This window comes from Uranotaenia lowii, chromosome 2 (genome assembly GCF_029784155.1).
Source record: "Uranotaenia lowii strain MFRU-FL chromosome 2, ASM2978415v1, whole genome shotgun sequence".
Classification (NCBI taxonomy): Eukaryota; Metazoa; Arthropoda; class Insecta; order Diptera; family Culicidae; genus Uranotaenia; species Uranotaenia lowii.
The window spans coordinates 75822891-75967069 of record NC_073692.1 but is presented as its reverse complement, the minus strand read 5'-3'; the positions used below and the strand labels follow the sequence as shown (position 1 = coordinate 75967069).

Here is a 144179-nt window from a genome sequence, read left to right as displayed (position 1 = left end):
ATGGTTCTTAACACTCGTCGCTCGAATACTCCGAGTGTACGCAGGTCCTCCTCCAGCAATATCCATGTCTCGTGCCCGTAGAGAACAACCGGTCTAATGAGCGTCATATACAGTTTACACTTCGTGCTAGGGCTAAGTCTTCTCGACCGCAGTTGCTTGTGGAGTCCATAGTAGGCGCGACTTCCGCTGATAATTCGCCTTCGGATCTCACGGCTGGTGTCATTGTCTGTGGTCACCAGTGAGCCGAGATAGACAAAGTCTTCGACTATCTCCAGCTCGTCGCCGTCGATCGTGACCTTGTTATTACTGGACAAGCGGGTTCGGTCGGTCTCGGATCCGCAGGCCAGCATGTACTTCGTCTTGGACGTATTAATCATCAACCCAATACTTCCTGCTTCGCGTTTCAGTTTGCGATAGATCTCCTCCACCGCCGCAGATGATCTGCGGACTATATCAATATCATCGGCAAAGCAGATAAGTTGACTGGATCTGTTGAAAATCGTGCCCCGCATTTCACCCACCGCTCGTCGAATAACACCTTCTAGCGCCACGTTGAACATCATGCAGGATAGACCATCACCTTGTCGAAGCCCCCTGCGCGATTCGAATGAACTCGACAATTCACCCGAAATCCGCACACAGCACTGCGTTCCATCCATCGTCGCCTTGATCAGTCTGATCAGCTTCCCGGAGAAGCCGTTCCCGTCCATGATTTTCCATAGCTCGTTACGGTCGATCGTATCGTATGCGGCTTTGAAGTCTATGAATAGATGGTGCGTAGGGGCTTGACCGTCCCTCCATGAAGCCGGCCTGATGACTTCCCACGAATCTGTTTGCTTGGGGCGTTAGGCGGCGGAGTAGGATTCGGGACAACACTTTGTAGGCGGCATTGAGGACAGTGATCGCTCGGTAGTTCTCACAGTCCAATTTGTCGCCCTTCTTGTAGATGGGCATATTACCCCCTCCTTCCACTCTTCCGGTAGCTGTTCTATATCCCAGATCCGGACTATCAACCGGTGTAGGCAATCGGCCAACCTGTCCGGGCCCATTTTGATGAGTTCAGCTGCGATGCCATCCTTCCCAGCCGACTTGTTTCTATTCAGCTGGCAAATGGCTTCCTTAACTTCACTCATCGTTGGGAGTGGCTCCTCTTCGTCGTTGGCTACGCCGGCGATGTACCTTCCCCCACCGTCTTGATCTCCTGCATGTGCGCCGTTCAGGTGTTCATCGAAGTGCTGCTTCCACCTTTTGATCACCTCACGATTGTCCGTCAGGATACCCCCGTCCTTATCCCGGCATATTTCGTATTGCGGCACGAAGCCCTTGCGGGGTGCGTTGAGTTTCTGATAGAACTTTCGCGTTTCTTGGGAACGATGCAGCTGCTCCAGCTCCTCGAGCTCCTCCTCCTCTAGGCGGCGCTTTTTCTCCTGGAAAAGTCGGACTCGCTGCCTCTTCCGCTGTCGGTGATTTTCCACATTTCGACGGGTGCCTCTTTGCACTACTGCCGCCCGCGCGGCATTCTCTCCGTCCATCACCCTTCTACACTCCTCGTCGAACCAGTCGTTCCGTCTAGATCGCTCCACATAACCGATGACGTTCTCCGCAGCACTGTTGATGGCTGTTTTGATGGTATCCCAACAGTCCTCGAGAGGGGCGACGTCAAGCTCGCCCTCTGCCGGCAGCGCTGCTTCGACCGATTGCGCGTAGTCTGCCGTGACCTCAGGTTGCTTCAGTCGCGCGATATTTAACCGAGGCGGGCGCCAGAGAGTTTTGGGCGCATCTTCACCATCACCAGATAATGGTCCGACTCGATGTTGGCGCCCCGACAGGATCTGACGTCGATGATGTCCGAGAAGTGCTGGCTGTCGATCAAAACGTGGTCGATCTGTGATTCCGTTTGGTACGGTGATCTCCAGGTGTACTTGTGTGGGAGGCGGTGCTGAAAAAAAGTCCTACGTACGGCCATTCGTTTGGAGGCGGCGAAATCAATAAGTCTGAGGCCGTTTTCGTTGGTCAGCTGGTGCGCACTGAACCTTCCAATTGTCGGTTTGAATTCCTCCTCCTGGCCGACCTGAGCATTGAAATCCCCGATGACGATCTTGATATCATGTTTTGGGCAACGGTCGTATTCACGCTCCAGCTGCGCTTTTTTTTTGCCAGGAATTTACCACAAGGTGGCATTCTTCCCTAAAACTCCAGCTGCGCGTAGAATTCGTCTTTGTCGTCACCGGTACTTCCGAGGTGAGTGCTGTGCAGGTTGATGATGCTGATGTTAAAGAACCGGCCCTTGATTCTAAACCGGCCCATTCGTGAGTTGATCGGCCACCACCCGATCACGCGCTTTTGCATCTTTCCCATCACTATAAAAGCTGTTCCAAGCTCGTGTGTGTTGCCGCAGCTCTAGTAGATGGCACGATCATCTGGGTACGTTCGTACCGAGATGGTCGTCCAGCATACCTCCTGCAGCGCTACGATGTCGAATTTGCGGCTCTTCAATTCGTTCCAGAGCACGTGGGTACTGCCCACAAAATTTAGAGATCGACAGTTCCATGTTCCAAGTTTCCAATCGCTAGTCCCTTTTCGTCGCGTGGGTCTTTGCCGATTTCCATCCGAAATTTGTTGTTCGTTGTTCGTTGCTTATGTTTTTTTGTAGTCACAGGCTCGCAAGGCCCGCAGCTATCCCCACTATCTCGCAGGATCCAACAATGGTCGGTCATGATGACGTTTCTAGGATAGGGTGAAATAGCTTGATTTTGGCTTTATTAGAGTCCAGGTGATGTTATAGAATGTGCTTTAGCTTTTTACGAAGAATAATGTTATAATCCTATCGAAATTTTGCTGATCATAACAAAGCTGAAATGATTTTTTGCCCAACAATACACGAATACAAAAAAAAAATTAAATCAAATTATGTTTGTGACTTTATTATGACTATTCATAATTAAGTACTATGACATTAAAAGTTTTCTAATTAGATCTTAACCTTAAAAAATAGGTCCTAAGCCTGAAAGGTGAGCTAAATTCGCTTCCACCGATAACTTATTCTATACTCAAATCAAACAAGCCCAATCTTCCAAAATATTTTGTAAATTAAAAGATTTTAACCATTGATGAAAATAAATCAAATTTTCAAAAAAGTAAGAGATAAACATCATCAGATTTTAGGATCAAATGTTCTAGATGCAAACTTGAACAAAACTAATGACTTTAGTATGAAATTTGGCTGTCCCTCATGTGTTAATATTGTTAAACAATATAAAAAAATATAAAAATTTGTGCAGATTTTTAAGGTGAAGGTGTTTTTAACAGCAAATATTTTTCATAAAAAATCAATTTCATAATAAAAATCCTATGGATGATTTTTTTTTTTAATTTGAGGTTTTCAGATGAAAAAATAACTTAAATTTTACCTTTTTTTGTTGATTTTCAATTGAAGTTTGTTAACAGACTAATTTTGTTTAAAAAATTGAAATCTGGAAATTGAATTTACAAGCAATCGTCACGTTTAGGAACGCTTAGAAATCTTTGACGAGTAACACTGAAATTTGGCATTCTTTATCTCGAAAACCCCTGGACTATATTTTACAAATTTAGCATTTTTAAGTTTCGGCAAATGTTGTGTTTTATTTTGCCGAATAAAATTTAACAGTCTAATTCGGTTCATTTGAGTTATACTTCAAAGTGAAGCACACACTGTTGGCAAGTTAAAAGCGAGATATCTCACATTTGGTCCGCTTTGTGTTAAGTTCATAATCTCTTGAATTCCTCAATTATTTATGTTGATGGTAAAATTTATTTACAAGTTAAACCGTTTTCTGAATATTGAATCTGCATTCTGAATCTGAATTCTAAACCTGAATTCGGAAATTGCGCTTTGAATCTGTATCCGAATTTCCATATGATTTCTTAATGTACAAAAAATACAATTTCCGAATCTTATTCCAGATCAGAATTTTATGAGCCAAGTTTAAGAGCCCTCATTCTTGAATCTGTTATTAAAATTATGTAGTTCATGTTAAATCTAAATTCTCAATTTCTATTGATTTTTAATCTGTATTATAAATCAGAATTAAAATATGAATTTAAAAATATCTGTTGCATGGTCGTATTATGTTCCGTGTTCGGATTATGTTGCATGGTCTGATTATGTTTCTTGATATGATTATGCTGCATGATCAGATAATATTTCATGTCCCATTATGTTGCATAATCAGATTAAGTCATAGGTTGAATACGGTTGAATACGGTTGCATGGTTTGATTATTTTACATGATCAGATTATGCCACATAATCGGATTATGTTGTAATGTTGTATGGTCCGATTATGTTACATGATCGTATTGTGTCAGATCAAGCCACATGGTCAAATTATATTATATACTCTGATTATATTGCATGTTCCGGTTATGTTAGATGGTCGGATTGTGTTTCATCATGAGATTATAACCTTGGCCGGATTATGTTGCATCGTCGGATTATGTCACATGAATGATTATGGCCCTTATTGTGCGCCGCGCGTGAGTTGTTGATAGTCGAGTCATCCGTGTCACTCGATTACAGGCTTTCAGTTTGATGTGTTTTGCGTGTTTCCATACAAAAATTATTTTCAACTGTCTTCTGCCTTCTTTCTGCGTAGCATCTGCGAAGCCTGGAAATCAATTTTTCCATTTTTTGTATGGAAACACGTAAAACACATCAAATATATGCTTGTTGTGTTCAAATATGAGCGCGTGGAGACAAATGGCGCCATCACCAATTTGTTGCACTTAGTTCGAGCTTCAATGTGGTTTATTAGTTTTATAAATCCACATGCACGTTTTTGCAATAAACGCTCGTGAAATTGAGTAAAAATTAAACTTAAAGTTGCAATAAGTTGGCTAGGAAACGTCATAGAATGTTGAAATCTTGCGCAAAACGTGTAATTTGAATACTGCTACAAATGTTCAGAACCTCTTATTCATGTAAATCCTCATCTAACTATAGTTAAGTTAAAAAACTAACTTTTAAATAACTTTCAAAAGAAAACTTTTATAACTCTGCTCTGAAATGAGATAGAGTTTTAATGTATTCAACAAAGTTTCATATTTTTACAAATTCTACAACTTTGAAGTATAAAGTAAAGCTCAATCTATTGAAATAAAAAAGTAAGAATTTTCGTTTTTTTTTATAGTGGACTTTGACTAACTTTTGATACTTTCAAGTTATGAAGCATGTTTGAAGAAGCAAATGTTCTGAAGACACTTAAGACAAAAGATGAAAAACAGAGGCGCTAGGAAAAAAGTTCCACTTTTAGCCATTTTGGACCACTGTGCAGTGTAGTCAGTAGTTTTTCAACAGTGTCCTGAAAGTAAATTTTTTTTTCGAATTTTACTTTCCAGTTATAGGAAAGGACACCTTGATCAACCTTTTCCTTGAAATTTCGATGTGGCCGCAACATTTCAACTCCAAACATAAATTTTAGAACGGATTGATGTCCTCCTGCTACACTATAAATCAGTATCTAATCATTACTTACAAATGTTGTAATCCCTGACATATGCATAATTCTAACGGCTCGGAAGATTGTAAATGTATTACAGTCCTTCTGATAAGCACACTTCCACAATTTCCTCACCAACAGCGATAAATTAATCAACAAGCGATTAAATATTTATCTACGTGTGACAATTAACTACTCGTGTATTGTTATCAGCAATAAATCAGTGGGAAATTTGTTCCAATTACGTATCTTGTTTAACAGCGGAACAAAGCACACACACACTCCCATACTTTCAAACCAAATTAACCTAATTTCCAACGAAGGGGTCAGCGATTCAACCCGAGCCCGGTAAAGACTTGAATGCATTCGGAATGTGCCACAGACAGAAATCCATCAGGCTACCAAACTGAGCAATCAAACTATCCATTTTAATTAATACCACACAGACAGTTCGGAGAGACTCCTGGCAAGAGTATGTCCTGGACCTGTGTGTCCATTCAAGTCACCGACCCCTGGCATACCTGGAATTCTTGAATCCATAAGGTGGGGTCGCGTTTTGGGGCGCGCAGGCAGATTATCACGATCAATCGAGCGTATCGCTGTACCTACTTGTGAGTTGAAGGTGCGTAATTATCGTGCCACCAAATGACATGCCTTGGATCCCGGGGATGGCATGTGCCAATATCGTACACATTAATCTCGACGATTATTCCTGGCTCCCCTCTCTCGATCCGTTAGAATTTTGAGCGACGAATAACTTGGGTTATCTAGAGCTACCATATTCCCTGTGTAAATAAACATTTAAGTTAAGGTTCTCCAATATGCCCAATCTGAGCGAATCACGACTTTCCCTTGTTTTCAATGTAAATTTTTATTGAAAATAAACAAGTGTAGAGGAAATAAATAAATGATGAGCACCACAAATTCAATAATTTAGGGTTTCCCATTATGTCTAAGCACGACTGAATATAAACATTAAAAACACAATTTATGAGCAAATCCAGTTTTTTTTTTAATTTTTTGTTCTGTATTGTCTTTTTCACAGCAAATGATTAATCACATATGATTCTAATCAATTGTAGGCTAGTAATTCAATTTTTGATCAAAAACAGCTTCAGCACAGAACGATTTGCGATGACTTTGACCACAAAAAAAATCGGAACCGCTTGAGGACATTTTGGCAGATCCTTCGGTACAATCGGGACTTTTTTTGGTTGGTTTCAAACTATCGTGTCGTAAACAGCTGTATTGAGTTTTTCAATAAAAATTGATGTGTCTGACTCGTCAATATTTTGGACATCCTGAACAATATAATAATGGTCGCCAGGAAGCGTATTATAATCAAACTTGCAATTATTTTCATCGTCTATGAACGCACACCGATTCTCCACACAGCAGTTGTTCATATAATTTACGAGTTCTTGGTTTGACAGAAGCAGCAGGTTTTTGACTCCACTTTTGTTTCTTCTGCTTCTAACATGACTTTTGACCTAATCTTACCTAGGTACAATAGATGGTTCTGAGAGGCGATCACACTGTTTTGGCCACATCCCGAATTGAGGCAGTTATCCCACGGGCGTAAGCACGCATTTACTTTCGGTCCAGAGTTTTGTCCACCGGACCCGTTTTCTACCCAAATTTTTTGTTATCCATGAAGCTGGTTACCTCTTCATGTCTTCGAATCGAGTTTAGGACCACTCCAATGCGTACTTCTTACATTTTCGCCAACTGACTCAGCAAAATGTTGTGGAAAGTACACCATTTGTGCACAATCTTTTTACACTTTTCTGGAAAAGTGCTTCTCATTTTCACGAATATTCTAAAAATTGGAAGCTTTTGATGCATAGAGCACAAATCAATAACCAACTGTTTAAACGTCATTCCGCCAATTGGTTGTATCAAAATCGTGCTTAGACATAATAGGACACCCTATAGTTAAGCCATAGGATTGAATTGCAAACATGAGTCGTTAATTGATGTAATTAAATTCAAGGAATCTTGAATAATTCATAAATAGGCAAAAGCAGCAGTTGAAGCCACAGAAAGTTTGAATTTAATCAATGCCAACAAAGCCTATAATTTTCTGACGTGTGGGATAGTATGGACCCTAAGTTGGTGTTCTTAGTTTGTGTTCGCGCCAAAAATCATCATCGCGAGCGAACGTATCAACTACCAATTATGGTTCATCACTCAGCCACAAGCAGTATCGTTTGCTATATCTCTGCCACATGCATCTGCATTGATGACGACTATTAGTGCGTGTGTGCAGAAGTATAGGCAAAAGAATGACCGATAGCAATTGTACTCAACCCATTATTACAGGGCGCTGTTGGTTAGTAGCGAGACGAAGAGTCTAGCTAGAAAACGCCGGTGTCGGTCGGTCGCACAGAAAATACAGTCCATTTAATCGAAGTTGAGCGTTTTGATTTAAGTTTTTTTCCAAATACATGTTTCCTGTGATCGTATCATCTTATTAGTGCCGTGTTGTTAATGAGTTATCCGAATAATCAATGCCTGGGAACTCCGCGGCTTAACCGAACCAGTTACTTTAGGGATTGGCCCTAACATTTGGTCCTTCGAGCCGGATAAACCGCGAAGTTTGCGCGCGTTTTGGGTCGAACCTTTTGTGCGTGATCGTCTAGTGTGAAAAAGAACCGTGATATCCTTTGTGTGCGGGCTTGGCTTGGGTTTGCCCCATTTTACACGGGTTCCTTTTGATACCGGGTGGCTTGGTTTGATCCCCTTATAGTTCTTTCGGCTTGGGTTGGGCAGTTTTAAGTGAATTAATGTACCCTTGGCGGGCGGCTAGTGAAAAACAAATAGATGAAGGCCAGAAAGTGATTTGTCTGAACAGCATTAGTATTCCCTTGGGGGGGTGTAAATGAAAAAAAGTGAACTTAAAAAGTGCCAAGAAAACTGTTTCACTTTATGAAGAAATGTTAAAAAAGGTTTAAGTTCTGTGGTTAGAGTCTGAAGAAGCGATATGATTTTAATGCTTGGAAATCATTTGGACGATTAGTGAAACACTTTGCCCAGTGTTGTGAATGTTTTAACTTCGCTGTTGAGGGTGTGTGAAGTGATTTAAGTGGTTTCTGTGGAGTTTTGCCGTAGCCGAAGGACGCAACCAGGGTCGTTACATTGTGCTGAAGGAAGGATTTGTCGTTACCCGGAGGACAACAATTATAAATTAAGATAAGTACTAGTAGTAAGAGTGTGCGTGTGAAAGTAATCTCGAGTGGTTGAGGTGGCTGGATTGCAAGGATTTGAATGTTTGATTATTTAACACTTGGTCTACTGCGGGTCTGAACACAACTTCCTTTTACAATTTGTGAACAATCATTTATGATTGTGGAAATAAAAAAGAACTTTCTCCGGTTCACTATTTGAGTAACCTGTTTGTGCCTGAATACTCACAATACTCAGAGTTGTAAGGAAATTGAATTTTCTCCTGTCAAACTTATTTGTTGCCGTTGAGGTCTCGGGAGTGTTTTTGTAAATCGTGTGGAAAAAAGTGTTAGTGAAAAAAAATGGCTGATGATATCCGGCGTCTGTCCAAACAAGAGCGTATGCTGTGGAGTTTGCTGGAGAATATGGATGATTTTCTTCATGAATACGTCGAAGGCCGGGACCAGGGGGAACTTCAACCACGACTGGCAAAATTAGACGAGGCTTACACCAGATTCTCTGACCTGCGCATCCAGATCGAAATTATCTTGGAGGACCTTGACGGGGAAAATGACGACGACGATAGCAAGGTTCGCGTGGAACGCAAGGAATCCAGGAAGGAAGAAAATAAAGAGTTATTCAAGGAATTTGTGAATCGGTACTTTTCGATAAAACAACAGCTGCTTTCAAAAATGGAATCGATCCCTACTCAACCTGTTCACCCGATATCCTCCATTCCTAACCCAGTATTACCGTGTCACACGAAGTATCCTGAGCTGACGTTGCCAACTTTCACTGGAAAGCTTTCAGACTGGATTAACTTTCGCGACAATTTTCGATCCTTGATTCATGACAACCCACAGCTTAATGACATGGACAAATTCAATTACCTCCGTACGTCGTTGAGAAATGATGCACTCCTCCAGATTAATCAGATCCAGGTAGCAGCAATGAATTATGGACTGGCTTGGAACACATTGCAAACTAAATACGAGAACCACAAACTGATAGCCCAAGAGCATATGAAAGAAATTTTTGCTGCACCTGTAATGCAAACGGAAAGCTTTGAAGGGTTAAACACACTATTAACGACATTCAAAACTAACCTCCAACAATTGGAGAAGCTTGGCCAGCGCACTAGTGATTGGAGCACACTATTGGCATTCGTGCTCTCACAGAAATTGAACAGCGAAACATATCGTCTATGGGAAACATACCACGCCTCCAAAAACGTACCCACTTACGAAGCCATGGTTGTGTTTTTGGAGACCCAATGTTCTATTCTGCAATCAACTGCCAATCGACGTGAAAATGATGTCCAACGAAACATCGAAGGAGCATCCTTTAGTCACAGCACGATTGCTTTAGAGAGATTGTGCCCTGTTTGCAGAAATGGACCACACCAAATCGAGAGCTGCTCAAGATTCGGCAGGATGAGAGTTATTGATCGGAAGGAGTTAGTGCGAAGATTGAGACTTTGCTTTAATTGTTTGGATAATGGACATTTTGTCTTAGATTGTACCCGCAGATCCTGCTCAAAATGTGAACAGCGTCATCACTATTTATTGCACCCGTATTCTCCCAATCGAAGCAGTCAGTCGAGTATAACCAACTATCCTCAAGTCCCACGAAGACCTCAACGCGCGAACAGTGAATCAAGAAGTGAACCCTACACGCAACACGATCAGTCCCGAACGAACAACTACGAACATTCTCAAAATAACTCCCAATCTACACAACAGCCACCTCCCACAAACACGCCAACAGTTAGTCACCACACTGCTACTGTACTTAGTACGCAACCACACGCCCACACTGCTATCCTGTCGACAGCCATTGTCATGCTAGCTGACAGCAGCGGCAACACCGTTTTAGCTCGTGCGTTGTTAGATAATGGGTCTCAGATCTGCTTGATGACTAAGGAATTATCCCAGAAGCTTAAGTTTGAGCGCTTCCAAGAAAACCTTTCCGTAAAAGGTGTAGGAGGGTCCACAAATGTATCGAAGGTGTCTGTCCTTGCTCGGATTGTGTCTTGTTCATCCTCTTTTACTTTTGCCGAGAGGAAATTCTATGTGCTGTCTCAAATAACGTTAGATTTGCCTCAACGAAGTATCGATGTTAGCTCATGGAAACTGCCGCCTTCAATCTCTCTAGCTGATCCTGATTTCTACAAATCAAGCTCCGTTGATCTTGTGATAGGCGTGTCAACGTTCTACGATGTATTGTTACCGAACCAGATGAGAATTGGTGATGACGGGCCTATCCTACAGAACTCGCATCTAGGGTGGATTGTCGCAGGAGAGCTACCGGAAACAACTGTAATGTCATACAGCGCAATGACACCTACGGATTCTCCAGATGAACCAGCGAAGGATATGGTTCGTGTCCAGCTTCCATATTGGAAAGCTGTCTTTTTTGTGATCTGTCTGGTTTCGTTTTTAACTGCCTGCTCTTTCGACGATTTTGTTAATCCTACTATCACCCAAGTTAAAATGTTTCTCCAAGAGCTTTGGAGAAAAAAGCTTTCTTTGGATGAAGCATGGAAAACCAAGCGCCAGTTGTGTAAACTGAAGTGTAAAGGCAAGCTGACTGTTCTCCGCAAGTTTCCAATTCCACGATGGATCACATTTCACAAAGATCGGCTAGCATGTAGAATTCGTACGTTTCATGACAGCCTGAGCAACCTCAGACAATCAGCCACAGTTTGAAAATCCACCAGAGTCGCACCAGTATTGCAGTAAACCTTTGACAGCCGTTGGATTAAATTAAGTATTTTCTGGCCCCATGAGGGGCACTATTGGCACTGGCGGCATAGATGGCCGTATTTGCCAGGGGGCCAATATTCAAGTTAAGTTTACCATCACCTGTTAGCCTGCGGAATCTTTAGTGTTTTTCATCCGCCAGAGTTGTACACTGCACCATTTACTCCTGAAGTCCAAGACTGACTACATTCGAAGAACTACGCTACCGATCGTGGTTTATCAACTTTATTCTTCATCATGGATTCCACCGGTTTTGCTTCCTAGCTGAGTAAAAAAAATGTATTTTAAGCCCCCATAAGGGGCATCGTTGGCACTGGCAGCGTATTAGCTGTATTTGCCAGGGGGCCAAGCGTTAAGTTACGTTTCACTCTATGTTTATGTTTGCGAAACCTACAGCGTTTCTCCATCACCAGGTTTCATGCATGTTCAACACCGTAACCCTAAGATGCCCAAGACGGTTCATCCAAGATGTGGTCTATTATAACGATTCATCGAACCTGCGTAGACTCCACTACATCATCAGATAAGTATGCCCCCAGTGAGGGCGCAAAAGGCTAGCAGCGGCAATTCTGCCGTCGATGCCAGGGGGCAATATTAAAGTTATGTTCTCCTCAACCACAAAAAGCATGGAGAAATTGTCGTTTTAATTTCTTCAACAGGATACTACTATCTAGAAGACGGCACCACAGATTCTCGTACCACTGCTCGACTATCGGAACATCACACAAGTATTTTCAGCCCCTACAAGGGGTACGCTAAGGGTCTTAACGAGCTTCGTCGTTCGTTGATGCCTGGGGGCCTCAACTCAAATACATGTTTCCTGTGATCGTATCGTATCACCTTATTAGTGCCGTGTTGTTAATGAGTTATCCGAATAATCAATGCCTGGGAACTCCGCGGCTTAACCGAACCAGTTACTTTAGGGATTGGCCCTAACAGTTTGATTGAAGTTTCTGTCGCTCGAAAGTCGTCATTTATAGATTTGCAAACGAAAAACACGATAAAAATTTAAAAGTTTTTGCTCATAACACTAGAGTACTTTATTTTTAAAAAAATCAGTAGAACGTTTTTGTTACTATGCTTAAGATATTTTGAAAAAATAAAAAAAATAATTGGATGTACTGGATTTGAAATATCTCGAACAACATAACATGTATTTGAAATATCTATTAAAACTAACTATCAATCAGTTGAACCTCTTTTTTTTGTATGATTAACAGTACTGTTGAGTGAATTTAAAGGGTGATACGGTCAAAATTTGGTCAAGGGAAAACGCGTGTAAATCGGTGAAATCGTTATTTAAAAAAAATCAAATTAAATTACTTTTTCAAGTTTAATTAGTATAAAATTCAGGAAAAATATTCAGTTAGGCTTCCGCTTTTCCAAATCCGAATTGCCGGGCCTTACGCTTAACCCCTGCCATCCAATTTTGTACAGCCACCTTGTCCACCTTCCTCTCCGCAGAAAGCCAGTTTGCCTTGAACTGCTGCTCGTCCTTAGCAGATTTTTTTGGTCTTCTTTAGGTTCCGCTTGACAAAAGTCCAGTATTTCTCAATTGGGCGGAGCTCTGGCGTGTTGGGAGGGTTTTTGTCCTTGGGAACCACCTGAACGTTGTTGGCGGCGTACCACTCCATGACCTTTTAACCGTAATGGCAAGATGCCAAATCCGGCCAAAACAGTACGGAACAACCGTGTTTCTTCAGGAAAGGCAGCAGACGTTTATTCAAACACTCTTTCACGTAAATTTCTTGGTTGACAGTTCCGGAAGCTACGAAAATGCTGCTTTTCAAGCCACAGGTACAGATGGCTTGCCAAACCAGATATTTCTTCGCAAACTTTGACAGTTTCATGTGCTTGAAAATATCTGCTACCTTTCCGCTTCCTTTTGCCGTATAAAACTCCTGTCCCGGAAGCTGCTTGTAGTCGGCTTTGACGTAGGTTTCGTCGTCCATTACCACGCAGTCTAACTTCGTCAGCATCGTCGTGTACAGCCTCCGGGATCGCGCTTTGGCCGTCGAATTTTGTTTATTATCGCGATTTGGAGTCACTCTCTTCTTGTAAGTCGATAGTCCGGCTCGTTTTTTGGCTCGATGCACGGTTGTAGACAATACACCCAGCTTATTTGCGGCATCTCGGAGAGAGAGGGTAGGGTTTCGCTTGAAACTACTGGCAACTCTCTTTGACGCCTCAGTGGCTTCCGGTTTTCGATATCCCTCCAATTCAGGCTTCCTGGCTGTCGACAAACGTTCCCCAAACACTTTAATTACATTAGTGACAGTTGATATGGCAATTTTTAGCGATTTTGGCAGCATTGCGTGCGAGTAGCTTGGATTTTCGCGATGCGCGAGCAAAATTTTGATACGCTGCTCTTTTTCCTGGGACGGCGTTTTAACAGCTGAAGAGTGCATTCCAAAATCAAAAAGGAGCAACACACACACACACACACACACACACACACACACACACACACACACACACACACACACACACACACACACACACACACACACACACACACACACACACACACACACACACACACACACACACACACACACACACACACACACACACACACACACAAACACACAAACACACACACACACACACACACACACACACACACACACACACACACACACACACACACACACAACACACACACACACACACACACACACACACACACACACACACACACACACACACACACACACACACACACACACACCAAAATAAGGGGTGTTCAAGAAATACGTCAAGTTGATATTTATCTAATTTTGACCGAATCACCCTTTACTCCATCTTTGATGTCAAAACTTGTTCACTTTTCGGCTTTTTTGGAGAACAATGGTGGACTTATAAGGGTTGTTACTAATGCATTTTCAAATATTTCTGCCAAATTTCAAATCTATTGAACTAATCTCTGTTCTGCGCAATGAGTTTTTGTGAATAACAAGGCAATTTTTCTTCAAAATCTTCTTGTGGGAGTTCTACCAAGCCCCTCTTAATATGAAACGATAATTTTATGATGTATGGTGGTTAAAATTATCAGCATTTTTATGAATCTAAGATAGTAGTTCAAAACAAACCGAAAAAAATAAGGGAATGATTATGAACAGGACTATCTTAACAAGGAAAAACTTTGTGAAAAACACTTTCTTTTGGATTTACTGCAGATTGCACTTTATGTAAAAGTTGGTAGTTTATTATTTTTTAATTTTTTTCGGTTTGAGACAGATTCATAAAAATGCTAATAATATCAACCACCATGCATCATAAAATTATGTTTTATATTTTTCTTTATAAAGTCGATAATTTTAAGTTCATTTTATATTGGTGCTTAAAATAAAGTCTATTTGACATAGAATCTGGTCGCATCTTTTCATTTACTGCAGCGCCCCTAGTTGTCACATCGTGAATCTATTGACAGTGTTTTGATTCGGATGGTTTGTTTACTTTGTGGTGAAAAATTCACCAAGATTGAAGCAGTCAGTCAAAAGTTATCGACGACGGAACGCGAAAGGCCAGAGAAAATTCTGCACACTCACGTAGAGAAACCGACGTGGTCAGGGGTAAAGATCGCGAAATTCCTGAAATATCCAAAATCAACTGTAAATTCAGTGCTGCAACGTTACCGGGAGACCCTTACGGTGGATCGAGCAAAACAAACCAAACGTAGAAGTGGAACATATGACCGGAAGCTGCGAGCAAAGGTAATTCGATCAGTTCACAATAATCCTAGAATCTCCTTGCGTGATTTGGCGAAAAATTCAAGACGAGCCACAGTGCAGCTCGACGAATTTGGTTGCGAGAAGGCTTGCGGTCGTATCATGCAAGCAAACACCCCAACAGAACGCTGAAACAAAACCTGGTTGCCAAAACCAGGGCAAGGAAGTTGTACGAGAAAGTGTTGACCAAGTACAACGGATGCATTTTGATGGACGACGAATCTTACGTCAAAATGGATTTTGGACAAATACCCGATAACAAATGTTACCTTGCGAAGCGTAAAGGGAATGTTGCGGGTAGATTCAAGTTTGTTTTCGCAGATAAATTTGCTCGTGAGTTGATGATTTGGCAAGGGATCTGTAGTTGTGGGATGAAGACTAAGATTTTCAAAACTGGGAACACAATGGATGGAAATGTTTACAAAGAAGAATGTCTCCAGAAGAGGGTTTTGCCATTCATTCGGTCCCACAAAGGTCCGGTGAAGTTCTGGCCGGACCTGGCAAGCTGCCACTACAGCCGGGATGTCGTTAAGTGGTAGAAGGAGAATAAGATCGATTTTGTTGAAAAAAGTATCAATCCACCAAACTGTCCGGATTCTCGTCCCATCGAGAAATATTGGGCAATAGTTAGGGGAAAACTGAAGAAATGTGGCAGAACCATGAAAAACCCGCTCAAATGGAAAAGTGGTGGAACAAGATGGCGAATGAGGTTACTGTGCAGAAAATGATGGGTTCGTATCACAAAAAAATTTCGAAAATTCATCCGAAAAGCTGACGAATGATTTTTATGTATTTTTTCCTTAAAGTGCAATAAAAACCCTACAAAATGACATTTTTACTTTTGTCGTACGTTATTCCTTTGCGGAAAAATGATATTTTTTATTCGACCAGATTCTATGTGAATCAGACTTTATTTTCGATTATTTTTATTTATATTTCAAAAAGTTATTCTTCTGTTTTTGGGAAAAATCTGAATAGTTCGTTGCAATTTCATTTTCTTTCAGTTTGGAATGGCTCATATTCAAGAGCCATTCTGCCGAATAATTTCACAACGATTTTACTGATATTGAAGAGTCATTCCAAACCAAGTAAAAATTAAATTACAACGTTTTTCAGATTTTTCAAAAAATAATTGCAAAGTTGACGTAATTTGTGACATTTTGGCACCTTCAGATTTATGAAACACGAAACAAATATTATTTTACAACAATTCAAAGATAGCTGTTTTTCGAACTTTTTATAAATCTGAATTTTCAGAGAATATTCTAGCAACTAAATTGGACTATGCACTAGATTTTGAGTATGTTCACGCAGGTTTATTGTAAAAAAATACTTTATGCAATAGAAAGACCATTTCAAAGCGGTGCTAGTGTTGTAACTACATTGACAATGTGCATAACCAAAAATAATGAATAAAACATTGAAGTAGTTTCTGAATTTTTAAAATTGATTATAAATTCTTCTCGAAGAAATTTTGGATGGAATCCAAAATATTGGATTTAGTTTCAGAGGAAAAATTTATCATATTTTTGTCAGGCATTCCACCGTCAATAACATCACTAGAACAGGTATGACAGTTGAATTTAGATGCTAGAATAATCTCAGAATATGCAGATTAATAAAAATTTCTACAAACAGCTACCTTTGAATAGCCGAAAATTCACTTTTCAATAGCTAATTAACTTTTCAAAAATTTTCTACTGTGCCTGGAACAGCTTTAGCAGTTGATACATTGAAAAGTGTGGGTTTTAACCATTTTTTTAAATGTTTTGTGGCCATGATCTTAAGACGTTTAAAAAATATCCATATGCTCAAAATAGAGCTTCTAGCTTCAGCTTTTTCAGGCACTAAGTGAATTTTTTAACAGTCGTACAGCCTTTTTCCCGAAGCATGTTTTTCGGATTTTTACTTTCTTTGACTTAGAATAAGTTTTAAATAAATGGTTGTAGCTGAACATTTCCTGACAATCATATTTGAGTCACTTTTTTTTATTCGATTATAGTCGTTTTACCATCTTTATGGAATTCGCGACTTTATCAACGTTGCAGTTGGCAGATCGTTATTGAAAAACTTATCCGGTACAACTGTGTTCGATATTTACTCTTGGGCTCGGACTCGCGGACATCGGCTCAAGAGACAACAGACTTGCCAACAGAGCTATTTACATATATTTGAGTCACGTTGCAAGCTTTCCATAACAATAAATTTTATGAAAATCGTTTGAGAAACAATTGAGTTTTAGTGGAAAAAGTGTTAGAAGATCTTTGACCTCTGGCAGTATAAATAGGTATATTCAAAGTACTTTGTTCAAGTGAACTGTGATAAAATATTATTTTTTAACACCTTTAGTTATTTAACTCCAACTCTCACTCATTATTTCACGTAACTTTTGAGTCATTCCTATTTTTCAGGTAAACGAGATAAATTCGAAGAATATTCTGGAAATCGGGGCTTTAGGGCTGTGATGCTTGAATTAAAAAAAATGCATTTGAAATTTAAATAATTTGGTGCCAGTTTTAAAAGTAACGCTTGTAAATTTTAATGCTGTAAATATTATCTCAGCCGTCTCTTGAAAAATTGAAAAACAGGAAAATTGAAACAGTGCTCTATCGCAATTCAAACAGGTGGGCCGTTTGAAAGAGCAAAACTTGATGAAATATTTATCATTATATTTTTTTGTTTGTGCTGAAGCGAGTCTGGTTTTGGTATGCCTGGCGTACTGGGTTCGAATCCCATAAGTCGCCGACAGGTTTGATGTGTTTCCTCTTTTAACTGACTTTATGATAATAATGTTCAATCAGTTGCCAGCTGGCCAGGTATATACACGGATGCCTGTAAGTAAACTAGCCTACCTGATTGACTCGTTCTTCCAAAATATACCTCACATCAACACAATACAATCATCCATAACAGTTCATACGAAGCCATTTGGTTCGGGTACGGTATTACGCGTAGCATTTAAGATTTGTAGAACTTAAAAATCTAAAGAATGCACGTGAACACATACTTAAACAGAAACTGCGGTGAATCCGTGCACCCATGGTGGATAACCAACATACCAACATACAAACTTGTAGATGAACAGAATATGATATCTTTTAAATTCAATACAACTTAATTATTTTGAAATGGACCTCAAAAGTTGTTGTAAAGTCGTTTAAATCCATATTCTTATTCAAACATGGATCAGAGCTTGACTAGATAGGATTTTTTTTTCAAATTTAACACTTTACATCGGATGAAGGTTCAGTTGCTCAAGCAATGTACTAGAATTTGGTTTGAAAGTTTTTAACTAGTAACCCTAAACTTCCTCTGTCAAGGTCACTTCCCGCTAATCTGCCGTATAATTTCACGACGATTGAATTCGCAAGACGATATTTCGATTGACGTGGGCGAATCTCACACAGCTGTAGTAATTATAAATGGCTTAAGCGAGCGTCTTTGGCAAAGCTCGAGAGCCTTCCCATTTGCATTGATAGTCATGCAGCCCGGGAACTAACTGACATCTTCGAAGCCCTTTGATCACGATAATATGCAATTGCCAATAACAAGCACTGCGCCATTGAGATCTGATTAATCTCAACGAGAAGCGAACCGACTGGACACGCGAGTCGTCCTTCAGATGCGTTGTTGTAATTATTAATAATTTCCCCTGATTGAGCTTATCATTTTGATGTACCCATTAGCTGATACAGGGTAATGATAAACCGAACCATCGGGAAACGTTAAACTATTGAAGTTTGATGTCTTCATATGTGTGTTGTTTGGTTCTGAAACGGAATTGAAGATACTTTCAATGGTGCTTCATTTAAAGTACGTTGGATAAATTCCAGTTAAAGTCTCTTAAAATAAAGAAAGAAAAAAAAATAGAGTTAAAAGCACTCATTCATGGATGGAAATTTAATCATTTAATTTATACCTTCATCGATTTTGAAAGAAAATAAACCTATCAAAAGAAGCAAATAAACTACCCTCTTTTCTTACCTTTTCGTGAGTCATACTTCATTTTACCCAAAAACCACAAAAATAGAAACACTTCTATCACTTCTCCACAGGATTGTCAGTCCTTAGCTACATTAATGTCAGGCATTACGTCTTTCCGAAAATAAGCCCACCTGTCACATGGCAAAGCTGCTCCCCGAAAAGTGTTGTGCTACCTAAATACAAACACACACACTACAAGTGTAGAAAGTTGACGAGCAAGATACTCACATGAAAAGTCAGTCCTTCTTATGTGTCGTCAGCATCGTCTTGGTCGTTTTCATTCTAGAGAGACATGCTCGAGATAAGTGTTTTCGAAAAAGATTGACATTGACTCCGTTGGATGGCATCATAATTAACATCCTAGAACGGACGAGTGTGTCATGTTGACATGTTAACCCTTTGCCGACAGCCATTGGTCCTGATTATTAGTGCAGTCATTTTTTAAGGTTGTTTATTTTTAAATTTTAAAACAGTTTTTTTGGCACCGGATGTTTTTAACAGAATTTAAAATTAGCTTAAAACTGAAATTAACTATTAAAACAGAAAAATCTATGTGTAAGGTCATTTATCAATTTTGTAAGCTGTTTTTCACTTGAATAGTGACACCTAATATGAATTACATCGAATCATGAAATCACGCTTCCAAGGAAAATTCAAACTATCATCAAATATACCATTGGATGGATGGGTTGTATTTTTTTTCTATTCAGGAAAAATCGGGGTGTCTAAAATAACTTTTTTTTTAATGTTTCCCAAGTAACACAGATTAAGCCAATTAGGAAGTTTTATTATGGTTTTATCGCATTGCTGCACGCAGCTCGTTTTATAACGGTTTTATTATGGTCATGCATAATGCTTATATTTTTGTTTGGACCATATGTTTTCAGTTATTTTTGAAAACGCTTATAAAGTTTTTATTAAACAGACTGTTTTAGTTGATTTAAAAGAGTTATAAATGCTCTATTTAAACTATAATAAAACACAAACTTAGAAGTTTGCTCCAAGATTTCTTTTGCATGTTTCATAGTAGCACTCAGTGTTTGATTATTAAACCGCCATAAAACTTAGTGACACTTCTCGATCAAAATGCTAAAACAGGACAGATTTAGGTTAGATAGCACATCTTTGAATTGGAATTTCCTCTTTTACACATTTTTGTTAAGTTATGTGTGTGAGATTTAAGTTAAAATTAAAAAAAATATAAAAATATTTGAAAGCTTCAAATTACCAGAAGTGGTATGAATATCTGTACAATATGAGTATTGAGTGGAAGGGCCCAAATTGTTACTTGACGCCATCATTAATCCAAGATGGCGACTTCGGCTTTTATTTTCATATCTGTGAATTACTAGAAACATCATGAAACCTTCACAATATGGTTATGAGGTGGAAGTGATGAACCAGTAGAAGTCGTATTTCATTACTGTAAATGACTAAAAATCGCATAAAACCCTTACAATATGGGTATTAGTTGGAAGAGATCAATCAGTAGAATTTAAATTTCGTTATCTGACGCCATCTTGAAATCCAAGTTGGCAGCTTCCGCTGAACTTTAATGATGACTTAAAACCGCATGAAGCCCCAAAAATATTGGAATTGGGTGAAAGGGCTAAACAAGTAGAAGTCGAATTTTACTATCTTATGCCACCTTGAAATCCAAGATGGCAGCTTTCGCTCAACTTTAAATACTGTAATTAATAAAAAAAAATCGCATTAATCCGCCTCTTTATGGGTATTGGGTGAAGTGGCTAAGCTGGAAGAAATCGATTTTTCCTTTCCGACGACATCTTCAAATCTAAGATGACAGCTTCCATTGAACTTTAAAAAACTGTCAATTCTTCTAGTAAAGTCATTTAGCCAATACCCATACTGTGCGGGTTTCATGCGATTTTTATTTATTAACAGCATTTTAAGGTTCTGCGATTTCAAGATGGCGTCAGATAGCGAAATTCGACTTCTACTCGTTTTTTTCTTTTCACACAATGCCTATATTGTTGGGGTTTCATGCGATTTTGAATCATTTACAATATTTTAAAGTTCAGCGGAAGCCGCCATGTTGGATTTTAAGATGGCGTCAGACAATGAAATTCAACTTCAACTCATGATTTATTTCACGGGTCATTCACAATCAATCCCTTTTCTTTAAAAAAAAGTCTGTCTGTACCAATGATTAACAACTTAAAAATGAGGAACTCATACTTGAAGTGTATTCATTTGGCTTGCGAGAAAAACGTTAAATTTTAGATTTTTATTTGGCTCTCATAAAACCATTAAAAAACTAATTAGCCATTTATCTGACTATAAATAAGCTATTAAGCATTGAATTGACTAACGCCATGTTGGTTGCAAAATCGAAGGGCACAAAATGACGCCATGTTGATGGGTTCACAATGCAAGTATTTGAAAATATTTTTTCAGGTCTATTTTCCATTAATTCCATTATGTTTGACCATCAGATTTGACGAGACGCATTTATTTTAAGATACTATTTCATACACATTTTCTCTAAGATCTTGACTGGCAGAAGAAAAGATGCTTTAATATGTTTCGGCTATTATTTTTTCCAGATCATATCTCAATAACGTAATCACCATTCATCAACAATCATGTATGCTGAAAAAAAACTCGGAAAACTGACGGAATCGATATAAAAAATTGCTAACATGTTAATAACAGCATTATAAAAGCTTTGGTGATCAAAATTTTAAAGCATAATAATTTTATCAAGATTTAACAAATGGGTCATGATGGCGTTTCTAGGATAGGGCCACATAGCCAAATTTTAGCTTGATTAGTGTTTTGGTGATGTTATAGAATGCGCTGAAACTTTTTATAAAGATAAATGCTTTAGTTCTAAAGAAATTTTGCTGACATTAATAAAGCTAAAATTGTTACTTGGGATGAGAGTTGATGTAGGAAAATAATATAAAAACTATCTGTTTGAAGACCTCAACTAGAGCATCATGTAACACTTTTCAATGGCTCCTTAAAACTTAATGTCGACAGATAATCATACCGCTGACGCATCAAAAGTTTTAAGTAGTCAAAAAATTATAGGTTTCACCAATTATTTTTAATTTTACAAAAACTTACAAAAGGGGGTAAGTTGCAACACACTTTGTTTTTAAAGAAAATTAAATAAAAAAGTTTGAAAATGTATGGGTTTTTATATATTTGTGAATGTCATTACTCCAATTGCAGTAATTTTTAGTTTTGATCAAATTATATTTTACATTTTTTCTGTCAAAAATGTTTTCAAAGAAATAGCAAAAGAGTGCTACATACATTTAGGGGTAAAAATACTACAAAAAATTCTACTAGCTAAATCAATAAAATTATCAAAAATTGTTGTTAGGATGGATGAAATTTTGAAATTAACAAACAATTGATGCAAAACAATCAAATTCCTGCATTTAGAAACGAGATTTGAAAGGTGAATCTTTGATTTGCATTTTGATGCATTCTAGCCTAGTCTGGTAACTGAATAGTGAAAATATTTATTTAAAAAAAATGGTGACTGAGCGAAAAGTAATTTTACACCTACAGTGTAGGTTAAGGATAAAAAAGCAATATAAATTTTGGAGGTGATATTGATATCTTTAAGCCAATCCGTCATGCTGGGAAAAGATTTCGTAAAATCATAAAGCATCAAGCTTTAAAAAAAATTTAAATAAATAAACAAACACCCGCTAATTGTATCGATGGGGAACCTAAAGTTCATAACAAAAATATTCTCAAACACTTATAAGCTTAGTTTTGTCATGTTCTTCCACGTGGAAAAGGAATTTTTGATGAAACATGAATAAGTCACACAAACGCTAAAAATTTGCAAATCATAACTTGTGGGGTATCGTGGGCCACACATCTTAGGCCATCTATATTTTTATGTTTTTATACACATTCAGAACTAAAAATACGTTTTTCCTATCTGTAAAGTTTTCTTATGCCAAATGAAGAGTTAAGAAAAATATTTTGTCCATCCCATATAAGGAATTTTGCCGAAACGTTTGCGAGCCAGGTTTTTGAATCTGTTCGATCATACACAACTCCCTTTTTTATTCCATCATCTGAATTTGCTTTAAATAACAAAATAATATTTGAAATCATAGTTTAAGGTCAACTCATGATATTTGCATGTGATTTGGTCAATTTGGATTTAGTGGCCCACGTTTCCCCATCATTTTTCAAAATCCAAAAAAAAATCCTTTTTTTCAACAGTCAGAACTTGGGAAAAATAACTTATAAAAAATTTAAAAAAACATCCAATAATACCTTTAAAATGTAGAAAATTAATCCATTTTTTATTTTCATTTTATTTTTTCTTTAAAAGAAGTTATGGAACAAAAAAAAGGTGGCCCATAATTCCCCACTCTCCCTTACTAAATAAACGTCTAGAATATAGAACTGAGAAAGTTTGACAACATCAAAATGAAACTCTAGTTGAAATCTCTATTGAACTATTTAAAAAATTTGAATTTGAAATTATAGTAATCGAAAAATAATCCGTGAAAAGAGTATTGTGCTACAATAAGGGTGCCAAATTGTCCGGTTTTATCTGGGTTTTTCAGTATATTTAATACAAAATTTGGGAACATTTCGGCCCGAATTTAATTGAAAAATGCTCGGATTTGCCCGCATTTGCCCGAATTTATTCACTTTTTTTGGCAAGTAAAAAAAATTGTGTGGTAATTTTTTTTATGTATGCCTCCAAAACGAAAGTTTTGAGCAAGTTATATGTATATAAAAAATCATCAAAGGTTTTTCGGAAGCCCTAAGAACAATTTAAAAATCTGTCGAAAGCTTTTGAAAAAAAATGTTTCATCAAATTTTTTTCTGAATTTTTATTTTTGAATTATTTTAGGGTTTCGACAAATTTTACTCGAATATTGCCCGGATTTTTGGTCATCAATTTTGAAGTCAAATGCCCGGATTTTGCCAGGTTTTCATAACAAAATCCCGAATTTATTCAGCCCGGATATGCTCTAGAATAATTCTGGCAACCTTATGCTATAAAAAGAAAAATATATTTTTAAAAAATAAAGTGTAACTAATAAACAAAATTTAAAAAAAATATTTTAAAATTTAATTTTCAAATCATTCAATGGTCCACCATCAACTTCCATTGATCCAGAAAAGTTGAATAAGTTACATATACACGTTTTTTTTGAGAATATTTTCTAAAGGGCCTTTATACTTTTTGTATTTATAAGATTCCGTTAAAGATCATCAATCCTTTGGAAAATTTGTCGGAAAGCCTTATAGATAGCTACATAACTTTGTTGGTTTACGGAATCCGTTCAAGCTACCCTTTAAAATTCCATAAACTTTTATGAGACGAAAAAGTTTTTTAAAAATGTATCAATTTGATTAGGGTAATTTTAAGAAACATAATCGTTTTCTAAGAGTTCAGTAACGACTGTTATTAGTTTAATATATTATCGCCACTTCCATGATAAATAATGGGATATTTCTAGTTTTCTATTTTATAAATTCATACTCATCTAAAACATGCTTTATCAAAGAAGCTCAGTACCCTTATGGATGAATTAATTCAAAAAATGTCTTGAACAACTTTTTAAAAAAATTTCCAGGCAATTAAATTTTTTATATTAATTTTATCAGATTATCATTGTTTTCATTCATTCAAGAGCACTGCAGAGAAGGCCCGTTAGGTTTCGGGAATTTTTTTTAATACATTAGTTTTTCGATTTTATCACTGTTCGATTTTATCAGTACTCGCCAGTTTCACGCTCGATTTTATCACGGTTATTGTTTCGATTTTATCACGTTTTTAAGAAATTATTCAAAACACATTTCCAGGACATTAATTTTCTTTCAAAAGCGCAGAGCATCTTTGTTCATGATATTTTTATGGATTATGTTATGGTATATAAGTATTCAATAATATGAAAATGCTATTGAACTGCTTACTTTTGCTGTATTGTGTTTAAAATAGTCATTTGGATTTTAAAAACATTCGTAATAATCGACATAAGTATTTTTACGTCACGCTGAGGCTAGTGGTGTTAATTGTGCTTTAGTAGCCGCTCTAGTTAATTTAACTTTTTTGGTTATGTGAATCATATAAAAATGTGGGTAAGTTTAAGCCTCTGATTTCCTTTTTTTATTTGTTTATTTGAAAGGGTAGTATGCGGGATCCTGATTGGATAGCCTTAAATATTGTCTGAAAGGATAATTTAGGATGATCACAATGGAGTTCTGCTAGCTTTGCCTAGAAAAATGTAAAAAGGACTAAGATTTCTGTTTTTTTCTACACATGACAAAGAAAGGATTATCTGCCCATAAAGCAAATTTCGAAAAACACACTTTAAAAGTCTAAGTTGAGAAAATTTCAAAATATTTTTCGGAAATGTATACTTTTCAGGTAATCAAAGGTGTAAAGATTTAAATATTGAAATTTGAAATTTGCATAAAAGCAATTTTTTGACGCAGTTTTCTTCGAATTTTTCTTCAAAATCGACTTAACGACTGTAAAATTTTGATAAAAACTAAATAATTTACTTTAATTAGATGTATACAATCAAATTGATGATCTATATGGTTTTACTTCAAGAAGAAATCCTAAAATAGCTATAGAGAAGAATGATTTGAACTAAAATCGATCCTTAGTGTTTATTTAACTGTGATTATAACACCTTTTGATCAAAATTAATTGATACAAAACGTTTCCACTACTGAAAACATCATAAATTATTGATTAAAGACAATAAAAATACAGTTCCGTCATATTCACGGTGATTTTTTTTTACTGTGATAAAATCGAAAAACTACTGTACATATTTGCATTAAGCTTAAAAGCAAAAGTTAATTCAAAGCAGGTTATGGAAATTCAGAGTTCAAAAATAATATTGATTTTTTTAAAAAACAAACTTCACCGAACGTAGTTTTAAAATTTGAATTCATAGTTAGATTAAAATGCGTAAAAGATCCCTAATTATTACTTGGGCTATATTTGTGGTCCAATCTTGGGTCTTACGCTAATGGCCAATAGTTTGGTTGGGATCACCCTTTCAAAAACAAGAAAATTTGTTTCGGCCATATCTCAGCCATCTTATGACATACTGCACTTTAATATGTGTTGTGAGCCTACATGGTTGAATAAATTTACTGAATCAAAGTTATCGAAAAATTTTCTTTAATTCAACCACTGTATTAGAAATGTTCAGATACCGTTCTTTCGATAGCAACTCTTCATCTTCTTCAGTAAGCGTTTTCGAATGATCAATCAAAAAAGCTCATTGAAGAAGATAGTAAGTTGCTATCGAAATACCGGTGTATGAACTTCTCTTATACCGTGGTGGAATCAAAAATAATCTTTCGATTGCTTTGGTTTAGGACATATTGGAGAGGTCAGACTATTTGGTGAAAATCATCAGAACATGATCAAACTTAATGTAAGGGTCAATTATTGATAGTCTTTCAAAGAAATTCAACTAAATATCCATAAAGCAAGTTCAACTCATTAGCTTCCAAATCAGCTTACCAGATGAATAATGTGTTGTTTGATTACAGAGATAGGCATGAAACAAAAATGCATTAAGACTGATCCCAATCTTCTGGCCTTTACAGCATACTGCGGGTGATCCCAAATTTTTGGACAATAATTCAAGTAACTATTTTATTTATTTTAAGTATATTACAAAATTTTTGCACAGAATTAACTAAATGTGTATTGATAAGTATGAATAAGGGTTCGAATTTTGAAAATTAGTCCAGCCCACCCTGAGATGATCGGGTTTGAATTTAAAGTGCAGTTTTGAGAAAATGTTCCAACTTTAAGCTAAGTTGGGGTAATATAAACTTAACATATGTATACTCATTGTAAAAAACAAACAAAGAAGGATTTGCTAACGATCTTCGAATCTGTCTAAAAATTTCAATATGTCATAAAATGGCTAAGATATGGCCGCTCAAAATTTATATGTTTTGGAAGGGGTGATCTTAAACTTTAGGCCCGCAGTGTATTTTTAAGTATGTACAAAAATTGGATTCACAAAATTAGTTTCGATCAACAGAAAAAACTGGCAACCCCACACGTCCTACATAAATTATTAAATGGTTAAGAACTCCGTCCAATTCGGTCCAAATCTCATCAGTTTTGGACCAATCCTTATACCGATTCTAGACACAGTTGAGTTGAAACTGGTATAATGGACCACGGATGCGGTTGCTTTTGTCGGAATTCAGGCTTAAACCGGCTGTATGAACCACGGATACAGGTGCAGAATTTCAGATTTCCTTACAGATATCTGAAATATTATGCAGATTAAACAGATTTTATACCTCGAAAATACAGATATGGATATGGCATCGCTGATTGTGTACTTACACTGCTGACTATAAGTTTGGGATCACCCCAAAAAACATTAAGCTCAAATGTGATGAATTAAATAATGTTACTAAACTCTACAATTTTGACATCAACACTCTGGGCAACTCAAAGAAGAAAAATTTGTAAAATTTTGTCAAACTTATGAGTTGTGGATATTTATGTTGTTAATATTTTTTTCTGACTAACTTCATTAAAACTTGAGTTTAAATTTGATAACTTACTGGTGATTTTGATCAAATAGTCCGTTAAATAAATACATTGAAATTTCTTTTGACTATAACTTTGTCTTCTTACAAGTTATTGCAGATCGGTTGGGCTTATTTGCATGCATGTGAATTTATCCTGGAAGGGTGATCTCAAACTTATGGCTTGCAGTGTATTTTAAATTTGTCTATGATTTTTTTATAAGGGATTTTAACTCCAAAGGAGCCATTCGAATATGTTTTGTATATATATTATTTCCTTACAATAGAGGAAAAGAATGCTTTCTAGATTGCACAAAAAGCTTCGCCAAAGACGTTATTTTATGGAGGAAACACAATTGAATCGAACAGCAGAGGAAAGCATATTCATATCACCACTTAAGCTGGTATCATAAAATAATCTATAAAACATGTTTTCCGTTCGCATAAAATTATTAACGTCATGTGGCATCCTCACATCACATGCGGCATCGACAAAACCATCATCCAATTCTTCCACAAATTGAGAAGAGTGAAACCCTTGCCTTGGTTGTTGATGTTGAGGGGGGAAAAAGCACTTTCATACATACAAGATTGTTGAAGGTAGCTAGCTCCCTCTCTCGGTTGGTGCCGGGGAAAATCCTAGCCTTGCGGATCTGACCTTTCTTCTCGGGTAATGTAACTTTTCGTACGAACACTTTCGTCCTGCCTGACATTTGGTGGCAGACGAGGGAAGGAAGCGAGCACAATGCACAAAGAATATAGTTTTACCATCCATTCAGTTGACACACAAACAAACCCCTCAATGGCACACGGTAGGGCACACGTACAAGCTTCTGAGTAAAATGTGGCATTCACATGACATACGGGGACTACTGGAAGCAAATATCAGTGAAAAAAATAAACGAAACAGCTCTAAAATGTCTAGCTAGAAATGTTACAAAAAAAACCTTAAATGAAATAAAAAAGATTAAAGTTTGAAGTAGACGCAAAACATTGATACTTATTTTCAAAAATAGTTCAACGTTTCTCTTGATTCAAGCTGTTATCGCTGCATGGGAACCTATGGAGATTTTTCAAATATTTTTAATGACCATTTAAGTTTATTCAAAAGTCATACAAGTGAAAAACAAACAAATTATTTTTTATTAAAAAAACATTGTTTTATTCCATAAAACCCAAAACAAAGACCTCAATAAATCGCTTGATTGTGGTAACGATTCCAATCCCGATCCCGATTCCTATCCTGAATACTGATTTCGGATTCTGATTCTAAATTCTTTCCATGGACTCTGATCCTGATCCCTCACTAAGATTCTGGATTATAACGATCCTGAACTCGGATTCTAATACTGCTGCTGTACTATGAAATTCAAGGATCTTGGTTAATTTTTTTCTGGCTTATTATAAAGGCTCCTGATTTTGGATCGTAGTTCTGGATCACTCTTCTAGGATCACCTTGTTCTAGGATTATAAAAACAGGATCTTTACCTTGAAACATGGGTCAAGATCTTTATTTGGATCACAATAATTCTGATCCTGAATCCCGAGCTCCTATCTCAGGTCTTTAATGATCCTTGATCCTGATCTCTGATTTTTATTTGGAACATGGAAAATGATCCTATATTTTACTCACGTTATCCAATGCTGATTCTTCTCCAGGATATTGAATACTTTAACCTCGATTCTGAATCCTGGAGTCTTGATTCTAAATCTAACCTCAATCTTTCTTAAATCTAGATCGTCAATAATAGTGCTAAAGCCTGGTTTTGAATCCAGATTCCGGTTTTTGATCTGTGACCCTGATTCTAAATACTTGATCCTTATTATTAACCTTTGATTCGGATCTCGGATGCAAATCTTAATCCAGGTTCCCAGGCTCTGATATCAGATCCTTCTTGACTCTGAATCCTAGACCATGCTTTCGGATTCTGCCATTGATCCCTAATCGTTGTTCAAAGCTCAATTCTTTATTTCTTAAAACTATTTTTACAATACAATCAATTTGCTTTATGATTCAAAACTAAATTTATTTCACACTTCATGCAGAATAGGGACACCAACATGGTTATTTTTGTAATTTTTTAAAGAATTCAAGGTGAGTTTTGTGGGATGTTTTCAAACTTTTGTATTCCGTGATAATTTCTTTTTATAAGAAAATGTCTGATTTGATTAACTTTTCTATACAGTAAATACATAACTCAACAAGGATAATATTTGAAAACCTTTTAAAACTCATAGGTCAGATTTTGGAAAAAAAACATATAGGTAATGTTGATTTTTGAAATAAAATATGTTTGACAACCAAAAATTGTTAAAGTTCATAAAAGTTTGAAAAAACTCATTCAAATCAATCAATAAGCATTTTAATTATTGATTCATAAACGCATTTACAATGTGGTTTACAAAGGGATGAATCATCCGCGAGGATGAAAATCCCGGAAAAAAGAAAACAACAACAATGTGGTTTACACTCAAATAGCGTTACATGCAGCTGCTAGGCGCAGTTTTAAGGAAACTTATTCTGGCTTCCATTCCGTTTTCCGGTTTTATTGCCCCCATTTTGGGCGGAGAAAAAACCACATCTCGCCACAGCCGAAATTCAAACGAATCGACCAATTGCGAACCAATAATTCCATCCCCTTATTTGTTGCAATTGAGACATGTATCAATGGAGCCACGCCATGTCTGTACGTGCATCTGTATGTGTGTTCCCGTACGTGTGAACCAGTGTTTGTTGCAATTCGGCACCGGGTCATTGTAAATCGTTACAAATAGGACAGGCACTTTATTTCGGAAAACCACACTCGTTACATTCATCACTTTACGTGTATCGAACCCTTTTATTCCTCTCTTTTCTATGTTTCTAGCAGAGTGTTGTTGAAAATGCTGTGGGAGCTGTCAGTGGAGACCTCTGTTGCTGATGAGATTGATTGGGAAAGTAACTGACAGCTCTCACATTGTATCAGTTCGGTTCGGTTCGGATAAAAGTGCTTCGGTAGAGAAAAACAGATTTCTCGTTAACGTTTCGCAAACCACAAAGCGTTTCCCCCACATCTCATCAACACCGGAAGCTGGTAGGACTTGTCAATTTCTTTATTCAGTGTTTTCACAAAAATAACAGAAATGACAAAAATGACAAAAAAATGACAAAAATGACAAAAATGACAAAAATGACAAAAATGACAAAAATGACAAAAATGACAAAAATGACAAAAATGACAAAAATGACAAAAATGACAAAAATGACAAAAATGACAAAAATGACAAAAATGACAAAAATGACAAAAATGACAAAAATGACAAAAATGACAAAAATGACAAAAATGACAAAAATGACAAAAATGACAAAAATGACAAAAATGACAAAAATGACAAAAATGACAAAAATGACAAAAATGACAAAAAGGACAAAAAGGACAAAAATGACAAAAATGACAAAAATGACAAAAATGACAAAAATGACAAAAATGACAAAAATGACAAAAATGACAAAAATGACAAAAATGACAAAAATGACAAAAATGACAAAGATGACAAAAATGACAAAAATGACAAAAATGACAAAAATGACAAAAATGACAAAAATGACAAAAATGACAAAAATGACAAAAATGACAAAAATGACAAAAATGACAAAAATGACAAAAATGACAAAAATGACAAAAATGACAAAAATGACAAAAATGACAAAAATGACAAAAATGACAAAAATGACAAAAATGACAAAAATGACAAAAATGACAAAAATGACAAAAATGACAAAAATGACAAAAATGACAAAAATGACAGAAATGACAAAAATAAGAAAAATGACAAAAATGACAAAAATGACAAAAATGACAAAAATGACAAAAATGACAAAAATGACAAAAATGACAAAAATGACAAAAATGACAAAAATGACAAAAATGACAAAAATGACAAAAATGACAAAAATGACAAAAATGACAAAAATGACAAAAATGACAAAAATGACAAAAATGACAAAAATGACAAAAATGACAAAAATGACAAAAATGACAAAAATGACAAAAATGACAAAAATGACAAAAATGACAAAAATGACAAAAATGACAAAAATGACAAAAATGACAAAAATGACAAAAATGACAAAAATGACAAAAATGACAAAAATGACAAAAATGACAAAAATGACAAAAAGGACAAAAAGGACAAAAATGACAAAAATGACAAAAATGACAAAAATGACAAAAATGACAAAAATGACAAAAATGACAAAAATGACAAAAATGACAAAAATGACAAAAATGACAAAAATGACAAAAATGACAAAAATGACAAAAATGACAAAGATGACAAAAATGACAAAAATGACAAAAATGACAAAAATGACAAAAATGACAAAAATGACAAAAATGACAAAAATGACAAAAATGACAAAAATGACAAAAATGACAAAAATGACAAAAATGACAAAAATGACAAAAATGACAAAAATGACAAAAATGACAAAAATGACAAAAATGACAAAAATGACAAAAATGACAAAAATGACAAAAATGACAAAAATGACAAAAATGACAAAAATGACAAAAATGACAAAAATGACAAAAATGACAAAAATGACAAAAATGACAAAAATGACAAAAATGACAAAAATGACAAAAATGACAGAAATGACAAAAATAAGAAAAATGACAAAAATGACAAAAATGACAAAAATGACAAAAATGACAAAAATGACAAAAATGACAAAAATGACAAAAATGACAAAAATGACAAAAATGACAAAAATGACAAAAATGACAAAAATGACAAAAATGACAAAAATGACAAAAATGACAAAAATGACAAAAATGACAAAAATGACAAAAATGACAAAAATGACAAAAATGACAAAAATGACAAAAATGACAAAAATGACAAAAATGACAAAAATGACAAAAATGACAAAAATGACAAAAATGACAAAAATGACAAAAATGACAAAAATGATTAAAATGACAAAAATGACAAAAATTACAAAAATTACAAAAATTACAAAAATTACAAAAATGACAAAGATGACAAAAATGACAAAAATGACAAAAATGACAAAAATGACAAAAATGACAAAAATGACAAAAATGACAAAAATGACAAAAAGGACAAAAAGGACAAAAATGACAAAAATGACAAAAATGACAAAAATGACAAAAATGACAAAAATGACAAAAATGACAAAAATGACAAAAATGACAAAAATGACAAAAATGACAAAAATGACAAAAATGACAAAAATGACAAAAATGACAAAAATGACAAAAATGACAAAGATGACAAAAATGACAAAAATGACAAAAATGACAAAAATGACAAAAATGACAAAAATGACAAAAATGACAAAAATGACAAAAATGACAAAAATGACAAAAATGACAAAAATGACAAAAATGACAAAAATGACAAAAATGACAAAAATGACAAAAATGACAAAAATGACAAAAATGACAAAAATGACAAAAATGACAAAAATGACAAAAATGACAAAAATGACAAAAATGACAAAAATGACAAAAATGACAAAAATGACAAAAATGACAAAAATGACAAAAATGACAAAAATGACAAAAATGACAAAAATGACAGAAATGACAAAAATAAGAAAAATGACAAAAATGACAAAAATGACAAAAATGACAAAAATGACAAAAATGACAAAAATGACAAAAATGACAAAAATGACAAAAATGACAAAAATGACAAAAATGACAAAAATGACAAAAATGACAAAAATGACAAAAATGACAAAAATGACAAAAATGACAAAAATGACAAAAATGACAAAAATGACAAAAATGACAAAAATGACAAAAATGACAAAAATGACAAAAATGACAAAAATGACAAAAATGACAAAAATGACAAAAATGACAAAAATGACAAAAATGACAAAAATGACAAAAATGACAAAAATGACAAAAATGACAAAAATGACAAAAATGACAAAAATGACAAAAATGACAAAAATGACAAAAATGACAAAAATGACAAAAATGACAAAAATGACAAAAATGACAAAAATGACAAAAATGACAAAAATGACAAAAATGACAAAAATGACAAAAATGACAAAAATGACAAAAATGACAAAAATGACAAAAATGACAAAAATGACAAAAATGACAAAAATGACAAAAATGACAAAAATGACAAAAATGACAAAAAGGACAAAAAGGACAAAAATGACAAAAATGACAAAAATGACAAAAATGACAAAAATGACAAAAATGACAAAAATGACAAAAATGACAAAAATGACAAAAATGACAAAAATGACAAAAATGACAAAAATGACAAAAATGACAAAAATGACAAAAATGACAAAGATGACAAAAATGACAAAAATGACAAAAATGACAAAAATGACAAAAATGACAAAAATGACAAAAATGACAAAAATGACAAAAATGACAAAAATGACAAAAATGACAAAAATGACAAAAATGACAAAAATGACAAAAATGACAAAAATGACAAAAATGACAAAAATGACAAAAATGACAAAAATGACAAAAATGACAAAAATGACAAAAATGACAAAAATGACAAAAATGACAAAAATGACAAAAATGACAAAAAGGACAAAAAGGACAAAAATGACAAAAATGACAAAAATGACAAAAATGACAAAAATGACAAAAATGACAAAAATGACAAAAATGACAAAAATGACAAAAATGACAAAAATGACAAAAATGACAAAAATGACAAAAATGACAAAAATGACAAAAATGACAAAAATGACAAAAATGACAAAAATGACAAAAATGACAAAAATGACAAAAATGACAAAAATGACAAAAATGACAAAAATGACAAAAATGACAAAAATGACAAAAATGACAAAAATGACAAAAATGACAAAAATGACAAAAATGACAGAAATGACAAAAATAAGAAAAATGACAAAAATGACAAAAATGACAAAAATGACAAAAATGACAAAAATGACAAAAATGACAAAAATGACAAAAATGACAAAAATGACAAAAATGACAAAAATGACAAAAATGACAAAAATGACAAAAATGACAAAAATGACAAAAATGACAAAAATGACAAAAATGACAAAAATGACAAAAATGACAAAAATGACAAAAATGACAAAAATGACAAAAATGACAAAAATGACAAAAATGACAAAAATGACAAAAATGACAAAAATGACAAAAATGACAAAAATGACAAAAATGACAAAAATGACAAAAATGACAAAAATGACAAAAATGACAAAAATGACAAAAATGACAAAAATGACAAAAATGACAAAAAGGACAAAAAGGACAAAAATGACAAAAATGACAAAAATGACAAAAATGACAAAAATGACAAAAATGACAAAAATGACAAAAATGACAAAAATGACAAAAATGACAAAAATGACAAAAATGACAAAAATGACAAAAATGACAAAAATGACAAAAATGACAAAGATGACAAAAATGACAAAAATGACAAAAATGACAAAAATGACAAAAATGACAAAAATGACAAAAATGACAAAAATGACAAAAATGACAAAAATGACAAAAATGACAAAAATGACAAAAATGACAAAAATGACAAAAATGACAAAAATGACAAAAATGACAAAAATGACAAAAATGACAAAAATGACAAAAATGACAAAAATGACAAAAATGACAAAAATGACAAAAATGACAAAAATGACAAAAATGACAAAAATGACAAAAATGACAAAAATGACAAAAATGACAAAAATGACAAAAATGACAGAAATGACAAAAATAAGAAAAATGACAAAAATGACAAAAATGACAAAAATGACAAAAATGACAAAAATGACAAAAATGACAAAAATGACAAAAATGACAAAAATGACAAAAATGACAAAAATGACAAAAATGACAAAAATGACAAAAATGACAAAAATGACAAAAATGACAAAAATGACAAAAATGACAAAAATGACAAAAATGACAAAAATGACAAAAATGACAAAAATGACAAAAATGACAAAAATGACAAAAATGACAAAAATGACAAAAATGACAAAAATGACAAAAATGACAAAAATGACAAAAATGACAAAAATGACAAAAATGACAAAAATGATTAAAATGACAAAAATGACAAAAATTACAAAAATTACAAAAATTACAAAAATTACAAAAATGACAAAGATGACAAAAATGACAAAAATGACAAAAATGACAAAAATGACAAAAATGACAAAAATGACAAAAATGACAAAAATGACAAAAAGGACAAAAAGGACAAAAATGACAAAAATGACAAAAATGACAAAAATGACAAAAATGACAAAAATGACAAAAATGACAAAAATGACAAAAATGACAAAAATGACAAAAATGACAAAAATGACAAAAATGACAAAAATGACAAAAATGACAAAAATGACAAAGATGACAAAAATGACAAAAATGACAAAAATGACAAAAATGACAAAAATGACAAAAATGACAAAAATGACAAAAATGACAAAAATGACAAAAATGACAAAAATGACAAAAATGACAAAAATGACAAAAATGACAAAAATGACAAAAATGACAAAAATGACAAAAATGACAAAAATGACAAAAATGACAAAAATGACAAAAATGACAAAAATGACAAAAATGACAAAAATGACAAAAATGACAAAAATGACAAAAATGACAAAAATGACAAAAATGACAAAAATGACAAAAATGACAAAAATGACAAAAATGACAGAAATGACAAAAATAAGAAAAATGACAAAAATGACAAAAATGACAAAAATGACAAAAATGACAAAAATGACAAAAATGACAAAAATGACAAAAATGACAAAAATGACAAAAATGACAAAAATGACAAAAATGACAAAAATGACAAAAATGACAAAAATGACAAAAATGACAAAAATGACAAAAATGACAAAAATGACAAAAATGACAAAAATGACAAAAATGACAAAAATGACAAAAATGACAAAAATGACAAAAATGACAAAAATGACAAAAATGACAAAAATGACAAAAATGACAAAAATGACAAAAATGACAAAAATGACAAAAATGACAAAAATGACAAAAATGACAAAAATGACAAAAATGACAAAAATGACAAAAATGACAAAAATGACAAAAATGACAAAAATGACAAAAATGACAAAAATGACAAAAATGACAAAAATGACAAAAATGACAAAAATGACAAAAATGACAAAAATGACAAAAATGACAAAAATGACAAAAATGACAAAAATGACAAAAATGACAAAAATGACAAAAATGACAAAAAGGACAAAAAGGACAAAAATGACAAAAATGACAAAAATGACAAAAATGACAAAAATGACAAAAATGACAAAAATGACAAAAATGACAAAAATGACAAAAATGACAAAAATGACAAAAATGACAAAAATGACAAAAATGACAAAAATGACAAAAATGACAAAGATGACAAAAATGACAAAAATGACAAAAATGACAAAAATGACAAAAATGACAAAAATGACAAAAATGACAAAAATGACAAAAATGACAAAAATGACAAAAATGACAAAAATGACAAAAATGACAAAAATGACAAAAATGACAAAAATGACAAAAATGACAAAAATGACAAAAATGACAAAAATGACAAAAATGACAAAAATGACAAAAATGACAAAAATGACAAAAATGACAAAAATGACAAAAATGACAAAAATGACAAAAATGACAAAAATGACAAAAATGACAAAAATGACAAAAATGACAAAAATGACAAAAATGACAGAAATGACAAAAATAAGAAAAATGACAAAAATGACAAAAATGACAAAAATGACAAAAATGACAAAAATGACAAAAATGACAAAAATGACAAAAATGACAAAAATGACAAAAATGACAAAAATGACAAAAATGACAAAAATGACAAAAATGACAAAAATGACAAAAATGACAAAAATGACAAAAATGACAAAAATGACAAAAATGACAAAAATGACAAAAATGACAAAAATGACAAAAATGACAAAAATGACAAAAATGACAAAAATGACAAAAATGACAAAAATGACAAAAATGACAAAAATGACAAAAATGACAAAAATGACAAAAATGACAAAAATGACAAAAATGACAAAAATGACAAAAATGATTAAAATGACAAAAATGACAAAAATTACAAAAATTACAAAAATTACAAAAATTACAAAAATTACAAAAATTACAAAAATTACAAAAATTACAAAAATTACAAAAATTACAAAAATTACAAAAATTACAAAAATTACAAAAATTACAAAAATTACAAAAATTACAAAAATTACAAAAATTACAAAAATGACAAAAATACAAAAATGACGAAAATAACATGGATATACAGTTAATTTTTGAGTAGGTTTTTCAATTGATTTGCAATCTTTATTTTATGCAACATCAATAACTTTTTCCAGATATAAGTAAATAAAGTGTGAAATCTGAATTGGAATCGTCTCTGCCACTTTAAATATAGGGGAGAATGAGGATACTTGATCCCTGGGGATACTTGATTCCTTAGCTATAACTCGAAACTGGAATGTCTTACAAAGATCAAATGTTCTAGAAAAATGTGCCAAAATGAGCAAAATAACAATGCTTGTAGTTTAAAAAATTGTAACAAAATAATTGTTTGAGTAATTGAACTTTGTTTGAAAAATTTCACAAAATGTAACTTGAAGATCTTTTTCCATCACTTTAAAATGTTCCTTACATGGGAAAATTATGAAAAAAATATTTGTTCCAATGTATCAATCGTTCGAGCGTAAAATGAACTTCATAATGCCATATTTTCAAAGCAATGGAAAACTCTCAACTTTTTTCAGAAAAAGATTTCTAAAATGTTGATTATGGGTACAATTGATCCCCCTTCCAAACGGCATATTCTTCTTCTGAATTGATCGGTATGATTGCTGATTACGAAATTACTAATATTTATCCAAAAGCTAATATTTATCAAACAATTGTCTGAAGGAAAGAGCAAAAATAATTAATTTTCTCTTAATTATAAAGATAGCGCCTTTAAGTATGCAATGTTATTAGCGTTGAGACAAAGTTATAGAATTTTCTTCTTATGTCTGCTATAAATTGTGAAATGAGAACAAACATGACTAAAATAGTCAATTAAAATTCTATCTTGGTGTTTTGTTCGATTTTTATACATGGATTAGGGCTTCCTGAATAAAAGATCAAGTCTTCTTCAATAGAGGATCAAGTCTCCCCTAACTTCAGAAAAATCGCAATTTTTTTACTTCCACGAAAATGCTTCTAATTCATCAACGAGTTCAAGTATCGTTCTAATTTTTGGAGTATAGAAACTTGAAATAACAAGCTGACAGGAAATGTCAAAGACGGCGAGTTGCTAAATTTTTCCAAAAAATATGGTGAAAATAAGAAAAGGGGATCAAGTATCCCCACTCTCCCCTATTCTTTTCTTTTATTGTACGTTTTTCATTGCGAGTTCCGTTTCAAAACCCTCAGGCGGGGAACGGAAATTACTGGTTAGAACTTGATTTGCTTTGAGAATCCATCCATTATTATTTTTATTCGATGTTTTTTTTAATCTGATAAATGCAACATATGAAGGGAATTGTTGGGTTAAAGAGCTAAGTTCGACAGTGATAAACATTAAGAAAGTAGTCCGAATGCTGTCCCAAAAGTGCAACATTTTTCTTAAAACTTCTGAAAATGATTTATCTCTATAGGTTTCGAATATATGTAAATTTCCAACAACTTATAGTTCAATGCAACGATTTTTACATTTTGATTTGTACAATATATTCAAAACTAAACGAATGCCGATTTCAAATCAGGTCACTCGTAGCGGCGCGTGTCTAGGATTTAAAATGGTCAAATGATAATCATCAGGATTGGATTTGTAGGCTACGGAGATAAGAATGTGTAAATAATGGCAGCAAAAAAAAAACAAAAATGATGCCATTCGACCAAAGTTTCGGGAAAGATTCAAAAAAATTTCAAAGGTTCGTAAATTCACATTGAGAACATCTTATTTCATCTTTAGATTTTTCATGGGCAGATAAGTTTACGAATGTATAAAACCACGCAATTTCCGGATAATTTCGTTTCCTAATTCTTGAGCATATGAACAATCGAATTCTCGGCAAACTCAATAAAACTTGTTGTTTTGTTCATTTCAAGTGGATACATTTTTGTAAAATCTAAGGAATAATTACTAGGTGATGATTTCCATCCTGTACAAACTCTTGCTATTTTGGTTTAAAATTTTCAAATTTGATCTATTATCGAAAATCTAAAAAAAAATATTTTAAGTCAAATGACAAATTTATGAAAACACGCATTTTAATATAAAATATTTCAAACGTCTTAAAGCTAGTCTTCAAGTAGAAGATTTTTGCATACAATTTGGCTGCTTTAACCCTCATCCGCATTAGATTTCATTACCCTAATCAGCACTTGGAGTGTCAGTTTGACACTACAAGCTCAAATCGTTTTAACTTTTGGCGTGTTCAACCGATCTAAACAAAACTTATATCAATAGAAACTTTGTAATGTCTGTAAAATATGTTTAGAACATTAAATATAGCTAAAGCTACAAGTTTTCTCGTTATTCAGCATGAAAGAAAAAAAAGTCCGAAAAAACATGCCTCTGGAAAACTGCTGTAGTTCATATGTTACTCGTCCGAAAAAATATTTGTCTTATGCATATGAAGGCTGAAGTTAATGCCTACATTATGAAGTCAAAAAATATTTTTTTAAACACAAAAAGTTCAAAAAAGTGGTCTGAAAAGCCTACTTTTCATTCGATTGCTAGTAAATACTGTTTGACCGATGGTAGAGTTTTTTAAAAAATATGACTACAAAATTTATTGAAATTATAACATTTTGCTATCTTTAGATTTTCGATGCAACAAATATTGAATTTACTGAAATTTTAAAAATGTCGCTACTTTGTGCGATTTTTTTACAAATTGAAATTCCATTTGTTTTTGTGGTCCACCGTCAGGTTGTACCCGGATTTAAAGTGCTTTTACTTTGTTTGGATCAATCAAAAGTATATTCATTAGAATGCAAATTTAATCTACATTCTAGTGAGGTGCAACAATTCACGCTGTGAGATTTCACAAAAATATGAAAATTATAAACGTTAAATCATTCCTGAATTTCTAGAACCACAAGCAGCGCGTCCAGCTAAACGTGTTTGTTTGTTCTCCGAGTAGGTACTGTGGGTGGTGATTCGGGCAGAGAGCCAAGCTGAAAAATAAATAATGTCGCTTTTACGCGCAAATGACACTCTAATGCGGTTGAGGGCTAAGGTAGGTTATAAAAGTATACTGAAATCCTCCAAAAAAATTTCTCACAAAAAAATGATATATTCTACCAAAAGGCGGTTAGTAGATCCGCGGTATATTTTCTAAATGCTGGGGATGCATTTAGAAAATATACCATGCATTTTGGCTAATCAACCAAGCCTGGATTAAATATTGGTGCTTCTTTAAGTTTCGAAACTATCGAAACGACTTCAACTGCCTGGTCATGTAAAGTCATCGCTTCCTTTTTCGCCCATGAGGGTACCGCAGGAGACGTAATTACAAATCCAGATTACTCCTGAAACAAAAAATTTGAACCTCAAGCAAAATGAAAGATGAAAATACAAATCGTGCTATGTTGAAACCTCTGGTTTCTGCTATAAAAATGAACCCTCCTAAATTTCTTTCCCTGAACGCTCATGGATTTTTGACAAATGTAACTTCAAGTTGCGCAACCACGTTTATTGCCACGATATATTGCGAGCAAAGGTTGATAATTTATCATATTGAGAATCATTCTTACAATTGGTGAATTTATTTTGTATTCTGTGAAGTTTTTAGTGAGGGAAAATAACACCATAACTCGTGAGTAGTCATAAAATTACATAAATTGTTTATTCTAATGAATTATAAAATTCCTATCTAGAACTAACTAACGCGCGGAATTTGCAAGTCATATTGCAAGTCGATTTTGCAAGTCATTCATGCTATATTACTAAGGGCAGTGAAACATAAACGAGTCCGGAATTACGGAAGACCTTTAGCAAACTGCTCACATTCACAAACTCGCACTGAACACAGAAATTGTAATCAGGAAAGGAAAACTAAAATTGTAGGTATAACCTAACTTAAAAAGTTTACAAAACCTAATTGTTAAAAATAAATTTACAGTTTGAGCTGCATAAAAACCGACCTGCTTCGAGAAATAGTTTTTTCGCCTACAATTCCGAATATGCTATGTGTGCGGTAATATTTTTATTTCCATCTTTTCGCGTTTTTTCGCAAAAAATAGCTGTGTAAACATTCATTCTACATTCTAATCATCTTGAGACAGCCAAATTTATTGGATGACATGCAGGTAGCCCACCAGCCTAAAGAATGGCATAGCCCTGAAATTTCGTTTAAGCAATGATTTAGCAATACCGAAAGCTTGGAGGGGCGCACAATAAATACAATGTTTCATGAAATACAGAAAAATCCAAGAGACTTTGTCAATAATCTAAAATAATAAAATTAAAAACTGTTTGATACGTCATGGAATTTTTTATGAATTTTCATAAATGGTAAATTTCCGTAAATTTAAAATAAGATGACCATCTCATGTTTGCAATTTGTTTTTTGGATTAAAGAGTCTATTTGGCAAACTGTTCCGGCTTCTTTATAGATGGAATTTAATGCTAGGGAGGTCACCATTTGCAAACAACCAGGTTTTAAACAATTTTTCTTTACGATAATCATTTAACCTCTGTCAGCAAAAGCCACAACATTCGGAGAGATCAATGCTACCATTTCGATGTGTTCAGCTTGCTCTTGAATCAACAGAATGTTCCTAGTTTGCAGGATATCTTTAAGGAATAATCAATTTATTAATTATTGACTAAGGCAATCATGATTATCATCGTTCTTCGCGCATATTTCAATAGTAAGTTTCATCCAAACTTTATTGTTTCAAATGAGATATTACTGTTTTAACCCTTCAATGCATGACTTTTTTTTTAAATGGGAAAAGCAATTATTAATTCATTGAAATAATAACATTTAAATTTGAATAACACAACTGAACAGGTTTGCAGCCGTTATCTTTTGTATTATAAACTATTTTGCAAATTTCTTCCAAACCTTGTTAATTGGATGCCGAAAGGTGTTTTTGATTGATTGAAATTGATAAATGTGTTAGAATTTGCAAATCCGAAGAAGTAAAAGCGATTTTCCAAAAACTTTTGTTTTTCATGATAATAGACCAATTTGATTTTTAAAATTTTTTCGCATACTTAGTTCAATATTTCAAACACACTTTAAAAAAATCGTTACTAAAATCCCATAAGCTAATTGTTCGGATAGAAATCAAACTATTTCTTGAATCAGCGTTTACGTTGCAGATCAAAGCTAGAATATATTTTCGGTTAACATACAGTTGACGATCAGACCTCATTGTGTACGGATGTGTTTAGATCCCAAGCTACTCAAGTTTTCAACCAAAATTTTGCAGCAGTGCTGTGTTTAGTTTTCAACAATGGCGGATGAACTCATAAAGAACACGCTGGCCTTCAGATTTCCGGATGGGGCTCCCAGTCAATCGTTGATCGAGATGGCTAGATTTGTAAAGAATCTCGACGCGGACAAGTCTCTAATGGAGACCTCCTACAAGGTTGCTGAAGAGAAATCTCTTTTTATTAAATTTCAAAACAACGATGCATTGAAAGATGCAGTGGCTCAGAATGAGGAAAAACTTTCGTTTTTGTATTCCAATGGGAAAACAGTGGAGGTTACTATGGCTATTGCGAGTAATTTAACAAGATACGTTCGCATCTTTGACCTGCCCCCGGAAATTACCGACGCAAACATAGCAGCTGTGCTGGGCAAGTACGGTAGCATAAGGAGGATGGTAAAGGAGAAATTCCCGGCAGAATTAGAACTCGACTTGTACACCGGAGTGAGAGGTGTATATATTGAGGTGAAGAAGGAGATTCCAAGTTCGTTGTTTTTCCTGAATAGGAGAGGACGTATTTACTACGAGGGAATCAAGCAGAAATGCTTCCTTTGTAAGCAGGAGGGCCACCTCAAATCTAACTGCCCGCAAAACAAAAACAGGAACTCACAAGATGGAGGAAACAGTCACCAACTCGACGGAACGCGCTCGGCTCTCTCTGTTATCTCTGATAGCAGAGTTGAGACGCAATCGAGCTACTCAGGAGTGGTCCAAAACCTGGTGCCCGTGCACTCGCCACCGGAGCTGCAACTGAAGATGACAACCTTGACATCATCAAAACAAGCGGTCAACCGGCAAACTGATGTTGGAGACAAAGAGAGTAGGTTCACCAAGACTCTTTGCGAATTTGCGGAGCAGGAGAGAATGGAGTATGAAGAGGCTAAAACACAGAGCGCTGTGAAACGGCATCGATCCCCGCCCTCGGAAACAGCAACGGATGAAGACGGTTTCTCGCAACAGACCTCCCGGCGTACGCGTAGAGCGAAGAAAAATACCCTAGCTGTGATTGCAACAGCACCTAAAGGCAAATCTACTGTTGTAAGTCGCTCACTTAGTAAGTAGGATCATTATGATTCTTGGTTTCTCAAAAGAATACTCGATAACTCGATTCGTTCCACCTGAAAAATAAATTAGTACCTACATATTATCATCCTTTTCGTCTTTGTTGTTGTGTAGAACTCAGCACTCTTTGAAATGAACATTATAATTCAAATATGAAATCAAGAGAATTAGAGAAATATGGTGGAAAAATAACATGTTCCTAAGAAGGATTTTGTAACAATAATCAATATTAGTTAATGGCATCAATTCAAAATTTACATGAATTAGATTTTGTAATAAATGACATATAAATTTGTAAAATTTTAATTAGTATTTAAGATTTAATGTAGATAATAAAGAAAGATATAATTGAAAAAAAAAAAAAAAAAAAAAAAAACATTAATTGGCATTTTTAAAATATATTGTAGATATGAAGCTTACAATTTTAGTTTCTCCTACGCGCTATCTCTCACAGACTACCAGACCTTCGTGGTGGGTGCCGAAACTCCAACTAAATTACCAAATGCTTAGTCAGTGACGATAATTTTATCCAGCATATTAAGCAAATACTTATGTACATAGTTTTTTAGTAAAACTAGCTCTAAACGATTATTTCGCACACCCGCGTGTTATGTGAGCTTTGAATAATGTGAATATTCCTGCAAATCAGACAATGTACTACTTGCCACGTATTCTAATAATCCATTACGAAAATACCTCTTCAACTCAACTATTTTCAACTTTGACCAAACTGTTACTTCTATCTAATTTTCTATTTTCAGTATTTCAACTATCAATAATTTTTCCAATACACTTCAACTAGTAAACTTTTCTCTTCTTAAACTTTCCTCTACTTCCTCTAACAACTGGCCTTAGAATGACATCAATTTTCCTACCCTCTCTTTTTCTTCCGATTTACTGCTTTTCTTACTCTCTTATGCCATTTGGCTGACATTTCAGCTTTTCGACAGGGCCGTCCGTCGTAGCCAGCGGTGTTGATCGTAATACTAATTTTATTTATTCTTTCAAATATTTGTTATCAGTACATAACTTAAAAATATCTAAGCGTTTCCGAGATACTAGATATTAGTTAGTGTTGTTTTAAAACAACACTAGGGTGATTTGCCAATCGTTGCACAGCTAAGCACATGATTTTGGTGTTTATGCTGTATTTTAGTCATTTCAACCAAATACACTCGATTTTTTTCGTCGATGCACTCATACAGGATTGGTCAACAAGATCCAAAGGTTCAAGTGTTTGAAAAAAGTGACATAAAAATTTAAAAAATCATTTAAAACAGCTTGTCTGTGCCCAATAGTTGCACAGGCAAATTTTGTGTCGTGCATAATGTTGTCCGATTTTTTCCAATGGTTGCACGTTTTAAAAATCAGTCAGCATGAGGTTGAATAGGCTGATATTTGTTACGGAAGCTTATTATGAGAACTTCTAGTTCAAATGCAATCTAATTTTTAGGCGGCCCCTTATGAGGGGGAGTAGGGGGGGGGGGGTTGTCTTCCATATAAACCGTCCAATGCACTTTCCAATTCCAATTCGGGCCCAAAAAAAACACAAAGCCGCCGGTTTGAGTGTCTGGAATAGCATTTATCACACGTGAAGTTTTTTCAGAAACTCAAACCCACCTCTTTATTTACCCGAATCCATTTGAGTGGAGGTTAAATAACATAATTAGCCCAGTGTTGAGCCTCTTTCTTCATATGTCCTACCAACATAAAATTTTATGTCTTTAAAATCCCATAGAATGAACTGAAAGGTATTTAATGCCTAATTTTTAAGTGGCTATTAACAGGTGAAAAGATTAGAGAACGTGATATGTTTTGCCCCCTTTTACCCTTATGAAGAAGATGCGATTTTATAAAACAAATGTTTAAGGACTCACTTGGAAGTCGATCGATTTTAACATAATGAATTTCAATTTTAAACTTGAAAATGGACACAACCACGCCCAAAGTTTCAGATCGTTTGACTGATATATGCTCATTTGTACAAGAATTTTGTTTTCGAAAAGTTAATTGATTTAAATATCTTTTTCATATAAGTGGGTTTATTTGTAATTAATGTAACCTCTGTAGCATTTCATCAATCTTCAGGAAACAATCACATCACATAGAAATGCTTCTCAAGAGTTTTCCGGCTGAAAAACTCTCTTGGATTAAATTAAGTTTCACAAAGCTATGACTATTTGTTTTTCTGGATGATAAGGGCTAAATAAAGCTTCACATAGATGTCTCCAGTGACGGCAACTCGACGGCAGATTCGAATTCCTGAGAAAATTGCACGTCAGATAAGTAATATTTCGGGTCTTCCGACCTTCGACTTTTAGTTTTTGGAATTAAGAGTCGTAGTTTTCCTCCTGTACAATATTCTGAAAATATTAATAAAAAAAAATCTAAGTGGAAAAAAATTAATCAAAGCACATAATTTACTAAAATTACTAGTTAAACGTAAATATCCACTTAATCAGAAAAAAAACGTCTCATATCAATAGACAATTCGAGTTGTTTTAGTTGCATGTAGTCAATGAACGTGTTCAATTTTGTATGACAATTTGTATGCAAGAAGAACTTTTCGCATATACAAGAAATTCAAATAAAATTGAAATGAATTTTGTTTTAAATTATTGATTTTGTCCATTCTTAAGATTAATTGTTTGCCAACATGAGAAGAAGCAAAGTATTTCATGAAAAAAGTAATAAACACTTCGAAATTTAAAAATCGTGATCTATTGAAATGTATTGTAAATTGCAGGATTTGCTTTCTGAAGCTTTCAATAATTTCATGACATGTTTTTGCGAAAGTTTTAAATCATCACACTTCTTGGCTATGCAAAGCAGTATAATGCGATTCTTATTTTCATCCGGTTAACCAGCTTTCAAATAAGCTGTCAAAACACTAAAATTAAAAAAATATTTACCTATTTTGAAATTTTTGTATGACAACGAATATCATTTCTGGGGTACAAGTTAGGTTTAGTTTTTGTTCACATGCAATGTATTGCAAGAACCAAGAAATATTTTAAAAATTCAAACTTATGTTTTTTGAACTTTCAGTACATCTCTGATAGTTTTTGAATTAAAATTTGGATTTTTTCGTACAAGCCTCTTTACTAATTCAAAACACTTTCTTATAATTCTTTTAATTCAGGACTTAATCAATCGCTTCCAAAATTTTTATTGCTATTTTTAGCTGTAAAAACAACCACACAAAGTTATTGGAGGTATACGAACAAATAAATTTGAAATTTACAAACAAATTTTGCAGCGGAATTACGTACAACAATGGGGCAGGAGGATATCGAGCGGACCAATTGTTGCACGATCCAACATATTTTCTGGTTAAGTATGGATCATAATTTTTTTTCAAAATCATGGTGTTAAATTGTCCAACAAACGTTTCGTATAGAAAACTGATACGAAAAATATTTTGTTCTGACGTAAAACCTTATTTGCCGTAGAAGTAATGTTAAGGTTTTTGTTAACAATTAGGACAAAAACCACGCGAAAAAAACAAGAAAAATTAAAACTGTCGTTAGATACACACTTACCAGCAGAAAATATCACAAAAGCCTCATTTCATCAGAAAACATTCCGAATTACACGATTCAGTATTATTTTTGAGGAAAAGTTGAAAAACAGCTAAAATATTGACAATTTAAGTCATGCTGTGCAACAATGGGTTAGGGGACAACAATTGGCAAATCACCCTATGCATTAAAGGATTAAGATTGCAATTTTTTACAGCACAAAACTATTGCCATTTTTTAGCAAGTACTTCTTGATAACACGAAACCCGAGCTGCAAAATATGAGATGAACGAAAAACATTATTAAAAATAAAGTTTTGACTTACTGTTCAATCCTAAACACACTCAGTATTGTCCAAAAAGTTTGAAAAAAAAATAACTTTATAGAAAAACTTAGTTTTCACATTATTTCCCCCAAATTTTTGTCAGATTTTTTGCTGCCATCGCCTCTACTGTTTGTCGATGTTCCAGCTTGACCTTTTGGGCGTCTTTGATTCTTCTAAACGCATTTTCATCGAATCTTGCTGACAGTAACTTATACGGTACACATACATAATGCTTCTGTTGAGATAAGGATCAATTTAGATCCCAAGATTCTTGATCTGAAACACAATTTTTTTCATTGTACTAAATATTTATATAATGTTAAAACTTTTTTGAAATGAAGAAAATATTTTAACTTATTTTGGCGTATTTAAAGAAATGAAAGTTTTACCGGAACTGTTCGAATAAGATTAAATAAACAAAATCGTGATTTATTGAACAAGGAATTTAATGAAATGCAGTCTATTGAAACTGTACATTGACTCAAGCTAAAAGTTTCCTAAGTCTAGTTAAAATAAGAAAATAATCTCTTCGACACGCCCCCATATAACTTCCATCACATATACAAACTGATCCAGTTGATGTAGGAAGTGATCCGGGTGGCGACGACTGGTTCCCCGGAAGCGCATCGGTCCTTGTCCCCGAAGCTGTACAATCCTACCAGATAGGGGACGTAGATGTTGTTGATCCGCTGGAGCGTGATGAACGGATCGCCCTTGTGGGCGCAATTTTCCACCTCCGACCCATTCGGAGCCAGCTTGAACTCCTGCCAGCACATCTGGTCATTGTTGAGGTCGGCGTGGGAGGTGAACTGTTTGCAATCCCGACTCTGCACCAGGTTCTTGTCCCGCACCGTTAGCGATCGCTTGTCGAACTGGACCTGTTGGGCGTAGTACGGGGTTCGATTTAAATCACGCCACAAACAGGCCGGGATGGCGTTCGAACTGATGCTGTTTATCGGCCGAGAGGCGTTGTGCGTTGCAGATGGCCAGGTGAAGCAATCCGGAACATGCGGTCAGTTCGAGGCAGCAATGTTTGCGGGAAAGAAAAAAGGTATAGTTAGAAAATAAATCTTCCACATTGGTAATAAACAAACGCATTCCTGAGGGTATTCATCTGAAAGTCTGTAAGTATGAAAATCTAAGCGATGGTATCGCGTTCTTTGGAATTTTCAAAACTCTGTAAGGCTAGACAAAAATTTATATCCTACCTCTGTCACTCGGAGTAGAGGTATCACGAAGAGGGTATAGTAAAAATTTATTTTAAACAGTAGTAAATGGGAATAAATCAGTCAAAAACTTGTACGCAAAAATTTGCGTACAATTATATTACCTTAAATCGAAATATCGTTTCACTTTAGATCGAAAATTTGTTGAGATTATCTCAAATACAAAATGTGGTATTTTTTAGAATTTTCCAATTTTTGTTGAAAAGGTTTTTTTATTACCTTTATTATTTGCACAAGGGTTCAACAGAAATTTTAAATATTATTCATTCGACTTCTAAACTTATAAGCTTGAGCAGATTTTTTAAATTATTATTTTCCGAGATATTGAAACCAAGATTTCTTATATAGTGAAAATGCAAAAAACAAACCATTTTTCAAAGGGAGTTATAAAATATCACATAACAACACATTAAAATTTGATCAGCATTTTGAATCAAATATTTTTAGAAATTAAAGTACTTCTACACAAGAAACCATAAATAAGCTTGAAAAAGTGTTTCAAAGTAGCGTCTGTATCACCAAATATTCAATAAGATTGCATAAACCAATGTTGAGAAAATGAGCCACTATTTCAGAATATGGTGAAAATCTGAACAACCCAGGCGCAAATTGTCCAATTGATAAGATGTCATTCAAAAAAATAGAAAACAATCAAACGATTCTTCACATAAAATATTGATGTATATAAAGTGCAATTAAAATTAATCGGATGAAAAATAATCTTTTCTATCCGGTTCAAATTGTAAGATTTTAAAATTCAAAAATAGAACTGCAAATATAATAACAACAATACGCCCCACAGAACTGCAATTACTGGGCACCTAGCCGTTGGAAAAAAATATTGACAATAACAGCAGACAGATAAGTGAATTTACACATTTGAGAATAGTTCACTAACAATGATCAAAATTCTTTATATTAAAATAAACTTCCAGTTCCCTTGAAAAAGATCACAAAAAATGGTCGAAACGTCGGGTATTTCGAATAAAGTTGTTTGATTAAAATCTCAGACCGTGAAAAGCCAAAAATTATTATCCAATCAAAAGTTAAATGAGAAAAAATGAGATTTTTTTACAATCTGGCAATTTGCGCCTAGGGTCTTTAAATTTTCTCCAACATTTGGTTAATTTTTGCAACGTAAAGGCATATGATTTTTGATAAATTAAAAAAATGCAAGTTATTTGAGGTTAGATTTTTTCGGAAAATATTCAAACTATATTTTAAATGTACCTACATTACTTCGTCATATTTCAACGGAATTAAAACAGCACATCAAAATGCAATGCAAATATTCTTCATGTTTCAATCCATAAACTCATTTCAGAGTTCTAAAAGAAGTAATGAAATTTTTGTCTCAATTTTGCATTGGAAACTAACAATTCTCGAACAGCTGCACTTAAATATGCAGGTGAGTAGCGCGCTTCTTACAGCGCCGGAGCAAAAATACTTATTGGTAAAAGCAGATTTTTTTTCCAACTATATGCTAACAAAATTACCAACAATTCAAAGTGGTCCATGACGGAACTTCATCGTGACAAAATTAATTACGAAGATACTATAAGAGATAGACAAATAGTGTCTTCAGCAAAAATGCTCATCAAATCATCCGCTTTAATAGTCTTAGATCAAATGCCAAACTGTACAAATTTGTAGCTAACGGTCTTTGATTTTACGGAAGACACCACATACATATTATGTTTCATGAGCGGGTTATGATTTTTTTAATAATAAAATGTTCGGGTGTGTTAAAAAAAGTATCCTGGTTCTAACTTTTGTAAATGAATTCATACAATAAAATGTCTTCTAAGCATTTGTATGAACTAATAGTTCGTACATTTTTCTCTCAGAGCGCAAACTTGTATCTGGAGGCATTCATTTATTATAAGGGATTTTTAAGCAAAAATTTGACCTTTTTTAATTTTCATATCTCGGATTGGTGCAAACCAAACAATTATTTTATGACGGCATAATGTTCATGCAAAATGACACGCCCTAATATTTGATTTAAGACTTCTAAAGCGCATGATTTGATGAGCATTTTTGCTGAAGTCAATTTCTTATAGTATCTTCGATATTAATTTTGTCACGATTGAGACTTGAAATCAGTTTTTTACAACCGCTGTAGGTACAAAGCAAGAAATGTGTATTTTAGTATTTAATATTAGTATTTTTTTGCTAAACTATAAATGTACGGTTTAACATTACTTTCTTCGCTCGAAATACTAACTTACACTCATCGTGTAGAAAATAACCCTTAACATGAAAATTTGCTGAGAGATAGCTGAAAGTTTATAACCAGCTACGTATTTTTTATTTTTTCTCGGAATCTCTATACTTTGCTTAGTAAAACTACAGAATCTACTTCGCTTGGAGAAACTACTGCTAAATTTCCAATGATTTTCGCATTTAAGATGTTATTTCATAAGGTTAATGATAAAAGTACCTATACATAATTTTTTTTTCACAGTTTTCAATTCGTTTAACTTGCATTTAAATGTGATTATAGCAAACTTTTGGATCAAAATAAAAATTCTCAAAAAAAAAAAACAGTTTACAATTTTGGTTTCCTCTGCCAAACTACTGGACCGATATTCATCAAAAATACCATTTTGGAATCGTCTCAATAGAAACTCTGTTTTTTTAAAGTTAGTTTCAATCGAAACCCCGATTTTTTCATCCAAGAACATGAATTCTCCCAACGCACCGAAACTAAGAACTAATAAAAATACTTAGCTAATTTGAAGCAGCCGCTAAATTAACGTCTCAAAAGGTTATTTTTGATGAATAAATGACGAAAAATTCAGTTTCTGTATAGAAAAAGCTGCTTTCAGATGATACGCAATTTTTTTGGTTGAGTTGGGTCAAATATGGGGTGAGTGCTCCTATTTTGAACCTAGAGTCTACTTTAAAATGTCCCAAAATGCCGAATTGTAAATAATTCATTTTGCTAGCATAGGATTAAGAAACTCTTATGAACACAATGAACTCTTATTCTTTCTGAATCCAACCCAACCGCTTTTTGCCATAAAAGATCTTTCTGGTGAAATTTCCAACGTTTTTAAAATGAACCTCCTGTCCAATGGTAAATCAAACAGCTCAATTAGTGGGGCGCGTTTTGAGATATTAGAGTGATAAAGAAAAAATCACGTTTTTTTACTGTCCAAGCTAAATTTTCAAGGGAAAATACTTTCACTGTGAAGAATTTAAGCCTTACTTCCTATTTTCCCTAAAATATAAGAAAATAGATGGAAACCTCGGAAAATTTGTAAAGGTTCCAAAACTAGCAGACTTTCGACTTTGATGTTCCATTTTTAGACCTAACATCACCTAAATTTTGTGTAAATACCGAAAAATCAACAAAGGTGCGAATGTGGAATTTTGGCATAATTCATAATTAATATTGAACTTTTGGTACATTTTTTTATAAACTTAACGAAAATGAACTACAAGAAAGTCAACACAAAAAAGTTTTAGCTATGGTTATGCTGATAGAGCTGATAGAGATTGAAAAGTTTGAGATATTCGAAACAGAAATTTAGGCATTTTTAATCGTTCAAAAGCTGTAATATTATTTATGATAATATTTGATTGAAGATTACATTTTTAATAAATTAGTTTATTTATTTAAATACATTATAATTTTTATAGGAATTTTAGTTCTAGGTCCTATAAAAGGAACCAGTTCAGTACCAAAATAGGAACAGTAGGTTTAAAGTCGGAAATTTTGATCATCTATATCTTTGGCAATCTTTCAATAATGGCGAAACCTATGTTCAAAATTCTCATTGAGACTTGCAGATAAGATCATAAACTGAAAATAAATAGCATGAAAGTTATAAACCTCCCGTCCATTTATGAGAAAAACATGGTTTTTTGAAAACCACCACTTAAGGATAAAAAATAGGGCAACTAACCCTATGATTGCACAAGTATGGTGTGGAGCTGGAATGAAGTAAATATTTTTACAGCCTTTATTTCTGTGATGCAATTTGATGTGGGACACCTTTCAGTTATTTGCCATTGGTTCATCGTCATCAATCCTTAATTGTGTGATAACACATACTTAAGATTATGAATACCTGCTTCAGATGCTTTGAAAGTCAATTTAGCTTATGATGGCCCTGATCCACCGAATTTAAGCCAAAGATAGGATTGTTTTGCACTCTATAGATGAAGTATTTTGATTTCAACAAATCTTCAATCCCAAAACCATGTCTTTATATGAATTTTTAATTAATGATGGTAAGGTTTATAGCTCAGCTTTAAAATTTTATGTACAAAAAGGTAATCTGATCTTAGCTGGATGCGAATTATTGTGAATTGTTTAAAAAAAAATTCCAAGTTGTTGAGGATTAAAAATTAGAACATTTTTTAAAACTTCGTTCGAGTTGTTTTTTTCTGTGTTTTTAAATGCATAGATTCTGTCCAATTTTATTGCCTTGCCTTGCATCGAACAGGACTCCGTCTACTCAACCCAACAAGCCAGCTTGGTGCTATTACCAAAACGTTCGGGGCCTACGCACTAAAACAGAGGACTTCTATCTGGCAACTATCGATTGCAGCTACGATGTCATCATTTTGACCGAAACTGGCTTGACTGATTCGATCAATACTGCCCAACTATTCGGCAATGGGTACTCAGTGTTTCGATGCGACTGCAGCTCGCGAAATAGTTTAAAAAAATGCTTTGGTGGAGTTTTGATTGCTGTTAAACAACACCACGTGAGCAGCTTTGTCACCACTGATAGCGGATATGATTTAGAACAAGTCTGTGTTGCAGCGAACATCAACGGGAAAAAAATTATTTTCTGTGCCATATATGTGCCTCCTGACAAAAGTAACTGTATGCACATTTTAGAGTCCCATGTGGCCACCGTACGCGAGTTGTGCACCCGTGCTTCTGCTGAGGAGTCCGTCTTGGTATGTGGCGATTATAACCAACCTCGTTTGTTGTGGGAGGCGAGTGATGCAGGTGCAAAACTATTGAATGTTACACCTATCAGTGCTTCAGCCGCCTCATTGATCGATGGAATGAATTCGCTCAATCTGAATCAATTCAACGCTATCAGCAATCATCTCGGACGGATACTGGATCTTGTTTTTGGCTCAAGTGAGGAACTAATTGTAACTAGAAATGCTCCCGATGTGCTCGTACCGATAGACATACATCACCCACCCATCGTCTTCGATTTACCTGCTGCTATGTGTACCAATTACGGTTCTCGAAACACCTCCGAACCTAGGCATAGGCCTTTAAATTTCCGGAAAACGGACTTTTCGTTGCTCTTTCAATACTTGAACAGTGTTGATTGGGATGCAGTTTTCGGAGACTCATCAGTTGATGCTATGACACAATCGTTCTGCAACTTGATCTGTACCTGGTTGAATTCGCACGTTCCCAGATTTAAAGCGCCTATGACACCCGCTTGGAGCACGCCCACCTTGCGGCAACTACGACGGGAAAAAAAATGCTTGTCTTCGCAGACTGAGAAAAAATCGAACAGAGGATTTTCAACAACAGTTCAAAGCAGCAAGCGGCGCTTTGTTATTTTTTTTCCTTATGATTTCGATTTGATTGTGAAAGAATTTTTCGGAATTGTAATAATTATTAGTGCTTTATTCTACTTGTGATATAATCACATATTTTATCGGACAAAAAGTGTCAAAAAGCCAATAGTGAATGAGTGAAAGTATCGGTGGCGCCATGAAAGGCGTTTCCGCCGGAAGTGGAGAGGCGTCAGCATTGCCTGAATCTTCTCCTCTACCACCTTATATGCGATCGACGTCTTTTGATGGACAAAAGAGATGGCTCCAGCTAAGACGTCCAGGTGACAATGAAAATCGGGACAAACTACCAACAAATCCTTTTTACGTGGCTAATGAAATTGAACGTCAATTGAAACGTGGATCTCTTCGTAAAAGTGTTACGTTGTCTCTGGAAAATGGTGGGCAAAGTTATGCCATTTCAACTTTCAATTTGGGATTGGTGGAAGATTTGAAGAAAATTACTAGGCTGGATTCCAACACTGCTGTTGAAGTTATTGACCACCCCTCTCTAAGCCGCATTCAGGGAATTGTATTCCAGCAAGATACCATCGACATGACGGAGGTAGAGCTTCTTGCGGAGCTCAAAACACAAGGCGTGATTGCAGTAAAACGCATCACAAAGTTTGTCGATAAAAAGGTAATTAAAACTCCTTTGACGATATTGACTTTTGCAAGCACATGTCTCCCAAAAGCAATTTATTTTGGCTGGACCCGAGTTCCAGTAAGAACCTTCTACGAATCACCCATGATTTGTAAAAATTGTTTACAATATCGTCATACGAAGAAAAGGTGTAAGGAGGAAAGACGCTGCATCCGATGTTCTGGAAGTCATGAATTCAAGGAAGATGAAAGCTGCAAGTTGCCATTCAAATGTCCCCATTGCCCCGAGGGTGAAAATGATCACTCTGCTGTTGGACGAAACTGCCCGAAATATCGTTTGGAAGAAGCCGTCATTCGCGTGAGAACTGATGAAAGTTTGTCTTGGACGGAAGCTAGAAAAAAGATCGAAACACAATTGCATACGTCAAAGAAACCATCCTACGCTACTACTGCATCTCAAGGACCATCCATCGAAATTGCCAAAAAGGATAAGCAGATAGAAGAGCTTACCAAAAAAGTTGAGTTGTTGTTGGAAAATCAGCAGCGAATGGTTCAACTTGAAGCTAACTTCAATAAGCTGAAGCAGATGTATTTGGATAAATGTCGTGAGTATGAAACTATAAGTGATTTGAATGATCTGTCTGATTCTCTAAAAACTACCAAATCTACGAAAATTGTCAACGATTACGAATCAGTAGCTAATGTCAATCCCAGGAACAAACGTGCTAATCATTCACCACCGGCAGTTGAGAAGGATAAGAAGAAAGTAGCTTTAAATTCTTCGAATAATTCTCAATGGAATTCTTCATTTGATTCCGATCATAACGAACCTGGTTTCGATGAACCTTTTCTGAACATGACATTACGTTCCCAAAGATCCCAGTTCTTTCGCGATCAATAATTCACACATCAACTTTAACAACCAAAGATCAACAACTCAACTTAACATTCAAAATATCAACAAAATTCAATCATTATCAACAAAAGAAAATCAACAATCAATGGAAATATCAAGATCTATCAATACTCGAAAATCATCAAACGCCGATTTGAGGTATGGGGTGTGTGAAAGTGTAGTAGCCACCCCATCGTCCAAAGTGTGGGATGATCGGGAAACTATCCGGGCCGCCAGCCTCCAACCCGTCGACAGTCTACCGCATCTCACAGCCCTTTTCGGCGCAACTGTAACCCCCGAGCCTGGCTCCTTGCTGGCACCTACCGCTGACATAGTATCATGGCAGGTTGCTGGCATGGAGCACCCCAACAATGTACAGGTCAGTACCACAATAAATTACAATCAAACTGTGCCAAACGCTGGTCCACCTTTCAGAAATGTCAACCGAGAAAACAACGCCACCCTTATTTCATCTTCGCCGAGTTGGGACCCAGGAGAGGGCCCGAGCACCCGCCAATTCAAGAAATCTACAATATCACCTATCCAAAATTCTTCATCGAGGACATCAATCCACGATAAACGGCATCGGTCACCGGTTTCTAAAGGTCGGATTTTCATTTTACAATGGAATATTCGAGGTTTTTGAACCAACGCAGCTGAGTTTATACAGGAGATACGCAGTGAGTTACCGATTATTCTTTGTTTACAAGAAACATTAACCGAAAAATATGGCCGTTTCCTCGAGGAAAAATATTTTATATATGAGTCAGTGTGTCAGACGTCAAGCAAGAAGGGACCTGCAATTATAGCAGTTCTCAAAGAAGTTCCCCATGATCCTCTCGATATTGCCCCAGAAATTCCAGCTTTTGCGGTGAGAATTCATTCTCCAATAGCAGTAACAGTAGTAAGTGTGTACAATAGCTTAAAAAAACCGGATGATGCTTATCATGCACTCTCAAAAATAAGCGATAACATTCCCATGCCAGTTATTTTTGCTGGTGATTTTAACGGCAGACATTTCACGTGGGATAAAATAAATTCGAATACCATGGGTAACACCATTGCTACCTGGGCTTGTGAAAACCAGCTCATCCCTCTTAACGATGGATCGATCACCCGTTTCGATGCAGCAGGTCGTTCTGATTCTTCCATCGATGTAACCTTCGCATCCACTGATATTGTCAAACATTTCAGTTGGAAAACATCAAATGAGCCTTTCAATAGTGATCATTTCCCAATTTTTATTCGACTTGGTGACAATGGCCCAATTATTCCTCATGTCAAGAAGTGGAGACATAAAATGGCTAACTGGGAGGTTTTTCAAGCGAGAATTCAAGATCAGATAAGAATCAATTCTACTTCTTCTGTTGAAAACTTATCTAAAATAATAATTGGTGCTGCAAATGATGCGATTCCTCAAACAACTGGCAATACTTCGTCAAAGTTTGCATACTGGTGGTCAGACCATATAGGCGATCTAATAAAACAACGGAAAAAGGCACTTAAAAAACTTCGGAAAACTCCACATGGTAGTCCTTCTTGGATATTAGCTAACGATGCATTTCGCAAGGCTCGTTATGAAGCAAAAATAGCTGTTGAAAAAGCGAAAAAGGATTCTTGGGAAGCATTTGCAGCTTCTTTTAGCCCTTCCACATCCATTTCCACTATTTGGGAAAATTTTTCGAAGCTCACTGGTCGTAAATCAATCCGAACTCTCAAAATGAAAATTGATGACGTTTTTGTAGAAGATCCAAGCATAATTGCCGAATCCTTTGCTTCGAAATTTGAACAAAATTTTATATTCACCAATGATTTCCTAGAGACTCACTCTGAAATAGAAGAATTATCTATAACAGATATAGAAGCTAATCCAACTATAGACTGTGATTTTTCAATGGAAGAGTTATTATTTGCCCTAAATTGTGTGAGAGGCAAATCAGTCGGGCCTGATAACATTTCCTATGAAATGCTTCAACATCTTCCTCTTGCCGCAAAATGTCTAGTGCTTGAAATTTTCAATAACCAATGGCAGCTTGGAAATTTTCCTGAATCTTGGCGTGAAAGTATTATAATTCCGATACATAAACCTGGACAACCTTTTGGAACATTAACCAGTTACCGACCGATTTCTCTTACATCTTGCCTCAGTAAGATATATGAAAGGATGATAGACCGTCGAATACGAAATTACATTGAAGAAAACCACTTACTTCATGAAAATCAACACGCTTTTCGTAAAGGATTTGGTACAACAACTTATTTTAGTACTTTGACCGATATAATAGCTGATCACAGGCAAAAAGGATTATGTACTGAGATAGTCCAGCTCGATTTAGAGAAGGCTTATGATCGTACTTGGCATCCAGCAATCATAAATGCCGCCAAACATGCGAAATTGGGACAAAGATCTATTGGAGTTATACTCAACTTTCTAAAAAACAGAACATTTCGTGTCACTGTAGGAGGTTCCTTTTCATCAGTGAAATGTCAAGCAAACGGAGTTCCTCAAGGTTCAGTGCTGTCGGTAACCTTATTTTTGTTGACAGTAAATCCAATCTTCGAAGTTGTTCCGGATAATGTCACGCTGCTTGTTTATGCAGATGATCTACTATTAATTACTGGACATAAATATACAGCTATAGCCAGACGATATCTACAGAAGGCTGTTGACCAAATAATTATTTGGACTAATACTTTTGGTTATAGTATAAGTGCGCAGAAGAGCAACTTATTACATACCTGCCAAAGAAAGACTCGCCATTGTTTTTCCAAAAAAAAGAACATTAAAATAAAAGAACTACCTATTCCAAAAGTTTCAAGCATTCGAATCTTAGGAATTCATCTAAATCGAAAGGGTAATGCCCTGGCTCATGTTCGAGAAGTGAGAAAAGCATGCAGTTCGAGGATCAACTTTTTGCAGGCAATAAGTAACTTTGGTAACAGACAAACGATTTTACAAATTGGAATGGCAACAATTGTGTCAAAAATGATGCATGGAATTGAGATGTTTAAACCAGAAGAAGTTTCAAGACTACAACCTATCTACAATAGTGTTCTACGAATTTCATCAGGAGCTTTTCGAACTTCACCGATTGACTCTATTGTCACAGAATGTGGTAGATTAGACTTTGAACATTTTCTATGTTCGATCCTGATACGACGTGCATGTAGTGTTATCCAGAAACCAAGCCAAGGGAAAATTTTATTCAAGAGAGCAGACCAATTTTTTAACCAACTGACTAGTGAACGATTGCCAACTATTTGTGAACAGCTTATTGAAGGAGGACGATCCTGGAATGCTCGTATTCCGAAAATTGATTGGTTCATCAAAAAAAGATGCAAAGCAGGGTCGAATAAGGATGCAGCAAGAAGAATTTTCCATGAGCTACACAACAATAAATACAGACAATGTCAAACCTTTTTTACGGATGGTTCTGTAGCAAACGGAAAAGTTGGAATTGGAATTAAAGGGCCAAATTTGGAAATCTCGGAACGCTTGCCAAACACTTGTTCCATTTTTTCTGCAGAAGCTGCTGCTTTAGCCAGTGCTACACACAGATGTACAAACGAGGCTGTATGTTACACAGATTCAGCAAGTGTGTTACAAGCATTAGAAAAAGGATCCCAACATGCGTTTATAAAATTCATTGAACATCTTTCTAATAAGAAAAACATCACATATGTCTGGGTACCTGGTCATAGTTCTATAGCTGGAAATGAAGAAGCAGACAAACTCGCAGAGTTGGGGAGAAGTAGCGACGTACTCTGGGATACTGGAACTCCGGCCAAAGATGCGATTACATGGGCATTATCTCGGTTATTTGTATCCCAACAACTAATTTGGGCAACCAAAACAGAAAACAAACTGAAGAGGATAAAACCACAACTTGAAAAATGGCAAGACCTATCAAGCCGAGATGAGCAACGAGTCATCACCCGGATCCGTATAGGGCACACCCGATTGACTCATGGACACCTGATAGCGAAACATCCTGCACCAGTTTGCACTTCTTGCAATACCTCGTTGTCCATCAAACATATTTTAACGGAATGCAAAACATATGACACTTCAAGAAAACATTCCAAGATTAGTGAAAATCTCAGTGATATAATCAATAATGATATTGAGTGTATGAACAATCTAGTGAAGTTTCTTAAAAAAAATAGCTTATTCGAAAAAATGTAATATAAATTAATATTAGTTACTACGTGAGGGTAAAAGTTCAAGACTAAAAACCCTCATTAAATAAATGTACAACAACAACAACAACAGCAAGCGGCGCTTACCGTAGACTAAACGCATCGTTGTATAAGCTTCACGTCCTACGCTTACAATCTAGTTTACGCAGTAACCCGCGAAGTTTTTGGACCTTCGTAAACGCAAAACGTAAAACGAGCTGTTTACCTACTCACGTTTTCTACAACGATGCTGTCGGTAACTCCCCAGATACCTGTTGCAACTTATTTGCAGAGCATTTCAAGTCAGTTTTTTTGAACACCGTCTCATCCGAAAGAGAGTGCAGTGAAGCCATCAATCATGTACCTGTCGATGTTTTTGACTTGAATACTTTTGAAATTAATCAAGATCTTATCGAGCGCTCTGCGAAAAAGCTTAAAAGCTCATTTGCTCCTGGACCTGATGGGATTCCAGCTGTTATCTATCGTCGCTGCATCGAAGCTCTTTCCTTGCCTCTGGCTAAAATCTACAACAGATCATTCCAGCAAGGAAAATTTCCAGACAAATGGAAAAATTCGTTTATGTTCCCGGTGTACAAAAATGGCGATCGTCGAGACGTTAAGCAATATCGTGGTATCACCAGTTTGTCTGCAGGGTCTAAGCTCTTTGAAATAATTGTTGGTCAAGCCCTTTTACGCGCTTCATCGCAGTACATCGCACCTGAACAGCATGGTTTCATGCCTGGTAGATCGGTGAGTACTAACCTCATAGAATACACGTCGTTTTGCCTCAATCAGTTGGAAAATAAAAAACAAGTCGATGCGGTGTATACAGATATCAAAGCCGCTTTTGACGCGATTGACCATAAGATTTTGCTCGCTAAGCTTGCCAAGCTTGGCATTCATGACAACATGGTTGCTTGGCTGAAATCCTTTCTTACCGAGCGCTGCATAAGGATCAAGTACGGCACTAGCATTTCATATCCTTTTACTAATCGATCTGGCGTCCCTCAAGGGAGTAATTTGGGGCCATTATTATTTGCGCTATTTTTTAACGATTTGATAACAAGCCTAGAAGACGGAACGAAAATTGGTTACGCTGATGACCTTAAAATATTTCTGCCAGTGGAATGTACTGCTGATTGCATTCGCCTCCAATCTCTGCTGAACCAGTTTGATGAATGGTGTAGACTGAACAAACTAACAGTCAGTGTTTCAAAATGCTCTGTGATAACTTTTCACCGGAATAAGACACCGATCCCTTATGACTATAGTATCGGCAGGCAGTTTTTGAAAAGGGTCTTTGAAGTGGATGATCTTGGCGTGATCCTTGATGCGCAGCTCACTTTCAACAGTCAACGCTCTTCAGTTATCAACAAAGCAAATCGTCAGCTCGGCTTCATCACCAAAGTGTCACGTGAGTTCAAAGATCCTTTGTGCTTAAAATCACTGTACTGCGCCCTCGTCAGATCTATAACTGAGCATGCTGCTGTAGTTTGGGCTCCGTATCAACTAAGTTGGATCTTGAGGATTGAACGTGTACAGAAGCGGTTTGTCAGATTCGCCTTGCGACACCTGCCTTGGCGTCATCCCGAAGATCTTCCAGCATATTCAGATCGGTGTCAGCTTTTGGGTCTCGAAACCCTCGAATGTCGCCGAAAGACTCAACAGGCTTCTTTCGTTGTTAAGATTATGAATGGAGAAGTTCAATCGCCAAATCTTCTAAGGATGATAAACCTCAGTGCCCCATAGAGAACTCTGCGATTTAATTCGTTGCTGTCACATCAAATCCACCGAACATCGTATGGCTACAATGAACCACTCAGTGCAATGATGCGTATGTTTCAGGATGCTGAGCACCTGCATCAGTTCGAAGAATCATCCAGCCGATTTATTCGTCGAATTCGTCAGTCCAAATTGTTTTACTAATTTGATTGTAACTAAACCTTTTCATTTAAACATTTATGTTCGATGAATTCAATTATAATAAATAAATAAATAAATAAATAAATAAATTTTCACTCATGAAAAATCCAGTTTCCACTTCAGAAATCAAAACTTTGTATATGCCTGACGCACTTCTCGATACAAAAAAAAATCCGTTGAAATATTTAGTTTTGAAAATACATTGCTCATAAAATGAAAAATGAGCAAGAACTTTCCTTCGAGCAACATAAAATACTTTAACTTTCACCAGTTTCTAGAATGCTTCGAAATCGAAAGCGTCGGTAGTATAAAAAAAAATCTTTTCTGATCACAAATAACCAGTCTGTTTTTCAGATTTTAAATTAAATTTAATGAAGAAGACCCTTTAATATCTTTTTTTATATCTTATTTTAACAAGCAGTTGAAATTATTTGAAGAAAAAAAACACAAGATAACTAAATAGTTAGAGTTTTCGAACACAAGAAAAAAGTTTTAATGGTAGATTGTTCATCTTAAGCTACAATTTGCTCACTACAACGTGATGTAGGAGGAAGTGTTTCTAAATGCGCATGTCGGGTTAAGGGAAATACGCTTTGAACACATGGCTTGAACAATTTTTCGTGATTTGGAAAATCCAACAAATTGAAAAACATAAAAAAGTTTTTGCAACATTTTGATGTAATTTATAAAATTTTAGAGAGGGTTCATTATCGCGAAAGTTAAAATCTCCTTTAAACAAATAAAATAGAAACGAATAGAATATAATTTTAATTATAATGTACAGAATCACCAAACAAAAATGTTTGTGATTTTTCTTTCTAATTCAGTTGAAAATCGGAAATTCAATAAATTTAAGCTTTCAGCAAATTTTAACACGAAAAGATATTCTTCTATTTAGAAGAAAATGTAAACTATTTAAATTTTTAGCTTTTTATCATTTTAACCGTATTAAGTGGACCTTAATACGGATAAGAAAAACATTTTAATGAAATGTTAACATGAAATGGCATTCCTAACATTATACAAAATAACGTGTGATATTTAAAATTTTGTCAAAATTTCAGGTTTGTTACATGCTTATCATTAGTTTCTACCATTTTCAATTTATTGCCCAAAGCATAAATATGCGCATTAAGCCTGCCTGGTTTCGGGAGTTGGGCTTTTTGACAACTTTTATTTTAAAATCATTCTCTCGAAATCAATGAGAGATTTCTAAATAAACATTTCTCGAATGCATAGAAGACAGATGTCTGCTCATGTGCGTATAGATTTCACTTTTCAGACTCCTATTCATTGGAATATTTGTGAAAATAAGTTATCTATGTTATAGTATGTTCCTAGATAATTTCCCCCTTCATATTATTTTTCAAGTTGCTCAATGTTCCCTTCATTGAAGATTTTTGTTCCACTTGAATTTTAAAATTTACTGAATAAAATACACTGAGGACCTTCAAACCAACATCGGTTACATTTGACTATCAAATCCAAAGGAAAATAACATGATCCAAAATATTCTATCAAATACTTAAGGATTGAAAAATTGTACCCTTGCTAACAAATCTTTGCACTTAAAAACTGTTTGTATTATTTTTTATAAATTCATTAAAAAAATGCAATAAACAGTCAATTCAACTTAATTTAAAAAAAAATTCTGCAAAACAACACACAGTGGGGAAAACAGAGTGTAAACCACGAAGAAATTCAATACCTTCATTTCTACACAAACCAAATCTATGAAAATATTCTTCACTTAAGTGAAAATGTCCCGAGAATCGATTGAAGATAGTTTCAGACGCCGCACCAGTTAAGGAACGGAGATACAGTCCCTTTGTGACCCCAAATTCCCCTATATTTTGTAAACATTCAGAAAAACACTAATTTGGACAAAAACATTTTTAACAAAAACAGACCAATCTTATGTGATTTTTTTCGAGGAATCAAATGAAGACTGTTTGAGCCATCGTACCCATCGGAAAATGGAGTTATTGCAGATTTTACCCTCAATTTCCCTATATTTTTAAACCTTTTATGAAAAACGCAAATGAGTTTTTTTTGTGGTTTTTTCGAGGAATCGAAGAAGGTTATTTGAGCCACCGCAATGTTTTACCCTCAAATCCTTTACATTTTTAATATAGTTAATAAGAAGCATGTTCGGACTTCACAATTTAATACCAAATGAAATTCATATTATGTGACTTTTCCGGAGGAATCGAATGAAGGCTGTTTGAGCCACCGCACGCATCGTAAAAGGGAGTTATGGCTGTTTTTACCCTCAATTCTCCTACATTTTTCAAATAATTCAGAAAAAAGCATGTTTGGATTTGAAAAAAAAAAAATGAAATGAGACTTTTACTGTGTGATTATTTCCGAGGAATCGAATGAAGGCTATTTGAGCCATTCCTCGCATTGGAGACTGGAGTTGTGAATGTTTTATCCTCAATTTCCCAATAATTTTCAATTCATTTATAAATAAGCTTGTTCGCAAAAGAAAATTTTGGAACAAACGAAACTTATCTGGTAAGGTTTTTTTTTTAAGGAATCGATAGGAGACTGTTTGAGCCATCGCAACCTTCGGAAAATGGAGTTATGGCTTGACTATTTGAAAAAGGTAGGGGATTTGTGGGTGGAAACAGTCATAACTCCATTGTCCGATTCCTGCGGTGCCTAAAATAGTCTTCATTCTAGTCCTCGGAAAAAACACACAAGGTAAGTGTCATGTGGTTTTAGATTTTTCAAGTCCGTAGGTACTTTTCTGAAATAATTAAAAATGTAGAAAAATTCAGGGTAAAAAAGATATCACTCCATTTTACGATACGTGCAGTGGCTCAAATAGCTTTCATTCGATTTTTCTGAATTAAAAAAACGCAAAATGCACAAATGCTTTTTCTGAACCATATAATAATTGTAAGGAAATCGAGGGTGAAACAGCCATAACTCCATTTTCCAATCCGTGCGTTAGCTCAATTAGCCTTAATTCGATATATCAAAAAAAAAAAAAAAAAAAATTAGCACTAAATAGATTTTCAAGGTTTTTTTATCATTAGTTGAAAAATATAGAGATATTGAGGGAAAAATCAGCCATAATTTCATTTTCCGAAGCGTGTGGTAGCTCAAAAAGCCTTCATTTATTCATCGGAAAATAAAAATCACAGAAGATAGATCCGTTTTTGTTATTTTTTTTTTTTTGCCAAAACCAGTGTTTCACCAGAATTTTTAACAGAATATAGGGGATGTAGGGGTTTAAAAGGCGTCTAAAACTATGTCGAATTCATTTTCCGGCCATTTTTACTAAAGGAAAGTACATCTTCATAGATTTGGTTCGTGTAGGAGGGAAGATATTAAATTTCTTCGCGGTTTTTACACTTTTTTCCCCATTTGTGCAATGAGTGTTTAAAAAAAAATACTTACGACACCTCCGATTCCAGCTTCAGCACCGCGATGTCATAGTCGTGGGTTTTGGGATTGTAGCTCGGATACCGGATGGTTTCCTTGACTCGAATCAGTTGCGCTAGGCCCTCGTTGATCCGGGACACGTCGGTTTCGCCGATACTGATTACATCCGGGCTGCGCCTGCCGGGGACGAAAATTCAAATCAAAATCATCAGTAACTGAACACGGGACACAAAAAATAACTCCCACAATCTCACTGCCCACCAGGGATGGATCCAATTTTAGAAGAGCCTACCAACGTTTGCTACACTGGAGGAGAAAGCTCTAAAAAAGAACAAGTGTCGCCAGGGGATTATCAACCATCTGGTACCAATTACATTGGGTCTCGATTTTTTGCATAAAAAATGTCCAATAAGGAAAATTTTAGATCTCAAATCTCTTATTGAAGGAAAGTCAAAAGAAATGCCAGAAGTTTAATCCTACCTTTGAAGGATGCTGACTCACTTTTCAGATATTCAGATTTTTGTCATTTTTGTCATTTTTGTCATTTTTGTCATTTTTGTCATTTTTGTCATTTTTGTCATTTTTGTCATTTTTGTCATTTTTGTCATTTTTGTCATTTTTGTCATTTTTGTCATTTTTGTCATGTTTGTCATTTTTGTCATTTTTGTCATTTTTGTCATTTTTGTAATGTTTGTAATTTTTGTAATTTTTGTCATTTTTGTCATTTTTGTCATTTTTGTCATTTTTGTCATTTTTGTCATTTTTGTCATTTTTGTCATTTTTGTCATTTTTGTCATTTTTGACATTTTTGTCATTTTTGTCATTTTTGTCATTTTTGTCATTTTTGTCATTTTTGTCATTTTTGTCATTTTTGTCATTTTTGTCATTTTTGTCATTTTTGTCATTTTTGTCATTTTTGTCATTTTTGTCATTTTTGTCATTTTTGTCATTTTTGTCATTTTTGTCATATTTGTAATTTTTGTAATTTTTGTAATTTTTGTCATTTCTGTCATTTTTGTCATTTTTGTCATTTTTGTCATTTTTGTCATTTTTATCATTTTTGTCAATTTATGCATTTTTGTCATTTTTGTCATTTTTGTCATTTTTGTCATTTTTGTCATTTTTGTCATTTTTGTCATTTTTGTCATTTTTGCCATTTTTGTCATTTTTGTCATTTTTGTCATTTTTGTCATTTTTGTCATTTTTGTCATTTTTATCATTTTTGTCATTTTTGTCATTTTTGTCATTTTTGTCATTTTTGTCATTTTTGTCATTTTTGTCATTTTTGTCATTTTTGTCATTTTTGTCATTTTTGTCATTTTTGTCATTTTTGTTATTTTTGTCATTTTTGTCATTTTTGTCATTTTTGTCATTTTTGTCATTTTTGTCATTTTTGTCATTTTTGTCATTTTTGTCATTTTTGTCATTTTTGTCATTTTTGTCATTTTTGTCATTTTTGTCATTTTTGTCATTTTTGTCATTTTTGTCATTTTTGTCATTTTTGTCATTTTTGTCATTTTTGTCATTTTTGTCATTTTTGTCATTTTTGTCATTTTTGTCATTTTTGTCATTTTTGTCATTTTTGTCATTTTTGTCATTTTTGTCATTTTTGTCATTTTTGTCATTTTTGTCATTTTTGTCATTTTTGTCATTTTTGTCATTTTTGTCATTTTTGTCATTTTTGTCATTTTTGTCATTTTTGTCATTTTTGTCATTTTTGTCATTTTTGTCATTTTTGTCATTTTTGTCATTTTTGTCATTTTTGTCATTTTTGTCATTTTTGTCATTTTTGTCATTTTTGTCATTTTTGTAATTTTCGTCATTTTTGTCATTTTTGTCATTTTTGTCATTTTTGTCATTTTTGTCATTTTTGTCATTTTTGTCATTTTTGTCATTTTTTGTCATTTTTTGTCATTTTTGTCATTTTTGTCATTTTTGTCATTTTTGTCATTTTTGTCATTTTTGTCATTTTTGTCATTTTTGTCATTTTTGTCATTTTTGTCATTTTTGTCATTTTTGTCATTTTTGTCATTTTTGTCATTTTTGTCATTTTTGTCATTTTTGTCATTTTTGTCATTTTTGTCATTTTTGTCATTTTTGTCATTTTTGTCATTTTTGTCATTTTTGTCATTTTTGTCATTTTTGTCATTTTTGTCATTTTTGTCATTTTTGTCATTTTTGTCATTTTTGTCATTTTTGTCATTTCTGTCATTTCTGTCATTTTTGTCATTTTTGTCATTTTTGTCATTTTTGTCATTTTTGTCATTTTTGTCATTTTTGTCATTTTTGTCATTTTTGTCATTTTTGTCATTTTTGTCGTTTTTGTCATTTTTGTCATTTTTGTCATTTTTGTCATTTTTGTCATTTTTGTCGTTTTTGTCATTTTTGTCATTTTTGTCATTTTTGTCATTTTTGTCATTTTTGTCATTTTTGTCATTTTTGTCATTTTTGTCATTTTTGTCATTTTTGTCATTTTTGTCATTTTTGTCATTTTTGTCATTTTTGTCATTTTTGTCATTTTTGTCATTTTTGTCATTTTTGTCATTTTTGTCATTTTTGTAATAAATTGTTTTAAAAAGTGCAAGTAAAATTTCCCCGACAAAGCAAAGGCAAATGCTTGCTCAAATCCAAACCGATGATTAAAAATTTAATATGTGAGTAAATAACGCAGTGATTTGTAATTAAAAATTCATTTATGCAAACAACCACCGCTGGCTTGGAGGCTCCTTGAAGGCCGCTTTCCCTCAGCGGCGAGCGCGGAAAAGTCAAAATTACATGTCTCGGATTCGCAGAGCCAATAACACCGAACCGAAACGCATTTGTGTGCGTGTACGTGTGTGTATGTGCAAGCAAAACCTACCTCTTGACACTGTTGGTACATCCGGCTGTCGTGAGGACCGTGTTTCTGTTAATTAACGTTCCCATGCAGTGCCAATTTGTGGCGGTCCGGTTGACTTTCCACCCGATCATGACCGAGTGCGGATGTTCTCCTTCTTCGAGTTCGGGCTGACGGCCTTCGGGCGAGGCAAAGTCGACGCTCTTCCTCCTGAAGCGCTGATAATTGGTTTCACATTCGGTCAGCAGCGGCAAATGTGCCGTCGCTATGAACGAATTAACGGGACAGCAAACTATCGGAGCCGTTTCGTTGGTGCAGAATTTGATTTCGTCTACCAGGGCCCGATGATTGCAATGGTCGATGTGGACACAAACTCCGGCCTCCCGGTCCGATGCCTCGCAGATGTAATCCAGTGCCAGTTCTTTCTCCATCAGCACTTGCCGGACGGTGTTGACGTTAATCGTTTTGTAGATAACCGAATTCATCCATTCGCGGAAAGAGATGGCCCGGGTCGCGACCAGTGGCCGCCCGAAGCCACAGTCGGGCCCATACGAACCGATGCCGACGAGATCCTCCGGGAATGGGTTGTTGTCCGAGGCCGGCCGAATCTCATTCAACACCTCGTTCCCGTTCCAGGGCTCGCACGATCCCGGAACGAGCCCATCCTTGGACCAGACACAGAACTGCGTCTCGTTGATGCCATCCTTGAGGATGCCGTACTTGTTGTAGAACTGGCTGCAATTGGCACTGTCCATCAGCGCGAGATTGGCCGTCAGATAGCGCTCGGTCCCATCGGTGTTGTTATCCGTCTGGCCGTCATCGTTCAAATTGTACGGTCCAATGCCGAAGGTGAGGTAGTGTTTTTGATCTTCGCTGCCGGCGGCCACACATGACACCGACTTCCAGTCGTACCGGTTCCTGACAGGGTGAGAGAGCAACAAGTGAAGCAAGGATTCAGTTTGCATGACACATGACTTTGAAAATTAAAAAAAATCAACATTCAAATGAACAGAAATCTCAAAAAACATTTTCCTTATATCCTTAATTCCTAACAACAATTTTGTTTCATAATTTTTTATTAACAATCAAACACTCACCTGTTGTCCGTTTTTAACCTCACCAGAGCCAAATCATTGTAGAGAGTTTTCTTATCGTAGTCCGGATGGAAAATTATTTCCTCGATGTACTTCCAGTCATTTTTATAGTTGACTACATTTACGTCACTGTTAAAAAAAAACAATGGATTGAAAATTAATGAAAGTCAACGTGTAATAGACTGAGTCCATTTGGAGAACATTTTTGAATTTCTCAAACCCTTGGGTCGAAAAAACTTTGTTGTGGTTCAAAACTTATCCACGATTTTTTCGCAGAATTTTTTAAGTAACGTCTTTAAGAGTAAATTTGAACCTTTGGGTTTGTATAATAAAATTAAATATTTTGTACTGAAAAATCAACACAATTTTTGTTTCTTCTGTGGAATCGAGCCTATGCTTATGGTTTTTGTGTCTATTTATAAATTCTCTGAAGGAAAATTATTCGCTGAACAACTTTATCGAAGTCGTAACTTCGTATCTAAATAGACAAAAAAAAGTTATTAGGTGTTGAATGGGGGCATGTCTTTTGGCATTAAAAAAACAACAAATTAAATTGACATAACTGCTGGGTACCTAACGAGGTTTTACTTAACTACTTTTCATGCAATATTTCGCATGGCACCCAGCAGTGATGTCAAGTGAATTTATTGTTTTTCATTTCTGTTAATCAACTAATAACTTTTTCGACTAATAAGATACAAAGTGACGATCTTCGACAAAGTTGTTCAGTGGAAAATTTCCTTTAGAGAATTTATAATTTGGAATAAAAACCATAAGCAAGCAAATTCTGTAAATAATCATGGATCAACTAGCAACATTTTGACTTCAAAAACTCGTATCCACTCTGTTCAATTCAATTCACTTATCATATCGAGATATTGAAAAAATTGTAAGTTGGAAAGAGTTGAGGTTGAGGTCCGTACTTTAAAAAATCAATATTATTTATTATAACTGGAGTTCGTTGGATAAAATATTTTATTAAATGTTAAAAGCTTGTGAACGCTTCTTTTTTCAACTGTACCATTATGTGATTTTATTATTTGTCTATCAAATTTTTCGAAGGAATATGGTGAATTCAAAAGCTTTGAAAAATGGACGGATATTTTTTAATATTTTGAAACCACAAAATGTACTTTATGGCCATTGTAGTCATTTGACATTTCTGGGATGAATAAACCGATGAGATTTTAAATGACTTGAAAAAGTTGATGTACATCAATTTGTGAGGAATAATTCATTTCGCATTGCGTATTATTTTTACTATTTTTTTAATAGATCAAAATTTGAAACATTTGCAAGTATCAAAAACGATTTGTAAAGATGAATCTTGCCAGATTTTTTTCAGTACGTATCCAGGTCGAGAAAATCCGGACTATTTTTATCTATAAACCTGGCAAAATCAGAGCATTTGATTTCCAAATTTTTCGCCCAAACCTCCAGCCAATATCAATAGAAAATCAGTAGCAAAAAAAAAACTTGAAAAAAATGAGTTATCTATCAGATTTTAAATCGTATCTTTGGCTTCCACAAAATCTTTTATGATTATTTTTACATAACTTACTCAAAAGTTCTCCTTTTGGATGCATTTATAAACAAATTTTACAATACAATTTGATTTTTTTTGTTCGGTTTGGCAAAAAAGGTGAATACATCCGAGCAGTTTTGAACAAAATACGGGCAACCGAGCCGGATCGGACTGTTCCCAAATTTTGAATTAAATATCCGGGCAAACTCGGGCAACCTGGCAAGCTTAATCTTTACTCGGTGTGACCTTGGCAAAAGTTGTTATAGCGTTTTCAAAAATTTATAATTTTTTTTACTCACTATTTGTTTTTTTTTGGCCCGCAAATCTTATTTCTGAAATTTTGCCCGTCTGTTGAAAATGTTGGTCACCCATGATCCATAATCTCACTTTTTATCTCTTCTTCTCATATATACAAATTCCGAATTCCTTCAAACTTAACTTTGTATTTAGATTTTTTATAGCTAGTTTCATATTCTCAACTACGAACTGCCTATTACTCATGGAAGAGGCCTGTAAGTCAAATTAAATTCGTGTGCGTTTGTCCAGTTTGATTACACGAAATTCTTTGATAGTTTCTTCAATTTAAATGAATGTTGACTATCTACATTACAAATTGAATCTATTTTTTTCAAACTCTTAAATTTCAGCATGAAAAACTCCAATTTTAGGAAGAGTTAATTTGTTAATTAGTTTCACTCAATTAGTTCATTCTAATTAGAGTTAATTAGTTAATTAGTTTCACTCAATTAGTTCATTCTAATGTTTCAGAAGTAAGCCTTGACTCTTGGACAACGCACGCATTTTGTTTACGTCCATCAAAAATTTTGATTAATTTAAAGTTTAAGAAGAAATAAAATGACAAAACAGTGACGAACGCATGGATAAGTGACTGGCGAAAATTCCCAAAGAAGTGTTTGGATGGTTTTAGAATGCTGGTAGCCTGGTTGGGGGAAGTGATGAGATTGCGTAATAAATCCTGATTATTTTCGGTGGTGTGGGAAAGCATATGGTTTTTTTCACCATTGTTTGGCTCGTTTGATATGTGAAGTGTGTGGTGATGTATACTACGGTTAATGAAAAATTGTTACCATTATGTGTTGAGGTGTATAAATTAATATAATCGTGTGGTGCGCTAATTTAGTAGCAAATTAGTTTGTTAAAAATTAATGTGTATTGTGTTGGATAAGAGTTGGAACCGTTGAAATCTATAAAATAAACAAATTAACTAACGGTGATTCAATTCTTCATTATATATTTATAATCAAATGATTGGTTATAACTGTCATAAAACGTGACCATTCTTTGGTATATTAAAACCTAGTAATAATTTACACAAATCTATCAAACGATTAATAATTTATGTAAATCAAGTGATTGTTGTTAATCGTGTAAATATGAAGCTATAATTGATGAAAAACGATCGTGCGTGTAGTGATATCCAGCTGGATTTTATCATTCTCTCAACTATGTTTGGGAAAAGTAGTCGGTTGTCGGATTCGCTTTATTAGAAAAAAAGGACCGCGAAAGAAATAAAATAATTCATTCACCACAAAGTGTTCAAACGAAAGCCTTTTAATTCTCAATATAGAAAGGTTTTAGAAGTGAAAATACTGAGAAAAAAAAATTAAAGGGTGCTTTTCCCTCAGATTTGTGCAGAAGCCATTTTTTTAACGTTATGTGCTTCAGCAAGCATTAGGTGGAAATCGAAGAAATGACTAATCGAAAGCCACCTGACTCCAAAATAGTGTTTTGTTTGTAATACGTGAAAGTTTCTTGTTTATAATGTGAAGTTAATATCTATTTTCAATGGGAAATAAAAAGGATGCACATCTTATTCCATTGATTATGGTTGGGGATAGAGTTTTTTTTTGGTGACATTCAAAAATAGTTTTCGTTTGACGCACGTAACGCCTACACATGTTTTGAGGCCTGCTGTGAAATTTTTATACTGTCATTTCAACGATCAATCTGCAAAATTCACAGCAAAAAAGGTGTTGCGATATTACATCAAAAACGTGCACATAACTCGAGTCGCTAAAGGTATCTAATATTACATTGTTTTGATGTACCAAGTAACTACACGTTTTGGATGCAAAAAATACACTGAATATTTGTAACGCAGTAGACATGATCAAGCACAGAGATATAATACATCTCGTGATAAAATCACTAACCGTCATCATTTTTTAAATTTGAATAATTTCTGATATGTTGAAATAATTCGTCAATTCAAATTAAAGATTCATAATTTAGGCCTCTACTTATGTATGTAGGATGGGTTCAGAAAATTTTATCAGAGTAAATCAAACCATTAAAAACTAAAGAGAAAATTTTATTCCTTGAATAATATAACAAACTAACAAATGAAGGATGGAAGCATTAAAATGGATTCAATCACTTGTGTGTCGGTGGACCTTTGGTAATCCTGTTGAAATCATATCCTTACTTTAAAAGGAAACTGGAAAGGGGGCATTCGACCTTCAGCCAGACATTTACACGCGAAAAAAACACTGATTGGCAAGGTTCCGTATCCGTTTTATCTGTCCCATTGAAGGCAATTTGTCATACACTTTCGCCTTTGCAAACGGTAACAATCCATTTCTGTAAACATTGAATGAAAAAGTTCACAGGGAGTATAAAAAATTGTACGCAGAATACTCGCCTCAAATACAACTGTTTTATTTTCTTTTCTCCGGAACTCTTTTGTATCACTGATTTACAATGGCCAAAATTCCTAAAAGAGCAAAATAATGTTTAAAAAATTATAACCAATAGTTTTGCTTAGATGTATTATCAAAATTGATATGACTTACCAACAAAACAAATCCTCCTGAGCTCCACAATCCGTTTCGAACTTTCCGACACGAAAACTATTGAAAATGTCAATTGGAATGAACACTGACTACTTGATGTAATACTAAATAGCAAGTTGAAATGTTACACAACATGACGCGTTCGGATTGTATACATCATTAAGATGTAATATTTCAATCTAAATCAATAAAAATACATAGGTTTGCTATCATCGTCATAAATTACATCGTCCAACGTTACAGTTTTTTTTTTGCTGTTTTCAATAAAAGTCGTTGCGTTTCAGAGATATTGCAGTTTGAATAACAAAAGTCCAAAACAGCCTTAGAATTACTGTTTATTAGATCATACAATTTTGGAAACATCAAATTTTGTGAAATAAAAGTATGATAGTTGATCAAACGTAAATCAAAAAATTTCATCATAGTAAAAAATTATGCAGGATATAGCGAAGTATCATGTCGCGTGCATTCCGTTTAAATACAGTTATGAACAGTACAGTAGATTAAAATACTCGCTCTGAAAGTTTTATATAAAATAATGAGGATACTTGATCTCCTTTTCTTATTTTCATCATATCAATTTGGAAAAATTTTGCAATTCGCCGTCTTTTGCATTTTCTGACAGCGTATAATTACAAGTTTATATGCTCCAAAGCTAGAACAATACATGAACTCATGGATGAATTAAAAAATGGGATTTAATTTGATATTATTAGTAACAGACAAAGAGAATTCTTAAAATATGTCTACTACCCTAGTTTTATTGCATACTTTAAGGCACAATTTTCTAGTTTTTAGATAAAAACAGTATGCTTAGTCCTTTTTAACAGATAATTACTGGATAAACACACAGATACAGATATTAGTAATTTCATGATAACCAATGATCACGATTCCTTCGGAAGAAAAATATATCTTTTTGGACTTAAGGGATCAATTATACCTGTAACATACACATTATAAAACTTCTTCTTGGAAAAAAAATTAGAGTTTAGTATTGCTTTTAAAATATGGCATAATGAAGTTCAAATTATACTCTAACGATTGACATTATGGAAAAAATATTTTTGACATAATTTTTTCGTGTGGAAAACGGTTTAAAGTGATTAAAAGAGATCTTCAAATAACATTTTGATTAATGTTTCAAACAAAGTTCAATTGCTCGTTTTTTTTGAGGTTACATCATTGTTGTTTTGTTCCATTTGGCACATTTTTCAAGAACATTTAATATTTGTAAAACATTTCTATATGGAGATAGAGCGAAGGAATCAAGTATCCCCAGTGATCAAGAATCCTGATTCTCTTCTAAATGGTAGCTGCAATAGTTTATTGTAAACTTTTTTACTTCTTGGTTATATAAATAAGGAAATAAAACTACTTTAGGCCTTAAACACCTGGGTTTTGGGAACTGGAAATTTCTTTTAAAAAATATCATTTTCCTAAATTCGAAATTTCACGAATTTTAAATAAAATGGGAATTCCTAGAAAAAGAATCCCGGGATGTGCACTCCAATGTGCACTACAATGTTACAAAATGATCAAGTTGTCATCTGGATACTCGATATCCGATTTCAAATTTTGTTTTGTTATATATAATATGGAAAATGATCTTGAGCGCAATGTTAAAGGCTCAATTCGACGCAACTCTGAACAGTTGATCAAGCGGTATGGATAGGAGTCATATACGAACGAAGTTTTTTTTAGTTCAGTGTTCTGCATGTTCATAGTTCATGGATTCTGCATTCTAATGATGATTGGTAGAATATTTTTGAGTAAATCCTAATAACTTTAGAGCTGTTTTGCTGAAGAAAGAGTTCTGATCTTGAGCGGGACATAAAAATTATCTTGATCGGAACCATTTTGTACTGTCAACATCCTTAATAGCTCTTAGTCCAATTCTTTATGTTACTTTGAAAACTTCAATTTAACCTTTAAAGGTTTTCAAGTTCAAAAATAAATATTTTATGTAAATAACAGAAACTTATCCTCCCTAAGTTGCTCGCAAAATATCGGTTCAAATTTATTTCTTACCTCGAAAAGAAATCCAATTTTACCTTCGATTCGATGTTTCTTTTTTTTTTTTAAATCTATTCTTTAGTACAATTGGATGATTATTTGAATGTGCGCGTTTAGGGTCATTTGCCCCGAATAACTTTCCAAGGTAACGACAAAGTCAGTAATACAAAAGTATGCCTTAAATTACAGATTTTGAAAGATTGTACATTGCTCCTAATCATGGTGTTTTTAAGATTTTTTTTTCATTTTCTGTGATTTTATCCAAACATTCTGTGATGAACTTCTTGTTTGCTATTTACTTCAATTTCATTCAAAATTTATGATAAATTGGATCTTTTTGACATTTTAAATAGTCAGAATCAGTTCACATTGAAAATCTTATACTTTTCTAATTCAAAGAAAAAAGTCTAAATTTTCTATTGGCCAAAAAAAATTATTATTTTGAAAATTTGTTCAAAATTCATAAATTTAGAGAAATCTGTGAATATTTCAAAATGCTGTGTTCTGTGACACAGGTTCTGTGATTAAAATGTGCTCAAAATTCTGTGAAATTACAAAATTTTCTGAGATAACGGAAACTTTGCTCAAAACAACTCATTCATATAATATAGTTTGTAATAAATTCCAGTTTCTTATGAATCAAGATAAAAAAAATTTATTTTTTCAAAATTATAGAAACATTAGGTATTTAGCTCAATTGATAGAACAATTATTTTCACAACCGATTCCCATGAGTTTCAGCTCAAGTGTAAACCTCAAACGCAAGGGAATCGGATAGGATTTCAATACCAGGACAGCAATTGAATCGTGATCTATTTTGAAATAGCTGACCCGTTGTGATTCGCTACACTTTGTAGAATTGAAGAAATTTGTGTTAAAAATAATTTGAATTTTTGTTTACTAATATATCGTTTTCAATTGGAATTTCAACATAAATAACAACCTTTTTGAATGAAAGCTGCTTCTTAAAGTTTGAATCGTAATTGCAATGAAGGTTGATTCTTGTTCTGAAATTATGATTTTACCTTTATTGGTTTCATAAGTTCAGGAATTATGCCAAAACAATATGTATGAAAGCTTTCCTCCCCCTTCCCGTCTTCTCTCTGAAAGAAAGATCCAAAAAACATTTCTTGTACCTCAATAAAATAAACTTTTTGTGTGCCTGCTTTGGTACGCTGTGACACCAATTAAAGTTATTTTTGGTTGTGTGTTTAATTTTACACTTTTCTTGTCCCTAAAGCTGATACCAAATGAAAAATACAAAAGTGTTACATACATTCAGAAGTAAAACTGCGTGTGAGACATAAGGCAGCGCACCTAGCGGTTTATTTTGAAAGCTAATAGTTCCGCTCAAGATCAAAGATAGTTCCACTCAAGATCATATTCATCTTTTAAAAACTACGCTATTAATTGATATTTTGATGAAAAACTTGATACAAAACCCTTTTTTTATGAAAGTTCAACCCGTTAGGGTCATTCTGCCTCGTTACAAAAACCCGAATAATGCTTTTTAATGAGTTTTTCTACCATTGAAGACATAACGTTTAAGAACTACATAAATTGACGTTCAAAGTGAGCAAAGATTAGTGAAAGTTGCAGCAGAAAAGGCTTATGTTTTTAAAGCTCCTAATAACATTATTTCATTTCATAAATCCTAGCAAAAATGACAATGCTTGTATGAAAAGATTAAAAAAGTGATTTTTAAACATTTTAATAAGATTCAAAAATAATCATTGCCTGATCTTAGGAAAATCAAATAACTCCGCTAAAGATCATTTACCCTAGCCTTCAAATTAAAAATTTTCACCAGCTTTCATTGAATATTGACAAGAATACTTAGAAATGTTTAGTCTGTTTTTTGTAAAACAACGTTTTTCAAGGCAAGGGAAGGAAATTTCCACTGTGTGGTGCTTTATACAAATATATTTATATTTAAGCATTTCTATAAAAGAAATAAATTACAAATGTTTCCTTTACAGTCATTATATATGTATGTATCTTTCAAATCTGCAATTGCAAAGTTCAAGGATATACTTATGCAACTGTCAAGAGTTGTGCTGCAACCATGTACCTATCTTCAATCAAATCCTACTCAATGGGAGAGGGCTCGACAACGCCACTTCTGTCAACTTAACTCCGTGTGATTCATCATGCTAAGGGAGTACAAAAAAGTAACCTCAACCGTAGGCCATTGTCGCTGCAAATGTGTAGCTATCGAAATCTAAAGGAAACGCGTGTAAGAGATGGCAGAAGAATGAATGAAAAAACATCGTAGACGATACTTACACGTTTTTCACGCAACGAGCTGACGTCAGTGCGAAATCCTGTGCCACGATAGTGCATCCGCAAAGCCAATCAACGTTCTCACCGTCTTTTCCGATGGCACACTAAATCGGTGGGGAAGCCAATTTTTTTTGTTGGTTTTCATGGGGGAAACGATGGAAGGGAGGAAGAAAAAAAAAACACAGAAAATAAACGAGGAAAAAAACTTAGAACAGGGGGTTGTTGGATTTTGTTAACAGTAGAATGCCTCCACGGAGTTTTGCAAGCAGTCACTTTAAAACTTTTGATCTTGTTTAAGGATAAGGACAAATATGACAGAAGTGAAAAAAAAAATACAAAAATGACAAAAATAACAAAAATAAGAAAAATGACAAGAATGACAAAAATGACAAAAATGACAAAAATGACAAAAATCACAAAAATGACAAAAATGACAAAAATGACAAAAATGACAAAAATGACAAAAATGACAAAAATGACAAAAATGACAAAAATGACAAAAATGACAAAAATGACAAAAATGACAAAAATGACAAAAATGACAAAAATGACAAAAATGACAAAAATGACAAAAATGACATAAATGACAAAAGTGACAAAAATGACAAAAATGACATAAATGACAAAAATGACATAAATGGCAAAAATGACAAAAATGACAAAAATGACAAAAATGACAAAAATGACAAAAATGACAAAAATGACAAAAATGACAAAAATTACAAAAATTACAAAAATGACAAAAATGACAAAAATGACAAAAATGACAAAAATGACAAAAATGACAAAAATGACAAAAATGACAAAAATGACAAAAATGACAAAAATGACAAAAATGACAAAAATGACAAAAATGACAAAAATGACGAAAATGACAAAAATGACAAAATGACAAAAATGACAAAAATGACAAAAATGACAAAAATGACAAAAATGACAAAAATGACAAAAATGACAAAAATGACAAAAATGACAAAAATGACAAAAATGACAAAAATGAACAAAATGAACAAAATGACAAAAATGACAAAAATGACCAAAATGACAAAAATGACCAAAAATGACAAAAATGACAAAAATGACAAAAATGACAAAAATGACAAAAATGACAAAATGACAAAAATGACAGAAATGACAAAAATGACAAAAATGACAAAAATGACAAAAATGACAAAAATGACAAAAATGACAAAAATGACGAAAATTACAAAAATTACAAAAATTACAAAAATTACAAAAATTACAAAAATTACAAAAATTACAAAAATTACAAAAATTACAAAAATTACAAAAATTACAAAAATTACAAAAATTACAAAAATAACAAAAATTACAAAAATTACAAAAATTACAAAAATGACAAAAATTACAAAAATTACAAAAATTACAAAAATTACAAAAATTTCAAAAATTACAAAAATTACAAATATTACAAAAATTACAAAAATTACAAAGATTACAAAAAATTGCTGCCAAAATGTAAACATCTTTGTATGTGGAAATGAAGTATTCTTCAGAGTTTTCTTAAAACAACTGAAATGTAGGGTAAGTATTTTTGTAATAAAGTAGTGTTTTTTTGCTTATGCGTGGTTCTAATAAAATTAAATTCTATAATAGGAATGATTCGTTAAGGCCTTTCGAAAAGCGTCTTCTTAACAATTGTAATCCACCGGATAAAACCTGGTACAACGGAACCAGACCGATACCCACGATTCCTCCACCGTTCAAAATTGCAAGAGAAAAAAGAGCTTGTTTGAACAAACCTTGAACTCTTTAAAGATCTGCAGCTGTGCCTGGGACGGATTGGCGGCAATCGATTCTTTCTTTCCTGTCAGGTATGGCTGCTCGTAAGCCGTCTAAAAAGGCAGAAAAAGAAATTTAATCGCATGAGAATAAAATTGACGATGGGATGTGCAAAAAGAAAATGAAAGAGTTTTTCACAAGTTGCTGGTACGTCTTACCTTCAGCGGCACCGGAACTAGAGCTTCATCGGATTCGCGTCTGGAAATATGTCTCACGACGCAGTCCGCCGGATAGAAGCTTCGCTTTGTAACGTCCTCGATCCAGTTGATGTAGTGAGCTATTTTGGCGTACGCTCCCGGGGTCGTCTGGCCGCAAGGAACTCCCAGCACGGAAACGCCAATCACGAACGGCGTATACCGGGAGCTGGATAACAATCGCACCTGCAAAGGACCACCGGTATCTCCCGGGCATTGGGTTAGCGTTTCGTCACCCGCGCACATCTGCATCCGGTTGATGCCTTTCCGGAACGCTTCCTTGTTGTCCCGGTACCAAAACTTGCACCGATCCTGATTGATGGCATTCAACGGGGAGTTGTAGATTGGCGGTGACACGTCCGTATCTGCAATTGAGATTGAGTGAGGGAAAGAGAAAGATTCGATTTAGCTCAAGATCAACCCGATTGATTGTTGTTGTTGATTTGGTGGCAAAAAAAGATAAACTTGAATGATGACAGCAGATTGGTTTTAAAGTTGAGGTACCTACTTTAAAGTAGGTACCTACCAAGGTGGGTATATATTCAGGAGGTGTTCCCGAATAACGAATTCCCGATTCAGCCATTTTGGCTATGTAGGCTATGCAACTATGCGGAACTCATGAAGTTTGTTTACCAACAAACCACAGAAAAGCTGAGCAAAAAATAAACAAACTCATTGAGAGCCCCGCTCACTTCTCGCCTACTTACTGTGAAAGTCGGAGAACCTAGTGTATCTAAGAACCTTGGTACCTACTTCAAAAATAAAAAGAATTTAAATTTCATTCCATTATTGTGTAGGGAGGCTCAAAAACTTAGCCTAGCTTTGGTTGATTGACATCTACCTTCAACTATGAAATCCGAAAATGCTTCATATTCAGTTTCTATTTTTTGACTTAAAAAAATCATCTCTTTCTATGGCAATAAACAACTTTTCTAATAATATCGCAATAACGCATTTCGAACTCCATAGTGGCAGGTGTGGCTCAGTACAACGAATTCCACACCGCCAATGGTTGCTACTCCGAGATTGACCGAGGCCATCAATTTTGGACAAAGGTCAAAAGAATGGAACTTTGGAAAAGCAGCTCATTCTCTTTGCACAAAACTGATGCTCTCTCTTTGAACATCAATAACGGCGCCGGCCAAGTCTTAGTAGTCAATAGATAATTGGGGAAAATAGAGAATGGAATGAAAGATATTACTTTGCGCTTCAGGACCGAGGTAACCTCTGCATTCTAGCAAAGAATTTTGTTTGTTGCTGTGTGGCAGCGGCCTAAAGAATACAGCCACTGGGATACTGGTCCATGTCGTACGAGGCGACTTATCCAGTACTTCCCAGATACATTTATCTCATATTTCTGTCTATTGGAAATCAATTAGGCTGTATCTGGGTGGGGGAGAAAATCGGTCAAGGTCAATTATTGCATGCAGAGTTCAGAAGTTTTTCAAGTTCAAAACATTGGAAGAAAATGTTTTGAATCTGAATCAGTTTTAAATTCTTGCTTGTATTTTTGAACTTCTGTACGTATTTTCTCTCGAGTAGGGTATGCCAATAATGCATATGTAGTACATGCATTTGCACAAGCTGTATTCTTCCATATTTTCTCGTTTCACTAATTTGGAATATGATTTTTCATTTAACTAATCTCTTTGCTCTCCTAGTAACGTCCGTTCAATAAAATCTCTTCACAAGTGTTCAAATGTGAATCGCAAACGCATCGCTTACGGTCCCATTGCTTTTGGCTATCTGTTAATATTAACCGATTCGAAATCATAGAAGAATATGATCTAAATTACATCAGTTATATCTGTTACGTCAAGCGCAAAATTAGTGTATGTATTTTCCTTTTAATGTACAAGTAAGTATTCAGTCCCTTCTATCTTTGGATTGGTAACAGAATTTTGTGGAGGTTGCCAAAAGGCTTCAATATTCCCTATTAAATCAAGTTTTTGATCAAAACTTGTATCGCATGTCGACAGTCATTATCTGTTTCACCTTATATATGTCACTTCTCTTGTATTGACACATGTTCCCTTAGCTGTAGAATGGTTATAGTGTTAAGAAGAGTCAGAGCTCCTTTAATATCGTACTCTGATATTTCGTATCATACGTCAATCCTGGTTCTGGAATCCACTGCTACAGCTTCGTGCAGTGTTAATATCGCTTGTTTTAAATTTGGCGTCACAGAAGCTCATTGTAGTCGTCTAACCAGAGCGCTAACTGGTCAGTTCAATAAAAATATATATAATCAAGACTTTGTGTTCTGAATCTCCTGTATGGTTAAGCTAGGATTCAGAGGTACTATTGTAACTATATTTACTTTCCACTTAGTGTAGTGTACATGTCCCTCTTTAGACCGAATTCATTTTTTTTAATGTTTGTCAGAATTTAACAGAGTAAGTTGAAAAAAAGTCCTTATTTTCAATATTATGATTAAAAAAAAGCTTCATTGCTTAAAAATCCCTATGTGGATAGGCTAAATGCCAACTTTGCCATTATAAAATCGTTTATTTGCCCTCATTGTAGCATCCTGGTTAAAATATTTTCTGATCATTGTAAACTCAAATCTCCTGAATTTTGTAGTTGTGAATCAATAATGTATGATTCTTTTTAGCTTATATATGCCTGTTTTTCGTTTGCTAGAAAGCTTTTATATACTCTAGCCTATCCTGTTATAAGTGTATCTAATTCCAAAAATTTAAACTAAAATAACAATATTTTTCACTCAATATGGTTATAAGCTTCAATGCTTCAACATCCCTACGTGGATCGGCTTTATGCCCTAAATTTTTATTTATTTTCTAATCCTTTTATGGTTTTCAGGTTTCTCAGGTATATGATGAAATCTGTAAAAAAAAGGCTAGGCACAATTTTCCCGTTTGTTTGGATAATGTGCCGCTATCAAGCCTACCCCTTTTCTGATACCTGATACCTGAAGATATTACTTTGCGCTTCAGGACCGAGGTAACCTCTGTATTCTAGCAAAGAATTTTGTTTGCCGAATGAGAGAGAGGATTTGGTTAGGAGACATCGAACTGAAAGAAAAAGAAACGCCAACAAATATAAAAGCTTCTGATCGGGTCAGTCATTCTCGTGAATACGAAAAGCTTCGTGAATATTCCGTCAGTAGAAAGCTTACTAGTAAACCAGAACAATATTTCACTCGACTGCTACGAAAGCGTATTTCACTTAGGCATTTCTGTCACTCACTATATTCGATCAGTGAATGCAGCTTTAGCTTTCAATCAGTGTCTGTGAAAGCTGCTGATAATTTCAATAGGCGTTTGTTTTTGCCATTTTTGCAAATTGTAAATTGGGATTCGAAAACAAAACACGACTTGAAACCGCTAAGACTAAACAATTATTCAGAGGGGAACAGGATGTTATGGGATGAATATAAATGTCTTGGAGATTGAATTTATGGCAACAAAAATATGACAAATGTGGTAAAAATATGATAACAAGCTGACAAATATGGCAAATGCGGTAAAAAAAATTACAAAATTATGACAAAAATTTGACAATAAAATGACAAAAATCCGACAAAACTATGTCATAAATACGACAAATGTGATGAAAATAATGACAAAGTTATGACAAAAATATGATAAATGTGGTGAAAACATGCCAAATTATGACAACAGTATGTAAAAAATCTGAAAAATATGGCAATTAAACTGATAAAATGACAACAATCTGACAAATTTGACATTTGACCAAATTTTGCCATAAATATGAAAAAAAAAGACAAAAATTGGACAAATATGACAAACATCACAAAAATATGGCACTGTTATGGCATAAATATGAAGAAAAATAGACAAAACAATGACAAAACATGACAAAAAAAACAAACTTATGACAAAAATCAGACAAATATGCTAGAATTATGTAATAGTTTTGACTGAAATTGGACATGAATTTATCCAAAAAAATTACAAATTTGTCAAAAATATGAAAAATGTAATAAATATAGGACAAAATTATGACATAAATCTGACAAGTATGACAAAATTATTACAAAAAAATTGACAATAAAATGGAAAAATTTTGACAAATGTGGCAAAAGTATGACAACAATCTGGCAGATGCCACATTTTCATTTTATTTTATTTCTACACAGTCGCGTTTTCGTCATTTAATCTTCCAATTTTTGTCATATTTTAGTTATAATTTTGTCATATTTGTCAGATTTTATTCATAATTCTGTCATATTTTTTTAATTGTAATATTTTTGTCGTGTTTTGTTACTTAATTGTCAATTTAATGCCATAACTTCGTCATGTTTTTATCATTTCATTGCAATGTTTCCTAGTTTTTTCGCAAGTTTTTTAATATTTTTGAAGCATAATTTTGTTACATTTTGCCGTAATTTTTTACATTTGTCGTAAAATTTTTTTTGGTTATCAAAATCCTTAAAATAGCGATTCCAGCAGCAAACCTTCAATATCACCGAGTCTTGCGAGTAGATTCGTCCGAGCTTTGCACCAATCACTTTAACTTAATAATATTGGAATAAAGTTTTTTTTCACTTTCAGCAGTGTTTGCCTGAAGCTGAAAATGATGTTTATTTTATCTCATGAACCTGCAAAGAGCCTGAATGTATACTGACAACCAATGTTGACGCTCCGTGAATGAGTGTGTAGTGCTTTCGGGATTGAGCTTTCTTTTCATCATCGGATGAATTCAATAACGCCTTTGAAGTGTTCAATGTAAAAACCAAACTTAAAATTTAGTCCTGCCCAACTAACTTTTTTATTACATTAAAACAAAACATGAATCAGACAACTTTCCATTAACAATGCAACTTGTAGAACATGGTGGTGATAACTCAGATCAAATCTGCAATCTTTTGCAATTTTTTTTCCAAGAAATCTATATAACTTATTCGGAAGAAAATCACGACCAATTTGTATTTTGTCTACATCAATTTGTATTTGGTCCACATTAACCTAGTTATATTGGTGTGAGCGCTGATGTGGTCTAGTGGATAGGCTGGCGCGAATTTGGTAGCCCAGGCGTACTGGGTTCGATTCCCGGTATCGGCAAGAAAACTTTTGGGTCCAAATCCCATAAGTTTGTCGACAGGTAAGATGTGATTAATTGTATAAATAACTGAATGCACTAAATTGTTCAGAGAGAATGCATCTGAGTTTAATCTGAAGAGACTATTATAAGCGGAGTGGATTGCCAACCATCGTAGGTCTCTGAAGGTTGGATGCCTTCCCTCTTCCCTCGACGAACCATCGGCCGTGGAAGCCCTAGAAGCAATTCGAAGCCCAAGCCACACAGACATAGGCTGGATCTTGGTACCGATGGGGGATCCATACATACATACATACATTAACCTAGTTATATTGGTGTCAATAACCTTCATGAAGGATATCTTGAACAGTTTGAAAAATTTAGACACCTTAGGAACCTGGTCCAGATGGAATTCCTCAACTCTTTATGAAGAACCTTGCCAAAAAACGCTTACCCTTTGTTTCAGCTATGCCACAGGAATTTTTCCTAAAGTAAAAAAAAGCTCATTTCTGGTTTCTATGTTTAAATCTGATTGGAAAGCTGACTAAAGAATTATCGTAGAATTGCTAATACCTCTTGCATTCCTAAGCATTTTGAGGCAATTTTAGATTAATTTTGGATAATGGAAATCCCTTTGAGGCATTGTATACAGACTTAAGCAAAGCATTTAATCGTACCGATGCTTATTTTTAAGCTGCAAAAATTGAAGTTGATTAGGGACTTCTAAAATGGCTTGAATCATATTAAACAAACAGAGAAGACAACAAATAATGAAATTTAATGGAAAGAAGTCAAATTCCATTCAAGTCCCTTCAGCTGTTCCACAATGCTCACATTTTTTCAATTTGTACGTAAACGACATAAACTTCATCCTTAAAAATTTTAAAATACTTATATATGCCGACGACATGAAGCTATATTTGAAAATAAAAATCTATGAAGATATGAATTTGTTCCAGAATAAAATAGACATATTCTACACCTGGTGTAGGAAAAGTTTACTCGAATTAAATGTAAAAATATGTAATTCAATATCTTAAGCAGAAATCTATCGTCCTCAAATATTGTAACTACACAAGGAAATCAGGATTAAGGAATTATCCTGGATTCAAGCTTACTTTTAGTGACCACTTTAACACTATTATACAAAAGGTGAATGGCATGTAAGGGTTGATAAAGCGCTTCTGATAAAACTTCAAAGACACCCCAAGCAACCAAAAGTTCAGATAAAATTCCTTTATCAGGTTTGATCAGCTTAATCGTGTATTGTTATACAAATACAACTTATTTTCAGCTCAATTTTCAAGTAACTAAACGAACTTTAAAGTAGACAAACAGTTCGCATAAATTTCTAAGCAGTTTCTAACCAGCTTCAAAAAGCACTCTTATAAGTAGTACAAAAATCGAAAAAAAATCTTCTTTGATCCTTTATATGCCTTCTTCAGTCCACTATTCGATACAAATTAATCAGCCATATTAAATTTGTAACTAACTCACATTTAAATAACATGTTGTTATCAAGCCTCGAGGCCGAGTTCATCACTTGGAAATCGAGCTACATACCCAAGCAACCAAAAGTTCGAATTTCACTCAAGGAACGAACTCACAAGTTCACATAGAGCTGTACAAAAAGTTCCGTGGAACATTTTTGCTGTTCAAATGGCTTTTTCGAGGTCCATGGAACTTCATTCTTTAACAAGTTCAGCCAAAACTCAAAAATAGCTTTTAAGTACTGTTTGGGATTCTGTTTATTCTTCTTGGGAACATTAAAGTTGTTATGAAGAGAAGCAATCTATTTTAGGGATTCTTATTTTTTCAGCATCAAGTAGTTATTAAAGGGATGGCTTTCTTTTTATACAGCTCAATAGTTCGTAAAAAAGCTTTGTTGTACTCTTTTGTAAACTTGAAAGTTTTTAATCAGTTCCAAATGGCGTTTAAAGCAATATAGGTACTTTGAAGTAGATTTAAAGGCTTAATTATACTTGTTTTCAACTTCAAGCTATGTCTGCATAAATAAACACATCGTAACTTTGGAAACGACAATGTGAAGTACAGATTTAGTTCCGGAAGAACTTTTTAACAACAATAAAGTATTAATTAGGAACCGGAAAGTCTTTTAAAAGAAAATGATGTTTGTAAACAGAAGCCAAATCAGTACTTCAAAGCTTTTTTTGAGATTATGCTGAACATGATAAAGAATGGACCTCAAAATACCATTTTGAACATCAAAAAAGTTCCACAGAACTTTTGTACAGCTCTATGTGAACTTATGAGTTCGTTCCTTAAGTGATATTCGAACTTTTGGTTGCCTAAGTCGTATACCTTCAAAACTCTATGTTGCCTATGTCTATGGTCTATTCTGGAATATTCTAGCATAGTGTGGTCTCCTCGCCAAGGTTTACATGAAGAAAGATAGAAGAAATATTAAATGTAATCATAAAGTTTGAAAAAAATCGAGATTAGAATACTATTGCTTGAAAATACGAGAAAAGGGTTGTTTCAATAACAACTAAGTTATTAAACAGTTAACTTGAATTATCCACAGTTCAATAAACAAGAAAAACAGGATATCATTAAACTCCTACATGTATAGAGTTTTAAAATGTGATTTTTTTTTAACAATTTCAAGCTCTCCATAAGCGCCACTTGAAGGTTTCCACAAAAAAATCCTAGCAAAACATTGTTACAAACAACAATATAACAAACGTTCAAGGTTGACACCGGATGACACTTTAATCCATGAAAATTGCAAAACATTTCTTATATTGAAGTTCTTATCCGGTTCAAATCACGAACGGCGCTGCAATGGTTATTAACCCTACGGGATTTTTTGGAAAAAGCATTGTAAAATAAAAACAAAAAAGCCTATCTTGCAGTTTTCATTGCTGAAAAAATGCCATTATTACTTTGAATTTGACCAGCAATATTATCACATTAAGAAGTTTAATAAGCACCAAATATCCATTAAAAAATTAGGAAAAATTATTATTAAAAAACACTTATCTCAATTGGTCTTCCGAAGATTACTGCATTTCTTGGAGGAAGATAATTTTGGGTCAGTCCGGAGGATGTAGCGCTAGTCCATTAGACCCAGGCAGTTACAGTGGAAACCACATAGGAATTGTGAATTTTCAAATTTTTACGTTTTCCCTCACTTCACTTGATTCAAAAACACACGATTACTCATAATTATTTTGCACGAATTTGAATTTGCTAAAAATAACTTTATTTTTTGGAGCAAAAAATTGCAGCTAAAAAAACATCCGTCATAGACGGTCACAGCCTACCCCTTAATCTGTAGGCAGGCTTGAAAAACTCCATGAAAGTCACATCCCAAGCAACCAAAAGTTCGGATATCACTTAAGGCACGAACTCATAAGTTCACATGGAGCTATACAAAAGTTCTGTGGAACTATTCTGCTGATCAGAACACTATTTCGAGGTCCGTGGAACTTCATTTTCTATCAAGTTCCGCCAAAGCTAAAAAAAGCTTTAAAGTACTGTTTTGGTTTCTGTTTCTACTTTTTGAGAACTTTAAAGTTGGTATAAAAAAAACAATCTTCTTGTTATGAACTTCTCATTTTTTCAATATTGGTATTATTATAAAAGTTGCATATCTTTATTGAGACTGCTCTTCATGTGTCAGTTGAAGAGTTCCCATTATACTTAAGACCAAATCTACAATGCAATTTCTGGAAAACTTTGTGAAGTAAAACAGCTATAAGAGAAATAAGCATAAGTAATGGAAAATATATTTTGTATCGTTTTTTTAAAACAACAGACGTTTTGTTCACCACATTCGTTTTCCACACACTGAAGATTTTTCATTAAGAAATCTTTGACCGTTTTCGAAAAAACAATTTTAGCAGAAAAAGTTTTTAGCAAAATTCGTTAAAAATGCTACTGTTAACTTCCATACGCCTAAGTTGTAATTTTATAAAAATCTATTTCTTTTATAATTTTATGAAACACAACAAAAGTAAGAGTTATTATGAAATCAGTTCATCCAAAAGAAAGACTTTATAAAATCTGCATTGGAACCTTCAATTTTTCTGTCAAATAATTTTTCAAGGTCAAAATATTACACCAAAACATGTCAAAAATATATATGAATTTATAAAAAGTTGGAGTTTTTAAATTCCTAGAATTCTTTCATTTTCAATGTTCTCATGCTCGCATTGAAATGTTAAAGATTGGAAAAATATTTTTTAGTTTAATCATTAAACAAATCAATTTTATATTCCACTGAAACTACTATTAAATAGCCTGAACATTATTAACTTATTCAACTCACAAAATAAAATAGGTAGGGTAAATGATCTTGAGCGGAACCAATTGGCTCAATTCGACGCAACTCGGAACAGTTGATCAAGCGGTATGGCTTTGGGTTATATCCCAACAAATATTTTTTCAGTTCAGCGTATAGATCTTGGTTTTTGCTTTCTAATGATGATTTTTAGAATATTTTAGAGTGAATCCTTATAACTCTAGAGCTGTTTTACTGAAGTAAGAATTCTGATCTTGAGTGGAACCACGCTGATCTTGAGCGGAACCAAAATATGATCTTGAGCGGAACCATTTTCTTCTGTCAACATCTTTAATAGCCCTTATTCCTAATACTTGTGTAACTGTGAAAACTTCAATTAAATTTCATGTTTGAAGATTTTAAAGTTAAAAAATAAATCTTTTTACGTGAAAAAAAGAAACTTAGCGTTCCAAAGGTGTTCTCAAAATATCCGTTCAAATTTATTTCTTGCTTAAAAAAAGTCCAATTTTCCCTTTGATGCACTGTATCCTATTTTGAAAGAATCGTTTCTCTAAACTCAAATTTTAATTTTTTTAATCACAAAAATTAAATTTGTTAGTATATTTCATTGATTTTTTGAATGTGCGTGTTTAGGATCATACTGCCCCGAACAACTTTTGAAGGTAACGATAAAATTAGTAATAAAAAAGAAGATACTTTAAATTACAGATTTGGCAAAAAAACGGTACATTGCTCAAAATCAATGTTTTTGAGAAAAGACTCTTATTTTTTTTAATCCTTATTCCCTTATTGCCTTTAACTTTATTGGAAAATCATGATAATTTGTGTCGTTTTTATATTTTAGTTGAGAAAAATAAGTTCACGTTGAAAATCTTTTCGTACTTTTTTAATTCAATGTGAGAAACCTTAATTTTATATTGACCAAAAGAAAATTATAATTATGGAAATCCATTCGCAATTAAAAAATTCTGTGTAATCTGTAAATATTTCAAAATATCGTGTTCTGTGACACAGATTCTGTGATAAAAATTTCCTCAAAATTTTGTGAAATAACAGATTTCACTGTTATTTCGGCAACCTTGCTGTAAGCAACTTATTCATAGAATAAAGTTTAAAATAAATTCCAGTTTCTCATGAATCACGTTGACATTTATTAATATTCAAAATTTATTGAAACATTAATTATTTATCTCAATTGATAAAACAATTATTTCTCAAACCAATTTCCAGTTCGAGCTCAAGTGTAAAGTCAAACACAAGGAAATCGGATAGGTTTTCAATACCAGGTCACCAATTGAATCGTGAAGTATTATAAAATAGCTAACCCGGTGTGCTTTGCTATACTTTGTAAAACTAAAATAATGTGTGTAAAAAACAATTTGAATTTTTAGATAGTATATCGTTTTCAATTGGAATGTGAACATCTGAAACAATCTCTTTAAAAGAAAGCTACTCCATAAAGTATGAATAAGAATGCTTCATGAATGATTCTTATTCTGAAATAATGATTTAACTTTATTGGCTTCATTAGTTCTCGAATTATGCCAAAAATTATGTATGAAAGCCTTTCTCCTCCTTCTCGTCGTCCCTCTGAAAGAAAGATTCAAAAACACATTTCTTGAACCCCAAAAATTAAACTTTTTGTGTTCCTAGTTTGGTACGCTGTGTGCGCCAATTAATTAGTTTTTGTTCTATTCGAACTTAATTTTGATAGAATAAGAAATATACAAATGTGCTGCATACATTCAGGGATATAAACTGCGTGTGAGACATTAGGCATAAGGCAGCGCACCTAGCGGTTTATTTCGGAAGCTAGTAGTTCCGCTCAAGATCGAAGATGGTTCCACTCAAGATCATATTTTACTTTTAAAAACTACGCTATTAATTGATATTCTGATGAAAAACTTGCTACAAAAACCCGAATAATGCTTATTTATGAGTTTTTCTACCATTTTAATCATTGAGAATTAGTTTACAACAGTCAAGCGTGACATAAATTGACGTTCAAAGTCAGCGTAGATTGATGAAAATTGCAGCAGAAATGCGTATGTTTTTAAATCTTCTAATAACATAATTTGAGTTAATAAATTTTAGCAAAAATGTCAATGCTTGTATGGAAAGATCTTGAAAAAGTGTTTTTTCAACAGTTTGGTAAGATTCATAAACAACCATTGCCTAGATCTTAGAAAAAGTAAATGGTTCCGCTCAAGATCAGATTTTGACTAGCTCCGCTCAAGATCATTTACCCTATATAAGAACATAGAAAAATACACAAGTTGTTTACTCACAGAAATCCCATCCGGTAGCGTACAGCGTCGTGAAGGAGGACGAATCGTTTGTATACAAACAAGCCGGCACCACGAAATCGGTCACGCTAAAAAATAAAAACAAACAAGTTTGTAACGTAAACAGAGAGCCCCGGGCACCACGTGCATCGAAAGACCGGGGAGTGGATTGTGCCACTCATTCTCTTCTCGATGGTGGGTGCACTCGGGAGATGGTGTAATCGATCGAGCAGCAGCGCTCAGCATTTTACATACGTCACTGGTTTTGCAAGCTTGATTAACGCTAGATCGTGGTAGGCGCTGTTGAAGTTAAACTCCGGATGACGGATGATTTCCTTGATGGCCAGCTGTTGCGCAAAGCGGTCATCTTTGGTGCTGTACAGATCTAGGTCACCGGCCCGTACTACGGTGGGTTCTTTGCTGGAGGGAGGGGATCAGATTTGAGACAAGTCGATGAAAATGAACAATATGCCGCCGTACTTACTCTTCATCTTGAGTACAATGTGCCGCTGTCAGTACGAAATCTTCCGCAATCAATGTTCCGGTACAGCGCCATTCGAAGTCTCCGCTAGGGGCTTTCCAGCCGAGGGCCACCAAATGAGCGAATTCTCGAGAAAAAGTTGGATATTCAACTGTCGGAGTTGACACAGTGTGTTCTGACAACTTTTGAAGGCGAAGAGAACAATCTAAATAAATCACACATTAGAATGTATTCCAAATCCACTTGGCACAACATTCGAACTTACCGTCCAATGATCCCGAGTCAGGAAGTGTATGAACGCTAAGCTCTGAAACGAAAAATTCCGCAATGAACGACAACCAGTCGAGCCAAACCGAACGACCTTGAAGCACCTTTCCTCGTAACGATCACATAATCACTATCGAAGCAGCTAGTGGTCGCTAATAAGACTTTCACTGCCCCGAACTACTAACCTTCAAATGATTTGTAAAATGCGTCCACAGAACCAGCCCAAAACAGCACCAGCAGGATCATCCAAAGTGTCAAAAACGGGATCAGCGATGGAACTTGATCCCGTTTCTGCCGCGTTAGTCTATTGGACACTCCGATTACGATCATTGCACGAACCGAACTGAAAAGTTGAAAGCAATCGCTCGAAAGCACCCCGTTGAAGTCTCCATATACATAACACAGACAGCCAGACGATCGAACGCGTGCCAAAACTTGAAGCGACGAACCTGATTCTGCACTTGCCAGCCAGCCAGCCAGCCTGCCCGCATGCATTCAACAAGCCACCCATCATAGATCAATAATTCTGCTCGTTTGCCGGTCTTATGGGTTCGCGCGAGTGTCTTTTCACGCTTGTCCACACCACCAGACGCCACACCACATTTGGTAGCGTTGTGGTATGAATTTCGGATATCGATACGGTTTCATTCAACGATACGGTCTGTCTGTCTGGCTGGCTGGCAGGTTCATATGTTGGCTTGACATGCAGATTTGTAGGGGTTTCGAAGAACCCACGAGAGCGAGTGTCCACGTGTTACATAAATGTGGGCTCATGGGAGATGTATCTGGTGGATGCAAAAGTGTCCTAAGGTTTCGAATAAAAAAATGACTTATTTTATTCATCGAAAGGATTCATTTATCTTCAAGCTGATTTTATCCGGCCTTCCGCGGGTTGACATAAAATGTAAATCAAAATGAGTCGTTTGGCTTTTTGAAATTTTGAAAGTTTATCATTATAAAAAATTAGACCCATGTTTGGCCATAAAATTTTTGTGAGTCTTTTTAAAGTTTTAATTGAGATTTTTCACTTCTTGTATATCCCACCAAAACTATTAAAAATTATTAGACGAACCTTACAAGTAAGCTATCAAAATTCATGCTCTAAAAGGACACCCATTAGAGCTGGTGTGCCTCAGGGTAGTATACTTGGGCCAATTTCATACAATATTTTCACTTCTGATCTTCCTGATGCTTCAGAAGGAAAAGGTAGAAGATTATTTGCTGATAATACTTTGCTTTCAGCCAAAGGTCGGAATTTACGGGTGGTACGCAGTAGATTGCAACAAAATTTAAATTTCTTTTTGAATTACCTGAAAATGGGAAAAAATTCTCCTAACGCTTCCAAAACTCAACTTATTCCCCATAAGCCAAGAGCTAAATTTTTAAAGCCTAATGAAAATCATTCCATAACTTTTAATGGTTTTCCATTAGAATGGTCTGATCACGTGAAGTACTTGGGACTCACACTTGATCGGAATCTTACTTTTAAAAATCACATTAAAGATATTCAATCTAAATGTAATAAATACACTAAATCTCTTTATTCTCTCATCAATAGGAAATCCCGACTGTGCGAGAGAAATAAAATGCTAATCTACAAACAGGTGTTCCGACCAGCGATCATGTATGCAGTTCCGATTTGGTCTAGCTGCTGCGCGACGAGGAAAAAAGCCATACAGAGGATTCAGAACAAGGTTCTGAAAATGATTTTGCGGCTTCCACCTTGGCACAGCACCGAAGATCTTCATCGGATTGCGGGTATTGAATCGATCGAAGAGATGGCCAACAAAATCATCTAAAACTTCAGAGGTAAATCGATGCAGTCTTCCACCGCAGGGATTCGCTCTCTCTACAATTAAGTTAGTTTTTAGGATATAATTTAGGCTTAAGTTTATATATAAATATTTTTTTTCTCTACAGGATTTTCTCCTATAAATCTAATATTTTATTGCTCTAGCAAATTTAAATCAAATAAACAATGTTTAATATTTACTTAATTAAAGAGTTTAACTGATCATAATTGATCTGAACACTTAATAAACTGTAATAATCTATCTTGAATGTAATGGTTAAAAGGCTAATAAAGACTTATTAAAAAAAACAGAGTGATTTTCTATAATTTATTTACGAAAAGCTTTGCTTAGAAATAGTTGAGTTGCCCAAAAATAGCAGTTTAGTCAATTTGTAAGTATGTCTCCAAAAAGCTGGGAATATGCGATTTCGACATTTACGATTTCAGTGAACTGATTTACGATAAATGGGTGCCATCGATTGAAACTCTATCCGATATCTCCCTTTCTTCCTTTGACCGGTTCTCTCTCCTTTAGAGGTAAAGCGTGGATCATATCAACTGATGAGTTGGCATCGTGGTAAGGTACCAGACTGCGAATTCGGAGGACTGAAGTTCAAATCTCGGTCTAGGATCTTTTTTTTTCCTTTTACTCAAATTACTTAAAATTGTTTAAATATTTTTCATTTTGTGGGGAAATCGATTCGTTGGAATCTTGTCATTGTAGATATATCGCCTCCACTTTTGTAGCTATATGCTATTTTGGTAAGTTTTATACAATCTTTCCATTTGGTATAAATGTTTGAATAATTCTGTTGTTTCTGTGATATACATTATTAAATGTTTACTGGGAAGGTTATACAAAACGTAAAATTTTATTAATTTGCTTAGTTTAGAATCCAACAAAATAAGGTAATGACTCGGTGCACATAAATCGGCAGAGAAGTAGCACAAATCGCCAGAGGGATCGTTATGATGTGTGGGTATGAAAATTATCTCTATAATTTATTGAAATTCCTTTCTTTTCCCAATTGAAAGATGGGAAGAGTGAATGTGGGCTCTTATTTAAATATTTCTAACCCTCCACTGAATAATACTACCCAGCTAACATAACATCGCATTAGAAATGTCAGTTCAACTCGTTAACAATGTTAATGCGAATCGTAATTCCTACCAAACCAAGTAATTGATCGTAAAAATGGTTGGTCAAAGTCTACCGACTCGGATTAACAAAATTGCGCCATGTTTGCAAATTTGTCTCCCGCGTGCGGGATTCAAGTGAGAAAACAACCTTGTTGTTTTCTCTGCGATTAGCAGTGCAACCAGATTTCTAAAAATCAGAGGGTCCATTTGGTTAAACTATCCAATGAGTGAAGCAGCAAATATTGTCGCTGGCAACGGTTTGCATGCATTGAGAGCAGAACTTGCGCTCTCTCGCATACTGTCAGGATGTACGGTAAAAGGTGTTGTATATCGTTCAATATTTACAACACTTATCGCATAAGCCAGAAGTAAACAATATGTATGTATATTGCCTCCACTTTAGTACGTAAATGCTGTTTTTTTTTTCGAGTTATATAAGATGATTTTATAATGTATATGAAACGTATAGCAAAGTTTGTTGAGAAATATACCTACAAAAATGTTTGCTGGGTAAAAGGAAAAATGCCAGAAAGTGATTAATTCCTTAAAAAAAAAATCTACTCAGAATTTAATAATCTTGCACTTTTACATGGTTAAACCTGCAAATAATCGGAACAAGTTATTTCTACTAAATTTACATGACTTATGACGTAATGGAAGTTCCCGTAAAGAAAATAATTGCCATTGTGAATTTACATGACCATAACAATGAAACCGTTCTGGCTCATTTTTACTTTTTAGTATTTGATTCATTACTTTATCATCCTCTAGCTATCAGTCTTATAACAAAGCATGAAAATGATTAAAAAGATGTTCTTTATGTTTATGTTTAATCGAAATTCACGAGCTTCAGATTTAAAACCGATTTTTTGCGCATCAAATCAAACTTGCTGCTTGCTGGTCAGCCGTTCGATGTTTGTTTGTGAAACGATACTGCTACAGGGTGTATCTAAATTTTCTTTTAAGTTTCGTTAATATTTTTTGGATGGATGATTTTTGATAGCACTAAGTTTATCTAGAATGTAAAACTAAGACAAATTGTCCCGAACGAGGAAACGCATGGTTTTTTCAGGGCTGTGTTATTATATCTCGCGTGAGCTTTCATTACGTCGTATGAAACATCTTAAGCATTCACTGAAAACTGATGCAAAAGTTATCAAAACAATTTTAAAATTTGTATTTCACATATAGAATATGTTGTCCAGGCTACAAATATTCTAAATGGAAAGAAGTTGCGACTAATTTATGTAAGTTTTTGTATTTTTTCTCAATAAAACTGTTTGTTTACATTTGGTTTCATACGACGTAATGAAAGCACACGCGAGATATAATAAGTTTTACAACATATACACATACAACACATATGACAACACACAACACATCTGACCGGATTTTCCATGAAATAAAATTTTACATGAAAAGTAAAAGCTTAGTTTTTTTTCTGTGTAATGTTCATTAACCAATTGGTTAATTTTTGTAAATACAGACACTGTTCGATTTAAATTTTTTTTTTATCAAGTTCAAATTCATTTGGCACTTTTTTGTTTTGTTTTAATTGTTTGTTATTTTTCATATTTGTTCCTAGTCGACCCGGTGTGCTTTGTTACACCTTCCAAAAATTACTGGAAACTTTAAAATTATTTATATTTTGATTAATGTATTTATACATTCTTTCAAATGAAATTTAAACGCAACAAACAAACTGTTATAATTATTTTCAGTTTTCTTAAATGATTTTTTATATTTTTTAATCTTGATTTTCAATCGTAATTTTCAATTTTAAATTTAGACCTCTTTATAAACTCAAATGCAATGCCGAAAATTTGTTCCATTTGTATAGAAATCCCCTTCTTCTATTTCTAATGTGTAAATCCGGGGAGAACAAACTACAATAGAAACATTTTTTGTGTCACTCTAGATCTAGGTTTCTATTGCTTGAAAATAAACATTTTATGGACCCAAATACGCTCTAATCTTACCCCCCGTGCATTTAAAGTATTAATTGTTTTTCTTAGAATGTGCTCGATCAATTCATAAGAGAGCTTTCTCCCTTCTCATAAATCATTTCAAAGGAAAGGGGTTTCAAATAATCATAGAGATATTCCTTAAACCCAATTATCTTTCTATGCCAAAATTGGTTCGCAAATATGGGAGCCCCCCTTCCCCTTTCCCATATTTCGCTGGATAAAGCGGGGGTCTTAAGTTATCATAGAAACATTTCTCACACCTCACACTACATACATCCTTCTGAGCTTGCTTAGTTCTCAGATTACGCCAACAAAATTTGAAGGAAATAAAACTTCCCGCTGCCTGGAAGAAGCAAGGGGTCTCAAACAACCATGGAATCATTTCTCATATCGAAAAACCCCTATATGCCACATTTAGTTCCATTCGTTCGATTATTTCTCCTTCTTGTGCAAAAAATTGTATAAGCTCCCCTGTCGTCCCAATGATTGGAAAGAGGAGTCTCAAACCATCATATCTCGGGTGAGCTTTCATTACGTCGTAACATCTTTAGAATTCACAGAAAACTGCTGCAAAAGTTAACAAAACACCTTTAAAATTTGTTTTTCACATCTATATATATAAAAAACAATTTCTGTATGTTTGTTTGTTTGTTTGTTTGTTTGTCCTCTATAGACTCAGCCGTGTTAAGAGCTAGAGAGCTGAAATTTGGCATGGATGCTCACTAGAACCAGGAAGGATGAAAAATGTTTTCAGATCTTCGGATGACCCCTTCTGAAGGGAATCGTCCATATAAGACAAATATTGTTTTCGCGATATTGACGTTAATTTTTGTCGGATTGTGTAGAAAATTTGCACATGAGTTTGTTGAAAGACGAACAATTGATTTCAGGTGTCAAATTTTGTGTAAGGGGTCAGCCAAAGGGGTCGTCCATATAAACTTTTAGCTGTGTTTGCGATATTAACATTATTATACATCGTATTCAGATGAAAATTGGTGCACGATAGTTTTGAGTGACGTGCAATCGATTTCAGGTTACAAATTTAGTGTAAAGGGCCGGCAAAAGGGGTCGTCCATATTAACTTTTCAATATCTTAGTCATATTGACGTTTTCATACATCGGATTGGGATGAAAATTTGCACATAAGAGTTATTAAAGACAAACAATTGATTTCACTTATCCAAACTAAAATCAGGGGTCGGCAAAAGGGGTCAAAGTTTTCAGGGACGGGCAATCGATTTCAGATGTCAAATGTTTTGCCAGGGATCAACGAAAGAGGTCGTCCATATAAATTAATTTTTCACTGTTTCACTGTTTTTAGCAATATTGACGTGATTATGCAATGGATTGCTTTGAAAATTTGCACACGGGAGTTTTGAGGAAGGGCAATCGATTACGTAACACATTCGATTAAGATTTTCTATACAAAATTCACAAAGCGTAACAATTCCTTATACCTCCCTCCCCCCATAAATGCGTTACGAAATATTTTAATGGTCCCTATGATCAAAATTTATTGGAGCCCTCCCCCCCTTTTTTCTGGTAAACGGTGGATAATGTGCAACACGAGACCCCATAGTGGTCATATCACCTCTTATTCACAACTCCTATCTCTGCCTCCCCGCGGTGCCGGCTGGGGTGCGAGTAACCTAAGCGGAGATCGGGTACCCAACCCCGGTGGATGCTTTGATCGCATGCAGACTCAAACAGCGTCTGTCTTGCAGCAAGCGGCTGAACTTATTAAATGCGGCTCCCGCCAGCTAAGTCCAAGATGGCAGCCCCATCGCGGGATAGAGACTTTAGGCTAACAACCTACTGCTCCCGATTCATAAACTTGTTACGGAATCCGAAAGAAATGACCGATCTGGAACTATGGCGACAACTTTAAGCATGAAAACACGGACACGAATTGGAACTTGGAATGTTTTAACCCTTGCTCAACAAGGCAGGCTTGCTCAACTTGCTAGAGAAGCTAGCCGCCTCAAGCTTGAAATTCTGGGACTGAACGAAGTCCGTTGGCCTAATACTGGAGAACACAAGACACAATCCGGGCAAGTCCTGCTTTACTCTGGCATACGAGGAGAACATGCTACTCGGGAACGAGGAGTTGGTTTCCTGTTAAGCCCGCAGGCCTACGCGGCCCTCATTAGATGGGAACCGATAAACGAAAGAATAATCGTAGCCAAATTTAGCCAGAGGTGAAAAGGACATACGTTGAACAGCTAGAATCCCGAGCCTCGGAGCTGCCGACAGACGGAACAGTCGAAAAACAATGGTGTGGAATCAAGAATGCCTTTATCACGACGAGCCATGGTACTCTCGGTAAAGTTTGTGGAAGAAGAAGTGAATGGATGTCGGATGAAACTTGGAGGATGGTCGGTGATCGGAGAAAGGCGAATGTCGGAATTGAGCAGGCATGTACCGGGTCAGCCAAAGCAGCCGCCCGCTTACGATATGCGGAGCTGGAAAAGGCAGTTAAACGAGCTTGTAGACGAGACAAGAGAGCCTGGACAAACTCCCTAGCCGAAGAGGGGGAAAGAGCCGCCGCCAATGGAGATATCCGATTACTTTATGACATTTCTCGCCGCCTCAGTGGTGCAAGGACTAATGCAAGAATGCCGCTGAAAGACCGAGCAGGTCAGTTATTGACCGTTTGAACAGATCAGCTCAAACGATGGACTGAGCACTTCGAACAACTCTTCCGAGTCACGAATAGCGATGGCCAACAGAACCCGCAGCTTGAAGCGCCAACTGTAAGTCGCATAAATGGCGTCAACTCGGAAGCGCCCTCGCTGGCTGAAATAGGAGCGGCAATCAAAAACATGAAATCCAACAAAGCACCTGGGATCGATTTCATCCCTGCTGAAATGCTGAAAGCCGACCCTGCCCTGTCAGCACAAATGTTGCACCGTCTTTTCGCTGACATCTGGGATACTGCAACATTCCCGGCCGACTGGATGCAGTGTATCCTCGTAAAAGTCCCGAAGAAAGGAGACCTGACAGAGCGCGGTAACTGGCGCGGCATAACGTTGATCTGTACAACCCTCAAAGTACTCTGCAAAGTGATCCTGAACAGGATCCAGGAGAAAATCGACGCTACACTCCGACGGCAACAAGCTGGATTCCGATCCGGACGATCATGTGTGGACCACATCACAACGCTACGAATAATACTAGAACAAATCAACGAATTCCAGGACTCTCTTCTGCTGGTGATCGTTGATTTCGAAAAAGCATTCGACCGACTTAACCATGAAAACATCTGGGCGGCTCTAAGGCGACGAAGGGTCCCAGAGAAACTAGTCCATCTCATCGAAGCACAATACGAGGCATTTTCGTGCAACGTCTTGCACGACGGTGTCTTGTCCGAACCAATCCCGGTAACTGCTGGAGTGAGACAAGGATGTTTTTTATCACCGCTACTTTTTCTAATCGTAATGGATGATATTCTGACTGGATCGATCGACTGTGCACCGAACCGAGGATTGCCGTGGAATCCTTCAACAATGGAGCATCTGAACGACCTTGACTTGGCTGACGATATTGTTTTGCTCGCCCAAACGCAACCGGATATGCAGAGCAAACTCGATGACCTCACCGAAAGTTCCAAGGCAGCAGGTCTCCAAGTTAATGTCGGAAAGACTAAATCGATGGAGATCAACACAGGAAATCCCTCCAGTTTCATGGTAGCTGGGCAACAAGTTGAGAAAGTGGAGTGCTTCCAGTATCTTGGTAGCCAGATTACGCCTGATGGTGGTACCAGAAAAGACATCGAAACCCGGAACAGAAAAGCCCGATTTGCGTTTGCGAGTCTCCGAAACATCTGGCGGTCACGCCAGATCTCTCTACGAACAAAAATCCGAATCCAATGTCCGCGAGTTCCAGCCCAAGAGTAAACATCGAACACAGTTGTACCGGATAAGTTTTTCAATAACGATCCGCCAACTGCAACGTTGATAAAGTCGCGAATGCCATAAAGATGGTAAAACGACTATAATCGAAACAAAAAAAAAAAAAAAAAAAAAAAAAAAAAAAAAAAAAAAAAAAAAAAAAACAAAAAAAACAAAAAACAAAAAACAAAAACAAAAAAAAAAAGTATTGCTGTTCGGGTGCGAAACTTGGTGCACATATGCAGTGACGACGCGAAAACTGCAAGTATTTGTGAACCGCTGCCTGCGGAACATCATCCGCGCTTGGTGGCCTGGCAACTGTAAATTCAAATATATTCAAATTTGCAGATGAAATCATCAACTTTCAATAGATTTGCTGAAAAAAACACAAAATTCCCCTCAGTTTGTGAAAAAAACATGAGTGTATAAAACCCACCGCTTAACACGTTCGTCGCCACGCTCATTTTGGTAGTTTTGCTAGCCGGGCCCAAAGAAATTTTCAGAGAGAGAAAGCAAAGAGGGAGAACTCCCATATTTGAAACGTGTGGCGAAGCTGAGCGGTAAACTCAAGTAAGAGAGCGTCACCTGCTTTTTGATGTGACGGGGCCCCCCAGGAAATACACCCGTCTGCCGAATATGGGTGACGTGGCGACGAACGTGTTAAAGGGTCCGAAGTAAAGCAACTAACTTTAGTTGGGCCCTTAAAGATCAGGTCATATTATTGTAGAGATTGCCATGTCACTTTCGGTGATTTGAAGAATTTCAAGCATATTATTATGTATTTACAACAAACATTACTCTTCACAAAGGTTTAAAATGGGAATTCCATTTCAAATATGTGCCATCTGAAACGTATCTTAGTTTGACATCTTATTCGAGAACTGTCACATAGTTTTATCTCTGTTGTTAAAATGAAGCACTGCGTGCTTTGATAAAACAGCAAATAACAACTTGGAGCAGACTTCTAAGTGTATGTTATATTGAAACTTAAACTGTTATATTAAACTTTAATAGTATATTTTCTGAAAGCTTAATGAGCGTTTTCAGAACTACCTCATGAAAAATGGTTAAATCAAGGATCCAAGCATTTCTCATGACCATTATAAAATAGTAAGCTGCACAAAATAAAACCATAATAAATCTTTCAAATGAAAATTCGCTTAATCTGTGTTACTTGCTAAAGCTACGTTTCTTTTAGCAACATGTTTAATGATGCTTTTTGGATAACCTAAATTTAGTCTTTAAAAAGATAATTTTATCTGAATTGACCCAGACTTAAAATATAGCGCACTAGGTGATGCACTGCTTGTAAATAAGAACCCTATTTTCAAAGACGAACGAAGCGCTACATAAAAAAAATCATTCCTTCTATCAGCTGCCTATCGCTCCGGTAAACCACTTTGCTAACCTTCCAAATTGATGCATGTGAGTGCCGGTTCTGTTTTTTTTATTCCTGGTGTGTGAAATGTGGCGAACCTCAAAAAACGAGGACGTGTATTTCCTGGCAAACTGCAGTCAGTTCTACTTCTATGTACAACATCCCTGCCTGGATTTACCGGTGCAGTGGTAGGAATGTGCAATATGTGCATTAACGTCGAATTCAAATAAACGAATAATGGAGGAAAGTGAAAAATCTAAAGCAACAAATCCACCGCCAAACCGAGTCGATTGAGCTTTTCCTCAACCAGACCACATGTGTATGTATTTATGTATAGCTCAGCATAAAACGGGAAACATAGATTTCACTTGAAGTCGAGGATGTTGGTTTGCAGGGATTTGAAGTGCACTAGCTTCTGCTTTTCGCGGTGCTTTTCGGTCTATGCGCGCTGCCGTGGTGTTATCAGCATAATGGAAAGCTGTGTACCGGCATATGTAGCAGTCTAGCTAGATTCCTATGTGTAGGGATGTGTTTCTGTGGCTTATGTCGGAAGCTGCCTGGCAGCTCGGGAATTGTTGAACATAATTTTCCAATCTCGTCTTTTCACTTTCCAATTGCTGCACGTGATACCTTCCTCCGTCGAAAATCATACTGGTGGTGGAGTTCTGATTGAAGCATATCGTCAAAGACTAACGACTAGGTCAAATGTTAAATTTTGTTCAAACGAGAATTTATGTGAATTCAAAGTGACCGTGAAGAGAAAATTTACTAATGTGAATTCAAGGTGATTGAGCTAGTGAATTGTAAATGTATTCTCAGGACCCCGTATAAATTATGTTCATTTTCACCTTCCAAAAGCAAATGAAATTTTATAACTTTTCTACATTTAGATTTTTATTGTAGGCATTACTTTTAATCCCATTTCTAATTGCATTACAAAGATGATTTTATCTGTTTTCTGAAACTTTTTTTTTTTTTTTTTTTTTTAAATATGTCTTTATTTGTATCAAATCATGATTACACTTATATTACATTATTGCATTAAACTAGGTGTTCAGCTCAATAATGAACTGTTCATAGCCCTATAAGTAACTAGATTATAAAAACTTATTTATAAGATTTAAATTTGCTGATCGCAATCAAGTTTTTAATGTAGGAGAACATCCTGTAATAGCAAAAATATTTTATACTTAAAACTAAACACTATCTTAAAATTAAACTAAACATAAAGAGAACGAATCTCTGCGATGGAAGACTGCATCGATTTGCCTCTGAAGTTGGAGATGATTTTGTTGGCCATCTCTTCGATAGATTCAATGCCTGCAATCCGATGAAGATCTTCGGTGCTGTGCCAAGGTGGAAGCCGCAAAATCATTTTCAGAACTTTGTTCTGAATCCTCTGGATGACTTTCTTCCTCGTCGCGCAGCAGCTAGACCAAATCGGAACTGCATACATGATCGCTGGTCGGAAAACTTGTTTGTAGATGAGCATCTTATTTCGCAGACACAACCGGGATTTCCTGTTGATGAGAGAATAAAGAGATTTAGTGTATTTATTACATTTAGATTGAATATCTTCAATGTGATTTTTAAAAGTAAGATTCCGATCAAGTGTAAGTCCCAAGTACTTCACGTGATCAGACCATTCTAATGAAACCCCATTAAAAGTTATGGAATGATTTTCATTAGGTTTTAAAAAATTTGCTCTTGGCTTATGGGGAAATAAAATAAGTTGAGTTTTGGAAGCGTTAGGAGAAATTTTCCACATTTTCAAGTAATTCAAAAAGGAATTTAAATTTTGTTGCAATCTACTGCGTACCACCCGTAAATTTCGACCTTTTGCTGAAAGCAAAGTATCATCAGCAAATAATCTTCTACCTTTTCCTTCTGGTACATCAGGAAGATCAGAAGTAAAAATATTGTATAAAATTGGCCCAAGTATACTGCCTTGAGGGACACCAGCTCTAATGGGCGTCCTTTCAGAGCATGAATTTTGATAGCTTACTTGTAAGGTTCGGCTAGTCAAATAATTTTGAATAATTTTGGTGAGATATACAGGAAAATCAAATCGAGCTAATTTAGCTACTAAACCTTTGTGCCAAACACTGTCAAAAGCTTTTTCAATATCAAGAAGAGCAACACCAGTTGAATAACCTTCAGATTTGCTAGCGTTAATCATATTAGTTACACTCAAAAGTTGATGTGTAGTAGAATGTCCATGACGAAAACCAAATTGTTCATCAGGGAAAATGGAATTCTGATTAATGTGAATCATCATTCTATTCAAAATAACTCTCTCAAATAGTTTACTTAAAGATGGAAGCAAACTAATTGGTCGATAACTTGAAGGCTCTGAAGCACTTTTTCCAGGTTTCAAAATTGGAGTTACTTTGGCATTTTTCCATTTATTGGGAAAATAGGCCAAGTGAAAACATTTGTTGAAAATTTTAACTAAAAAATTTAAAGTGCTTTCAGGCAACTTTTTAAGAAGAATATAGAAAATCCCATCTTCCCCTGGAGCTTTCATATTTTTAAATTTTTTGAAAATCAATTTAAGTTCATCAATATTTGTCTCACAAGAACTTTCAAACACATTTTGCTTAGAAAGAATATCATCAAATTCTAGGGAAATTTGAGCATCAATTGGACTTACAACGTTTAAATTAAAATCATGAGCAGACTCAAATTGTTGGGCTAATTTTTGAGCCTTTTCTGAATTAGTTAAAAGAAGTTTATCCCCATCTTTCAAAGTAGGAATTGGCTTCTGGGGCTTTTTCAAAATTTTAGTTAATTTCCAAAATGGCTTTGAGTAGGGTTTTATGTCCTCTACTGCTTTAGCAAAATTTTCATTACGAATGAAATTTAAACGACGTTTGATCTCTTTTTGAAGGTCGCAATAAATTAATTTAAAATAAGGATCTCTAGTACGTTGATATTGGCGTCGACGAATGTTTTTCAGTAGTATCAAAAACTGAAGATCATCATCAATTAAAGGTTGATTGAATTTATGTTTAACTTTAGGTATTGAAGCGGCTTTAGCATTGACTATTGCAGTTGTCAAATTTTCTACAGCCAAATCAATATCTTCTATTGAATTCAGTGGAACGTTTACATCTAAATTACGTTCAATAAAATTCATATATCGCTCCCAGTTAGCCTTTTGAAAGTTAAAAGTTGATTTTAAAGGGTTTTCAATGGGACTCTGGGATAAAGAAAATGTTACTGGAAGGTGGTCTGAATCGAGGTCCGCATGAGTAACTAATTGACTACAATGCTCGCCTAAATCCGTTAGAACCAAATCAATTGTTGAGGGATTTCTAATTGAAGAAAAACAAGTATGCCCATTAGGATATTCAACAGTATAATAACCTGCAGAGCAGTCATTAAACAAAATATTCCCATTTGAATTTGATGAAATATTATTCCAAGATCGGTGTTTTGCATTAAAGTCACCAATAATAAAAAATTTAGATTTATTTCTGGTGAGTTTTTGTAAATCTCCCTTCAAAAAATTTTTCTGTTCACCGCTACATTGAAAAGGCAAATATGCGGCAACAATTATAATTTTCCCCATAGAAGTTTCTAATTCAATTCCAATTGTTTCTAAGACTTTTGTATTGAAAGAAGGAAGAAGTCTAAATTTAAGACGACTATTGATGACAATAGCTACACCCCCACCTTGTCGATCAAGTCGATCATTTCGTAAAATTTTAAAGAAAGCATTGCTTTTCAAGTTATTGTCTGGCTTTAAAAAAGTTTCAGTGATGGCAGCAATATGTATGTTTTGAGTTTTCAAAAATAAAAAGAACTCGTCTTGGTTAGCCAGCAAAGATCTAGCGTTCCAATTCATAATATTTAAACATCTATTTGGATCCATGAGGGAATCGTAAAGTCATAATAATTTTGTTAGCATAATTAAAAGAAGTTTGGAAAGCTTCAAACATTGAATTTGCTTTCAACATAAGTTGCATCATTTCCATTAAATTTTGATGCAAAAATTTTAATTTTTCCTCAGTAATCTCACCCAAATCAACAAAATTGTTAGAATCAGAAGAGGAAGGAGAAGAAAAAGTATTTGAATTTCGGGGATTTTCCCAAGCCTTCGCATGAACGTTGAGACTTGGTTTTTTCCCATTTTTATTAGTTAAACCTGAAGAGGGCAACCCATTTTCAACCACCTCTGAGAACGATAAACAACGAGTCTGGGGCGCAGAATCAGCCCAGGTAACATTAAAATCACTTCGGGTATTACCCAGCCGTGATTCCAATGTAGACCGAGGCTGAATGCGAACAGGCAGGTTGTTTGCCGGCCCGACGTGTGAAGACGAAAAAGAGGAAGGAGGAGAAGAAACTTTTCTGGTAGCTTTGGGATTTTTCCTAGAAGCAATAATTTTTGCCCTGATGGGACAGTCTAGCGAATTCGAGGAATGATTACCTGCGCAATTTGCACACTTAAAAAATTCTGTTTTTGGCTTATCACCACCAAAAAGGCATTTAGATTTTTCATGATCGAATGAGCCGCAAAACATGCATCTGGCATTCATTCTACAATTTTTAGTGCCATGACAAAAAGCTTGACAACGACGACATTGCGTAATATTTTGAAGAAAATTGGTAGAAGATTTACGAAAAGGTTCGAATTTGACTCGACAATGAAACATAAGACGAGCCTTTTCAAGAATTTGCAAATTATTAACCTGATCCTTTTTAAAATGGATCAAATAAAGTTCAGGAGCAAAACCAACACTACTGATATTATTCGTGTTGGTTCTTTTCCTCATTTGAATTACTTGAATTGGAGAAAAACCTAACAAAGAATTTAATTCAGCTGTGATCTCATCCGGTGTCTGATCGCCAGTGAGACCACGAAGTACAACTTTAAATGGACGATCACTTCTAGTGTCGTACGTAAAAAATTGGTGTTTTTTATTATTCAAATAATTTAAAACCTTTTGAAAATCATTAAAAGATTCCGCCAATATACGAGCAGTTCCCCTTCGACCGATCTGAAAAGAAATCTTCACATCCTTGACGGAAGTGACGATTTCTTTTCGAAAGGCATTGAAGTCAGGAATCGTGACCGTTATTGGTGGAATCTTTTCGTTTTTAAGAGTATAAGAAGAAGAAGGTTTCTTAGTACTCTTATCAGAATTAAATATGAATATTTCCTCATCACCGATGTTATGAAGGACATCGAATGAATTGGAAATTTCAACTTTTTTGGCTAATGGCCCTGGATAAGGTTCAGCAATCCGTTTTCTTCCGGCCCTTGAGCCGGCCGAAGACTTCCCCATGCTGGAAAGAAAAGAGAAAATATGAATAAAAGAAAATGAAAATAATTTTAGCACTGAAAAGTGCTGATTGAAATACAGGTAAGGAAAAAATAAATAATGTAAAATGTTCCTGCAGGTACACAGCAACGATACGATGCTCCGGCGTACGTGTTGACGGCTCAACGGTACAGATGGAAGTGATTTTTTTTTTCTGAAACTTGATCTCAAAGTTTGTTTATCGTTCAAATTTTAACTCTGACAGACAGACAGACAGGCAGACTAGCTAGACCCGGTTTTGTGAACTCGGAAATCACCAGGGTAAACTGAGTCAATTTTACGCCCAAGAATGGTAAGCTACGATCATAAACTGGAAATTTGAGATACACCTCCCACCTTTTTCACAATCATAAAAAGGATTTTTGTTTTAGAGGAGATTCTGGTGGGCAAGGAAATTAACAAATATTACACAATAAACAAGGCAATCATGATGAACAATTGTGATTTCCAAAAAAAAAAAAAATGAAAAAGTTTAAGAGGTTGTATATGAGACACGACCGTAATGTTGACGTAGAATTACGACAGCCTATCTTGTGCCAATGTATTTTTCGTAATAAATTTAAATTTTTTTGAGTAAAGTTGATCAATTTCAAACAAGAGGTTGGCCGTAAAAAACCTTATTCAGCACTGTTCAGTTGCATAACTAAAGGCGAAATAAATATAAGCATGTACAATTATGTACATATGTATAAGTGGTGTCAAGACCCATGGCTTAGAAATTGAAGTTTTGATACTAAGCAAATTATATGCAAGCTCAGTATCAAACGCCTGCGAGAAAGCTTCTAATGATAGTGCTGGCATTTAATAAATCAAGTGTTCTTAGATAAGGAATTTTGAATCTGTTTTTTTTTCTTTTATTCAACGTTTGGATTAAAAAAAACGCTGCATAAAAAGACAAAAATTTAAGCAATACTTTTTTATACAACACAGTTTTTCATCAAATTTCAATAAAAAATCTGCTAAATCAACAACTGATCCCTTTCATCCATACGCTTAACTCTTAGCAAAAGATGACGCACATAAAATGTGCGTTAATATATATCAAGTATGTACATTTGTTGTCTTATATGCAATTCTCGTTTGGTCAATGATTTAGAGTCACTACAATGGTCGTTTTTTAAACATTGATACCATAAGTCAAACTTGTGACAGCAAAGTGTTTTTTTTTTACACATAATTCGCGATTTCGAAGCTAATTTTTGACAGCTCGTGTGTGTGCAAGAAAATGTAAACAATGGGTGGTTAGGATTTTCAGAAAATGACGGATACAGATTTGGAGTAGAAGGTTCAGAGATTATTGTGAGCTATAAGAGAAAATGTGTATGTACCGTGAAGCATCACAAATCGACATAAAAAAAGGTCAATTTTTTACTACTCCAAAAACTATTCTGAGTATTTCACATATTTTTCAATGAAAACTCGAGCCAAATGCACATTTTCAATTGCAGTTTGTTAAAAGCGTAGTCAATTAACGTTCCTTTAAAATTTGTGAAAGACCCAACAATTGGTAAGGTAGATTTTTTTATTCGAAAAAACATAAATTTTTGCTATTTTCTATTAGTTTTCCTTCTGCAGCTGCATACAATCAGGCGTAATAGTTTTAAAGCTGGAAAGCGGATTTTTATATTTGATTGTGGTTGACATGAAAAAAAAATATATCCTTGGATTACTACACAATTCAAGTTTACTTTAATGCTTTTCAATTGCCATCGTTCTAGGGTTATAAAATGTTTTGTATTTTTATCGGACCTCATGATCTCATTTTTTTTTTGGAAAATTTTATTGAAAATTATATTTATACAACCACTAGCCGTAGAAAATTTTAAATTAAAACTTAACATTTTATACTGTCTTAGGCTGAAACTATTTAAATTTTTATATAACGTATTTATTAAATGTAACAACTTAACCAAATACAATAGTTATAGTTTAAAGTAACAACGTGAAAATCGTTCTTTTATATAGACCAACTAGAATCGCATAAAGTTTAATATGAAGATATGATAAAAAATATAGATTATTGGCGAAAAATTAAAAGTTAAGAAAATGGACGAAAAGATTGATTCACATAGGGGCCGTTCAGATACCACATGGACAGAAAAATGAGATTTGGCAAACCCCTGCCTCCCTCCCCGTATGTTCACGTGGACAGATTTGAAATTGTGTTTTTTAATCTAATTTGTAATAATTATAATTATTGATAATTTCAAAATTATCATATTTATAGCTTGCTTTCAAGTGGCTACTAGTTGCTTAAACTTAAACTGGAAAGCTTTGCAATTTTAAGATTTTGATTAAAACATCTTAATATTTATTCACCTTTAGAAAATGTTTTGAAAGTAAGTATGTCCACGTTGACACTACCCAAACCCCTACCCCCCTCTCCGTGGACATTTTCATACCCCCTCCTCCCCCCTAAGTTGTCCAGGTGGTATCTGAACGGCCCCATGTTAGTTTCTTCTGACCGACTGACTTTTTTAAAATGGAACTAACAGATAGAATTGACCCTCCTACCAGGCTAATTTATTTAAATTTACTTTAAAACAAACTCCAATTTGTCAAAGGAGTGTTTTTTTTTTTCAAATCATTTGGATTTATGAAAACTTAACTCGAAGCAAAGTAAAGTTGTCTATAATTTATCGTTCACCCAAAATGTTGCTCACGCTACATCGTACTACCCCAGATGGCAGCAGCGCAGCTTCGAGAGAGCGGATAACTATGATCAATATGTTTTGATAGGCACAGAAGAACGCAAAATGCTCTCTTGCATGCAAACTATCCGTAGCAAAGAAACGCATAGTATTAAACGCCTATGAATAGGCAACGATTTCTTCAACATTAAAATCAAACGCTTGCAAGCTAACTAGTACCTATCAGTGCCGAAATTTTGAGCTTTCTCACCGCTGCCTTTGATAGAAACGCTTGACTCAGTGCAAAAGTAGAGAAAAATCTCCCTGAAAGTTCTGCCTCATGCGTCTCTTCTGAATCCAGCGTTGCCAACCTTCCAGATTTTTCTGGAATCTTCCAGATTTTTGTGTGTCATCCAGAAATACAGACCTCATGTTGTCTGGTCCAGACTTTTCATGAATTATCCAGATTTGTCCAGAAATTTCTATAAGCTCAATGTTTTAATAAAAAAAACCTATTGATATCCAATAGCTCATAACGTCGTCACTGAATTTACTGTGAAGCAGAATACAGAAGTTATTTTAACAGGTGAATGGGCCTAAGCTTTCGGTTGTTCAAGCTTTTGTTCAAATAGAATTCGCGCCCGCTCGCCGCTGGTTGTGTTGGTGCTATGAATGAAAGCTTTTTTTTTTAAAAAAAAAAATAGATGTTATCACGTGTGGGTGTATAAGGGCTTTTAGCGAGAGTATGGTGATTTTTAACCATCCAGACAAATCCAGACTTTTTTATTGCCAACTTCCAGAATTTACTAAAAAACACCTGGCAACCCTGTCTGAATCAGTATCAATTCGGTAATACCATAATTAAGCAGAATTCTACTCCTGTGAATAAAAAAATCTAAATTTTCGTGTCAGAAACTTTGGTTTTCGATGTTTAAAAAAGCTTTAAAAAAAAGTAGTATTTTTGCAAACTGCGTAACCTACGATCTCAACTAATCGATTTTACTTTAAACTGATTCTTATGATGATTCTAATATTTTTTGAATGTAGACATTTCAGTGAAAACGTATTTTAAATGCATAAAAAAAATCAAGTCTTTCTAAAATGGAAACAGCTGAAGGAACCAAATTGTCTCTAGTTTTGTCAAATACGAAGGATTAGCCAAAAAAGTAGCGGAAATGGAACTAGATGTGTGAAGTTTCCTAAAATTCAGATTAAATTAAATGATGTGTGATAAAAACTGATCAATAACATAAACATAACTGAAAAAAGTGTGCGCCGACCGATGGGAGATACCAGGAAAAAAAAGTATGAAAATTTCTTTAAAAAACGATATTTTTTATACTTATCTATCATTAATAATAAGATTACCTTCATTTCCTTCTCAGAATGTTTTTCGATTGAATGAAAGGTTTTCAAGATGGTCGCCTTCATAACAGCCCCATTACTGAATGACAGCACACCTTTTTATATACATACACTGCCAGCTAAAAGTTTGCGATCACCCCCTCAAAAACATAAAAATTTTGATCGGCCATATCTCAGCCACCTTATTTCATATTGGAATTGTTTTGACCTCATTCAATAGATCGTGAGCAAATCCTTCTTTGTATGTATTTAAAAAAATGTTATTGTTGAGTTTATATGACATCAATTAAGCTTAAAGTTGGGACATTTTCCAAAACCGAACTTCGAATTGAAACCCAATCATCTCAGGGTAGGGTGGACCAAATTTCAAAATTCGAGTTGCATTCGAATCCTTTTTTTCATACTTATTAAAAACATTTGTTTAATTTTGTTCGAAAAATGTTTAATGTACTTAAAATATATAAAATGGTTACTTAAGTCATCGTCGAAAAGTTTGGAATCACCCCATAGTATGGTATAACGGCCAAAAGTTTGGGATCAGTTTTCTAAAACATGCATTTTTATTTCACGCGTATCTCTGTTATCAAACAACGATTATCTGGTAAGCTGATTTGGAAGCAAATGAGTTGAACTTGCCTTATGGATATTAAGTTGAAATATTTTTGAAGACAAACTTCTTTAGTACTTAAGCCAAAGTTTCATAATTTTCTGATGATTTTCAGCAAAAAGTCCGACCGTTAAAAATAATATCCGAATTTGTTGTGGCCATAACTTAGTTGTCTTACAAGTTGATGTAGATCACTGGCTAAAGTTCTAAAGAAGTAAGTCTTCAAAAATATTTCAACTAAATATCCATAAAGCAAGTATACTTCGTTAGCTTCCAAATCAGATTATCAGATAAACATTACGTTGTTTGATAACAGATATACGTGTGAAATAAAAATGCGTGTTTAAGAAGACTGATTCCAAACTTTTGGCCGTTACACCATACTACGGGGTGATCCCAAACTTTTGGACGATGACGTAAGTAGCTATTTTATATATTTTGAGTTCATTGCAAATTTTTTGCACAAAATTATACAAATGTTTTTTTAGTATGAAAAAAGGATTCGAATGCAACTCGAATTTTGAAAATTGGTCTACCCCACTGAGATGATCGGGTTGGAATTTGAAGTTCGCTTTTTGAAAAATGTCCCAACTTTAAGCTAAAGTCAAGCCATATAGACTCAATATTTCCATTCTGTCAAATAGATTCAAACAAGGTTTTGCTCACTCTCTCTACAATTAGTTTAGTTTAATATTAGGATAGCTTTAGTTTTTAGTTTGAAATATTTTTTTTTTCACTAAAGGATGTTCTCCTTTATAAAAATGCTTGATTGTGCTCAGCAAATTTAAGTCGAATAAATAAATTTTAGTGATTATTAAACTATAGGGCTCTGAAAGTTCATTATTGAACTGAACACCTAATTTAATGTATTAATGTAATATAAATGTTATGATGAATTGGTACTAATAAAGATATATTTAAAAAAAAAAAAGGTTTTGCTCACGATCTCTTGAATGAGATCAAAATTCCAATATGTAATAAGATTACTGAGATATGGCCGATCAAAATTTTCATGGTTTTAAGGGAGGAATCCCAAATTTTTAGCCGGCTGTGTACATATGTACAAAGTACCTAACCGAAAATCGTCTAGTTGAGTAATTTATTAAACCGAACAAGTCCGGTAATTCGAAAAAAACGTCCTTTTTCATCCGAACTTCATTAATTGGTTCTTAACTTGCCAAACATTGTTCAGTTAATTGTCAAAAACCTCCATGCTGTCATGCCATCGGTAAAAAAAACCGAAAACTGTAAAGTATTTGTTGGCAGCATGAACGTCGAAAGGTTCTCTGACGTTCATTGAAGAGGACAAAAGTTTTCTTCTGCTAGTGGAATATTTCCTTCTCTTTCGCGTGATAAAACGACTATTGGAAATAAAAGTGACTAAAACGGCTTCATCGTTGGTATTTTTTTTCCGAATTGGGCTTGGGCCTGCTAAAAAGAATAAAGCTTGCTCTTTACTCTTACACAGATTTCCATAAGAATGACAGCTAAACGGAGTGAAATTGGAGTGAAGGCTACTGCTTTCTCTGTTTAACACATGAGAAATCGTATAGCGGGATTGCGGGCGCGCATATCGCCAATCAAAATTTTTTTTTCGAAATATTCGGTTGTGCATACCAAATCTTCCCTCAGTAAACTCATCATTATAACATGTAAGCAACTCTTTATCATTTTTTTTTACCATTTTTTTCCTGTTTTGCAGGTGACAGCTTTTTTTAGAACGGTCGACGAAATGCGTCAAGTCTAAAGAAGATGACATAGGCGATAGAGGCGGTGCTGAATTTGGGTGATGGTTTTCCACTAGTGCAAGTGGGATGCAGCTAAAATTTCACCCAACTTTTGACAGATCTTACGGGTTTTTTCTTAAGGAGAGAAAGAATAACTCAATAAATCTAATGGAGGCGCCATTTTTTATGTTTCGATTACTAGACAGCACAGCCAGATCAGGATTTGCATCATCGTACTGTGTCAGAATTTAGACTTTCACCAAAAATAGAATAAAATAGAAATATGGCCGTGAGCATTAAAGTTTCAGCCCAAAATAGGTTTTATTGTAAGAAAACCCCAGAAGTTCCTTAGAAGAAGCGAAATCTTACAAAATACATTTTTTTCGCTAAAAATTATTGAATTCCCGGTAGCAACTACCGGTTGTTCGGTGGAAATTACCGAAAATAAGTAGATTTCAGTAAATATTTTCCACATTTTGATAACGTTTACCGGCGTTTCGGTAATTATTACAGTTATTTCGTTAAAATCTACCTGTCGTTAAGAAAGTATTACCGAACTTTTAAAGTTTTTCGGTTAAAAAAACAACGCAGCAGATATTTTAATATTAATTGCAGATATTTGAGTAATGATAACAAGTATTTCGTTAAGCTCTAGTGGTTGCTCGGTATATGTTATCGTGTTCTTAGTTTTTCTTTTAAACATGACCAACATTTCGGTAAATACTCTCGGGTTGTTCGGTGCTTAAACGAGTTGCCACGTTGACAACTGTCAATATCTTGACAGATGGTTTCAGACGAGCTTCGGTAAATTTTTACCGAACAAGGTCTGTAATATTTGACAGCTGTCATTTCTCTGCCATGAAAAAAATTACCGAACGGATTACCGAGTTCCACATGTTAGCATTTCGGTAAAAAAATATCGACATCGGTAATTTTCATTTAGTATGTAGATGCTAATTCTGATACTGGTGAGAACAGATTTTTTCGAAAGTTTTATATGTTTGAATGAATCTAACGTGATAAAAAGTGTTCCGATTCACTAAACGCATCTCTGTAACCTGAATCTTATCAATCTAAAAAAATACATAGAAACTATAACTTTAACCTATCTCCAGTTCTCTCTCGAAATCAAAACATTTGTCTTTGAAAAGTCATGAAACATCGTTATGAAACCTAGATTAATATTTTTAGAATAATTTTACTATCGAGCATCTTACCATCTTATTAAACTTCGAAAAAACAACCTTTTTCACGACTGAAAAGCACCAGCACTTAGAAAGTATACTTGGCACCAGCACACGGAAGATCCACGGTGAACGAGTCTTTCGCCATACTTGAACAGAAGTAAATAAAATTGAATCAAATCGAAAATTTAAGAGCCGGCACTCGAGCTGATAAGCATTCCGCGTAGAATTTCGCGGTCAACAACGGAAGTTCACCAAAAGATTGCCAGTGAACTGAGTCAATTTTTGAATGTTTGTTGGTTTTTTGTTTGAAGATTTTTTAAAAGCGACTCCCAATTATTTTCAGTTCAAGCTTTGAAAAACAAAGTGGAAGAGAACTGAAATGCCAACTCGATATTTTTAAGGGAAAAATTCCAGCATCTTTACTTTAGTCGAATGGTTTACGCCGTGAAACGATTACAAATTTTCTTTTTTTTTTATTTCATATGTAGTTATGTGAATACAAGCACTCCAAAAATTAATTTAAAAAAAGTCCATACTGACCCGTTTGTTTCACGTAAATACAACCTGAGCTTTCATCTTTCTCTCGTTGCTGCAATGTAAAATCAACACAGTCTAACCTTAAGGCCCTTATCACCGGAAATAATCATCCAAATGCTCGAACAACCCAGCAAAACTTGTAGATTCGTCTTATCAAAAGCCCTTTGAGCTGCTCCTGGCGGTGTGTGCTTTGCTCATTCATAGAGTTACACACACAAACACACCCACTCACCCACACAAAGCGAATAATGCAGGTAAAGAAGCCAACCGCAGCGAGAGAAGATACTTCAAGAGCCATCAAATATAACGGCGCTGTGTGTGCTGCATACTTGCAGGGGCACGACAAGTACCGTCAAACGGGGCATCATGCAACAGCGGGGTTGAATGCAACATTTATATTACACCACACAGATTCAATTTTTAATTTATTGTAATGAGACAAAGTTATCTTTTAATGATTACAAAATGATGATGACATAGTTTCTTGAATCCTATAATAGTTTTTTTAAGTTTTTGATTTTCATATAAAATTTGAAAAATCGAACAATGAATGCACAATTTTTAACATTTTTCGATGCCGTAAAAAACTTTACCCAGTATGACGGATTGGCTTGATAATATTACCTACAAACTTTATACTGGTTTCCTCATCTTATACCAACATTGATCATGTGGAAATATTTTTCGAACAGTCACTCAATTTTTTTAAATAAATATTTTTATAATTCAGTTACCCGTCTGGGGTAAAATGCAACAAAATGCAAATCGGAACTAAATCTCATAAATCGCGTTTCCATAAGCTGGGATATGATTGTTTTGCATTATGCGTTAGTTAACATTAAAGTTTCATCCATTCCTAAATTTATTTTCATGATTTGAGCTAATAGAATATTTTGTAGTATTTTTTACCCCTAAATGTATGCAGAAGATTAACACTTTTTTCTTAAAAACATTTTTGTCAGAAAAAATTAAAAATTTAATTCGAACAAAACCAAAATTTACTGCAATTGGTGCTTTATGCGTTATGACATCACAAATGTATCAAAAACTATGAATTTTCGATCGTTTTCATTTGATTTTTCATAAATTACAGAGTTTGTTGCAACTTACCCCTTTTTCTTAGTAGGGTGAAAATCGCATGTTTTTGTTAATTTAAAAATAACTGGTGAAACCAATAATTTTTCTGACTACGTCAGTTTGGTGACTCATCTACCTTAAAACTTTTGATGTATAAGAGGTATGATTATCTGTAAGCATTAAGATTTTAGAAGCTATTGAAGTTGAAAATTGTTGCATGTTGCCCCAGTTGACGGTACCCCACTTTTTCGTGCAACTTCACACGCGCTCGCTCGCCTTGGCCAAACGAGGAACGGGGTTGGTAATGTAATTGCGGATATGCTTCAGCGATCAATGCTTCCTGTATTCACCTTTTTCGGTGTGTGTTGCCATAGCTGCTACTTCTGCTGCCAGTCAGCCACCAGCCAGGCGGTATCAAAATCCTCTACCCCTTGCGCGAGATTCCAACCTTTCATCGTCCTAGGTTCCTACACTTTGGCCGATGGAACTCAGATTCACTGGAACTGATGCGAAGGACGACTACGACGAGGACGGTGAAATAGACTCATTTGTTCAATGTTCACGTACTTTCCGAGCGACGTCTAAGTCGTTGGTTTGGATGTGGGTTTCCAGTAGGTACTAGAGCTATTCCGGGTATAAACCAGAGCTGTTCCTACTTACACCGAGCACTTACTTCGTCCTACATACTTGTGCTCTGTACCGCAAAAGATGGGGAAGTTTTCGGATAGACCAACCAAATACCTACTTGGGGGCCATGCCATGCCTCAAAGCCTCGAAATAAGCTGAAATCCATTTGATGGGCGAGCGCCACCGAAAACCCACGTAAAACATCCTGACACCGGAAATATGTTCTCTGACTACATAAAAATCACGTTGCTTGCGGTAGGATGGAAGACTTTCGTAGTCAGAATAAGCTCGTATGTTCGGCTCACGTGCAGTCAGTGTGTGGCTATGGCCGGTTAAGGGCAACGGGATTTCGGCTCGTATATTGACACTCAATCACCTTTCTCATGAAAATTCATAAAATTTTAATTCAATAGAAATCTACCCACGACTTGTTAAAGGTAGTATTTAGGGTATCGGATTAAAGTTAACCTGAATGTAGTACCCTGTATTTACTGAAAACCGTTAACATGTGCATCATGCAACACTTTTCAATTTTAATGGCTTCTAAAAACTGATGTCCACAGATAATCAAACCGCTTGTACACCAAATGTTTTAAGGGTTTTGATGACAATTTTTTTCCTCTATCATTTTTGCTTGAAAAATGCATGCACAATGTACAAGTGAAAAAAATTTATATGTACTAATTACAAGTTATTGATGTGTATATTATGCATTAGAAGTAATTTATTTTCGAAAATAAGTCCTAGGAGCTACTATTTTATTCTCATAAAGTTTTCAAAAATAAGAAGACGTGAAACAACTCCGTTGGTAAGTCAGTTGCCTCCTGAGTTGATGTTCTTTATTTCGAGCTCAAGAACACAGTTGTTCCTGAAAAGTTTTTCAACGACTGGTGTGCCAACTGCATTGTTGATAAAAGTCGAGAATGAAACAATGATGAAGAAACGACTATATTCGAAAAAAAGGATTTTGAACGCTTCATTCAGAAGATTTTTTTTTTAACTTATTCAAATGAGCAAGCTTATTCTTTTGAATCACAAGTAAAACCATTTTAATCATGGGTAAAAATGTTTTAAATATTCTGAAATAGTTAAAAAATTAGGGTTATAGTAAAAATAAGGTTTATTTTCTACTCTTATGAACTCGATTAAAATTTATGATTTAAGTAAGGAACTTTGATTTTGAAGAATTTGCAATAAATGCAAATAATATTGATTAAAAATTCCAGCTGAATTTTTACCTGAGGATAAAAATCCAAGTCAAGGATTATCATTTATTTTTTTATATTTCATAGTTTCAACCCTGTGATTGAAGTTTTCAAAATTAAAGTCTAGATTTTTCAAAATACAAATTCTTTCGAATTAATCTAGATCTGATATTTTTATATATGATTTTCACCAGGTTTGTGTTTCTTAACTGACTTTGATTGAATTTTAAACTTTAATTTAATTTAATTATAAATTTAATAGATTTCTTAACAAATTCTTACAGTGAAATTTTAATATTGAATAGAAAAAATAAATAAAAGCTAAATCAAATGTGAATCTTGAATTTTTATTCCTAGTCTGAATTCTGCATTTTTATTCTTAATTCAAAACCTGATTCTTAATTCCAGCGAAATTTGTGTCAGAACCCTTAACCAGAAATTTCTCAATTGATTCTGAATTTGTGGTTTTCAATATGAATTTTCTAAATTATTTATTCGTAATTGAGATTGAGATATTTTTCCACAAGATTCCGGCTGGGCAAATTCTGGCAATTTTATCTTAAAACCTTGCGAAATCAGGGTATATTGTTTCAAAATTTTCCCTAAAATCCGGCCAAAATGCAGCCAAACTTAAGAACTATATTATTAAAATCAGGATGAGAAACTTTTTTAATTTTATCAAAACTCATCAGCCGATTCAGAATCATATTGTCTATGTTTATTTAGACAAAATTTGTTTGAAAAAAGAATTGAACGCAAGATACATAATTCTAACGACTCCATTGAAATTTTCGTTTGATTTTTAAAATAGAGTGAGAAATTCTGGTTGAAATTCGGTAAAATTAGTCTAACTTTTTTGGAATTCAATATTTAGGACTCAATAATTATCAACAAGTGAGAATTTTTTTTGAATAACTGCTGTAGGTTTGTGGTTCTGGCATGAGATTTTGGGGTTCTGGAGTTGAGATTGTTACTCTATTGTTATTCTTGAATCATTTTAGTTGTTCATCAAATTTTAATTCAAAATGTCAAATTTTATGTTAAGCAGAAAAAAATTCACTTAGCATTTTTGGATCTTCAAGGGAGGGGTGGGGGGGTAATTTGACTTTTGCATTTTTTAAACATCCTCGCCTCTCACAAATTTGTTATTAAAAAAATTTGCAAAAACCTGAAAACACCAAAGGTCAATTTTCGGAGCAAACTTGAAACCGCATCAGAAATGATTGCTCAAGTCGTTCGCAATTTCTACCAAAAAGGATCGTTAAAATGATTACTTAAAGTCGGATTTAATCGGATATGATAAAAAGCCTGCCATGTTTGCAGATTCTAAAAAGGATTGTAAATCCGCGCGAGAAAACAACATTGAGCTCTCACTGCGACCAGCAATGAAACCTGATTGATAAAAATCATATTGTATATCTATATATGACCCATTCCAGCGTGACGTCACAACGTTTGCAAAACAATTTTTTGGTATATTGTATGTAAGTTTTACAGGTCATATCGCACATTGTTGAAAATTGTACATCATAGGGTCAAAATTTAATTCTCTACAATTTGAAACCAAAAGTATTTGTATAGAGTAAATAGTTAACAAAATATAACCAAAAGGAATCGTGACGTCACAACGCGCCTCTTTTCCCACTTTTCAATTTTTTTTACAACGTCCCAATTTTCTGCTCTTCTATTTGATCAAATTTTATGAAAATTTCAGGAAAGTATCTGTTCATTACAACCAACAAATCACTGTTTTCGATTTTTTTAAATATTGATGTCAATTTATTTTAGAGCGATTCAGTTTCGTGACGTCACAACGCACCATTTTTTTAAAGTAGGGTTTTGCAAAGCGTTGTGACGTCACGAAATTTGATGGTTAGCTACATGAAATAAATCAAAGTATAATCTTAAAATGAATACTTGATTTACTTAAAATGCTTAAAAACTTAATAAATAATGTGATTTGGTGATGAAATCGATCCATTTATTCCCAAAAAATAAGGGGAATTTAATCTCAATGGCCCATATAAGCAGATAAGGTTTGCAACACTGCTCACATCAATTTTATTCGAAGTTTTTTTATGCGATCATGTGAATATTATTTATGAAAAAACTAAAACTAGGAAATATTTATTCGTAAAAGCGTTGAAATGTGTTTCTGATTCTTTTTAATCTTTAGTTGCAAAGGAAAGGAAAAATAAATGATAATTTCAAAGCCTTCGATCTTGCCAAAGATAGTTAATCGACACTAGAGTGCCTAAATCAGCCATCTAATGAAAATCTTATAAGTTGCAAGCTTTCATTATGACAAATAGTTTATCTCAAGATCCCATTTCGACAATGGTTTAGTTAAAAAGGTTTTTGAGTTTCAAAAATTAGCTTCTGATGGGTCAAATACAAAAAATACATGAATTATCGTTAATCGACGCTAATTTTGAACGTTCTAGCTGTTTAATGATAACTCTAATCGAAACTAATCGAAACGCGTTCCTCAGATAAAATATTGTCATAATCAAAGCTTTAAAATACTCAAATTAAAAGAAAAATTGGTTGATAAAGACCTAAATGATTGATGAAAAACGGTTTTTTTTATCATGCCGAACCAAATCTACATAATTCCATACAAACTTTAGGTGTGTTGCGCAACCTCTTTCCTTAGAATAATCTGACCCAAATTTTGCATGAGACCTTGTGCTAGTACATATTTGAATTTATTTAATTTTGTAATTCAGTTCAAAGTCTCTTTTGTGAGATTTTATGTGAACACGGGGTTCGATTCGGATTTTCTAGTGACATTCTTTGAGGTGGAAATTTCAATAAAAGCAGTTTTCTATTAAAATAATTGAATTAATTTTAATAATTTATTTTCTATGAAAATCTTATGATTTTTTTAATAAAAATAAAAAGTTAATCTATTAAGTTTACCAGTTTACCAGATTTTTTTAATCTCATTACATTTCTTTCATGGAACTTATTTTGTTTGAACATAATGCCAGAAAGAAAAAGAAGCTTCTAGCGGTGTTTTTCATTCTAACATAGATATATGAAGTACTAGATCTTTAACAAGATTTTTATTCAAATCACAGATAACTATCTGCTTTATGATTCACAAATATTCTTTTACAAAATCGATGAGGATTTCATTTGTTTGATAGTTTGTTTATTCTTGAATCACGCGTTTTTAAGTGCTGTTTTATATGTTTTATTAGAAATGTTTAAAAACAACTAAGTTAATGCAAAAAAAAATTAGTTTCTTTGAAAACTTGATAAGAGAATTCGTTTTTTGAAGCACATTGTTGTGTTGAACTTGTATTGAAGAAATACTATCATAGTGTTAAGGTAAAAAGTCTTGAACGTTTTCGAAAAAAAGTAAATAAATTTTCGTGACGTCACAACGCATTCTTTACCCGGGTGCAACTCACAACCTGCTAAACCGATTTTCAATCTAAAAATTGCATTAAATTCCACTCAAGAAGTTTGAAGAGACCTCCAATTTTCGACAATATTTGAAATTTCAGTAAATCATAAATTTAAAAACAGTAGAATTTTCGTGACGTCACAACGCTTAAAAATAGATACCTTTATCAACGACTCTAGAGCGTAAACTAGCAGTAACTGTTATTTATCTTATATCATGCTTAAAAGATGGCTTTTCTACCATCATTTTGCAGTAATTTGTTTTGACATAGCTAGATTTTTGATAAAGTTATGTTATGAATGAAGAATATTTGCAAAAATCAATTTAATTTCATACTAAAATTTTTAAATTTCAACGTTAACATACTCAATTCTAAAAAAAGGTAGCTGAATATCTTTTTATGGAAAATGACACTCAAGAAATAACCTTTCTAACGCTATGTAATTTATATTTGGATAATGAAAAATAAAAATCGGTTCTCCAGTTGAGGGGTGCTTGGAATGGGTCATATATAAAAATGAATTTCTGTCTGTCTGTCTGTCTGTCTGTCTGTTCCCTATAGACTCGGAAACTACTGAACCGATTTGCGTGAAACTTGGCAGGTGGGGGTATTGGAGGCAGAGGAAGGTTCCTATTATGGTTTGAGACCCCTCCCTCTCTCATGAAGGGGGGGAGGGGCCTCCCAAGCAAAAGCCATTTTTTTACATAACTCGAGAACGCATCAAGAAAATGGTATCAAATTTGGCATGGGGTGGAATTTGGGAACGAGGAATATTTCTATGAATATAAGGTACCCCCTCCTCTCAATGGGGTGATAGGAAGAGGGGAGGGGGGTTTCCTTACAATTTTTCATATAACTCGAAAACTAATCAAGATATTGGAACCAAATTTGGCACGGGATGGTATTTGGATACGAAAAATATTTCAATGATTATTTGAGGCCCCTCTCTCTTTGCAGTTGAAAGGGGGAAGGGCCTCTTACATATGTTTTTCACATAATTCAGAAACTAATAAAACAAATGGAACCAAATTATGCATGGGAAGGTATTTGGATACGAAAAATATTTCTATAATTATCTGAGACCCCTCCCTCTTTCCAGTAGGGAGATATAAAGGGGGGAGGGGCCCTCTTTCTAATTTTTCACATAACTCAAAAACTAATCAAGCAAATGGAACCAAATTTGGCATGGGCGGATATTTGGAAACGTGACATGTTCTTATGATAGTTTGAGACCCCTTCCTTCTTCCAGCGGGGAAAAAGTATGGTGGTCGGATTTACCGGTTTTTTTCAAATCCGGTATTTCGGTATTTGGAATTTTCAAAACCGATAAAACCGGTATTTTTCAAAGTTTATCGAATTCATGAAAAGGTTTCGTCTAATTGCAGTAGTAATGGCATAAAATGCGTAGAATTTATAACGCAATAGATTTTGCAACATTTTCAATTGAAAAATATTGCATTAAGCCTTTAAATTATCACTTTGTAATAAATCAATCATCACCCTCATGATAATCATGATATTTATCATCGTCATTTTATTATTTTAATTTCACATTGAGGATGCAGAAATAATAGAAGTTTCATATAGTTTGCGACGAATTTTTGTCCTAAACTCTGTAGAACAGTATTGAAGAATAGATTTTACAGATTTAGCAAAAGTTTTTATAGTCTTTCATGAAAATGATACGAAATTTGATATACAAAAAGATTTTCCGTTAAAAAATGACTTAATCAATTACCCAACAAAACTCAAACACTGTCACAAAGTTTTTGGTTGACTTACAAAATTACAGATTATTGTTGTCTTAAATACGGATGTTTTCCTCGCAACCTAGGTCGTGATAGCATTATGTTTGCCTTTACAAAATTAAAACAAACACATAGAAAAGAAAATCTTTTAAAAAATCATTCAAAATTCAGCAATAAATATAGTTGTTTGGTTCTGATCCATACGCTCTTTGTTGCTATAATACTGTTGCAAATTTATAAAAACTTTTTTACTGCTTTGTCGGAAAAAGAATATGCTTCAACAGCATTAAAAATAAAAACTCAATTAACTTGAAAATATTGATAGAGAAATTTCATAAAAATAAATCAACATGTGTTTTAATGCTGGCTCCATTGAAACATTTTAATTTTTAAAACAAAGTAGGAAGTTTCTAATCAACATTTTTGGTTTTTAATTTTTGAAAGCCCTTCACCGTTTAGAACGATTTGGAAAAACTTGGCCTGTTTATAGATAAAACATGTTCGCATCTTTTGACCAAATTCCAGTTTTTCAATGAAAACTACTGTGATATAATAATCAAGCAATATTAAATTTCTTGTAGCTGTTTCTTTTTTCAGTCATTGTTCACTTGTACAGTCTTGAAATTTTGTGAAGCGTTAGTTCGATAGCTGAACTGAAATGTGTAAAGTTTTTTTGAAAATATTTCATCTGAGTGAGAGATGGCAGTTTGTCAATGCTTTTTTAAACGCCACTCTAGCTTTAATTCAAAAAGTACATCGGCAAGTTTTAGCAAAAATCATATCTCACATACTTAAACCTTGTAGCAAGGTTTATTGAGCTTAGAGTTTGAAACTGATTGAACAAAATATAAGTATTTGTACTCATACATATTTGGTAAATGAACATTTAGCTGTTTCAATTTTATTACAGTGCCGTTGATGAAAAGAAGATGAAAAGTTGATGAAAAATTTACCGGAATTCCCGGTTTTTTACCGTCCCAAAAGTCGGTATTTCCGGTATTGGAAAATGGACGGTTTTACCGGTTTTACCGGTTTCGGTAAAACCGGTTAGACCACCCTAGAAGAAAGGAAAGAGGGAGTAATGTTTCATACAATTTTTATTGCATAACTCAAGACCTACAACAGCAAATGGAGCCAAATTTGACATGGAACGATATTTGGGTACGAGAAATGCTTCTATGAATATTTGGTATCCCTCACTTCTTCAAAGAGGTGGATCAAAAGGGGGAGGAGAGATCTCCCTTACAATTCTCAGTATAACTGGAGAGCTGATCGAGCAAATGGAAACGTATTTGGCATGTGAGGGTATTTGGATACGAGAAATGTTTCTATTATAAATGGAAGTCCCACTTTTTTAAGCGGAAAGTTATTAAGGGGGAAAGGAGGGCTTCCATAAAATTTTGTTGCATAACTCGAGAATTAATCGAGCAAATGAAACCAAATTTGGTTTTATAAAGTACTAGCTGATCCCATACGAACTCCGTTTCGTTTTCAACTTGGAATATGTAATTAACAATTTGTATGAAAGCCAAGTGCCAGGCATTTTCCAGACGCACTTCTGAATTCATTGTTAAGTAATAATTGCAAAAATATTGGTCGATCTCTTTGTCTATCGTCTGCTACTAAATTTGAAATCAGAAATCCTTTGACCGTGCCAAAAAAAACACGTGTATAAATTTCGACTCGATCATTGCATAACTACGCAAATATTGCCAAAAAGCTAAACCCCTTTCGAGGGCTCTTATACAATCTTTGATGACTGAAATCGATTGCCCTCCCCTCAAAACTCCCGTGTGCAAATTTTCAAAGCAATCCATTGTATAATAACGTCAATATTGCTAAAAACAGTGAAAAGTTAATTTATATGGACGACCCCTTTCGTCGACTCCTGGCAAATCATTTGACATCTGAAATCGGTTGCTCGTCCCTGAAAACTACCGTGTGCAAATTTTCATCCCAATCCGATGTAAAATAACGACGATATTGCAAAAATATTGAAAGGTTTATATGGACGACCCCCTTTGCCGGCCCCTTACACTGAATTTTTTACCTTAAATCCATTGCTCATCTCTCAAAACTCTCGTGTACCAATTTTCGTCTGAATCCGATGTATAATAACGAAAACATCGCATCAACAGTGAATAGTTAATATGGACGACCCCTTTGGCCGACCCCTGATTTTAGTTTGGATAAGTGAAATCAGTTGTTTGTCCCTAATAACTCCTATGTATAAATTTTCACCCCAATCCGATGTATAAAAACGTCAATATCACTAAGATACTGAAAATTTAATATGGACGACCCCTTCTGTCGGCCCCTTACACTGAATTCGATACCTCGAATCGATTGCACGTCACTCAAAACTATCGTGTACCAATTTTCATCTGAATACGATGTATAATAACGTCAATATCGCAAAAACAGCGAACAGTTAATATGGACGACCCCTTTGGCTGACCCCTTACACAAAATGTGACACCTGATATCGATTGCTCGTCTTTCATAACACTCATGTGCAAATTTTCAACACGATCCGACGAAAAATAACGTCAATATCGCGAAAACAATATTTGTCTTCTATGGACGACCCCCTTCAGAAGGGGTCATCCGGATATCTAAAAACATTTTTCATCTTTCCTGGTCCTAATGAGCATCCATGCCAAATTTCAGCTCTCTAGCCCTTAAGACGGCTGAGTCTATAGAGGACAAACAAACAAACAAACAAACAAACATACAGAAATTGCTTTTTATATATATAGATTTAAGTACGAAAAATACTTTTATGAATATTAAGTTCTCCTCCCTCCATTCAATGGGGAGAACGGAAGGGAGGATGGTTCTTCCTTTCAAGTTTGTGCATAACCCAAGAATTTACTACACAAATAAAACCAAATTTTGTATGAGATGGTATTTCAATACGAGAAATTTTTCAATGTGAAACAATTTCTTTCTTGCAGTAGAAGGATAGAATTGGGAACATAGGAAGGGAAAGGAAAGCTTATATTTAACTTTTTTTTTTACAAAATCCGAGAAATGGCAAAACTTAACATGGAAACCCATTTTGGTATTATTCTATGATTATCTGACACCATCCTCCTTTCAGTGAGTAGGTACATTGTAGGAGGGAGGTTAGCCCAATACAATTTTGTTAGCATAAGTTCTCAATTTATGCTAACAGACGAAGCCAATAAATGGAAACAAATATGGCATGGAAAGGTATTTGGTTAAGAGATATGTTTCTACGATTGTTATAGACCCCTACGCTTTACAATGTAGAGAGGGGAAGAAAGGAGGGGGCTCCATACAAATTTGGTTGTAAAGCAAAAAAACTTATCAACCAATGAAACTATATTTGATTTAAGAGGGTTTTTGAGGAAAAAAATGGGCTCTCTTTTCAGTTTTTAGCATGAATCCAGAACATATCATGCAAAAACAACAGTATTTTATAAGTTAGATTGTTTGCGTAAGATTAATTTGAGAACCTCCTTTTCAAGGCAAAGCTTAAAGAAACATATTAAAATTATCCGGACTTATAGATCAAGATTCAGAAAAATAGTTGAAGTCATCTTTGTATTGCATTTCAAAAATCCAGCTGCAGCTCTCATTGCATAGCAGTTGCTTTTGAATTATGTTATAATTTGATTCAAAATAATGCAAATAAAACAAATAAAAATTTGAATAATTGCCGAAAATATCATTTGTTTTTGAAAGGTGTAGCAAAGCACACCGGGTCAGCTAGTTGTATATAGAAAAGAATTGATCACACATAAAATCGAAAATACCCCAACTTAAGAATTCCCACCCCGCAAACCTGAGGTCAATTTGAACAACTCAAGTTTGAGAAAAATAACAGCTTGTCAATACGCCAAACTTGCATTCCAAGCCGAGAACTGTCAGAAAATTGCTTGCCCGTTGCTTTATAACTAAGCTTTTTGAAAATCGTCTATGTCATTTCAATTTATACGCCAATATAAAATATTCTCCAAATAACCAATTTCGACATCAATTTATGAAATATTTTGTTCTTCTCAATGTTCAAAATCACATTTTAAAGGGGTTTGATAAGTTACACATGGCCACAAAATTCACATTTATTCAAGGTGCAAAGAATTTAAGATATAATTATGATTAATTTGGAGCACTAAGACCAAATTTGCTATTTGTTTAGTATTCTATCAGTTTTATTTATTAAATAACTTAAGAAAATAGATGACATTTGTTTATGAAATGTTAGCATTTTTTTAACATAAAAATTTAAATTAAAGGTAAAAACAAATTAAGCGTGTGCAATCTGGCGTGGGAAATAAATGCAGGGTTAAATCGATCTTTTGTCCTACCTTCTACATACTCGATCCTGAATCCCTACCTTTATCCCTTCTTTATTTCTCCTTGAGGCAGCAAAAAGCGGATAAAATTATGTTATAGCTAAGCAAAAAGCAAACACACTACACTTAAAATGTTTTACCGTCAGAGGCCTGTCAACAGTATTGTTTATTCAAACTTCTTCGGTCTCAATATACTGAATTGAAATAAAAAAAAATCTCAAGACCGCATGTACCTATTTTCAACTTTTGCGAAAAAAGTTATTGAAGATTTTTTTTTGTTTCCTTTACCTCATTTTGTAAGATACGGGAATATTGACAATTTTTCTCAATTTTTTTCATCTTAATTGAATTTTAGATTTTTTGCAGGATTGAACAATTTTGCTCAATGAAATAAAACTTTTTTTCAAACTTTATTCTGTAAAGTCAGTAATACTAGCAATGATATGTTTTAGATCATTTTTCAAAATCTTCATTAAAATGTTATTCTTAAATTGAATGTAGTATAATAAATATATTCATAATCTTTTTTTTTTAATTCATGAAGATTTTTTTAGTTCATCAGTTATAAATGATTGATTTCACTCAAAACTCAACTCAACTTATAAACTTTTAAAACTCATAATCCAAAACTTAAGTTGACCGACAAAATCTGACAAAAAAAAAATAGAGTTCGCGAAGGCAAAATCTACCATGGTTTTGAGCAAAGGTTCCAAAATGCTGTTTCTTTGAGTAATAAATTGAATCCTTCAAGTAAGTTTTTGAATTGGTTATATGTTTTTGTTGAAAAGAATCCTACTGAATTGCTAAAAAAAACTTATCATTTTTATCTTCATATTTTGTGTTAATTTTCAAGTAAATTTACCGAATATTACAAAATCGTTTTTCAGTTCTACCAAACTTTTTAGTCAAACTTTTTGAATTTTTTATAATATTATCAATAAGTTTGTCATTGTTTTTATATTCTGAACTTTTGATTAAAACAAAACATAGTTTCTAAATTTTGTCCTTTCCAGAACCCAATATTCCAATGGACGGCGAAAAAATATACAGAGCTTAAAATTTTTAATTAAAAAACCTGCGTTCAAAATTTAAAAACGTTTTACCTATTTTTGTTGAATCATCTTTCGATTCGATCATATTTTTTTAACTAAGCTATGTATAGTCTAAAAAATTTTTCGAAGTAGCAGCTGCAAAGCTAAATTTTAATGGGCAATGTTATTTAAATAAGTATTTCTTCTTGCTTTCAATATTTACAACAATAAAGGGAATTCCTTATTATTATGTCTATCAGTTTCCAAATGATTATTTAAGAAATCACCCATTACCCAACCTGTATATTGCCAGTTAATCTTTCAATGATGAATTTAACATGTTATTTTATAAACCCTTCAATTAAAACTGATGGACACAAATTTGAATAAAGCTTTTAAATCATCAACCATTTTTATCATTTAGTTGCACAATTTTTAATCTTGGTTTATTTCTAGCCTTGTCTGAAATTTATTTTTTCAATTGATTTTTGATTTCCTTTTAAAACTGGTGTAATCTGTATTTTATTTCTGTGCACTGATTCGTTTGATCGAAGGTTTAAATTTTTGTATAATTGGAAATTTCAATTCGCAATCTTTTTATTGTGTGTTTGAAATATAAATTCCAAATTTCTAAATAAGGCTGCAAAAAAATTATTTTCAAGCAAATTTCTAGTTCAGAAAAATGATCATCATTTTGAATATAATTTATGATTTACCGAAATATAGCCTTCAATCAAAACTTTAATTCTGATTCATTTTGATTTGTATCAATAAAACTTATTATTTTTTAGAGCATGGGTTGTTATACATGAGTGAGAAAATTTGTTTAAAAAAATATTAAAACTTATTCTCGAGATTGGGGAAGAACAAATATTTAAAAATCTGGTTAAGTTGTTGGTCGCATATTAACCAATTTTCTTTAAAATATTGTAAAGATTTGGTCTTTAAACAGGCCCGTGCGAAGGACCCGTCCATGGGGGGGGTTTTCGAAATTCAAATTCGACTAGAAATAATAACAACACCAAAAGACGGACTTAAAATTCAAAATTATTTGATTTCATGTTTTGTTGTCAGTATTGGAAAAATAAAGCACTTCAAAAACATTGAAATTTCGCTTTAAAGTTGCTACTTGTAATCAATTTTGAAACTTTTCATAAAATAACTAAAAAATCATGATCGATTCAAAAAAGATTATTGAAAATAATAAAAATAATTGAAACGTTTATAAAGTTTAGAATGCATATCACATATTTTATTTAAAAATTAAAGCTCTGAATATTATTGCGCTGTCAATTAAAATAATGAGTCCTGACAATAACAAAAGGTTGAAAAAGTGCTTTTCAGAAAACAAAAATTTAGAATTAAAAAACAAAGACATACTGATTATAAAATATTTCAAAAAATTCAAATAGTTCACTCACAATTCATTTGCAAATATCAAAAAGCTATACAATCAAATTCGTTCAATTTATTAAAAAAAACAAACAAAATTTGAAAAACAATCGGATAAGCTTTTTAGAAGAAATTTTTTTTCAATCATAACTTCTTACGATTTCGAAAAATTATTCATAGAATTCAATTGATAACTAAAGAAAACAGCATTGTATGCTTTTGTTAGTTTGGTAGATTTTGAATTTTCCTGAGTTTCCAGAATCTTCACATAGATTTTGTCTATCGCCTTTAGTTTTGGTGATATAGAGTTCATAAGTTTAAAAATGAATCAGTGTTGAGTGAATTCAATGATTAATAACTGATAAACTAACAAATCTACATGAATAAAAAATAATACCTCATTTGATTTAGAAGGAAAAATATTTTCATCGTGAAGATGTTGAATAATCTAAAAAAAATAAATTTAACAGTTTTTTTAATTGGACAAATATCATAACAATATAAAGGTTTTATTAAATTTTTGTTAAATTTTTTTTTCAATTTGTTGAAATATCCTTATTAAACGAAAAACTTGCCTAACTTTTATCGCAGAAGTCAAAATAACTTGGTCTTAAAAAAAGTTGATAATTGAATTTAAACCTTTAAAACTTTTTGTAAGTTTTAAAGTTTTGTCAAACAAATTCATATTTGAATGTTATTTAAAAAAAGGGAGGCTGATAAAAAAAAACAAATCCATATTTGAATTTAATTAATTTAATGAAAACCAGCTGAGTTCTTTGCACTTCGGAAAGATGCGAATTTTGTGGCCTTGTGTAATTCATGAAAATCTTCTTGCATGTGGAGTTGAGCGTTTAGAAGAACAAGAAACTCATAATAAAATTGAAGCTAAAATTTCTTTCTTGAAGAATATTTATAATTATTAGAAAAATTGCAATGATGTTTTTTTTATTAAAAGTGATAAGTAATAAAATTGATAGTAATTTTTTTGATATTTCTGATGACTATCGTAAGTATTAAATGCCTATCACATTTCTACCAATTTGTAGACACATAAAATAAGTATTCGTTAAAAAGTTATTCTTCTTAAAAAAAAAACCCATCTAAATACAACCAATTTTTTTGTGTCAAGATTTGAGTTTCAATACAGATGGTCTATTGAATTACAAACTGAAATTTACAAATTAAAACTAGTATCAATTTGAAAATGTCTTAAAATGAAATGTCTTAGGCCTAGAGTGATTTGAGATTAAATTCCGCCGGAGGCGAGCAAATTTTCTGACATGTACGGTAAATTCCTTTCTTGAACTGAAAATTTTACTTAAAAAACATCTCCATGGGGGGGGGGGGGGGGGGGGGTTAAACCCCTAAAACCCCCCCGTTCGCACGGCATTGTCTTTTAAATGTGCCTATTATTGGTGTTTCACTTGTGCACCTTTTGCTCCAAGGTCCTCAAATAAAATATTCTAGAGCAGTTATTTTCATTTATAATCAAAAGATAAGGATTTCTACACAGAAAAATATATGTATCAGACAAGAGATTTGGATCAAAAGTACGGCACATTTCTTCCATTGATCAAAACTCGTAAATTCACGAATATGATTTAATAAAATACTGATGATTTAAACTTTTCAAAATAACCAGGACTTGAAAGTTGCGAATAATCTCAATTCATCAGTTTTTTAAATTGTGCATAAAGTTTTTGTAATGAAAATTGCATTTTTATTAATTTTATAAATTGCTGCTAAATCAGGTATCCTACATTTTGTCCTTCTTATTATTTCAAAATATCTCACTTTTTTTATAATTTTCTCTATCGAATATCCTACCTTTCTTAACTTTATTCTGGTAAATCTATTGTGAAGTGTCTTTTGTGGTATTGCGAAAAAAAAGCTGTCTATGGAACTAAATGCAAAACACGATTTTTTCGTCACTCGTCGAACTATTCAACTCGGCAAGCCTCGTTGCATAAACATACAACTCGTACTGAAAAAATCTACTTTTTGCTACTATTTTTAATTAGACTTTTTGCTACTTGTTATATAAAAACTAATTTTGTATTATTTCAATCAATGAAAAATACGGCCAGTAAAACAATAATGTCCCGATCAATCCACTCTATTGCATTCGTAGTATTTCGCGAAAATTAACATAAATCCAATTCTTTATAAATTAATAGTCATTTATTATCTTTTTAATAAGACTTCAACCTTAGTTTTCAATTTGACTATATAAAGAATAAATGTTGTTTTTTTGTTATTTAACTCTAATTTCCCTTATCACATAGTGAAAAAGTTTCCAATAAATTTTTAATAATTTGAATCTATTATTTCGAACGCTGAACTCAAATAACAACAAAAATCGTTATATAATGTAAATTTGATCATAGAAAAAGTCAAGATGCTATAATTCGATATACGCATCATGTTCTGATTTCATATCCATTGTGAAAATCCAATCAAAACAAACCCTATTATCGAAGAGATTCATCCAACTCAAGTGTGAATTGATCACCGAATGTGCCACCAATCATCACCCAATGATTGATACTTCGGTTGCTCGTATATCATCAACTCGTACGTACACTGCCGGCCAAAAGTTTGGGATCACCCACTAAAAAACATGCAAATTTTGATCGTTCATATCTCAGCCGTCTTTGGACAAATTGAAAATCTTCTGATCTCATTTGAAAGATAATGAGCAATAGCTATCTCGGAGGTATTTTGCCCAAATATAATGTTTTAGTTTTGAACTTAAAACTTAACCTAAAGTTATAACATTTTCAAAAAATCGCACTCAATATTCAAAGCCGATCATCTCGGTATAGGGTGGACCAAATCTCAAAATTTGAGTGGCATTAGAATTCCTGTTCTTTATTTCTCAAAACACAATCAAAAAATTTTGAGAAAAAATTCAAGAATGTATTTTTAATTATTAAAATAGACACTTGAGTTATCGTCCAAAAGTTTGGGATCACCCCTTTGTATGGTGAGTTTGGGATCATTCTTATAAAAACATGCAAATTTATTTTATTCGTATCTTTCTCATCTAACATCGTATTGCAGATCTGAAGGGTTCATTTGGAAGCTAAGGAATTGTTGTTTTTTAATAAATTCATTCAAAAATTATATTTTTAAGTGATAACCATAAAAAATCACCTGAAATTAATTGTTTTTTTGAAAGTTCCCAGATTTTTTTTATAGTTTTCACTTTAAAATATAATTTTTGAATGAATTTATTAAAAAACATCAATTCCTAAGCTTCCAAATGAACCCTTCAGATCTGCAATACGATGTTAGATGAGAAAGATACGAATAAAATAAATTTGCATGATTTTATAAGAATGATCCCAAACTCACCATACAAAGGGGTGATCCCAAACTTTTGGACGATAACTCAAGTGTCTATTTTATTAATTAAAAATACATTCTTGATTTTTTTCTTAAATTTTTTTGATTGTGTTTTGAGAAATAAAGAACAGGAATTCTAATGCCACTCAAATTTTGAGATTTGGTCCACCCTATACCGAGATGATCGGCTTTGAATATTGAGTGCGATTTTTTTGAAAATGTTATAACTTTAGGTTAAGTTTTAAGTTCAAAACTAAAACATTATATTTGGGCAAAATACCTCCGAGATAGCTATTGCTCATTATCTTTCAAATGAGATCAGAAGATTTTCAATATGTCCTAAGACGACTGAGATATGAACGATCAAAATTTGCATGTTTTTTAGTGGGTGATCCCAAACTTTTGGCCGGCAGTGTACGTAGCTGTCTACTTGTTTGTTATCAATGTTGTCGAGCAGAAGAATCAAAGAACGACAGACAAAATTCCCACAAGGTAGAACGACGACCAACCGCACGACTTTGCTACTAGGTTTATCATTTTGATTAACCAACGAGAGCACACCGCAAAACTTTTCGGTTTCCGAGATAAACTTCGGGTGACTGAATAAATTATACCAATCAAAAGTGGTTGGCCCAGATGCAGTCTCTCTAGGCAGCTAGGATACGAATCATCTGTCACGATGTGGTTAAAATTGTGTTCCAGGGACTCAAGCAGCTAGGTCCCTTCTTCCTTCACAAGGAATGACTGCTCATCATCAAACTCAATCACACACACCGAAAACCTCAAGAATGATTGTGGACCAAGATTTTCTCACCGTACCTAATACATGAATGAGGTAAACCGCCCGGATACGGTAGAATGGGTGGTTTTCTAATTAGGTTAAACATTAATTGCAATATCTCACTCAGCACATTTCCGGTTGGTGTACCTCTGCATGAATGGCGGCAGAATGCAGCACACCTAACTGTTCTCAAATGCGGTGTTAATGCTTGCCGACACGAGCTCTCCGAAACCCCGAGTGAGTGTCAAGGTGTGTGGGAAGGTAATTTTGGTTTTCCACACCGGACTGTGGGTCAAAGATGTTTGTAGGAGGCTCGTTAATAGACTATAATGTTTATTCTTTGGGAGTTCATACAGTGACAATCAAGAGGGTGCATAAACACAAGTAAAGGTTGGTCATAATAACACCTCAAATAAAACATATCTTTGAGCTGTTGAAAGCTGATGACTTGGTCATCCACTTCCTGCCAGCTAAACTCGAATACTTACTCTCAGGGTCGGCGCACGTTCTCAGGGAGGACGGAAACGACCAATCGCTGCCAACAAAGCGGACAAACACAACAGAACAAGACAAATTCTCTAAGGCTCATTTACCAAAATCTTATTATAAGAGAAGTGGGAAACACGTTTTTACATTTATTTAAGACTTGCCATTTTCTGCCTTCAGCGGGGAATCTCGTTGTAACCTGGGATGGCCATCACTGCAGTCAGGAGCTCGTAGTTCTTCAATCCGTCGGCCAGAATCGTGTATATATCGGCCTTCAATTTTGTTGTTCTCGGTAACTGGATCGGGATTGTTGATAATTTGTGACCGATCACCAGACCGATAGTACCGGCACCCCGGCAATAGAGATGTTGGCCGCGGGTCCGATAGAGTTAACGGGTCTTACCCGAAATATTTCACCGCCCACAGGGGCGTCGCTCGGAGCTGCTACTGGTGGTATTTGCACTGCGGACGGAACACAATTTAACCTGGCAAAGCGTTGGGAAACGGCGTAACGCTTTCCAGGACGGTTGGGATTTCACCGGGCACCTACCGAGTTACACCAGTTGACGGAAGTGTAAAACGGCCCTCACTTATTCCTGGCCACGGTTGCTCCCTTTGCTTCGGCACACTTGGCCGGACACTCCGCACCACTCCGAACCACACTATTTTTCACGGTGAGGGTTTTTTTTTAAATACGTCTTGCTTGTTTCCGTGTTCCAAATTAAGTGAACGAGCAGATACCATCACTGAATACAATATCAGATTCTTTCAATGTTTTTCGATTGGGTTTTGGTGTTAATATTTCATTAGTCGGTCTCTTGTTTTAACATTGAGGAGTTTAGATCCTTAGAAACATAGTAAAATCGTATCGAAATCGTATAAAAATCGTAATAAAAATCACCGAATCACATCAACAGCATAATTAAAATTATGCTTTTATAACAATTTTAATCATTCGTTACTTGAATTCTATTTAATAACAATTTTAATCATTCGTTACTTGAGTTCTATTTCAACAACTTCGTTCATCCATCAAAATTTGAAAACTTTTGCAAATTATGTAAAATGTAGAAAGTTTGCGCAGTAAATTTTTCCAATTTGTTATTTTTTGCTAAGCTTCAACAGAAAAAGGTATATTAGTGAAAATTAAACCAAATTCATATATATTCAAACTGGTAACGTGCTCTGTATGTATGAACATCAATAATGAAAAACAAAACAGAATTCACAGTTGGATAGTAGAATTCAACCGGAACCGGCTTAGTACTGACAAATCTCTCCGCAGAACGATTTTTGGTTGCAAAATTTTAAATTTTATAAGGTGCAATGATTATAAAATAATCAAGTTTGAATCATTCTATTTATAGTTGCTTTCCCGATACACTTGTTTAATCTAGATTCTGGAAAAAATGAAAAAAAAACTGGATTGAGTTGAGGTTGAGGTTCGTACTTTGAAAAATCAATATTTTTTATAATATAACTAAAGTTCGTTGAAAAAAAAATTATTCTTTTAAATGTCAACAGCTTGTAAACGTCACTTTTTCAATAATTTCATTTTGCTGTTTTTTAAAACATTTCTATCAATTTTTCCTATTGAGAACGGCGAACATGAAAGCATTGGAGAACAGGTGGTCATTTTTTATATTAGTCACGCGATTTGACATTTCTGGGATGAATAAACCGAGGAGGTTTTAAATCCCTTGAAAAGATTGACGTTCATAAATAAGCTGTGAGGGATAATTCATTCCCTGTTGCTTAGTATTTAAATTATTTTTCAAATGGAGCAAAATTTGTAAAAATATGCAAGTAACAAAAATGACTTATTTAGATGAATCAATACTTGATGTGACATAGGCAAATGATTTTTTATGGCTTTCAAACATCTGTCGTTCTTATACTCCAGAACAATTTTTTTTGGCCCGCCAGTCAATCTCACTTTTGAAATTTGGCAAGCCTGTTGAAAATGTTGGCCACCCATGATTTAGATCATGTTATCTGTTCTACACGCCTTGCTAACACTGTTCAAAATTAAATGACCGACCTTAGTGATCATTGCGTAACCTCATCTGTACTCAGGCTGTATTGTAAAAGGAACCCTACGATACTTGTAAAAAAAAAATAATAGATCACAGTAAACTAAGCAATCTTTTCCGGAATTCGATGAACATTTTTCCTACTTATGTAGATGCTAATAAAAAACTGTTACATGTTATCAACACGTACAATTCATTGATAGTCGAATGCACTAAACAAAAAAAGTGAAAGCCAAATTGAAAGATTCGTGTCCCTGGATGACTTTTGATCTTTGGTGGTTGGTTCAACTAAAGGAATGAACTCTAAAGAGACATAAAAGATTTCCTAATGACCAAACGATTCCTGAGCTTCTTAATCATGTTTCAAAACAACTGCAACAGAAAAAACACTGTTTAAGCGCGAATATGATGAAAAACTACTTCTGGATCGTTGCTCACGCAAGACTTGGTTAAATATAAACAAAGTACTGAGCCGTAATCAACGCCACGAAAAACCATCAAACCTTATAGTAAATGGAATTAATCATACCGACGCTCTTCAAATTGGCGAAATATTCAACAACTTCTTTTGTAACGATGGCCCTGATCTAACTGCTTCTATAAATAGTGATCGAGATTTTCGTGAATTCGGTTTGATCACTCCAAACCAACGTAGCATTTTTTTGCAGTCAGCCACGTATTCTAAAATAATTTTGCTAATCAAAGATCTTAGCAGCAAAAAAGCAACAGCATCAGGTCCTGACAACATTTCAGCCGCTTTTATCAACCAAGAGTACCAATGATTTGCGCCGTTCATTTGTGATATCTTCAATGAAATTATATGTACTGGAGTTTACCTGCCCTGTCTGAAGACTGCTCGTATTGTTCCGGTTTTAAAATCAGGCAGTCCCACTGATGTCAACAACTACAGGCCGATTTCTTGTTTATCTGTTCTAGTTAAAATACTCGAAAAATTGATAGTTAATCGGATCGATGCGTTCACAAAAAGATACGACCTAATCTATTCTTGCCAATACGGGTTCCGGGAGGTTCCAGTACTCAAACGGCATCTACTGAATTGATTCAGGATATATATTTATATGACTTTCTGGACAAAATGGAACTTGTTGGTGCACTCTTTATCGACTTGAAAAAAGCGTTCGATTTCATTGATCATGGCGTACTTGTGCAAAAATTAGAGTACCTGGGTATAAGAGGAACCGCGAATGATTTAATATTAAGATATTTATCAAACCGAATGCAATATACAACTGTTGACGGTGCGTGTAGTTTCCTTGGGCATATTGCTACGGGAGTGCCCCAAGGTAGCTACCTAGGTCCTATGCTTTTCTTATTGTTCATCAATGATCTGGCTTAATTGCACTTCCACGGGAAGCTTCGCTTATTTGCTGACGATACCTCACTCTTCTACCGCTGTGGAAATTGTAATGTGATACGTGTAAATATGGAGCACGATATTTCGCTGCTAAATCAATACTTAACCTCCGACCTTCTCTCCCTGAATCTCTCCAAAGCAAAACATATGTTCATTTGATCACCAAGATATGCATCGCCAGTTCACGAGCCATTACAAGTTGAAGGCTATTTCATTGAGGAAGTTAAGGAATATCTATTTCTTTGATTGGTTCTAGATTCCACGATGTCTTGGTCTGCCCATATAACATCTTTACAAAAGAAGCTTAGTACGTTCTGTGGATTGCTCAGAAACTTTTTTGCTTTCGTCCCTGTTTCTTGTCTAATGAAAATATATTTTGCTATGGTACACTCAAGACTGAGCTATCTCTTTCCTGTTGAGGAGCTACCAGTAAATCAACTCTACGTGAACTCCAAGTTATCCAGAATCGCTGTATTAAAGCCGTATCACTCAAACCATACCTGTATCCAACACGCCTTCTTTACGCTGACGAAGCTGATTCCTTTCTACCCTTAAGAGCGTTGTACGAGTTCCAGATGCTAGTACACGTGAGAAAAATGGTAACTGAACCCAGCCAGTAACTCTGCAGACTTCACTGAACGAAAATCATCAAGAAGAGCCGTTACTTTTATTCTACCGCGAACAAACAACGAATTCGGACGCCAAAAATTATCGTTCATCGGAGCAAAACTGTACAACCACCTGCCCACATTGTGCCTCAATTGTCTTACCATCGACAACTTCAAAAAACACCTAAAGCTGAACTTCAAAAGAAAGATAAACTCCTTTAAAATTTCTTTTGCTCTTCTCTTCCACCTCCCATGGCCACCGCCACACCTCGCCGAGAACCGCCTGCCCCCCCAGATCAACCTGCACCAGAACCATACAGCATTTATAGTGAAACATAAAAAATCATTCATAAATATACTGATCAATTTAAAGCTGTGTAACTAGAAATAGCAATCCCTTAAAAGAGTTCAACTCACTGGGATTGTATCTGCCTAGCTGAAAACCATTGTAAAATGATTGTAAAACTGATTTGAAGGGTTTTTATGTCAATTGAAGAATAGGTTTCAATGTAACTTAACTTCAACTGGCTTTTTCCTAAAGAAAAAAGCTGAAATAAAAATCAAAACAATAAACTATTCAGCTTGATTTAACCATTTTACTCGTATTTTATTTCCAGGCCATACGCAAATGCCCGCACCTTGGCCTTAACCCCGGCCATAAGATTCTGCACAACCTGTGAATCAACCGTTTTTTGCATGTAAACCCATACTTTCTTCAGTTCCTCGACTGTCTTCACTACCTTAGGGCGATTAAGAAGGTGCTGCCTCATAACTGCCCAGGCCCAGGGTTGAACATTTTCAGCACGAAATTGACCTTTTTGTCTGCATACAATTTCAGCACGTCCTTGGAGTAGTGGCATGAAGCCAAATCCGGCCAGAAGATTAAGATTAATATTTGCAGTATGAATAGTTTATGTAAATTTGATTCTGTGCTACAAACTATTCATCAATTAAATAATTGTATTGATGTTATTGTCATTTGTGAAACTTGGCTCGTCAAAGATAATTGTAATATTTATAACATTCCAGGATACACCTCAATATTTTCATGTCGTGATCAACCATATGGAGGCTTAGTGATGTATATTAAAACGAATTTGAAATTTAAAGAAATTGAAAACAAAGTTGTTGAGGGTTTTCATAGAATAAGTGTTGAAGTATGTATGAGTGGTCAAATTTTCAGTGTTCATGGTATTTATAGACCACCAGCGTTCTCGTTTAACCTGTTTTGTGATGAAATTGAATCCTTATTAGCATCTGTTCCTGTTAACCATTCGAGTCTTATTGTTGGTGACTTTAATATCCCCGTGAATTTAGTTAATTTAAACACTGTGATGAAATATAAATCAATTTTAGAATCTTTCGGTTATGCTTGCACAAATACTTTTCCAACAAGACCAAAAACTAAAAATATCCTTGACCACGTTATTTCGAAGCAGATTGACATCGACCGACTTAAAAACGATACTATTTTTACAGATGTAAGTGAGCATTTACAAATTGTTACATCCCTAAAATTGTTATGTGATAAGAGGGAAACAATTCTGAAGAAAGAAATTATTGATCATTCCAAACTTAACGATTTGTTTCGAAATTATTTAAATAATATTCAACAACCAGAAAATGTTAATGATGGCCTACAGCACATTACAACAACTTACAACCGTTTTCTCCCAATGTCTACTAAAACACTCAATAAAAAGGTAAAACTAAAAGGCAATTATTGTCCACGGATGTCTTTAGACCTTTGGACACTGATAAGAATCAAAAATAACCATTTGAAACGTTGTAAACGACATCCCGATAATGTCCAACTCAAAGAAATGTTGAATCATATAAACAAAAAGTTAAACTTTAAAAAACAAGAATGCAAAAAACAATATTACGAGCGATTGTTAAACAATACTCCACATTCCAAGCTTTGGAGAAACATAAATACACTCCTTGGTAAAAATAAAATCACCGCTCCAATAAATCTTTCTGATGAAGAAGGCGTAACAACAAACAATTCTGAGATTTGTGAAAAATTTAACAAACATTTTTCTACGATTGGGAAAAAACTAGCTAATGAAATCCCATCTGATCCCGGCAGTGATCCTTTGTCGCATATTAATAGTGTACAAAATACAATATTTTTACGTCCTGCTAGTGTCAACTAGGTTCGACTAGTAATTCTATCTCTTAAAAATAAAAAGAGTCGTGGACCTGATGGATTTCCTGTAGATGCGTTAAAAAATAACAACGAAATTTTCTCTGGTATACTCATGCAATATTTTAATCACATGTTAGAGACAGGAGTTTATCCGGATTGTCTTAAAGTTGCAAAAGTTATTCCCATTTTTAAGGCAGGTGATCCACATGACGTAAATAATTACCGTCCAATTTCAATCTTAAGTGTTTTTAGTAAAGTTTTTGAAAAACTTCTAATGAATAGAATTGAAAATTTTTTAAATCAGGAAAATATACTGTACAAATTGCAGTACGAGTTAGTTGATTCTATTATTTCAAAAATTGATTCAAAGAATATCGTTGGTGCTTTGTTCTTGGTTCTCAAAAAAGCCTTTGACACACTAAACCACAACATATTATTGTCCAAATTGAATGAATACGGAATAAGAGGTGCTGCTAACAACATCCTTTGCAGTTATTTATCGGAAAGGAAACAATTCGTAGCGATCGAAAATACTAGAAGCGATTTGAGAAACATTGATATTGGTGTACTCCAAGGAAGCAACATTGGTCCGTTACTTTTTCTTTTGTATGTAAACGATCTTTGTAATTTACCACTGAAAGGCACAGCCCGATTATTTGCTGATGATACAGCTATTTTTTATTCAGCTGCATCAACGAATGTCATAACTCAACAAATTGAAAATGATTTGAAGTTACAGACCCCGTTCGATTTTGGCAACACACCCGTACATTTTGTGTTGCCAAAATCGAATGTTGCCAAAATCGAACGGTTTTTTTTCTCAACTTTTTTTAAGCTATTTTTACTAAATAACTATAATTATTATCAAAATCGTTACTTTTAGTCATTTTCCGAGCATTTGCAGTCATTTCTAATATTATTCATCATGTTTTTGGTGCATTTTGCACTTTTTTCATTTTGTTTATAATGTTTGTTTTCATTTGTCATATTTGCTGTTTTTGTTATTCTTCATCATTTTTTAGTTGTTTTTTGTCATTTTCAGTCTTTAGTTTGATTTTGTTTTTTAACTTTTTGAATTTTTCATCTTTTTGTCATTTTTGAGTACTTTATAATTTTTTTAAAAATTTTTTGTTTTTATTGTTACATTTTATCACCATTTCAGAACATAAAAACGTATTTATGGTATTTGTCTAAATTAAATTGGTCCCGTTATAACGAATACTAAAAGGTAATGTTGTTTCTGAAAACCGTTCGATTTTGGCACATGTGCCAAAATCGGATGTTGCCAAAATCGAATGTTGCCAAAATCGAATGTTGCCAAAAACGAACGGGGTCTGTACTATCAAAATATTTTAAATGCAACTTGCTTTCTCTAAATTATACAAAAACCAAATATATGTTGTTTCGTTCTTCACATAAAAAAATACTGTCAAATAATGACCCAATTATGGATGGAATTGTTATTGAGAGAGTTCATTACTTCAAGTACTTAGGAATTTTCTTGGATGAAACACTTTCTTGGAGTTGACCTAGTAAAAAAAATTTCTCCTCTTTGCGGTGTTTTGTGGAAATTAAGAAACCTAGTGCCCCAACATGTTCTTTTAAAGTTTTACTATGCATTTATTCAGTCTCATCTAAACTATCTTATTTTGATATGGGGAAGAGCCTCCTTGTCACATCTTCAAAAACTTCAGACCCTACAGAATAGATGTTTGAAAAACATCTTCAGACTACCCCTGCTTTTTCCTACCCAACAGCTATACTCTCTGGGAACGCACAACATTCTTCCAATAACCGAACTCTGTAATTTGCAAACCGTTATATATGTTCATGATAATATACACTCGAGTAGCAATAACCAAAACCTTAATTTTACTACGGGATTAAGAACCCACAATACCCGTCAAAATAATTACTTGCAACGAAGCCGATCCATGACATCTTTAGGGCAAAAAAGAATTTCTTTTATAGGACCTACAATATACAACGCTTTACCTACTGAAATAAAGACCATCAACAACCGTTCCATGTTTAAAGTCAAAGTAGTACAGTTATTAATAGTAAAATTGAATCGTTAAAAAAGTCGATCAACAACCAGTTTGTTTAATCAAATTTTGTTTGTTTTTGTAGCATCGTAGTTTTCTTTTGTCGTACTTTTAACTATTAATAAGTAAACTTAAGTAAATCTAGCATAATATTTGATTAGTTAACATTATTAAAAAAAAGAAATGGATCTCTTTAAAGGAAATTTTCTTCCATTGAGATCCTTATCGTAATATTGTTTAATTATAGCATACATTTCCTCGCAGTAAATAATAAACTTT

At 34.2% G+C, this 144179-nt stretch overlaps 2 protein-coding genes across 2 annotated transcripts; one reads left to right on the top strand and one right to left on the bottom strand.

Moving 5' to 3' along the window:
• The first annotated feature begins 9006 nt into the window (after window positions 1–9006).
• Window positions 9007–12232, top strand: LOC129741568 (uncharacterized). The gene is made up of 3 exons (XM_055733305.1): window positions 9007–11022; window positions 11820–11907; window positions 12066–12232. Exons 1-3 carry the CDS (start codon window positions 9007–9009, stop codon window positions 12230–12232), a joined length of 2271 nt encoding a protein of 756 aa, XP_055589280.1.
• A 36279-nt stretch (window positions 12233–48511) lies between these two features.
• Window positions 48512–93075, bottom strand: LOC129746091 (transmembrane protease serine 9-like). Its single transcript, XM_055739555.1, has 12 exons — window positions 92887–93075; window positions 92700–92741; window positions 92438–92639; window positions 92209–92373; window positions 91957–92042; window positions 80341–80741; window positions 80143–80235; window positions 78383–78483; window positions 69746–69871; window positions 68673–69566; window positions 65828–65989; window positions 48512–48997 (listed from the first exon to the last, which is right to left on the bottom strand). The coding sequence occupies exons 1-12, from the start codon at window positions 93029–93031 to the stop codon at window positions 48604–48606; spliced, it is 2811 nt and encodes a 936-aa protein (XP_055595530.1). The 5' UTR covers window positions 93032–93075; the 3' UTR covers window positions 48512–48603.
• Between the last annotated feature and the right edge of the window lie 51104 nt (window positions 93076–144179).

Coding starts and splice junctions, on each gene's coding strand:
- LOC129746091 (XM_055739555.1), bottom strand. CDS start 93,031: ATGATCGTAATCGGAGTGTCCAATAGACTAACGCGGCAGAAACGGGAT. Junction 80,236..80,340: donor TAGTTCCGGTGCCGCTGAAG/GTAAGACGTACC, acceptor CTGCCTTTTTAG/ACGGCTTACGAGCAGCCATA. Junction 69,567..69,745: donor AGGTTAAAAACGGACAACAG/GTGAGTGTTTGA, acceptor TCACCCTGTCAG/GAACCGGTACGACTGGAAGT.
- LOC129741568 (XM_055733305.1), top strand. CDS start 9,007: ATGGCTGATGATATCCGGCGTCTGTCCAAACAAGAGCGTATGCTGTGG. Junction 11,023..11,819: donor ATGAACCAGCGAAGGATATG/GTTCGTGTCCAG, acceptor CTCCATCACCAG/GTTTCATGCATGTTCAACAC. Junction 11,908..12,065: donor TAACGATTCATCGAACCTGC/GTAGACTCCACT, acceptor TTTCTTCAACAG/GATACTACTATCTAGAAGAC.